The sequence below is a fragment of the Bombina bombina genome, chromosome 6, assembly GCF_027579735.1.
Source record: "Bombina bombina isolate aBomBom1 chromosome 6, aBomBom1.pri, whole genome shotgun sequence".
In the NCBI taxonomy this organism is placed as follows: domain Eukaryota; kingdom Metazoa; phylum Chordata; class Amphibia; order Anura; family Bombinatoridae; genus Bombina; species Bombina bombina.
The window spans coordinates 914,202,850-914,347,028 of record NC_069504.1 but is presented as its reverse complement, the minus strand read 5'-3'; the positions used below and the strand labels follow the sequence as shown (position 1 = coordinate 914,347,028).

At 39.6% G+C, this 144,179-nt stretch overlaps 1 protein-coding gene across 1 annotated transcript; it reads right to left on the bottom strand.

Annotated features, from left to right (window-relative positions):
- Nucleotides 1-25,610: 25,610 nt before the first annotated feature.
- On the bottom strand, nucleotides 25,611-105,461 carry HSPA9 (heat shock protein family A (Hsp70) member 9). The gene is made up of 17 exons (XM_053718553.1): nucleotides 105,242-105,461; nucleotides 103,151-103,209; nucleotides 100,692-100,779; nucleotides 98,025-98,206; nucleotides 93,191-93,315; nucleotides 81,841-81,914; nucleotides 79,130-79,236; nucleotides 78,871-79,033; nucleotides 78,564-78,656; nucleotides 64,042-64,251; nucleotides 63,680-63,907; nucleotides 63,322-63,426; nucleotides 62,422-62,539; nucleotides 53,634-53,728; nucleotides 53,234-53,326; nucleotides 52,943-53,083; nucleotides 25,611-26,184 (listed from the first exon to the last, which is right to left on the bottom strand). The coding sequence occupies exons 1-17, from the start codon at nucleotides 105,326-105,328 to the stop codon at nucleotides 26,116-26,118; spliced, it is 2,037 nt and encodes a 678-aa protein (XP_053574528.1). The 5' UTR covers nucleotides 105,329-105,461; the 3' UTR covers nucleotides 25,611-26,115.
- Nucleotides 105,462-144,179: the final 38,718 nt, after the last annotated feature.

The window sequence follows — 144,179 nt, the reverse complement described above, 5'->3', positions numbered from 1 at the left end:
AAGGGTTAGACATGGGGTTGAACAGTGCTCTGAAAGCAAAGATAAAAGTGGCACACAGTGAAATCAGCAAAAAGTAAACCAACAAAGAACAATTGAAGTAATTGTGTTATTTTCCCCATTTTGTGAATAGAATACGATGCTGCACAATTTATTTTTGGAGGATCTGAAATACTTATAATAAAAAATATTTAGAACAAACTGAGCACAAATACTAATTGATATGCTATTGCTTGTGTAAAATACTGGGTCTATTCTTTTTACAGCATGAGTGAGTCAGAATCACTCTCTCCCACCCTGCAGTCAAACTGTGCCCCCAGAATCAGATTAAAACCCTCACACCCTGCAGTCATGATTTAACACCTACTCTGAATTTCAAATAAGTAAGCATTGTTTTTTCTGACAAATTATTTTTTTCTTCTCCCATTTGCCGGCCACCTGTATCATCATGTGACAGACGTCACATCAGCCAGTCACAGACTAGTATATGTATTCCCTGTAAGCTTTTTTTTTTTTTATAGTGTTTTTTTTTTTAAACCGATCAAAAAAAATAATGGACCAACTAATCGATTATGAAAATAATAGTTAGTTGCAGCCCGAATCCCATTAGTAATTAAGATGATCCATGGACTCATTGTGTCTTAAAATACATAATTTATGTAAGAACTTACCTGATAAATTCATTTCTTTCATATTAGCAAGAGTCCATGAGCTAGTGACGTATGGGATATACATTCCTACCAGGAGGGGCAAAGTTTCCCAAACCTCAAAATGCCTATAAATACACCCCTCACCACACCCACAAATCAGTTTAACGCATAGCCAAGAAGTGGGGTGATAAGAAAAAAGTGCGAAAGCATAAAAAATAAGGAATTGGAATAATTGTGCTTTATACAAAAAAATCATAACCACCACAAAAAAAGGGTGGGCCTCATGGACTCTTGCTAATATGAAAGAAATGAATTTATCAGGTAAGTTCTTACATAAATTATGTTTTCTTTCATGTAATTAGCAAGAGTCCATGAGCTAGTGACGCATGGGATAATGACTACCCAAGATGTGGATCTTCCACGCAAGAGTCACTAGAGAGGGAGGGATAAAATAAAGACAGCCAATTCCGCTGAAAATAATCCACACCTAAACTAAAGTTTAAATCTTATAATGAAAAAAACTGAAATTATAAGCAGAAGAATCAAACTGAAACAGCTGCCTGAAGTACTTTTCTACCAAAAACTGCTTCAGAAGAAGAAAACACATCAAAATGGTAGAATTTAGTAAAAGTATGCAAAGAAGACCAAGTTGCTGCTTTGCAAATCTAATCAACCGAAGCTTCATTCCTAAACGCCCAGGAAGTAGAAACTGACCTAGTAGTATGAGCTGTAATCCTTTGAGGCGGAGTTTTACCCGACTCAACATAAGCATGATGAATTAAAGATTTCAACCAAGATGCCAAAGAAATGGCAGAGGCCTTCTGACCTTTCCTAGAACCGGAAAAGATAACAAATAGACTAGAAGTCTTTCGGAAATTCTTAGTAGCTTCAACATAATATTTCAAAGCTCTAACTACATCCAAAGAATGCAATGATTTCTCCTTAGAATTCTTAGGATTAGGACATAATGAAGGAACCACAATTTCTCTACTAATGTTGTTAGAATTCACAACCTTAGGTAAAAATTTAAAAGAAGTTCGCAACACCGCCTTATCCTGATGAAAAATCAGAAAATTTGACTCACAAGAAAGAGCAGATAATTCAGAAACTCTTCTGGCAGAAGAGATGGCCAAAAGGAACAAAACTTTCCAAGAAAGTAATTTAATGTCCAATGAATGCATAGGTTCAAACGGAGGAGCTTGAAGAGCCCCCAGAACCAAATTCAAACTCTAAGGAGGAGAAATTGACTTAATGACAGGTTTTATACGAACCAAAGCTTGTACAAAACAATGAATATCAGGAAGATTAGCAATCTTTCTGTGAAAAAGAACAGAAAGAGCAGAGATTTGTCCTTTCAAGGAACTTGCAGACAAACCTTTATCCAAACCATCCTGAAGAAACTGTAAAATTCTCGGAATTCTAAAAGAATGCCAGGAAAAATGATGAGAGACACCAAGAAATACAAGTCTTCCAGACTCTATAATATATCTCCCTAGATACGGATTTACGAGCCTGTAACATAGTATTAATCACAGAGTCAGAGAAACGTCTTTGACTAAGAATCAAGCGTTCAATCTCCATACCTTTAAATTTAAGGATTTGAGATCCTGATGGAAAAAAGGAGCTTGCGACAGAAGGTCTGGTCTTAACGGAAGAGTCCACGGTTGGCAAGAGGCCATCCGGACAAGATCCGCATACCAAAACCTGTGAGGCCATGCTGGAGCTACCAGCAGAACAAACTAGCATTCCTTCAGAATCTTGGAGATTACTCTTGGAAGAAGAACTAGAGGCAGAAAGATATAGGCAGGATGATACTTCCAAGGAAGTGACAATGCATCCACTGCTTCCGCTTGAGGATCCCTGGATCTGGACAGATACCTGGGAAGTTTCTTGTTTAGATGAGAGGCCATCAGATCTATTTCTGGAAGTCCCCATATTTGAACAATCTGAAGAAATACCTCTGGGTGAAGAGACCATTCGCCAGGATGTAACGTTTGGCGACTGAGATAATCCGCTTCCCAATTGTCTATACCTGGGATATGAACCGCAGAAACTAGACAGGAGCTGGATTGTGCCCATACCAGAATTTGAGATACTTCTTTCATGGCCAGAGGACTGTGAGTCCCTCCTTGATGATTGATGTATGCCACAGTTGTTACATTGTCTGAAAACAAATGAACGATTCTCTCTTTAGAAGAGGCCAAGACTGAAGAGCTCTGAAAATTGCACGGAGTTCCAAAATATTGATTGGTAATCTCACCTCCTGAGATTCCCAAACCCCTTGTGCTGTCAGAGACCCCCAAACAGCTCCCCAACCTGTCAGACTTGCATCTGTTGAAATTACAGTCCAAGTCGGAAGAACAAAAGAAGCCCCCTGAACTAAACGATGGTGATCTGTCCACCACGTCAGAGAGTGTCGTACAATCGGTTTTAAAGATATTAATTGAGATATCTTTGTGTAATCCCTGCACCACTGGTTCAGCATACAGAGCTGAAGAGGTCGCATGTGAAAACGAGCAAAGGGGATCGCATCCGATGCAGCAGTCATAAGACCTAGAATTTCCATGCATAAGGCTACCGAAGGGAATGATTGTGAATTGAATTGATCCAAATTTGTTTGAAAAATCGTAATCTGCCCCCTACCAGCTGGGCTGGAATGAGGGCCGCACCTTCATGTGGACTTGGGAGCTGGTTTTGGTTTTCTAAAAGGCTTGGACTTATTCCAGACTGGAGATGGTTTCCAAACTGATACCGCTCCTGAGGGCGAAGGATCAGGCTTTTGTTCCTTATTGTGACGAAAGGAACGAAAACAATTATTAGACCTAAATTTACCTTTAGATTTATTATCCTGTGGTAAAAAAGTTCCTTTCCCTCCAGTAACAGTTGAGATAATAGAATCCAACTGAGAACCAAATTTATTACCCTGGAAAGAAAGGGAAAGCAAAGTTGACTTAGAAGACATATCAGCATTCCAAGTTTTAAGCCATAAAGCTCTTCTAGCTAAAATAGCTAGAGACATATACCTGACATCAACTCTAATGATATCAAAGATGGCATCACAAATAAAGTTATTAGCATGTTGAAGAAGATTAACAATGCTATGAGAGTTATGATCTGTTACTTGTTGCGCTAAAGCTTCGAACCAAAAAGTTGAAGCTGCAGCAACATCCGCTAAAGATATAGCAGGTCTAAGAAGATTACCTGAACATAAGTAAGCTTTTCTTAGAAAGGATTCAATCTTCCTATCTAAAGGATCCTTAAAGGAAGTACTATCTGCCGTAGGAATAGTAGTACGTTTAGCAAGAGTAGAGACAGCCCCATCAACCTTAGGGATTTTGTCCCAAAATTCTAATCTGTCAGATGGCACAGGATATAATTTCTTAAAACGTTTAGAAGGAGTAAATGAATTACCCAAATTATTCCATTCCCTGGAGATTACTTCAGAAATAGCATCAGGGACAGGAAAAACTTCTGGAATAACTACAGGAGATTTAAAAACCTTATTTAAACGTTTAGATTTAGTATCAAGAGGACCAGAATCCTCTATTTCTAATGCAATTAAGACCTCTAAGTAAAGAACAAATAAATTCCATTTTGAATAAATATGAAGATTTATCAGCATCAACCTCTGAAACAGAATCCTCTGAACCAGAGGAACCACTATCAGAATCAGAATGATGATGTTCATTTAAAAATTCATCTGAAAAATGAGAAGTTTTAAAAGACCTTTTACGTTTACTAGAAGGGGGAATAACAGACATAGCCTTCTTAATAGATTTAGAAACAAAATCTTTTATGTTAACAGGAACACTCTGAGTATTAGATGTTGATGGAACCACAACAGGTAATGTAACATTACTAAAGGAAATATTATCTGCATTAACAAGTTTGTCATGACATTCATTACAAACAGCTGGAGGAACAGATACCACAAGTTTACAACAGATACACTTAACTTTGGTAGATCCAGCACCAGGCAGCGTTTTTCCAGAAGTATCTTCTGGCTCAGTGTCAATCTGGGACATCTTGCAATATGTAATAGAAAAAACATATAAAGCAAAATTGATCAAATTCCTTAAATGACAGTTTCAGGAATGGGAAAAAATGCCAGTGAACAAGCTTCTAGCAACCAGAAGCAATAAATAATGAGACTTAAATTATGTGGAGACAAAAGGGACGCCCATATTTTTTAGCGCCAAAAAAGACGCCCACATTATTTGGCGCCAAAAATGACGCCACATCCGGAACGCCGACACTTTTGGCGCAAAAAAAACGTAAAAAATGACGCAACTTCCGGCTACACGTATGACGCCGGAAACAGAAAAAACTTTTTGCGCCAAAAAAGTCAGCGCCAAGAATGACGCAATAAAAACATAATTTATGTAAGAACTTACCTGATAAATTCATTTCTTTCATATTAGCAAGAGTCCATGAGCTAGTGACGTATGGGATATACATTCCTACCAGGAGGGGCAAAGTTTCCCAAACCTTAAAATGCCTATAAATACACCCCTCACCACACCCACAAATCAGTTTAACGAATAGCCAAGAAGTGGGGTGATAAGAAAAAAGTGCGAAAGCATAAAAAATAAGGAATTGGAATAATTGTGCTTTATACAAAAAAATCATAACCACCACAAAAAAGGGTGGGCCTCATGGACTCTTGCTAATATGAAAGAAATGAATTTATCAGATAAGTTCTTACATAAATTATGTTTTCTTTCATGTAATTAGCAAGAGTCCATGAGCTAGTGACGTATGGGATAATGACTACCCAAGATGTGGATCTTTCCACGCAAGAGTCACTAGAGAGGGAGGGATAAAATAAAGACAGCCAATTCCTGCTGAAAATAATCCACACCCAAAATAAAGTTTAATGAAAACATAAGCAGAAGATTCAAACTGAAACCACTGCCTGAAGTACTTTTCTACCAAAAACTGCTTCAGAAGAAGAAAACACATAAAAAAATGGTAGAATTTAGTAAAAGTATGCAAAGAGGACCAAGTTGCTGCTTTGAAAATCTGATCAACCGAAGCTTCATTCCTAAACGCCCAGGAAGTAGAAACTGACCTAGTAGAATGAGCTGTAATCCTTCGAGGCGGAGTTTTACCCGACTCGACATAGGCATGATGAAATAAAGATTTCAACCAAGATGCCAAAGAAATGGCAGAGGCCTTCTGACCTTTCCTAGAACCGGAAAAGATGACAAATAGACTAGAAGTCTTTCGGAAAGACTTAGTAGCTTCAACATAATAATACAAAGCTCTAACAGCATCCAAAGAATGCAATGATTTCTCCTTAGAATTCATAGGATTAGGACATAATTAAGGAACCACAATTTCTCTACTAATGTTGTTAGAATTCACAACCTTAGGTAAAAAATTCAAAAGAAGTTTGCAGCACCGCCTTATCCTGATGAAAAATCAGAAAAGGAGACTCACAAGAAAGAGCAGATAATTCAGAGACTCTTCTGGCAGAAGAGATGGCCAAAAGAAACAAAACTTTCCAAGAAAGTAATTTAATGACCAAAGAATACATGGGTTCAAAAGGAGGAGCTTGAAGAGCTCCCAGAACCAAATTCAAACTCCAAGGAGGAGAAATTGACTTAATGACAGGTTTTATACGAACCAAAGCTTGTACAAAAAACATAATTTATGCTTACCTGATAAATTCCTTTCTCCTGTAGTGTAGTCAGTCCACGGGTCATCCATTACTTATGGGATTATATCTCCTCTTTAACAGGAAGTGCAAGAGGATCACCCAAGCAGAGCTGCTATATAGCTCCTCCCCTCTACGTCATACCCAGTCATTCGACCGAAACCAAACGAGAAAGGAGAAACTATAGGGTGTAGTGGTGACTGGAGTTTAAGATAAAATTTTTTAGACCTGCCGTAAACAACAGGGCGGGCCGTGGACTGACTACACTACAGGAGAAAGGAATTTATCAGGTAAGCATAAATTATGTTTTCTCCTGTTAAGTGTAGTCAGTCCACGGGTCATCCATTACTTATGGGATACCAATACCAAAGCTAAAAGTACACGGATGACGGGAGGGAAAGGCAGGATCTTTACACGGAAGGAACCACTGCCTGAAGAACCTTTCTCCCAAAAACAGCCTCCGAAGAAGCAAAAGTGTCAAATTTGTAAAATTTTGAAAAAGTATGAAGAGAAGACCAAGTTGCAGCCTTGCAAATCTGTTCAACAGAGGCCTCATTCTTAAAGGCCCAAGTGGAAGCCACAACTCTAGTAGAATGAGCTGTAATCCTTTCAGGAGGCTGCTGTCCAGCAGTCTCATAGGCTAAACGTATTATGCTACGAAGCCAAAAAGAGAGAGGTAGCCGAAGCTTTTTGACCTCTCCTCTGTCCAGAATAAACGATAAACAGGGAAGAAGTTTGACGAAAATCTTTAGTTGCCTGTAAATAAAATATCAGGGCACGGACGACGTCCAGATTGTGCAGAAGTCGTTCCTTCTTTGAAGAAGGGTTGGGTCACAATGATGGAACAACAATCTCTTGATTGATATTCTTGTTAGTGACTACCTTAGGTAAGAACCCAGGTTTAGTACGCAGAACTACCTTGTCTGAATGAAAAATCAGATAAGGAGAATCACAATGTAAGGCCGATAACTCAGAGACTCTTCGAGCCGAGGAAATAGCCATTAAAAACAGAACTTTCCAAGATAACTTGATATCAATGGAATGAAGGGGTTCAAACGGAACACCTTGCAGAACGTTAAGAACTAAGTTTAAGCTCCACGGCGGAGCAACAGTCTTAAACACAGGCTTAATCCTAGCCAAAGCCTGACAAAAAGCCTGAACGTCTGGAACTTCTGCCAGACGTTTGTGTAAAAGGATAGACAGAGCTGAGATCTGTCCCTTTAACGAACTAGCAGATAAACCCTTTTCTAAACCTTCTTGTAGAAAAGACAGTATCCTAGGAATCCTAACCTTACTCCATGAGTAACTCTTGGATTCGCACCAATGTAAGTATTTACGCCATATTTTGTGGTAAATCTTCCTGGTAACAGGTTTCCTAGCCTGTATTAAGGTATCAATCACTGACTCCGAGAATCCCCGCTTTGATAGAATCAAGCGTTCAATCTCCATGCAGTCAGCCTCAGAGAAATTAGATTTGGATGTTTGAAAGGACCCTGAATCAGAAGGTCCTGTCTCAGAGGCAGAGACCATGGTGGACAGGATGACATGTCCACTAGATCTGCATACCAGGTCCTGCGTGGCCACGCAGGCGCTATTAGAATTATCGATGCTCTCTCCTGTTTGATCCTGGCAATCAATCGAGGAAGCATCGGGAAGGGTGGAAACACATAAGCCATGTTGAAAACCCAAGGTGCTGTCAGAGCATCTATCAGTACCGCTCCCGGGTCCCTGGACCTGGATCCGTAACAAGGAAGCTTGGCGTTCTGGCGAGACGCCATGAGATCCAGATCTGGTTTGCCCCAATGCTGAAGCAGTTGGGCAAACACCTCCGGATGAAGTTCCCACTCCCCCGGATGAAAAGTCTGGCGACTTAGGAAATCCGCCTCCCAGTTCTCCACGCCTGGGATGTGGATCGCTGACAGGTGGCAAGAGTGAGACTCTGCCCAGCGAATTATCCTTGAGACTTCCATCATCGCTAGGGAACTCCTTGTCCCTCCCTGATGGTTGATGTAAGCCACAGTCGTGATGTTGTCCGACTGAAACCTGATGAACCTCAGAGTTGCTAACTGAGGCCAAGCCAGAAGGGCATTGAGAACTGCTCTTAATTCCAGAATATTTATTGGAAGGAGTTTCTCCTCCTGAGTCCATGATCCCTGAGCCTTCAGGGAATTCCAGACAGCGCCCCAACCTAGCAGGCTGGCGTCTGTTGTTACAATCGTCCAATCTGGCCTGCTGAAGGGCATCCCCCTGGACAGATGTGGCCGAGAAAGCCACCATAGAAGAGAATCTCTTGTCTCTTGATCCAGATTTAGCATAGGGGACAAATCTGAGTAATCCCCATTCCACTGACTTAGCATGCACAATTGCAGTGGTCTGAGATGCAGGCGTGCAAAAGGTACTATGTCCATTGCCGCTACCATTAAACCGATTACCTCCATGCATTGAGCCACTGACGGGTGTTGAATGGAATGAAGGACACGGCAAGCATTTAGAAGCTTTGATAACCTGTCCTCTGTCAGGTAAATTTTCATTTCTACAGAATCTATAAGAGTCCCCAAGAAGGGAACTCTTGTGAGTGGCAATAGAGAACTCTTTTCTACGTTCACCTTCCACCCATGCGACCTTAGAAATGCCAGAACTAACTCTGTATGAGACTTGGCAGTTTGGAAACTTGACGCTTGTATCAGAATGTCGTCTAGGTACGGAGCTACCGCTATTCCTCGCGGTCTTAGTCCCGCCAGAAGAGAGCCCAGAACCTTTGTAAAGATTCTTGGAGCTGTAGCTAACCCGAAGGGAAGAGCTACAAACTGGTAATGCCTGTTTAGGAAGGCAAACCTTAGATACCGGTAATGATCCTTGTGAATTGGTATGTGAAGGTAGGCATCCTTTACATCCACTGTGGTCATGTACTGACCCTTTTGGATCATAGGTAAAATGGTCCGAATAGTTTCCATTTTGAACGATGGAACTCTTAGGAATTTGTTTAGGATCTTTAAGTCCAAGATTGGTCTGAAGGTTCCCTCTTTTTTGGGAACCACAAACAGATTTGAGTAAAACCCTTGTCCGTGTTCCGACCGCGGAACTGGTTGGATCACTCCCATTAGTGAAAGGTCTTGTACACAGCGTAGAAACGCCTCTTTCTTTATCTGGTTTGCTGACAACCTTGAAAGATGAAATCTCCCTTGTGGAGGAGAAGCTTTGAAGTCCAGAAGATATCCCTGAGATATGATCTCTAACGCCCAGGGATCCTGGACATCTCTTGCCCAAGCCTGGGCGAAGAGAGAAAGTCTGCCCCCCACTGGATCCGTTTCCGGATCGGGGGCCCTCACTTCATGCTGTCTTTGGGGCAGCAGCAGGCTTTCTGGCCTGCTTGCCCTTGTTCCAGGACTGGTTAGGTTTCCAGCCCTGCCTGTAGCGAGCAACAGTTCCTTCCTGTCTTGGAGCGGAGGGAGTTGATGCTGCTCCTGCCTTGAAGTTACGAAAGGCACGAAAATTAGACTGTTTAGCCCTTGGTTTGGCCCTGTCTTGAGGCAGGGCATGGCCCTTACCTCCAGTAATGTCAGCGATAATTTCTTTCAAACCGGGCCCGAATAATGTCTGCCCTTTGAAAGGTATGTTAAGCAATTTAGATTTAGAAGTCACATCGGCTGACCAGGATTTAAGCCACAGCGCTCTACGCGCTTGAATGGCGAATCCGGAGTTCTTAGCCGTAAGCTTAGTTAAGTGTACTACGGCATCAGAAATAAATGAATTAGCTAGCTTAAGGACTTTAAGCTTGTCTATAATCTCATCCAATGGAGCTGAGCTAATGGTCTCTTCCAGAGACTCAAACCAGAATGCCGCCGCAGCCGTGACAGGCGCAATGCATGCAAGGGGTTGTAATATAAAACCTTGTTGAACAAACATTTTCTTAAGGTAACCCTCTAACTTTTTATCCATTGGATCTGAAAAAGCACAGTTATCCTCCACCGGGATAGTGGTGCGCTTAGCCAGAGTAGAAACTGCTCCCTCCACCTTAGGGACCGTCTGCCATAAGTCCCGTGTGGTGGCGTCTATTGGAAACATTTTTCTAAATATAGGAGGGGGGGGGGGGGAAAAGGGCACACCGGGCCTATCCCACTCCTTGCTAATAATCTCTGTAAGCCTCTTAGGTATAGGAAAAACGTCAGTACACACCGGTACCGCATAGTATCTATCCAGCCTACATAAATTTCTCTGGAATTGCAATCGTGTTACAATCATTCAGAGCCGCTAATACCTCCCCTAATAATACACGGAGGTTCTCAAGCTTAAATTTAAAATTTGAAATGTCTGAATCCAGTTTACTTGGATCAGATCCGTCACCCACAGAATGAAGCTCTCCGTCCTCATGTTCTGCAAATTGTGACGCAGTATCAGACATGGCTCTATTATTATCAGCGCACTCTGTTCTTACCCCAGAGTGATCGCGTTTACCCCTAAATTCTGGCAATTTAGATAGTACTTCAGTCATAACATTAGCCATGTCTTGCAAAGTGATTTGTAAGGGCCGCCCTGATGTACTTGGCGCCACAACATCACGCACCTCCTGAGCGGGAGGCGAAGGTACTGACACGTGAGGAGAGTTAGTCGGCATAACTTCCCCCTCGTTGTCTGGTGAAATTTTCTTTACATGTACAGATTGGCTTTTATTTAAAGTAGCATCAATGCAATTAGTACACAAATTTCTATTGGGCTCCACATTGGCCTTTAAACATATTGAACAAAGAGATTCATCTGTGTCAGACATGTTTAAACAGACTAGCAATGAGACTAGCAAGCTTGGAAAATACTTTTCTAAATAAATTTACAAGCAATATAAAAAACGCTACTGTGCCTTTAAGAAGCACAAAAAAACTGTCACCGTTGAAATAACAATGAACCAAATTAGTTATAGCAACCAAATTTTCACAGTAAATGCATTGAGTTAGCAAAGGATTGCACCCACCAGCAAATGGATGATTAACCCCTTAGTACCCAAAAACGGATAACAATTTAATATAAACGTTTTTTTTATCACAGTCAAAACACACTCTCACTGGTCTGCTGTGAGTGATTACCTCCCTCAAAACTAGTTTTGGAGACCCCTGGGCTCTGTAGAGACGTCCTGGATCATGGAGGAAGAAATAGGAAGACTGACTGAATTTTTACTGCGCAATAAAGCGCTAAAATAGGCCCCTCCCACTCATCATACAGTGGGGAAGCTCAGTAAACTGATTTTATTCAGAAACAAACGACAGCCATGTGGTAAAAATCATGCCCATAAAGTTTTATCACCAAGAACCTCAGAGAAAAACGAATAACATGCCAGTAAACGTTTTAAAAATAAAATTATGAAATGTTATTAATAAGCCTGCTGCTAGTCGCTTTCACTGCAGTGGAGGCTCAAATATAACTTAAGTGTATACAGTATTTTCTTAGCGAAGTTCCATTCCCCAGAAATACCTCAGTATAAACATACATATCAGCCTGATACCAGTCGCTACTACTGCATTTAAGGCTGCACTTACATTACATCGGTATTAGCAGTATTTTCTCAGTCAATTCCATTCCTTAGAAAATAATGTACTGCAACATACCTCCTTGCAGGTAAACCCTGCCAGCTGTCCCCTGTTCTGAAGTTACCTCACTCCTCAGAATGGCCGAGAACAGCAAGTGGATCTTAGTTACGACCACTAAGATCATACACAAACTCAGGTAGATTCTTCTTCTAATGCTGCCTGAGAAAAAACAACACACTCCGGTGCTGTTTAAAATAAACTTTTGATTGAAGAAATAAAAACATAATTTATGCTTACCTGATAAATTTATTTCTCTTGTAGTGTATCCAGTCCACGGATCATCCATTACTTATGGAATATATTCTCCTTCCCAACAGGAAGCTGCAAGAGTCCACCCACAGCAAAGCTGCTATATAGCTCCTCCCCTAACTGCCATATTCAGTCATTCGACCGAAAACATGCAGAGAAAGGAAAAACCATAGGGTGCAGTGGTGACTGTAGTTCAAATGAAAAAATTACCTGCCTTAAAGTGACAGGGCGGGCCGTGGACTGGATACACTACAAGAGAAATAAATTTATCAGGTAAGCATAAATTATGTTTTCTCTTGTTAAGTGTATCCAGTCCACGGATCATCCATTACTTATGGAATACCAATACCAAAGCTAAAGTACACGGATGATGGGAGGGACAAGGCAGGTACTTAAACGGAAGTTACCACTGCCTGTAAAAAACCCTTTCTCCCAAAAATAGCCTCCGAAGAAGCAAGGTATCAAATTTGTTAAATTTGAAAAGTATGAAGCGCAGACCAAGACTCCGTCTTGTAAATCTGTTCAACAGAAGCCACATTTAAAAAAGGCCCAAGTGAAAACCACAGCTCTAGTAGAATGAGCTGTAATCCCTTCAGGAGGCTGCTGTCCAGCAGTCTCATAAGCTAAATGAATTATGCTTTTTAACCAAAAAGACAGAGAGGCTGCTGAAGTCTTTTGACCTCTCCTCTGTCCAGAATAGACAACAAACAAGGTGAACGTTTGATGAAAACTGTAGTAGCTTGTAAGTAAAACTTTAAAGCACAAACCACGTCCAATATTGTGTAATAGACGTTCCTTCTTTGAGGAAGGATTAGGATACAAGCATGGAACAACTATCTCTTGAGTGATGTACTTGTTAGTTATCACCTTAGGAAAAAACCCAGGTTGGTACGCAGGACTACCTTATCCGTACGAAGGACCAGATAAGGAGAATCACATTGTAACACAGATAACTTGGAGACTCTACGAGTCGAGGAATTAGCTACCCAAAAGGAACTTTCCAAGATAAAGATTGATATCTATGGAACAAAAAAGGTTCAAACGGAACTTCTTGAAGAACCTTAAGAATCAGGTTTAAGCTCCATGGCGGAGCAACAGTTTTAAACACAGGCTTGGAAAACACTTTAAATCAAGTTAACAAGCAAATATATAAAACGTTACTGTGCCTTTAAGAGAAACAAATTTTGTCAAAATTTGAAAAACAGTGAAAAAAAGGCAGTAAAACAAACGAAATTTTTACAGTACATGTAATAAGGTAACAGAGCATTGCACCCACTTGCAAATGGATGATTAACCCCTTAATGCAAAAAACAGATAAAAAAAAAAAAAAAAAAAAAAGACAGACGTTTTTAAAAACAGACACAACAAACTGCCACAGCCAACAGTGGGAAGCTTCAGTTAACTGTTTCTATGCAAAATTTAAGCCAGCCATGTGGAAAAAAACTTAGGCCCCAATAAGTTTTATCACCAAACATATGTTAAAAAACGATTAAACATGCCAGCAAACGTTTTAAAACACATTTTTACAAGAGTATGTATCTCTATTAATAAGCCTGATACCAGTCGCTATCGCTGCATTTAAGGCTTTACTTACATTACTTCGGTATCAGCAGTATTTTCTTAGTCAATTCCATTCCTAGAAAAATATTTTACTGCACATACCTTATCTGCAGGAAAACCTGCACGCCATTCCCCCTCTGAAGTACCTCACTCCTCAGAATGTGTGAGAACAGCAAATGGATCTTAGTTACGTCTGCTAAGATCATAGAAAAACGCAGGCAGATTCTTCTTCCAAATACTGCCTGAGATAAACAGAACACTCCGGTGCCATTTAAAAATAACAAACTTTTGATTGAAGAATAAACTAAGTAGAAAGCACCACAGACTCTCACGACCTATGTTGAGGCTTGCAAGAGAATGACTGAATATGGCAGTTAGGGGAGGAGCTATATAGCAGCTTTGCTGTGGGTGGACTCTTGCAGCTTCCTGTTGGGAAGGAGAATATATTCCATAAGTAATGGATGATCCGTGGACTGGATACACAACAAGAGAAAACTAAGTTTAACAACCACAGTCCTCTCACACGTCCTATCTATTAGTTAGGTGCAAGAGAATGACTGGGTATGACGTAGAGGGGAGGAGCTATATAGCAGCTCTGCTTGGGTGATCCTCTTGCACTTCCTGTTAGGGAGGAGATATAATCCCATAAGTAATGGATGACCCGTGGACTGACTACACTTAACAGGAGAAACAATGAATATCAGGAAGATTAGCAATCTTTCTGTGAAAAAGAACAGAAAGAGCAGAGATTTGTCCATTCAAGGAACTTGCGGACAAACCTTTATCTAAACCATCCTGAAGAAACTGTAAAATTCTCGGTATTCAAAAAGAATGCCAAGAAAAATGATGAGAAAGACACTAAGAAATATAAGTCTTCCAGACTCTATAATATATCTCTCTAGATACAGATTTACAAGCCTGTCACATAGTATTAATCACAGAGTCAGAGAAACCTCTTTGACCAAGAATCAAGCGTTCAATCTCCATACCTTTAAATTTAAGGATTTGAGATCCTGATGGAAGAAAGGACCTTGCGACAGAAAGTCTGGTCTTAACGGAAGAGTCCACAGCTGGCAAGAGGCCATCCGGACAAGATCCGCATACCAAAATCTGTGAGGCCATGCTGGAGCTACCAGCAGGACAAACGAGCATTCCTTTAGAATCTTGGAGAATACTCTTGGAAGAAGAACTAGAGGCGGAAAGATATAGGCAGGATGATACTTCCAAGGAAGTGATAATGCATCCACTGCCTCCGCCCGAGGATCCCGGGATCTGGACAGATACCAGGGAAGTTTCTTGTTTAGATGAGAAGCCATCAGATCTATTTCTGGGAGTTCCCACGTTTGAACAATCTGAAGAAATACCTCTGGGTGAAGAGACCATTCGCCCGGATGCAACGTTTGGCGACTGAGATAATCCACAGAGATTAGACAGGAGCTGGATTCCGCCCAAACCAAAATTCGAGATACTTCTTTCATAGCCAGAGGACTGTGAGTCCCTCCTTGATGATTGATGTATGCCACAGTTGTGACATTGTCTGTCTGAAAACAAATGAACGACTCTCTCTTCAGAAGAGGCCAAGACTGAAGAGCTCTGAAAATTGCACGGAGTTCCAAAATATTGATCGGTAATCTCACCTCCTGAGATTCCCAAACCCCTTGTGCCGTCAGAGACCCCCACACAGCTCCCCAACCTGTAAGACTTGCATCTGTTGAAATTACAGTCCAGGTCGGAAGAACAAAAGAAGCCCCCTGAACTAAACGATGGTGATCTGTCCACCACGTCAGAGTGTCGTATAATCTGTTTAAAGATATTAATTGAGATATCTTTGTGTAATCCCTGCACCATTGGTTCAGCATACAGAGCTGAAGAGGTCGCATGTGAAAACGAGCAAAGGAGATCGCATCCGATGCGGCAGTCCTAAGACCTAACATTTCCATGCATAAGGCTACCAAAGGGAATGATTGTGACTGAAGGTTTTGACAAGCTGATATCAATGTTAAACTTCTCTTGTCTGACAAGGACAGAGTCATAGACACTGAATCTATCTGGAAACCTAAAAAGGTTACCCTTGTCTGAGGAATCAATGAACTTTTTGGTAAATTGATCATCCAACCATGATCTTGAAGAAACAACACAAGTCGATTCGTATGAGATTCTGCGAAAATGTGAAGACTGAGCAAGTACCAAGATATCGTCCAAAATAAGGAAATGCCAAAACCCTGTTCTCTGATTACAGACAGAAGGGCACCGAGAACCTTTGAAAAAATTCTTGGAGCTGATGCTAGGCCAAACGGTAGAGCCACAAAACTGGTAATGCTTGTCTAAAAAGAGAATCTCAGAAACTAAAAGTGATCTGGATGAATCGGAATATGCAGATATGCATCCTGTAAATCTATTGTAGACATATAATGCCCTTGCTAAACAAAAGGCAGGATAATCCTACAGTTACCATCTTGAATGTTGGTATCCTTACATAACGATTCAATATTGATAGATCCGGAACTGGTCTGAAGGAATTGACCTTCTTTGGTACAATGAAGAGATTTGAGTAAAACCCCAGCCCCTGTTCCAGAACTGGAACTGGCATAATTACTCCAGCCAACTCTAGATCTGAAACACATTTCAGAAATGCTGAGCCTTTGCTGGGTTTACTGGGACACGGGAAAGAAAAAAACTCTTTGCAGGAGGCCTTAACTTGAAGCCAATTCTGTACCTTTCTGAAACCAGAGATTGTGAACGGAATTGATCCAAATTTCTTTGAAGAAAACGTAATCTGCCCCATACCAGCTGAGCTGGAATGAGGGCCGCACCTTCATGGGTACTTAGGAGCTGGCTTTGGGTTTCTATAAGGCTTGGATATATTCCAAACTGGAAATGGTTTCCAAACTGATACCGCTCCTGAGGATGAAGGATCAGGCTTTTGTTCCTTGTTGTGAGGAAAGGAACGAAAATGATTATTAGACCTAAATTTACCTTAGATTTTTTTATCCTTTGGTAAAAAAGTTCCCTTTCCTCCAGTAACAGTTGAGATAATAGAATCCAACTGAGAACCGAATAATTTATTACCCTGGAAAGAAAGGGAAAGCAAAGTTGACTTAGAAGACATATCAGCATTCCAAGTTTTAAGCCATAAAGCTCTTCTAGCTAAAATAGCTAGAGACATATACCTGACATCAACTCTAATGATATCAAAAGATGGTATCACAAATAAAATTATTAGCATGTTATAGAATAATAATAATGCTATAAAATTATTATCTGTTACTTGTTGCGCTAAAGCTTCTAACCAAAAAGTTGAAGCTGCAGCAACATCCGCTAAAAATATAGCAGGAGTAGAGACAGCCCCATTAACCTTAGGGATTTTGTCCCAAAACTCTAATCTGTCAGATGGCACAGGATATAATTGCTTAAAACGTTTTAGAAGGAGTAAATGAATTACCCAAATTATTCCATTCCCTGGAAATTACTTCAGAAATAGCATCAGGGAGAGAAAACACTTCTGGAATAACTACAGGAGATTTAAAAACCTTATCTAAACGTTTAGATTTAGTATCAAGAGGACCAGAATCCTCTATTTCTAATGCAATTAATACTTCTTTAAGTAAAGAACGAATAAATTCCATCTTGAACAAATACGAAGATTTATCAGCATCAACCTCCGAGACAGAAACCTCTGAACCAGAAGAACCATTATGAGTATCAGAATGATGATGTTCATTTAAAAATTCATCTGAAAAAAGAGAAGTTTTAAAAGACTTTTATGTATACTAGAAGGAGAAAACATAATTTATGCTTTCCTGATAAATTTATTTCTCTTGTAGTGTATCCAGTCCACGGATCATCCATTACTTATGGGATATTAACTCCTCCCCAACAGGAAGTGCAAGAGGATTCACCCAGCAGAGCTGCTATATAGCTCCTCCCCTAACTGCCATTACCAGTCATTCGACCGAAAACATGCAGAGAAAGGAAAACCATAGGGTGCAGTGGTGACTGTAGTTTAATGGAAAAATTACCTGCCTTAAAGTGACAGGGCGGGCCGTGGACTGGATACACTACAAGAGAAATAAATTTATCAGGTAAGCATAAATTATGTTTTCTCTTGTTAAGTGTATCCAGTCCACGGATCATCCATTACTTATGGGATACCAATACCAAAGCTAAAGTACACGGATGACGGGAGGGACAGGCAGGCTCTTTATACGGAAGGAACCACTGCCTGAAGAACCTTTCTCCCAAAAACAGCCTCCGAAGAAGCAAAAGTGTCAAATTTGTAAAATTTGGAAAAAGTATGAAGAGAAGACCAAGTTGCAGCCTTGCAAATCTGTTCAACAGAAGCCTCATTCTTAAAGGTCCAAGTGGAAGCCACAGCTCTAGTAGAATGTGCTGTAATTCTTTCAGGAGGCTGCTGTCCAGCAGTCTCATAGGCTAACCGTATTATGCTACGAAGCCAAAAGGAGAGAGAGGTAGCCGAAGCTTTTTGACCTCTCCTCTGACCAGAATAAACGACAAACAGGGAAGACGTTTGTCGAAAATCCTTAGTTGCCTGTAGATAAAATTTCAGGGCACGGACTACATCTAGATTGTGTAGCAGACGTTCCTTTTTCGAAGAAGGATTAGGACACAAAGATGGAACCACAATCACTTGATTGATATTCCTGTCAGTGACCACCTTAGGTAGGAACCCAGGTTTAGTACGCAGAACTACCTTGTCTGAATGAAAAATCAGATAAGGAGAATCACAATGTAAGGCAGATAACTCAGAGACTCTTCGAGCCGAGGAAATCGCCATTAAAAACAGAACTTTCCAAGATAACTTGATATCAATGAAATGAAGGGGTTCAAACGGAACCCCCTGTAAAACATTAAGAACTAAGTTCAAACTCCATGGTGGAGCAACAGTTTTAAACACAGGCTTGATCCTAGCTAAAGCCTGACAAAAAGCTTGAACGTCCGGAACTTCTGACAGACGTTTGTGTAAAAGAATGGACAGAGCTGAAATCTGTCCCTTTAAGGAACTAGCGGATAAACCCTTTTCTAAACCTTCTTGTAGAAAAGACAATATCCTCGGAATCCTAACCTTACTCCATGAGTAACTCTTGGATTCGCACCAATATAAGTATTTGCGCCATATCTTATGGTAAATCTTTCTGGTAACAGGCTTCCTAGCCTGTATTAAGGTATCAATAACTGACTCAGAAAAACCACGTTTTGATAAAATCAAGCGTTCAATTTCCAAGCAGTCAGCTTCAGAGAAATTAGATTTTGATGTTTGAAGGGACCCTGGATCAGAAGGTCCCGTTTCAGAGGTAGCGACCAAGGTGGACAGGATGACATGTCCACTAGATCTGCATACCAAGTCCTGCGTGGCCATGCAGGCGCTATTAGAATCACTGATGCTCTCTCCTATTTGATTCTGGCAATCAATCGAGGAAGCATCGGGAAGGGTGGAAACACATAAGCCATCCCGAAGGTCCAAGGTGCTGTCAAAGCATCTATCAGAACCGCTCCCAGATCCCTGGATCTGGACCCGTAACAAGGAAGCTTGGCGTTCTGTCGAGACGCCATGAGATCTATCTCTGGTTTGCCCCAACGTCGAAGTATTTGGGCAAAGACCTCCGGATGAAGTTCCCACTCCCCCGGATGAAAAGTCTGACGACTTAAGAAATCCGCCTCCCAGTTCTCCACTCCCGGGATGTGGATTGCTGACAGGTGGCAAGAGTGAGACTCTGCCCAGCGAATTATCTTTGATACTTCCATCATTGCTAGGGAGCTTCTTGTCCCTCCCTGATGGTTGATGTAAGCTACAGTCGTGATGTTGTCCGACTGAAACCTGATGAACCCCCGAGTTGTTAACTGGGGCCAAGCCAGAAGGGCACTGAGAACTGCTCTCAATTCCAGAATGTTTATTGGTAGGAGACTCTCCTCCGGATTCCATTGTCCCTGAGCCTTCAGAGAATTCCAGACAGCGCCCCAACCTAGTAGGCTGGCGTCTGTTGTTACAATTGTCCAGTCCGGCCTGCTGAATGGCATCGCCCTGGACAGATGTGGCCGAGAAAGCCACCATAGAAGAGAATTTCTGGTCTCTTGATCCAGATTCAGAGTAGGGGACAAGTCTGAGTAATCCCCATTCCACTGACTTAGCATGCACAATTGCAGCGGTCTGAGATGTAGGCGTGCAAAGGGTACTATGTCCATTGCTGCTACCATTAAGCCGATCACCTCCATGCATTGAGCTACTGACGGGTGTTGAATGGAATGAAGGACACGGCATGCATTTTGAAGCTTTGTTAACCTGTCTTCTGTCAGGTAAATCTTCATTTCTACAGAATCTATAAGAGTACCCAAGAAGGGAACTCTTGTGAGTGGAAAGAGAGAACTCTTCTTTTCGTTCACCTTCCATCCATGCGACCTTAGAAATGCCAGTACTAACTCTGTATGAGACTTGGCAGTTTGAAAGCTTGAAGCTTGTATCAGAATGTCGTCTAGGTACGGAGCTACCGCAATTCCTCGCGGTCTTAGTACCGCCAGAAGAGCACCCAGAACCTTTGTGAAGATTCTCGGAGCCGTAGCCAATCCGAATGGAAGAGCTACAAACTGGTAATGCCTGTCTAGAAAGGCAAACCTTAGATACCGGTAATGATCTTTGTGAATCGGTATGTGAAGGTAAGCATCCTTTAAATCCACTGTGGTCATGTACTGACCCTTTTGGATCATGGGTAAAATTGTCCGAATAGTTTCCATTTTGAACGATGGAACTCTTAGGAATTTGTTTAGGATCTTTAAATCCAAGATTGGCCTGAAAGTTCCCTCTTTTTTGGGAACCACAAACAGATTTGAGTAAAACCCTTGTCCTTGTTCCGACCGCGGAACCGGATGGATCACTCCCATTAATAAAAGATCTTGTACGCAGCGTAGAAACGCCTCTTTCTTTATTTGGTTTGTTGACAACCTTGACAGATGAAATCTCCCTCTTGGGGGAGAGAATTTGAAGTCTAGAAGGTATCCCTGAGATATGATCTCTAACGCCCAGGGATCCTGGACATCTCTTGCCCAAGCCTGGGCGAAGAGAGAAAGTCTGCCCCCCACTAGATCCGTTCCCGGATCGGGGGCCCTCGATTCATGCTGTCTTAGGGGCAGCAGCAGGTTTCCTGGCCTGCTTGCCCTTGTTCCAGGACTGGTTAGGTCTCCAGCCTTGTCTGTAGCGAGCAACAGCTCCTTCCTGTTTTGGTGCAGAGGAAGTTGATGCTGCTCCTGCTTTGAAATTACGAAAGGAACGAAAATTAGACTGTTTAGCCTTAGGTTTGGCTCTGTCTTGAGGCAGGGCATGGCCTTTACCTCCTGTAATGTCAGCGATAATTTCTTTCAACCCGGGCCCGAATAAGGTCTGCCCTTTGAAAGGTATATTAAGCAATTTAGATTTAGAAGTAACGTCAGCTGACCAGGATTTTAGCCACAGTGCTCTGCGTGCCTGAATGGCGAATCCGGAATTCTTAGCCGTAAGTTTAGTTAAATGTACTACGGCATCTGAAATAAATGAGTTAGCTAACTTAAGGGCTTTAAGCTTGTGTGTAATCTCATCTAATGGAGCTGATTCAAGTGTCTCTTCCAGAGACTCAAACCAAAATGCTGCTGCAGCCGTGACAGGCGCAATGCATGCAAGAGGTTGCAATATAAAACCTTGTTGAACAAACATTTTCTTAAGGTAACCCTCTAACTTTTTATCCATTGGATCTGAAAAGGCACAGCTATCCTCCACCGGGATAGTGGTACGCTTAGCTAAAGTAGAAACTGCTCCCTCCACCTTAGGGACCGTTTGCCATAAGTCCCGTGTGGTGGCGTCTATTGGAAACATCTTTCTAAATATCGGAGGGGGTGAGAACGGCACACCGGGTCTATCCCACTCCTTAGTAACAATTTCAGTAAGTCTCTTAGGTATAGGAAAAACGTCAGTACTCGCCGGTACCGCAAAATATTTATCCAACCTACACATTTTCTCTGGTATTGCAACTGTGTTACAATCATTCAGAGCCGCTAACACCTCCCCTAGTAATACACGGAGGTTTTCCAGCTTAAATTTAAAATTTGAAATATCTGAATCCAGTTTGTTTGGATCAGAACCATCACCCGCAGAATGAAGCTCTCCGTCCTCATGTTCTGCAAATTGTGACGCAGTGTCTGACATGGCCCTAATATTATCAGCGCACTCTGTTCTCACCCCAGAGTGATCACGCTTACCTCTTAGTTCTGGTAATTTAGCCAAAACTTCAGTCATAACAGTAGCCATATCCTGTAATGTGATTTGTAATGGCCGCCCAGATGTACTCGGCGCTACAATATCACGCACCTCCCGAGCGGGAGATGCAGGTACTGACACGTGAGGCGAGTTAGTCGGCATAACTCTCCCCTCGTTGTTTGGTGAAATATGTTCAATTTGTACAGATTGACTTTTATTTAAAGTAGCATCAATACAGTTAGTACATAAATTTCTATTGGGCTCCACTTTGGCTTTAGCACATATAGCACAGATATCTTCCTCTGAATCAGACATGTTTAACACACTAGCAAATAAACTAGCAACTTGGAAATACTTTTCAAGTAATTTACTATAATATGAAAACGTACTGTGCCTATAAGAAGCACAGAAAAAGTTATGACAGTTGAAAATTAATAAACTGAAAAGTTATAGCATCAAATCTTTGTAAAAAACACAATTTTAGCTAAGGATTGCTCCCATTAGCAAAGGATAACTAACCCTGATAGCAGAAAAAAAAAAAAAAAATAGAAATAAACGTTTTTTTTATCACAGTCAAATACAATCTCACAGCTCTGCTGTGAGTGATTACCTCCCTCAAAACAAGTTTTGAAGACCCCTGAGTTCTGTAGAGATGAACCGGATCATGCAGGGAAGACAAACTTCTGACTGAATTTTTTGATGCGTAGCAAAAGCGCCAAAAAAGGCCCCTCCCCCTCACACATAACAGTGAGAGAGATCAGTAAACTGTCATAAATTAAATAAAACGACTGCCAAGTGGAAAAAAATAGTGCCCAAAACATTTTTTCACCCAGTACCTCAGAAAATTAAACGATTTTACATGCCAGCAAAAAACGTTTAACATTAATAAATTGAGTGTTATTAAAAAGCCTGTTGCTAGTCCCTGCAAATTAGGCTAAAGTTTTATGCATACAGTATAATTCCAGTGAAGTGCCATTCCCCAGAATACTTAAGTGTAAAATATACATACATGACAGCCTGATACCAGTTGCTGCTACTGCATTTAAGGCTGAGTTTACATTATATCGGTATGGCAGAATTTTCTCATCAATTCCATTGTCACAAAATAATAAGCTGCTACATACCTCTTTGCAGATTAATCTGCCCGCTGTCCCCTGATCTGAAGTTTACCTCTCCTCAGATGGCCGAGAAACAGCAATATGATCTTAACTACTCCGGCTGAAATCATAGAAAAACTCAGGTAGATTCTTCTTCAAATTCTACCAGAGAAGGAATAACACACTCCGGTGCTATTATAAAATAACAAACTTTTGATTGAAGGTATGAAACTAAGTATAATCACCACAGTCCTCTCACACATCCTATCTATTCGTTGGGTGCAAGAGAATGACTGGTAATGGCAGTTAGGGGAGGAGCTATATAGCAGCTCTGCTGGGTGAATCCTCTTGCACTTCCTGTTGGGGAGGAGTTAATATCCCATAAGTAATGGATGATCCGTGGACTGGATACACTTAACAAGAGAAATAACAGACATAGCCTTCTTAATGGATTTAAAAATAAAATATTTTATGTTATCAGGAACACTCTGAAAATTAGATGTTGACGGTAATGTAACAGTACTAAAGGAAATTTTATCTGCATTAATAAGTTTGTCATGACATGCAATACAAACAACAGCTGGAGAAACAGATACCAAAAGTTTATAGCAGATACACTTAGCTTGGTAGCTCCAGCACCGGGCAGCGATTTTCCTGAAGTATCTTCTGACTCAGTTGCAACGTGGAACATCTTGCAATATGTAATAGAAAAAACATATAAAGCAAAATTGATCAAATTCCTTAAATGACAGTTTCAGGAATGGGAAAAAAATGCCAGTGAACAAGCTTCTAGCAACCAGAAGCAATAAATAATGAGACTTAAATAATGTGGAGACAAAAATGACGCCCATATTTTTTAGCGCCAAATAAGACTCCCACATTATTTGGCGCCAAAAATGACGCCACATACGGAACGCAGACACTTTTGACGCAAAAAAACGTCAAAAAATGACGCAACTTCCGGCGACACGTATGACGCCGGAAACAGAAAAAAAAATTTGCGCCAAAAAAGTCCGCGCCAAGAATGACGCAATAAAATGAAGCATTTTCAGCCCCCGCGAGCCTAACAGCCCACAGGGAAAAAGTCAAATTTTTTAAGGTAAGAAAAAATGATTGATTCAAATGCATTATCCCAAAAATGAAACTGTCTGAAAATAAGGAATGTTGAACATCCTGAGTCAAGGCAAATAAATGTTTGAATACATATATTTAGAACTTTATAAAAAAGTGCCTAACCATAGCTTAGAGTGTCACAGAAAATAAGATTACTTACCCCAGGACACTCATCTACATGTTGTAGAAAGCCAAACCAGTACTGAAACGAAAATCAGCAGAGGTAATGGTATATATATTAGAGTATATCGTCGATCTGAAAAGGGAGGTAAGAGATGAATCTCTACGACCGATAACAGAGAACCTATGAAATAGACCCCGTAGAAGGAGATCATTGCATTCAAATAGGCAATACTCTCCTCACATCCCTCTGACATTCACTGCACGCTGAGAGGAAAACCGGGCTCCAACCTGCTGCGGAGCGCATATCAACGTAGAATCTAGCACAAACTTACTTCACCACCTCCATAGGAGGCAAAGTTTGTAAAACTGATTTGTGGGTGTGGTGAGGGGTGTATTTATAGGCATTTTAAGGTTTGGGAAACTTTGCCCCTCCTGGTAGGAATGTATATCCCATACGTCACTAGCTCATGGACTCTTGCTAATTACATGAAAGAAATGAAGCATTTTCAGCCCCCGCGAGCCTAACAGCCCACAGGGAAAAAGTCAAATTTTTTAAGGTAAGAGAAAATGATTGATTCAAATGCATTATCCCAAATATGAAACTGACTGTCTGAAATAAGGAACGTTGAACATCCTGAGTCAAAGCAAATAATCGTTTGAATACATATATTTAGAACTTTATACAAAAGTGCCCAACCATAGCTTAGAGTGTCACAGAAAATAAGACTTACTTACCCCAGGACACTCATCTACATGTAGTAGAAAGCCAAAGCAGTACTGAAACGAGAATCAGTAGAGGTAATGGTATATATAAGAGTATATCGTCGATCTGAAAAGGGAGGTAAGAGATGAATCTCTACGACCGATAACAGAGAACCTATGAAATAGACCCCGTAGAAGGAGATCATTGAATTCAAATAGGCAATACTCTCCTCACATCCCTCTGACATTCACTGCACGCTGAGAGGAAAACCGGGCTCCAACCTGCTGCGGAGCGCATATCAACGTAGAATCTAGCACAAACTTACTTCACCACCTCCATAGGAGGCAAAGTTTGTAAAACTGATTTGTGGGTGTGGTGAGATGAGGGGTGTATTTATAGGCATTTTGAGGTTTGGGAAACTTTGCCCCTCCTGTTAGGAATGTATATCCCATATACTATTGCTAATTACATGAAAGAAAAGAAATACAACCAAATGAGTACTGTAATTTATGCAATTTCATTTTGGCAACTATTACAAGTTTGATGCACTAAATGTAATAAACATGGAACTATTTCATGCTACTAGCAACACATTCTGCAAGTATAATACACCTCAAAAATAATTTCCTTAAAAAAACTGCTTGTATGATTAATTGATTTTATTAAAATAATTTATCCATTCTGAAACAATGGAAAAAAAACACTTTCAAAAGCAGAATCCAATAGAGAAAAAAATAAAATAGACACACAACATTTAAAAAACAAAAACAAATGCTCAATTGTATGCATCCTGTCAGTGGCTCTACTTTTACCATTTTTATTCTTTAAAAGAGATAAAGCGAACTACCTCCATATTTTATGCACGGTCATCCTCACCCAACTTTGGGAAAGCATTTTATGGAATTTTACAATAAATGTGTATTGACACAAAGGCATACGTCTAGAACTTTACATAGAAAATAGCAAATTTTCTTTATATTCCTTTATACATGTTAGATGGTACTAAAACAGTAGACATTACCAAGTACAATAAAGAAATTATATATAGGATACTGCAAAAACACAGTAAAAGATCGACTTCTGCCCATTTCTGCTCAGGACCCTTATTCAGAGCTTTGCTCCCAAGCTTCTCACACACTAAGTAATTTATTGTTTTTCTTCTTTCTGGCCTTCTTTCGGTTCTCCACTTCCAGAGCTCTCCCTTTCTGATGCCATCTATTTTAAAAAAAAAAAAAAAAAAAACGTAAATGAACAAAACAAGCCATTCTTAGATTATGCATTTTAGTAATTTTTGAAATAACACAATTTATGTAAGAGCTTACCTGATAATTTCTTTCATATTGGCAAGAGTCCATGAGCTAGTGACGTATGGAATATACAATCCTACCAGGAGGGTCAAAGTTTCCCAAACCGCAAAATGCCTATAAATACACCCCTCACCACACCCACAATTCAGTTTAACAAATAGCCAAGAAGTGGGGTGATAAAGGAGTAAAAAGAATCAACAAAGGAATTTGGAAATAATTGTGCTTTATACAAAAAAAATCACTACCATAAAAAAGGGGATGGGCCTCATGGACTCTTGCCAATATGAAAGAAATGAATTTATCAGGTAAGTTCTTACATAAATTATGTTTTCTTTCATGTAATTGGCAAGAGTCCCTGAGCTAGTGAGGTATTGGATAGCAAATACCCAAGATGTGGAACTCCACGCAAGAGTCACTAGAGAGGGAGGGATAAAAATAAAAACAGCCATTTGCGCTGAAAAAAATTAATCCACAACCCAAACTATAAGTAAAATTCTCATAAATGTGAGGAAAAAAACTTAAATCAAAAGCAGAAAAATCAAACTGAAACAGCTGCCTGAAGAAATTTTCTACCAAAAACTGCTTCAGAAGAAGCAAATACATCAAAATTGTAGAATTTAGTAAAATGTATGCGAAGACCAAGTAGCAGCTTTGCAAATCTGATCAACTGAAGCTTCATTCTTAAAATCCCAGGAAGTGGAAACTGATCTAGTAGAATAAGCTGTAATTCTCTGAGGCGGGGCTTGACCCGACTCCAAATAGGCTTGATGAATCAAAAGTTTTAATCATGAGGCGGAAGCCTTCTGAACTTTCCTGGAACCAGAAAAGATAAACAAATATACTAGAAGTTTTCCTGAAATCTTTAGTAGCTAAAACATATTTCAAAGCTCTTACCACATCCAAAGAATGTAAAGATCTCTCCAAAGAATTCTTAGGATTAGGACACAAGGAAGGAACAAGAATTTCTCTATTAAATGTGGTTAGAATTTACAACCTTAGGTAGGAATTTAAATGAAGTCCGCAAAACTGCCTTATCCTGATGAAAAATCAGAAAAGGAGATTCACAAGAGAGCGGATAATTCAGAAACTCTTCTAGCAGAAGAGATGGCCAAAAGAAACAACAACACTTTCCAAGAAAGTAGTTTAATGTCCAAAGAATGCATAGGCTGAAACGGAGGAGCCTGTAAAGCCTTCAAAATGAAATTAAGACTCCAAGGAGGAGATACCAAAACATGTGAGGCCATACTGGAGCCACCAGCAGCACAAACTATTGCTCCATGATAATTTATTAGATCACTCTTGAAAGAAGAACTAGAGGCGGGAAAATATAAGCAGGTTGATAACACCAAGTGTCAATGCATCCACTGCTTTCGCCTGAGGATCCCTGGACTTGGACAGGTACCTGGGAAGTTTTTCGTTTACATGAGATATCAGATCTATTTCTGGAAGCCCCCACATCTGAACAATTTGAAAAAAACACATCTGGGTGGAGAGACCAATCTCCCAGATGTAAAGTCCGACGACTGAGGTAATCCACTTCCCAATTGTCTATACCTGGGATATGAACTGCAGAAATTTAGACAGGAGCTGGATTCCGCCCAAACAAGTATCAAAGATACTTATTTCATAGCTTGAGGACTGTGAGTCCCACCCTGATGATTGACATATGCCACAGTTGTGATATTGTCCGTCTGAAAACAAATGAACGGTTCTTTCTTCAACAAAGGCCAAAACTGAAGAGCCCTGAGAATCGCATGGAGTTACAAAATATTGATTGGTAATCTCGCCTCTTGAGATTTCCAAACCCCTTGTGCTGTCAAAGATCCCCAGACAGCTCCCCAACCTGAAAGACTCGCATCTGTTGTGATCACAGTCCAGGTTGGACGAACGAAAGAGGCCCCTAAAATTATACGATGGTGATCTAACCACCAAGTCAGAGAAAGTCGAACATTGGGATTTAAGGATATTTATTGTGATATCCTTGTATAATCCCTGCACCATTGGTTCAGCATACAAAGCTGGAGAGGTCTCATATGAAAACGAGCAAAGGGGATTGCGTCCGATGCTGCAGTCATGAGACCTAAAACTTCCATGAACATAGCTACTGAAGGGAATGACTGAGACTGAAGGTTCAAACAGGCTACAACCAATTTCAAACATCTCTTGTCTGTTAGAGACAAAGTCATGGACACTGAATCTATCTGGAATCCTAAAAAGTTTACCTTTGTCTGAGGAATCAAAGAACGTTTTGGTAAATTGATCCTCCAACCAGGTCTTCGAAGAAACAACAGTAGTTGATTCGTGCGAGATTCTGCAGAATGTAAAGACTGAGCTAGTACTAAGGTATCGATTAGAGAGTAGGGCACCTAAAACCTTTGAAAATATTCTTGGAGCTGTCGCTAGGCCAAAAGGAAAAGCAAGAAATTGGTAACGTTTGTCTAGAAAAAGAGAATCTCAGGAACCAATAGTGATCTGGATGAATCGGAATATGAAGATATGCATCCTGTAAGTCTATTGTGGACATATAATGCCCTTGCTGAACAAAAGGCAGAATAGTCCTTATAGTCACCATTTTGAAAGTTGGTACTCTTACATATCGATTCAAAACTGGTCTGAATGAATTTTCTTTCTTTGGGACAATGAAACGGAACTGGCATGATTATCCCTGATAACTCCAGGTCTGACATACACTTCAGGAAAGCCTGAGCCTTTACTGGGTTTGCTGGAATACGTAAGAGAAAACTTTTTCTCACAGGCGGTCTTACGCTGAATCCTATTCTGTACCCCTGAGAGACAATGCTCTGAATCCAATGATTTTGGACCGAATTGATCCAAACATCTTTGAAAAAATTTAATCTGCCCCCTACCAGCTGCGCTGGAATGAGGGCCGCACCTTCATGCAGACTTGGGGGCTGGTTTTGATCTTTTAAATAGCTTGGATTTATTCCAATTTGAAGAAGGCTTCCAATTGGAAGCAGATTCCTTGGGTGAAGGATTAGGTTTCCGTTCCTTATTTTGTCGAAAGGAACGAAAACGGTTAGCTTTAGATTTACCCTTAGGTCTTATCTTGAGGCAAAAAACTCCCATCCCCCAGTAGCAGTTGAAATTATTGAATCCAACTAAGAACCAAATAATTTATTACCCTGGAAAGAAAAAGATAGCAATCTGGACTTAGAAGTCATACCAGCATTCCAAGATTTGAGCCACAAAGCTCTTCTAGCTAAAAACATAGATTTAACATCAATTTTGATAATATCAAAAATGGCATCACAAATGAAATTATTAGCATGTTGAATTAATTTAACTATGCTAGACAAATCATGATCCGATACTTGTTGCGCTAAAGTTTCCAACCAAAAAGTTGAAGCAGCTGCAACATCAGCCAAAGAAATTGCAGGCCTAAGAAGATGACCTGAATATAAATAAGCTTTCCTTAGATAAGATTAAAGTTTCCTATCTAAAGGATCTTTAAAGGAAGTACTATCTTCCGTAGGAATAGTAGTATGTTAGCAAGAGTAGAGATAGCCCCATCAACTTTGGGGATCTTTTACCAAAACTCCCATCTAACTGCTGGCAAAGGATACAATTTTTAAAACCTTGAAGAAAGAATAAAAAAGTACCACCAGGCCTATTCCCTTCTTTAGAAATCATAATAGAAATAGCATCAGGAACTGGAAAAACCTCTGGAATAACCACAGGAGGTTTATAATCAGAATTTAAACGTTTACTAGTTTTAATATCAAGAGGACTAGTTTCTTTAAAGAACGAATGTACTCCATTTTAAATAAATTAGTAGATTTGTCAGTGTCAATATCTGAGGCAGGATCTTCCGAATCAGATAGATCCTTATCAGAGAAGGATAATTCAGTATGTTGCTGGTCATTTGAAATTTCATCAACCTTATGAGGTTTTAAAGACCTTTTACGTTTATTAGAAGGCGGAATGGCAGACAAAGCCTTCTGAATAGAATCAGAAATAAATTATTTTAAATTTACAGGTATATCTTGTGCATTAGATGTTGAGGGAACAGCAACAGGTAATGAACTACTACTGATGGATACATTCTCTGCATATAAAAATTTATCATGATAACTATTACAAACCACAGCTGGAGGAATAACCTCCACAAGTTTACAACAAATGCACTTAGCTTTTGTAGAACTGTTATCAGGCCGCAGGGTTCCAACAGTGATTTCTGAGACAGGATCAGATTGAGACATCTTGCAAATGTAAGAAAAAAAACAAAAGCAAAATTACCAATTTCCAGGAATGGGAAAAACAGCATAGCCCTCTGATAGAGAAAAAAGGCAAGAGGCAAATAGAAATGGAGTCTTAAATAATGAAAATATTTGGTGCCAAGTATGACGCACAACAGAAAAATATTTTTTGGCGCCAAAAATGTCCGGAAACGACTAGCATCATAGATGACGCAACCTTGTGAAAGGACTCGGCGTCAACTAAGACGCTGGAAATTACGAATTTGCGCCAACGAACGTAACTTCGCGCCAAAAAATCTCGCCCCCAAGATTGACGCAATAAACTTTAGCATTTTGCGACCTCGCGAGCCTAATTCTGCCCTCAAATTTTGAAAATGATAGTCAATTGAAAAAAAAAAAAAAAAAAAAAAAAACGACTATACCCCAGGTAAGAAATACATTTTCCTAAAAAATGCATTTACCAGATATGAAACTGACAGACTGCAAAAGTAAATATATACTGAAACCTGAATCATGGCAAATATGAATACAACACATATATTTAGAACTTTATATAAAAACATAAAGTGACAAACCATAGCTGAGAGTGTCTTAAGTAATGGAAACATACTAACCAAAAGACACCCATCCACATATAGCAGATAACCGTTTCAGTACTGGTTTGGCTATCAGTAGAGGTAATGGAATATGAGAGTATATTGTCGATCTGAAAAGGGAGGTAGGAGATGAATCTCTACGACCGATAACAGAAAACCTATGAAATAGATACCTGTGAGGAAAACCATTGCATTCAATAGGTGATACTCCCTTCACATCCCTCTGACATTCACTGTACTCAGAGGAATCGGGCTTCAAAGTGCTGAGAAGCGCATATCAACGTAGAAATCTTAGCACAAACTTATTCACCACCTCCATAGGAGGCAAAGTTTGTAAAACTGAATTGTGGGTGTGGCGAGGGGTGTATTTATAGGCATTTTGAGGTTTGGGAAACTTTGCCCCTCCTGGTAAGATCGTATATCCCATACGTCACTAGCTCATGGACTCTTGCCAAGTACATGAAAGAAGTGTTTGACTTTACACTTCTAAGATTTATATACTTGAAATTAATGTCCAGATACATTGCCGTTGGCAAAAAAAAAAAGAAGTCATTGTAGAAACACAATTACGTTTAAAAAATTCTAATTTGCCAATAAATAAAAATTATTTAAACTTTATATCCCAGTTTTAAAAGGAAACAAATTCTAAAGCAAAAAAAAAAATAAAAAAATAAACAAAACCTTACATGCTTACAGAGTTTCTACGGTTTTAAATTAGCACAACATTGCATTGTTAAGGAGCTATGGAACTATATTTCGCTGACAACAGTTAAAGTTTACAGAAGGAAATACCACTGTGCAGATATGGAGCCATTAACCTCACAACAGCTAAATGGAACTAAGATAAAATTAAGTATCATCATTTGAATGCTTTATGAATGTTAAATCTTGAGATTAAGGTTAACAGCTCTATTCTGTTCCTGGGATATTGATATGTAGTGTCAGAACGGTCTCTAAAGTGACTCTTTACGATAATATCTTGTGGTTTTGTCATGGCAGGTTAGAGCAAACATGCATTTACATGGTTTTGAAAAATACTAATTCAAGTCTGGCAGAAATTTACTAGGCATGTGTATTAATTTATATTTGGCCTTTTTTTTTTTTTTTAAATGAACGTCGAGTATGGCTACAAACACATTTGGATCTTCACAGATTTGTGTTTTGTATTTTGGCACTAATAAATCTGGCGCCAAAAAGAGTTAAATGCACCCGTGCCGGTAAAATTTTCTGGGGAATACAGTGCTGTTATATTGAAAAGGTACAGTCTACTCCAAAAATATGTATTGTTTAAACAAATATAGATAATCACTTTATTACCCATTCCCCAGTTTTGCACAGTCAACATGGTTATATTAACTTTTGTGAATACCTTGTATCTAAGCCTCTTCTGACAGCCCCATTATCACATGGCTATGTACTTATCTATTAACTTGCATTTTAGCCAATTAGTGCAGTGTCAGCCACAACTCCACGGAAGAGAGCACAATGTTATCTATAAGGCACACATGAATACATGAGTCAGCAGTCTTGTGGTGAAAAACATAATTTATGCTTACCTGATAAATTTATTTCTCTTGTAATGTGTTCAGTCCACGGGTCATCCATTACTTATGGGATATATTCTCCTCCCCAACAGGAAGTTGCAAGAGGATCACCCAAGCAGAGCTGCTATATAGCTCCTCCCCTCACATGTCATATCCAGTCATTCGACTGAAACAAGACGAGAAAGGAGAAACTATAGGGTGCAGTGGTATGGACAACAAGGAAGAATGGTATAAAGGATACCAGACTTCCCAAAGTATGCACTTGCAGCACTCTAGGTCTAAACTAAGGGTTGGGATTTCTCAACAGGATATTAAAATATAACTTTTATTGGTATTAGAATTAAAAAACCAAAATAGTTTGGTTAATACATACACAATTAAAATTTGCTCCAGTGCCCAAATCAGTGTAATAAGTTCCACGTTAGATCACAATTTATGAAAATTCGGCCTGAATAAATTCACCAGTAATAGTGATCTAAATAATTCAGTAAATTCAGTACAGACCAATGAATGAGAATTATAATACTTGTCTTAATGAAACATAGAAAACTATAGTAACACCAAGCACACACACATTGCTATGTATACAAGTATACAGGCTAAAACTGTAGCCCAGGTTACAACTGCTCAAACCCTTTTTGTGAATATTTAATTCACTATTACCCCTACTCTTTGATAGTTATTATTAATATATAATACTCATAACTTTGATATCACCCATTATACTGAATTATGACAGCATAAGTCTATTAAGCTGAGATTACACTACCTGGATTAGAACCTTTACATTAGCTCTATTATTTAGATTAATACTATAGTGGTAACCATTACCTAGTTGATTTACTGAATTATTTAGATCACTATTACTGGTGAATTTATTCAGGCCGAATTATCATAAATTGTGATCTAACGTGGAACTTATTACACTGATTTGGGCACTGGAGCGAATTTTAATTGTGTATGTATTAACCAAACTATTTTGGTTTTTTAATTCTAATACCAATAAAAGTTATATTTTAATATCCTGTTGAGAAATCCCAACCCTTAGTTTAGACCTAGAGTTCTGCAAGTGCATACTTTGGGAAGTCTGGTATCCTTTATACCATTCTTCCTTGTTGTCCATATTTATAATTGTGCACAAGCACCATTTCCTCTAATACATAGTAGTATTAACCAAACTCTTACTTCCGGATTGGAATTATTATTAGAGGAAAAGTCAAAGTAGTGCCACTGTTCATCCTTGTGAGTATAGGGTGCAGTGGTGACTGGAGTTATAATTTAAAATTTAGAACCTGCCTCAAATAGACAAGGCGGGCCGTGGACTGAACACACTACAAGAGAAATAAATTTATCAGGTAAGCATAAATTATGTTTTCTCTTGTTAAGTGTGTTCAGTCCACGGGTCATCCATTACTTATGGGATACCAATACCAAAGCTAAAGTACACGGATGATGGGAGGGACAAGGCAGGAACATTAAACAGAAGGAACCACTGCCTGTAGAACCTTTCTCCCAAAAACAGCCTCCGAAGAAGCAAAAGTGTCAAATTTGTAAAATTTGGAAAACGTATGAAGTGAAGACCAAGTTGCAGCCTTGCAAATCTGTTCAACAGAGGCCTCATTCTTAAAGGCCCAGGTGGAAGCCACAGCTCTAGTGGAATGAGCTGTAATTCTTTCAGGAGGCTGCTGTCCAGCAGTCTCATAGGCTAAGCGTATTATGCTACGAAGCCAAAAAGAGAGAGAGGTAGCCGAAGCCTTTTGACCTCTCCTCTGTCCCGAGTAAACGACAAACAGAGAAGAAGTTTGTCGAAAATCTTTAGTTGCCTGTAAGTAGAATTTCAGAGCACGGACCACATCTATATTATGCAAAAGACGTTCCTTCTTTGAAGAAGGATTAGGACATAAGGATGGAACAACAATCTCTTGATTGATATTCTTGTTAGAAACAACCTTAGGTAAAAACCCAGGTTTAGTACGCAGGACTACCTTGTCTGAATGAAAGATCAGATAAGGAGAATCACAATGTAAGGCAGATAACTCAGAGACTCTTCGAGCCGAGGAAATAGCCATCAAAAACAGAACTTTCCAAGATAAAAGCTTAATATCAATGGAATGAAGGTGTTCAAACGGAACACCCTGGAGAACTTTAAGAACCAAGTTTAAGCTCCACGGAGGAGCAACAGCTTTAAACACAGGCTTAATCCTAGTCAAAGCCTGACAAAAAGCCTGGACGTCTGGATTCTCTGCCAGACGCTTGTGTAAAAGAATAGACAGAGCAGAAATCTGTCCCTTTAGTGAACTAGCGGATAAGCCCTTTTCTAAACCCTCTTGTAGAAAAAAAGACAATATCCTAGGAATCCTAACCTTACTCCATGAGTAACTCTTGGATTCACACCAATATAAAAATTTACGCCATATCTTGTGGTAAATTTTTCTGGTAACAGGTTTCCGAGCCTGTATTAATGTATCAATAATCGAATCCGAAAACCCACGCTTTGATAGAATCAAGCGTTCAATTTCCAAGCAGTCAGCCTTAGAGAAATTAGGTTTGGATGGTTGAAAGGACCCTGAATTAGAAGGTCCTGCCTCAGGGGTAGAGACCATGGTGGACAGGACGACATGTGGCCACGCAGGCGCTATCAGAATCACTGATGCTCTCTCCTGTTTGATCCTGGCAATCAGTCGAGGAAGCAACGGAAAAGGTGGAAACACATAAGCTATGTTGAAAACCCAAGGGGCTGCTAGCGCATCTACCAGCACCGCTCCCGGGTCCCTGGACCTGGATCCGTAACAAGGAAGCTTGGCGTTCTGGCGAGATGCCATGAGATCCAGATCCGGTTTGCCCCAACGAAGAATTAGTTGGGCAAATACCTCCGGGTGAAGTTCCCACTCCCCCGGATGAAAAGTCTGGAGACTTAAAAAATCCGCCTCCCAGTTCTCCACGCCTGGGATGTAGATCGCTGACAGGTGGCAAGAGCGAGACTCTGCCCAGCGAATTATCTTCGAGACTTCCAACATCGCTAGGGAACTCCTGGTTCCCCCTTGATGATTGATGTAAGCCACAGTCGTGATGTTGTCCGACTGAAATCTGATGAACCTCAGTGTTGCCAACTGAGGCCAAGCTAGAAGAGCATTGAATATTGCCCTTAATTCTAGAATGTTTATTGGGAGGAGTTTCTCCTCCTGAGTCCACGACCCCTGAGCCTTCAGGGAGTTCCAGACTGCTCCCCAGCCTAGTAGGCTGGCATCTGTTGTTACAATCGTCCAATCTGGTCTGCGAAAAGACATTCCTTTGGACAGATGAACCCGTGATAACCACCAGAGAAGAGAATCTCTGGTCTCCTGGTCCAGATTTAGCAAAGGGGACAGATCTGAGTAATCCCCGTTCCATTGACTTAGCATGCATAGTTGCAGCGGTCTGAGATGTAGGCGCGCAAATGGCACTATGTCCATCGCCGCGACCATTAAGCCGATCACTTCCATGCACTGAGCTACTGATGGGCTTGGAATGGAGTGAAGGACACGGCAAGCATTGAGAAGTTTTGATAGCCTGGACTCCGTCAGGTAAATCTTCATCTCTACAGAATCTATAAGAGTCCCTAGAAAAGGGACCCTTGTGAGTGGTAACAGAGAACTCTTTTCCACGTTCACTTTCCACCCATGCTACCTCAGAAATGCTAGAACTATCTCTGTATGAGACTTTGTATTTTGAAAACTTGACGCTTGTAGCAGAATGTCGTCTAGGTACGGAGCCACCGCTATGCCTCGTGGTCTTAGTACCGCCAGAAGAGAGCCCAGAACCTTTGTAAAAATTCTCGGGGCCGTAGCCAAACCGAAGGGAAGGGCTACAAACTGGTAATGCCTGTCTAGAAAGGCAAATCTTAGGTACCGATAATGATCTTTGTGAATCGGAATGTGAAGGTAGGCATCCTTTAAATCCACTGTGGTCATATATTGACCCTCTTGGATCATGGGTAGGATGGTTCGAATGGTTTCCATCTTGAACGATGGAACCCTTAGAAATTTGTTTAAGATTTTTAAATCTAAGATTGGTCTGAAGGTTCCCTCTCTCTTGGGAACCACAAACAGATTTGAATAAAACCCTTGCCCCTGTTCCATCCGCGGAACTGGGTGGATCACTCCCATCACTAAGAGGTCTTGTACACATTGTAGAAATGCCTCTTTCTTTACTAGGTTTGTTGATAACCTTGACAGATGAAACCTCCCTTGTGGAGGAGAAGTCTTGAAATCCAGAAGGTATCCCTGAGATATAATCTCCAGCGTCCAGGGATCCTGTACATCTCTTGCCAAAGCCTAGGCGAAGAGAGAGAGTCTGCCCCCCACTAGATCCGTCTCCGGAAAGGGGGCTTTGACTTCATGCTGTCTTAGGGGCGGAAGTAGGCTTTCTGGCCTGCTTGCCCTTGTTCCATGACTGGTTGCTTTTCCAACCCTGTCTGTAACGAGTAGTAGTTCCTTCCCGTTTTGGAGCGGAGGAAGTTGATGCTGCTCCTGCCTTGAAATTACGAAAGGCACGAAAATTAGACTGTTTGGCCTTTGATTTGGCCCTCTCCTGAGGAAGGGTGTGGCCCTTACCTCCAGTAATGTCAGCAATAATTTCCTTCAAGCCGGGCCCGAATAAGGTCTGCCCTTTGAAAGGAATGTAACAATTTAGACTTAGAAGTTACATCTGCTGACCAGGATTTAAGCCAGAGCGCTCTGCGCGCCTGTATGGCGAATCCGGAATTTTTAGCCGTAAGTTTGGTTAAATGCACTACGGCATCCGAAACAAACGCATTAGCCAGCTTAAGGGTTCTAATCTTGCTCAGAGACTCATCCAATGGTGCTGTGCGAATCGTCTCTTCCAGAGACTCAAACCAGAATGCCGCTGCAGCAGTGACAGGCGCAATGCATGCAAGAGGCTGTAATATAAAACCTTGTTGAATAAACATTTTCTTAAGATAACCCTCTAATTTTTTATCCATTGGATCTGGGAAAGCACAGCTATCCTCCACCGGGATAGTGGTACGCTTGGCTAAAGTAGAAACTGCTCCCTCCACCTTAGGGACCGTCTGCCATAAGGCTCTTGTGGTGGCGTCTATAGGGAACATTTTTCTAAATATCGGAGGAGGGGAAAAAGGCACACCAGGTCTATCCCACTCCTTACTAATAATCTCTGTAAGCCTCTTTGGTATAGGAAAAACGTCAGTACACACCGGCACCGCGTAGTATTTATCCAGCCTACATAATTTCTCTGGGATTGCCACCGTGTCACAATCATTCAGAGCCGCTAACACCTCCCCTAGCAACACGCGGAGGTTCTCAAGCTTAAATTTAAAATTTCTGAATCCGGTCTCCCCGAATCAGAACCGTCACCCACAGAATGAAGCTCTCCGTCCTCATGTTCTGCAAATTGTGACGCAGTATCAGACATGGCTCTCGTGTCATCGGCGCGCTCTGTCCTTAACCCAGAACTGTCGCGCTTGCCTCTTAACTCTGGCATATTGTATAACACTTCTTTCATAACATTAGCCATATCATGTAAAGTGATTTGTAAGGGCCTTGATGTACTTGGCGCCTCAATCTCACGCACCTCCCGAGCGGGAGACGAAGGTACTGACACAACTGCCCCCTCGTTGTCTGGTGATAATTTAAGCGGTACAGATTTTTCAAAGTAACATCAATACAATTGGTACACATATTTCTATTGGGCTCCACAACTGCTTTTAAACGTAATGAACAAGCAGATTCCTCTGTATCAGACATGTTTAAACAGACTAGCAATGAAGCTAGCAAGCTTGGAAAATACTTTCAATAAGTTTGCAAGCAACATAAAAAAAACACTGCAGCGCTTTTAAAAAACACAGTTGAGTAACTAAAGAATAATTCAGTTATAGTCAACAATTCTTTAAATGTACTAAATAGCAGAGGATTGCACCCATTAGCAACCGGATGATTAACCCCTCAGTACCCAAAAAAACGGATATCAAATTAATATAAAACGTTTTTATCACACTGTCACAGGTCTGCTGTGACTGATTACCTCCCTCAAAAAATCGAATTTTGAAGACCCCTGAGCTCTCTAGAGACGTCCTGGATCAAGGAGGAAGAAGCAGGAAGACTGTGCTAGAATTTTAACTGCGCAACAAGGCGCTAAAAAGAGGCCCCACCCGCTCATTTGCAACAGTGGAAGACCTGATATAACGGTTTCTATGCAGAAATATACGTTAGCCATGTGGAAAAAAATTCATGCCCAAAGGATTTATCACCAAAGTACCTCACAAAACGAATAACATGCCAGTAAACGTTTTGAAAATAAACTTCTTTAAATGTCATGCAAAGTTATCACTAAGCCTGCAACCAGTCGCTACCACTGCAGATAAGGCTTAAGCATTATTTCAGTATTAACAGTATTTTCACAGTCAAATTCTAGTCCCTAGAAAATAACTCTACTGTGCATACATTTATCAGTCTGATACCAGTCACTACTACTGCATTTAAGGCTGTACTTACATCATACGGGTAACAGCAGTATTTTCTTAGTCAATTCCATTCCCAGAAAATATTGTACTGCACATACCTCATTTGCGGTGGACCCCGCATGCTATTCCCATGTTCTGAAGTTACCCCACTCCTCAGAATGTCGAGAACAGCCAGTGGATCTTAGTTACGCCTGCTAAGATCATAGAAAACGTAGGCAGTTCCTTCTTCCAAATACTGCCTGAGATAGAAAAAACAGCACACTCCGGTGCCATTTAAAATAAACTTTTGATTGAAGAATAATTAAGTAAAAACTCCAGCTCCTCTCGCGACCTCCTTTGTTGAGGGTTGCAAGAGAATGACTGAGTATGACATGTGAGGGGAGGAGCTATATAGCAGCTCTGCTTGGGTGATCCTCTTGCAACTTCCTGTTGGGGAGGAGAATATATCCCATAAGTAATGGATGACCCGTGGACTGAACACACTTAACAAGAGAAAGCATGTGATAAGAGGCTTTCTGTAGTAAAAGGCAAAGATTTAGAGGTTTAAAGTTATATGACTCATAACGTTGGTTGTGCAAAGCTGAGGAATGGGTAGTAAAGGCGTTTTCTATCTTTTTAAACAATAACAATTTTGGTGTAGACTGTCCCTTTAATATACTTTTTACCCATGTGATTATCTTGTATCTAAGTGCTGACTCATAGCTCTAGAGAAGTGAGCACGTCGTTATCTATATGACACGAAATAACTCCCTCTAGCTGTGAAAAACTGTTGAAATGCACTGAAATAAGAGGCGTCCTTCAAGGGCATATAAATTAGCATGAGCTTACATAGGTTTAGCGTTCAACAAAGAATGAGGAATCCAGCTTCATCCAATCACGGTGTTGAATCAGACACTGATTCCCCCAGCCCCACCCCCCCCCCGGGGGGGGGGGGGGAGAGTTGTGATTGGAGGATGACCTATCCATTTCTGACATCAGAAATGGCTTGCAACAACCGGAGGAAGCTGGAGCTGCTGTGAAGATTAAAAGTTCTGTTTTTTTTCGAAATTTATGCTTACCTGATACATTTCTTGACACTGTGAGTCCACGGATCATCTATAATTACTATTAGGAATATCACTCCTGCCCAGCAGGAGGCGGCAAAGAGCACCATAGCAAAGCTGTTAAATATCACCTCCCTACCGTCCAACCCCAGTCAGTCATTCAACCGAAGTAAAAAGGAGAGAAAGGAAGTAACAAGGTGCAGAGGTGCCTGAGGTTTATAACACGAAAAACTGTAAAGAAACAGGGCGGGCAGTGGACTCACTGTGTCAAGAAATTAATTTATCAGGTAAGCATACATTTAGTTTTCTTTCTAATGACACCATGAATCCATGGATCATCTCTAATTACTATTGGGAATCAATACCCAAGCTAGAGGACACAGATAAGGGAGGGACAAGACGGGGAACCTAAACGGAAGGCACCACTACTTGAAGAACCTTTCTCCCAAAAGAAGCCTCAGCCAAGGCAAAAGTATCAAATTTATAGAATTGTAGTTGGTAAAGAGGATCAAGTTGCAGCCTTGCAAATCTGTTCGACAGAAGCTTCATTTTTGAATGCCCAGGAAGAGGAAACAGCCATTGTAGAATGAGCCGTGACTCTCTCAGGAGGCTGCTGTCCAGCATAGGCCAAGCAAATTATACTCTTCAGCCCCAAAGAAAGAGAAGTAGCCGTAGCTTTCTGACCCTTCCGTTTCCCAGAGAAAACAGACAGAGCCAAAGACTGACGAAAATCCTAAGTTGCCTGTAAATAGTATTGCAACGCACACACCACATTTAGGTTGTGCAGCAGACGCTTCTTATGAGAAGGGTTAAGACACAAAGAAGGAACAACAATTTCTTGATTAATGTTCCTATCCGAAACCACCTTAGGAAGGAAACCCAACTTAGAAAGCAGAACTACCTTATCAGAATGAAAAATAAGGTAAGGGGATTCACACTGCAATGTCGAGAGTTCTGAGACACTGCGAGCAGAAGAAATTGCAACAAGAAACAAAACTTTCCAATATAACCTAATATCTAAGGAACTCATAGGCTCAAACGGAGCCTGCTGAAGAATTTAAGAACAATGTTAAGACTCCAGGGAGGAGTAACAGGTTTGAACACAGGCCTGATACTGACCAAGGGCTGACAGAAAGATTGCACGGTTGGTACATCCCCCAGACGTTTATGCAACAAAATAGACAAAGCAGATATTTGACCCTTTAAAGTACTCAGAGATAAAACCCTTCTCCAGACCCTCCTGGAGAAAGGACAGAATTCTAGGAATCCTAACTTTCACACCAATGCAGATATTTACTCCATATCTTATGGTAAATCTATCTAGTCACAGTTTTACGAGCCTGAATCATGGTCTTAATGAACGACCCAGAAAAACCATGCTTCGATAAAATTAGATTAAAAAAAAGCGTTCAATCTCCAAGCAGTCAGCTTCAGAGAATTGAGATGTGGGTGAAGGAAGGGCCCTTGAAGTAGAAGGTCCTTCCTCAATGGAAGTCTACAAGGTAGAAGAGATGACATCTCCACTAGGTCTGCATACCAGATCCTGCGAGGCCACGCCGGTGCGATGAGGATCATCGACCGCCTCTCCTGTTTGATTCGAGCAATGACCCGAGGAAGGAGAGCAAACAGAGGAAATAGGTATGCTAGACTGAAATTCCAAGGGACCGCCAGAACATCAGTACCGCCTGAGGATCCCTCGACCCGTACCTCGGAAGCTTGGCATTCTGTTGAGATGCCATGAGATCCAGCTCTGGCTGTCCCCATCTGAGAATCAAGTTTGAAAACACTTCCGGATGGAGTTCCCACTCCTCCTGGTGAAAAAGTCTGTATGCTCAGAAAATCTGCGTCCCAATTGTCCACCCCTGGAATGTGGATCGCAGATAGACAGCAGTTGTGGGCCTCTGCCCACTGAATAATCTTGGCTACCTCTGTCATGGCCAAGGAACTTCGAGTTCCTCCCTGATGGTTGATGTAAGCCACTGAAGTTATATTGTCCGACCGGGCTGATGCCAACTGCCCAGGCCAGAAGAGCATTGAAGATTGCCCTCAGCTCCAAGATGTTTATGGGGAGAACAGACTCCTCCCAAGTCCATATCCCTGAGCCTTTAGTGAGGAACTGACTGCCCCCCCAGCAGGCTGGCGTCCGTTGTCACAATCACCCAGGGTTCCCTGGGAGAGATGCTCCTGAGATAACCACCACAGAAGAGAATCTCGTCACCTGATCCAGAAGTAATTGCAGAAACAGATCTGCATAATCCCCGTTCCATTGCCTGAGCATGCATAACTGCAGAGGTCTGAGGTGGAAATGGGCAAACGGAATGATGTCCATGGCAGCTACCATCAAACTGATCACCTCCATACATTGAGCCACCGATGGCCGAGTAGAGGACTGAAGGGCCAGACAAGAGTCGAAGATCTTTGATTTTCTAACCTCTGTCAGAAAAATTCTCATTGATAGGGAATCTATTATGGTTCCCAAGAACTAAACCCTTGTAGCTGGAATTAAGGAAATCTTTACCAAATTCACCTTCCATCTATGAGAACGCAGAAAGGATAACATCTCTGTGTGGCAGTTCGCTTGTTTAAAGGATGGCGCCTGGACCAGAATGTCGTCCAGATAAGGTGCCACTGCAATGCCCCGTAACCAGAGAACCACCAACAGGGACCCTAGAACCTTTGAAAAAATTCTGGGAGCTGTGGCAAGGTCGAATGGAAGAGCCACAAACTGAAAGTGCTTGTCTAGAAAAGCAAACCTCAGAAACTTGTGATGATCCCTGTGGATAGGAACATGCAGGTATGCATCCTTTAAATCTGTTGTCATGAATTGTCTGTCCCTCTTGAACCAAGGGAAGAATGGAATGAATAGTTTCCATCTTGAAGGACAGTACTCTGAGGAATTTGTTTAGACTCTTGAGGTCTAAAATTGGTCTGAAAGTTCCCTCTTTCTTGGGAACCACGAACAGATTGGAGCTAAAACCCAGACCCTGTTTCTGCATGGGAACAGGAACTATCACTCCGGAAAGGTCTTGAACACAGTGTAAGAATGCCTCTTTTTTATCTGGTCTACAGATAATTTTAAAAGAAGAAACCTGCCCCCTGGGAGGAAAAGTCTTGAACTCCAGTTTGTATCCTTGGGACACTATGTCCACCGCCCAGGGATCCGGAACATCGTGAACCCAGGCCTGAGCGAAAAAAGAAAGTCTGCCCCCCACAGGATCCGGTCCCGGATCTGGGGCAGACCCTTTATGCTGACTGAGTCATTAACGGGCTTCTTAGATTGCTTCCCCTTGTTCCAAGACTGGTTAGTCCTCCAGGAAGGTTTGGACTGATCTTGATTGGCAGAGGAAGTCTTACCTCTGAAGCTTCAAAAGGAACGAAAATTACTCTGACGTCCCTTCTGCTTATTCCTCTTATCCTGAGAAAGGAAATTACCCTTTCCCCCGTAATGTCAGAAATAATTTCAGCCAAGCCCGGCCCAAACAAGGACTTTCCCTTGTAGGGGGATCGCCAAAAGCTTAGACGAAACATCTGCAGACCAGGATTTTAACCATAAAGCTCTGCGGGCCAAAACAGCAAAACCAGAAATCTTTGCTCCCAGCTTGATAACCTGAAAGGAAGCATCCGTAATAACAGAATTTATGTTTACCTGATAAATTACTTTCTCCAACGGTGTGTCCGGTCCACGGCGTCATCCTTACTTGTGGGATATTCTCTTCCCCAACAGGAAATGGCAAAGAGCCCAGCAAAGCTGGTCACATGATCCCTCCTAGGCTCCGCCTACCCCAGTCATTCGACCGACGTTAAGGAGGAATATTTGCATAGGAGAAACCATATGATACCGTGGTGACTGTAGTTAAAGAAAATAAATTATCAGACCTGATTAAAAAACCAGGGCGGGCCGTGGACCGGACACACCGTTGGAGAAAGTAATTTATCAGGTAAACATAAATTCTGTTTTCTCCAACATAGGTGTGTCCGGTCCACGGCGTCATCCTTACTTGTGGGAACCAATACCAAAGCTTTAGGACACGGATGAAGGGAGGGAGCAAATCAGGTCACCTAAATGGAAGGCACCACGGCTTGCAAAACCTTTCTCCCAAAAACAGCCTCAGAAGAAGCAAAAGTATCAAACTTGTAAAATTTGGTAAAAGTGTGCAGTGAAGACCAAGTCGCTTCCCTACATATCTGATCAACAGAAGCCTCGTTTTTGAAGGCCCATGTGGAAGCCACAGCCCTAGTGGAATGAGCTGTGATTCTTTCAGGAGGCTGCCGTCCGGCAGTCTCGTAAGCCAATCTGATGATGCTTTTAATCCAAAAAGAGAGAGAGGTAGAAGTTGCTTTTTGACCTCTCCTGTTACCAGAATAAACAACAAACAAGGAAGATGTTTGTCTAAAATCCTTTGTAGCATCTAAATAGAATTTTAGAGCGCGAACAACATCCAAATTGTGCAACAAACGTTCCTTCTTCGAAACTGGTTTCGGACACAAAGAAGGCACGACTATCTCCTGGTTAATGTTTTTGTTAGAAACAACTTTTGGAAGAAAACCAGGTTTAGTACGTAAAACCACCTTATCTGCATGGAACACCAGATAAGGAGGAGAACACTGCAGAGCAGATAATTCTGAAACTCTTCTAGCGGAAGAAATTGCAGCCAAAAACAAAACTTTCCAAGATAATAACTTAATATCAACGGAATGTAAGGGTTCAAACGGAACCCCCTGAAGAACTGAAAGAACTAAGTTGAGACTCCAAGGAGGAGTCAAAGGTTTGTAAACAGGCTTGATTCTAACCAGAGCCTGAACAAAGGCTTGAACATCTGGCACAGCTGCCAGCTCTTTGTGAAGTAACACAGACAAGGCAGAAATCTGTCCCTTCAAGGAACTTGCAGATAATCCTTTCTCCAATCCTTCTTGAAGAAAGGATAGAATCCTAGGAATCTTTACCTTGTCCCAAGGGAATCCTTTAGATTCACACCAACAGATATATTTTTTCCATATTTTGTGGTAAATTTTTCTAGTTACAGGCTTTCTGGCCTGAACAAGAGTATCAATAACAGAATCTGAGAACCCTCGCTTTGATAAGATCAAGCGTTCAATCTCCAAGCAGTCAGCTGGAGTAGGACCAGATTCGGATGTTCGAACGGACCTTGAACAAGAAGGTCTCGTCTCAAAGGTAGCTTCCATGGTGGAGCCGATGACATATTCACCAGATCTGCCTACCAAGTCCTGCGTGGCCACGCAGGAGCTATCAAGATCACCTACGCCCTCTCCTGATTGATCCTGGCTACCAGCCTGGGGATGAGAGGAAACGGCGGGAATACATAAGCTAGGTTGAAGGTCCAAGGTGCTACTAGTGCATCTACTAGAGTCGCCTTGGGATCCCTGGATCTGGACCCGTAGCAAGGAACCTTGAAGTTCTGACGAGAGGCCATCAGATCCATGTCTGGAATGCCCCACAGTTGAGTGATTTGGGCAAAGATTTCCGGATGGAGTTCCCACACCCCCGGATGCAATGTCTGACGACTCAGAAAATCCGCTTCCCAAGTTTCCACTCCTGGGATGTGGATTGCAGACAGGTGGCAGGAGCGAGTCTCCGCCCATTGAATGATTTTGGTCACTTCTTCCATCGCCAGGGAACTCCTTGTTCCCCCCTGATGGTTGATGTACGCAACAGTCGTCATGTTGTCTGATTGAAAACGTATGAACTTGGCCCTCGCTAGCTGAGGCCAAGCCTTGAGAGCATTGAATATCGCTCTCAGTTCCAGAATATTTATCGGTAGAAGAGATTCTTCCCGAGACCAAAGACCCTGAGCTTTCAGGGATCCCCAGACCGCGCCCCAGCCCATCAGACTGGCGTCGGTCGTGACAATGACCCACTCTGGTCTGCGGGAGGTCACCCCTTGTGACAGGTTGTCCAGGGACAGCCACCAACGGAGTGAGTCTCTGGTCCTCTGATTTACTTGTATCTTCGGAGACAAGTCTGTATAGTCCCCATTCCACTGACTGAGCATACACAATTGAAATGGTCTTAGATGAATGCGCGCAAAAGGAACTATGTCCATTGCCGCTACCATCAAACCTATCACTTCCATGCACCGCGCTATGGAAGGAAGAGGAACGGAAGGAAGTATCCGACAAGAGTTTAGAAGTTTTGTTTTTCTGGTCTCTGTCAGAAAAATCCTCATTTCTAAGGAGTCTATTATTGTTCCCAAGAAGGGAACCCTTGTTGACGGAGATAGAGAACTCTTTTCCACGTTCACTTTCCATCCGTGAGATCTGAGAAAGGCCAGGACTATGTCCGTGTGAGCCTTTGCTAGAGGAAGGGACGACGCTTGAATCAGAATGTCGTCCAAGTAAGGTACTACAGCAATGCCCCTTGGTCTTAGCACCGCCAGAAGGGACACTAGTACCTTTGTGAAAATCCTTGGAACAGTGGCTAATCCGAAAGGAAGCGCCACGAACTGGTAATGCTTGTCCAGGAATGCGAACCTTAGGAACCGATGATGTTCCTTGTGGACAGGAATATGTAGATACGCATCCTTAAAATCCACCGTGGTCAAGAATTGACCTTCCTGGATGGAAGGATTGTTCGAATGGTTTCCATTTTGGACGATGGAACCTTGAGAAACTTGTTTAGGATCTTGAGATCTAAGATTGGTCTGAACGTTCCCTCTTTTTTGGGAACTACGAACAGATTGGAGTAGAACCCCATCCCTCGTTCTTTTAATGGAACAGGATGAATCACTTCCAGAAGATAACCTTGGAAGACTATTTCTAGCGCCCAAGGATCCAGAACATCTCTTGCCCAAGCCTGAGTGAAGAGAGAGAGTCTGCCCCCCACCAAATCCGGTCCCGGATCGGGGGCCCGCATCTCATGCTGTCTTGGGAGCAGTGGCAGGTTTCTTGGCCTGCTTTCCTTTGTTCCAGCCTTGCCTTGGTCTCCAGGCTGGATTGGCTTGAGAAGTATTACCCTCCTGCTTAGAGGACGTAGCACTTGGGGCTGGTCCGTTTCTGCGAAAGGGACGAAAATTAGGTTTATTTTTGGCCTTGAAAGACCTATTCTGAGGAAGGGCGTGGCCCTTGCCCCCAGTGATATCAGAGATAAACTCTTTCAAGTCAGGGCCAAACAGTGTTTTCCCCTTGAAAGGAATGTCAAACAATTTGTTCTTGGAAGACGCATCCGCTGACCAAGATTTTAACCAAAGCGCTCTGCGCGCCACAATAGCAAACCCAGAATTTTTCGCCGCTAACCTAGCCAATTGCAAGGTGGCGTCTAGGGTGAAAGAATTAGCCAATTTAAGAGCACGAATTCTGTCCATAATCTCCTCATAAGAAGAAGAATTACTAATAATCGCCTTTTCAAGCTCATCGCACCAGAAACACGCGGCTGTAGTGACAGGGACAATGCATGCAATTGGTTGTAGAAGGTAACCTTGCTGAACAAACATCTTTTTTAGCAAACCTTCTAATTTTTTATCCATAGGATCTTGGAAAGCACAACTATCTTCTATGGGTATAGTGGTGCGCTTGTTTAGAGTAGAAACCGCCCCCTCGACCTTGGGGACTGTCTGCCATAAGTCCTTTCTGGGGTCGACTATAGGAAACAATTTTTTAAATATGGGGGGAGGTACGAAAGGTACACCGGGCCTGCCCCATTCTTTATTAACAATGTACGCCACCCGCTTGAGTATAGGAAAAGCTTCGGGGGGCCCCGGGGCCTCTAGGAACTTGTCCATTTTACATAGTGTTTCTGGAATGACCAGATAATCACAATCATCCAAATTGGATAACACCTCCTTAAGCAGAGCGCGGAGATGTTCCAACTTAAATTTAAAAGTAATCACATCAGGTTCAGCTTGTTGAGAAATTTTTCCTGAATCTGAAATTTCTCCCTCAGACAAAACCTCCCTGGCCCCCTCAGACTGGTGTAGGGGCCCTTCAGAAACAATATCATCAGCGTCCTCATGCTCTTCAGTATTTTCTAAAACAGAGCAGTCGCGCTTTCGCTGATAAGTGGGCATATTGGCTAAAATGTTTTTGATAGAATTATCCATTACAGCCGTTAATTGTTGCATAGTAAGGAGTATTGGCGCGCTAGATGTACTAGGGGCCTCCTGTATGGGCAAAACTGGTGTAGACGAAGGAGGGGATGATGCAGTACCATGCTTACTCCCCTCACTTGAGGAATCATCTTGGGCATCATTTTTACTAAATTTATTATGACATAAATCACATCTATTTAAATGAGAAGGAACCTTGGCTTCCCCACAGTCAGAACACAATCTATCTGGTAGTTCAGACATGTTAAACAGGCATAAACTTGATAACAAAGCACAAAAAACGTTTTAAAATAAAACCGTTACTGTCACTTTAAATTTTAAACTGAACACACTTTATTACTGCAATTGCGAAAAAGTATGAAGGAATTGTTCAAAATTCACCAAAATTTCACCACAGTGTCTTAAAGCCTTAAAAGTATTGCACACCAAATTTGGAAGCTTTAACCCTTAAAATAACGGAACCGGAGCCGTTTTTATATTTAACCCCTTTACAGTCCCTGGAATCTGCTTTGCTGAGACCCAACCAAGCCCAAAGGGGAATACGATACCAAATAATGCCTTCAGAAAGACTTTTCTATGTATCAGAGCTCCACACACATGCAGCTGCATGTCATGCTGTTCTCAAAAACAAGTGCGCCATACCGGCGCGAAAATGAGGCTCTGACTATGATTAGGGAAAGCCCCAATAGAATAAAGTGTCTAAAACAGTGCCTGCCGATATTATTTTACAAAAAATACCCAGATTAAATGATTCCTCAAGGCTAAATATGTGTAAATATGATCGATTTAGCCCAGAAAATGTCTACAGTCTTAATAAGCCCTTGTGAAGCCCTTATTTACTGTGTGAATAAAAATGGCTTACCGGATCCCATAGGGAAAATGACAGCTTCCAGCATTACATCGTCTTGTTAGAATGTGTCATACCTCAAGCAGCAAAAGACTGCTCACTGTTCCCCCAACTGAAGTTAATTCCTCTCAACAGTCCTGTGTGGAACAGCCATGGATTTTAGTAACGGTTGCTAAAATCATTTTCCTCATACAAACAGAAATCTTCATCTCTTTTCTGTTTCAGAGTAAATAGTACATACCAGCACTATTTTAAAATAACAAACTCTTGATTGAATAATAAAAACTACAGTTAAACACTAAAAAACTCTAAGCCATCTCCGTGGAGATGTTGCCTGTACAACGGCAAAGAGAATGACTGGGGTAGGCGGAGCCTAGGAGGGATCATGTGACCAGCTTTGCTGGGCTCTTTGCCATTTCCTGTTGGGGAAGAGAATATCCCACAAGTAAGGATGACGCCGTGGACCGGACACACCTATGTTGGAGAAAAAGGAATTGGCCAACTTAAGGGCCTTGATCCTGTCCTGGATCTCTTCAAGGGGAGTGTCGGTCTGAATAGAATCAGACAACGCATCAAACCAGTACGCCGCCGCACTAGTGACGGTAGCAATACACACCGCCGGTTGCCATTGTAAACCCTGGTGTACATACATCTTTTTGAGCAACCCCTCCAACTTCCTATCCATAGGATCCTTAAAGGAACAACTATCCTCTATGGGAATAGTGGTTCTCTTAGCCAAAGTGGAAATTGCCCCTTCCACCTTGGGAACCGTCTGCCAAGACTCCTTGATCGAGTCAGCAATAGGAAACTTCTTAAAAATAGGGGATGGAGAAAAAGGGATATGAGGCCTCTCCCATTCCCTAGCAATAATCTCTATAGCCCGATCTGGTACAGGAAAAACCTCCACCATGGAAGGTACATCAAAATACCTGTTTAGTTTACTAGATTTCTTAGGGTTGACTATGACAGTAGTGTTGGAGTCGTCCAAGGTAGCCAAAATCTCCTTAACCCTTTGGTGACAGGGTTAAAGTGTCTACATCGGAACACCTGTTCCGATGTAGACAAATTGAAACTACACGATCGCGAGATTTCAATTATTGGATCGCATCTGGGGGCGTCCCTACAACCCTAGGAACGCCCTCCAGACCGCGATCAAGTCCTTGAAGCACAGAAGGCTTCAGGACAGCCGTTTGTTATGACGTTCTATTCCGTCATAACGGCTTTAAAGCCCAGTATAAATATGACGGAATAGAACGGCATTAAAAGGTTAATTAACAAAACGGAGGAGTTCCAGCTTAAATCTAAAGGATACCACTTCAGCATCAGCAGAAGGAATTACACCGTCAGATTTCCCCCTCAGATGCCACCGAAGTATCCTTCTCAGATTTCTAGGAAGGAACACTCGGAATAGCTACTACTGTGTCAGAAACCTTACTCACTGAATCCATAGATTTCCTCTTGCACTTTCCCTGCAACGTGGGAAAGGCAGACAATGCATCGTATACCGCAGAAGACATGAGGGTAGCGATATCTTACAACCTAACTCCAGGCGGAGCTTGAGAGGAAGTGCAGGGCACTGCATGTGTGGACGACAAAATTTGGGACACTTGAGGAAAAAGCTGCGGTATATCTTGAACATTGTCAGAAGACCCCTGCATCTGCCGACAATGTTGGCTCAGAAAAAAAAAAGTCTATCCCTGTAATTTAAAGTTCTCTCAATTCATGAGGAACAGAACACACCACACATTGAGTGGTTCCACGTTGGCATCAAAACAAACAAGTAACATTATTCAGGGCCTCTTGGTCCATCTTTACTCTAAATTTTATTTCTAATTTGTTCAATTCTTTTTAATTTGAAATTAACACACAAAAACCGTTACTGTCCCTTTAAATTATAAAAAAAGGTAACTGCTTTATTTTTTATTAAGTAAAGTCGCAGGGAGTAAGTGAAAACACCACACATTGAGCCTATATCTCCTTGTCCCCAGTGCCTGCAAATACTGCCCTTTTTAACATCATCCCCTAACTCCAGAGGAGAATGTCTCATGTCCCATCCAAATGAATATTAAAGTGCCATATTTTTCCTAAACAGTCTCTGAAAAATAAAATCAGCACTTAACTCCATGCAGCAAGGCAGATCACTAGGTTTGAGAGGCATGTTCCCTCACATGGACCTGTGGGAAAAAATAAAGACTGAGTAATCTTACTGAGGCTTTTAAGTTAGGGCAGCAATAACTACTTTGGAGGCGCAGTGAGGATTGTACCCCACCAGTTCCCAATTGCTGAAAAAAATAAAAATCTTGATTAATGAATCTTCTTCCAGGCACCTAAACTTTACCACCTCCTTGCTCTTAATGTAGGCAAAGATAATGACTGGGGTACGAGGGAAGGGAGGCGATATGTAACAGCTTTGCAGTGATGCTCTTTGCTGCCTCCTGCTGGACAGGAGTGATATACCCAATAGTAATTAGAGATGATCCGTGGACTCACTGTATCATTAGAAATAAATGAATTACATATCTAAGCTGCCTGGAGCAGCCAACTCCACCCCCACCCCTCTTATCAGTGTTTAGACACAGGCATTGTATTTCAACTGAGTTCACAGCTTCTAGGCATGCTCCAGCAGATAATCCCTATGTATTTTTGCATTCTACCAAACAATAGATATAGATACAGCCATAGAAGGAAATGTGTGGGGGTGTTATAGCTTTACTATTCGGAAACTAAAAAGAAAAAGTGTTAATTGTGAGGCACTACAGTATAAGTTTGCAGGTAAAATAATTAAAGTACATATTATATTTTGTCTCTATCCCAACTTGTTTTATGTCCCTTTAATTGGACTCAGCATTTTTCTGTCATGAATCTCAACATACAATTTTCAAATATACTTTTATCAAATTTTCTTAATTCTCTTAGCATTCTTTGTTGCAGAGCAATGCTCTACTGGGAGCTAGGTGAACACATTGGGTAAGCAAAAGAAATCCAGCTAGCTCACAGTAGTACATTGTACATGAGCCTACCTATGTATGCTTTACAACAATGGAAACCAAGAGAACAAAGCAAATTAGATTGGAGTAAATTGGATAGTTGTTTTACATAGCATGTTCTATCTGAATCATTAAAGTTTAAATTTTGAAGTTATTGTCCCTGTAATGCCATTGCTCCCCTGGAAATCTATTTACACAGAATCAACTCTTACTAAGTTTCACAAAGCTCAATGAATAGTTTTTTTTTGTTTTTGGAGTAAAATTGATCTCCACGAGGACCTAAGTGTGAGGAGCGAGGGGCAAGCATTAAAAATGAAATATGTTATTGTTTTAGTTAAATAAAGCTACTTAATTATTATTAAGGTAATGGTTATTTTTCTCCTTCCGATAAAGTACAGCTGAATAGTTTATGAAATATGCACCTATTAAACTGGAGATAGTTCACCTCCCAATAATTTCAATATATCTATTGATTTTTAAATGGTATATAAAAATCAGTAAGATTCTGATATAACTGGAAAAACAATCTGAAAAGGAAACCATGATTTAAATTGAATTAAATAGACTTACTGCTAATGATTTAAATCGATTTGAATAAAAATCAAATCCACCCTGTTTATCAGAATTATAGGGATCACATCACCCATTTTGAAATAAGGCCCTACTATACCCTTAAAAGGCTGCCCTAACATGTAACTATTTATTATTAGTCATTCATAAGTATGCGGCAATATTAAAGAATGGATAACCTATATCATGCTATTAAAATACTTTTAAAGACACAAAATCCTATGGATGCCACGTACCTTAAAAATGCAGGTTTACAAAAGTTTAAAAACGCATGTATATTTAACCTCAGCTTCCTTATATTTGCAAATTACCATGGGAACTCACCTTTTTGTATGCCATTTCAAAAAGCTTTAGTGAAGCTTGCTGAAGAGACGAGGCAGCTTGCCTGATTGTTTCTCCTGTCTCTGTGTCTTTCCGAGCCAAGAGATCTCTCATTTTGCTAATTTCTTCCTTAAGCTTATTGCACTGTAGTCAGAAAAAAAAAAATACTGTAAGCTCTTTGACTCTGCTCAACCTTTTATATTTAAGAAAGATATGACTGATGCATTATTTTCCTTAAGGCTCCTTAGTTTAGGAAATTAGTTATGTACAAATGCGCATAAATATCTTACAAACCTCATCAGCTGGCAGTTGGTCCTTAAATTCTTCCATTTTGGATTCAGTGTCATGAATTATTCCTTCAGCATTATTTACAGCTTCAACACTTTCCTTTTATATAAAGAAAAAAATAAAGAAAAAAATAAAAACTAAATATATGCAGTTATGAGGTATAAGCAGGAACGTTTGCTCTAAATTAGCTTTGGTTAACAAAAAAAAAAAAAAGAAAGTGATAGGCTTTGCTACTTAGCATAATGCTGATTATTACGGATAAGAAATTTAAACCATCTAGTAATAAAATGAAATACGGTTATCAATGTATTAAATGAAACAAGTCAATTTTGCATCTATCAAATACGAATCGGACGCTGCTACTGTACCTAGTCAAGTAAAATACACAAAAGCACTTATGACTAACCTTTCTTCTTCTGTCTTCCTCTGCATACTTCTCTGCATTCTTTACCATGTTCTCAATGTCATCTTTGCTGAGTCCACCAGAGGATTGTATGACAACTAAAACAAAGTTCAATAACAATACAGATATGAATAATTTAATTTCTACTTTTAACTAAGTTGTTTGCATGTCACCATTTATTTATTTTTAAATAATGAGAGTTAAAGGGCCACTAAACCCAAAATCTTTCTTTCATGATTCAGATAGAGAAAAGAAATTTAAACAACATTACAATTTACTTCCATTATTTATTTTGCTTCAATTTTTAAATATCCTTAGTTGAAGAAAAAGCAATTCACATGGTGAGCCAATCACATGATGCTTCTATGTGCAGCAACCAATCAGCAGCTAGTGAGCATATCTAGATATGCTTTTCATCAAAGAATATCAAGAGAATAAAACAAATTAGATAATATAAGTAAATTAGAAAGATGTTTAAAATTGCATTCTCTTTCTAAATCATAAAAGAAAAAATGTGGGTGGCATGTCCCTTTAATTTATGGTTTTATTTAACTTCTAAATTGCACATATCCAGCTTACAGAAACAAAAGGCATGTTTTATACAATAAAAAACAAACAAAAAAATAAAAAATTTATGCTTACCTGATAAATTTGTTTCTTTTTAGACATGAGTCCACAGATTTCATCCTTACTTGTGGGATATTCACCTCCTGGTCAGCAGGAGGAGGCAAAGAGCACCACAGCAGAGCTGCTATATATAGCTCCTCCCTTCCCTCCCACTCCAGTCAGTCGACCAAAGTTAGGAAGAGAAAGGAAAAGCCAAGGTGCAGAGGTGTCTGAAGTTTACAAAAATTATTAACCTGTCTCAGAACAGGGCGGGCCATGGACTCATCGTGTCTAAAAAGAAACAAATTTATCAGGTAAGCATAAATTTTCTTTTTAAAGACACGATGAGTCCACGGATTTCATCCTTACTTGTGGGATACAATACCAAAGCTAGAGTAAACGGATGATAAGGGAGGGACAAGACAAGAACCTAAACGGAAGACACCACTGCTTGAAGAACCCTTCTCCCAAAAGCAGCCTCAGCCGAGGCAAAAGCATCAAAATTTGCAAAATGTGTGAAGAGAAGACCAAGTTGCAGCCTTGCAAATCTGTTCCACAGAAGCTTCATTTTTGAACGCTCATGAGGAAGCAACATCCCTCAAGGCTGTCTAGCAGTCTCATATGCAAAACATATAATACTCTTCAGCCAAAAAGAAAGAAGTAGCCGTAGCTTTCTGTCCTTTGCGTTTTCCTGAGAAAACCACAAACAAAGAAGAAGACTGACGAAAATCCTTAGTCGCATGCAGGAAAAACTTTAAAACACGGACCACGTCCAAATTGTGCAGAAACCTCTCCTTCTGATAAGGTTTAGGACACAAGGAAGGAACAACAATCTCCTGAATAATGTTCCAATCAGAAACACTTAGGAAGAAATACTAATGTGGTACGCAAAACTTAATATCTAAGGAATGCATAGGCTCAACCAGAGCCACTTAATAAACAGAGAACTAAATTTAAACTCCATGGAGGAGTAACTGGTTTGAACACAGGCCTGATCCTCAAGCGTTCAATCTCCAAGCAGACAGCATCAGAAAAAAACTAGATTTGGGATAAAGGACCCCTGAATCAGAAAGTTCTTCCGCAACTGAAGTCCCCAAGGTGGAAAAGATGTCATCTCCACCACATCTACATACCAAGGCCTGCGAGCCCAGGCCTGTGCTATGAAACTTACTGAGGCCGATTTCTGTTTGATTCGAGTAATTACTCGAGGAAGAAGCAAACAGAGGACAACAGGTATGCTAGATTGAAGGTCCAAGGGGCCGCCAGAGAATCTATCATTTCTCAGACTGGAAACACTTCCGGATGGAGATTCTCACTCCCCCGGATGAAAGGTCTGTCTGCTCAGAAGTCCGCCTCCCAGATATCCACCCCTGAGATGTGGATCGCCGACAGGCAGCAAGAAAGGGCCTCCACCCACTGAAAATGTTTTGGGTACCTCTGTCAATGCCAAGGAACTTCTCGCTCCTCCCTGATGATTGGAGCAAACCACTGAATAATGTTGTCCGACTGAAACCTGATAAACCGGGCTGAAACTAACTGAAGCCAGGCCAGAAGAGCATTGGAAATCGCTCTCAGTTCCAGGATGTTTATAGGAAGAACAGACTCAGACCGAGTCCAAACTCCGAGTCATTAGGTAGCCCCAGACTGTGCCCCACCCCAGAGGGCTGGCGTCTGTAGTCATAATCACTTAGAACGGTCTGCGGAAGCAGGTTCCCAGAGGAGAGAAGATCCAGAGACCACCAAGTGAGTCCCTCGTCTCCTGCTCCAGTCTTCATAATCTCCGTTCCATTGTCTGAGTATGCATAGCTGCAGAGGTCCGAGATAGAACCGAACAAACGTGGATGATGTCCATGCACTGGGCCACTGACAGCCGAGGAACGGGCCGAAGGGTTAGACAATTATGTATAATCCTTGATTTCCTGACTTCTGTCAAAAAAAAAAAAAAAAACCTCACATAGATATGGAATCTAATGTGGTTCCCAAGAAGTCACTCCTGTATTTGGAACTAAGGAACTCTTAATCAAATTTACCTTCCACCTGTGAGTTCTTAGGAAGGTTTTTTTTTTTTTTTTTTTTTTTTTTTTTTAAATATAACCTGCCTGGACTATAATATCATCCAGATAAGGTGAGAAGAGACCCCAAAACCTTAGTGAAGATTCCAGTAGCCGTGGCCAGACCGAAAGGAAGAGCCACGAATTGGAAGTGCTTGTCTAGAAAGGCAAACCTTAAGAACATAAGATGATCCCAGTGGATAGGAACCTGTAGATATGCGTCCTTTAAATCCACTGTCGTCATAAATTGACCCTCCTGGATCAATGGAAGAATGGTACAAAGACTTGAAAAATTTGTCTAGACTCTTAAGGTCTAAAATTGGGTTCTAAATATAGCCACGGGGAGCAAGGGACAGACTGAACAGATAAAGTTTAAACAGCCACTCAGTCTGATTGTTTACAGCTGTGTACTAGATGTCCCGTAAAGGATCTTGCACAGATTCTATGTCATACCTGCACATTTCTTCCTATTTTAAAAGACAATCTCACTGTTTAACAGTAAAAAGGAAATTTATGCTTACCTGATAAATTTATTTCTTTTACGATATGACGAGTCCACGGAATGTCATCCTTACTTATGGGATATCGCCTCCTGGTCAGCAGGAGGAGGCAAAGAGCACCACAGCAGAGCTGTATATATAGCTCCTCCCTTCCCTCCCACTCCAGTCATTCGACCGAAGTTAGGAAGAGAAAGGAAAAGCCAAGGTGCAGAGGTGACTGAAGTTTAACAAAAATAAAGACCTGTCTTATAAAACGACATGGTGGGCAGTGGACTCGTCATATCGTAAAAGAAATACATTTATCAGGTAAGCATAAATTTCCTTTTCTTTTACAAGATATGAGTCCACAGATTTCATCCTTACTTATGGGATACGAAACCAAAGCTATAGGACACGGATGAAAGGGAGGGACAAGACAGGAACCTAAACGGAAGGCACCACTGCTTGAAGAACCTTTCTCCCAAAAACAGCCTCAGACGAGGCAAAAGTATCAAATTTGGAAAATTTGGAAAAAGTGTGAAGAGAAGACCAAGTTGCAGCCTTGCAAATCTGTTCAACAGAAGCATCATTTTTAAATGCCCATGAGGAAGCCACAGCCCTAGTGGAATGAGCCGTAATTCTTTCAGGAGGCTGCTGTCCAGCAGTCTCATATGCAAAACGGATGATACTCCTCAGCCAAAAAGAAAGAGGTAGCCGTAGCTTTCTGGCCCCTACATTTCCCAGAAAAAACAACAAATAATGAAGATGATTGACAAAATTCTTTTGTAGCCTGAAAATAAAACTTCAGGGCACGGACCACGTCCAAGTTATGCAACAGACGCTCCTTCTTAGAAGAAGGATTAGGACACAAAGAAGGAACAACAATTTCCCGATTAATTTTCTTATTAGAAACAACCTTAGGAAGGAAACCAGGTTTGGTACGTAACACCACCTTATCAGAATGGAAATAAGATAAGGAGAATCACATTTTAATGCTGTAAGTTCAGAAACTCTGCGAGCAGAAGAAATAGCAACCAAAAATAGAACTTTCCAAGATAACAACTTAATATCTATGGAATGCATAGGTTCAAACAGAACATTAAGAACTAAATTCAAACTCCAAGGAGGAGCAATAGATCTAAACACAGGCCTGGTTCTAGTCAGAGCCTGACAAAACGATTGAACATCTGGGACATCTGCCAGATATTTGTGTAGCAAAATAGACAAAAGCAGAAATCTGTCCCTTTAAGGAACTTGCTGACAACCCTTTCTCTAATCCTTCTTGGAGAAAAGATAAAATCCTGGGAATCCTAACCCTACTCCATGAGTAGCCCTTGGATTTGCACCAATAAAGATACTTACGCAATATCTTATGGTAAATCTTTATAGTAACAGGCTTACGTGCCTGAATCAAGGTATCAATGACCGAATCAGAGAACCCTTGCTTAGATAAAATCAAACGTTCAATCTCCAAGCAGTCAGCTGTAGAGAAACTAGATTTGGATGGTGGAAGGGTCCCTTAAGGAGAAGGTCCTGCCTGAATGGAAGCTTCCACGGTGGCAGAGAGGACATGTTCACCAGATCGGCATACCAAGTCCTGCGATACCACGCAGGAGCGATGAGAATCATCAAAGCCCTCTCCTGTTTGATCCGAGCAATCACCTGGGGAAGGAGAGCAAACGGTGGAAACAAATAAGCTAGGTTGAACGACCAAGGCACTGCCAAGGCATCTATCAGTTCGGCCTGAGGATCCCTGGATCTGGATCCGTATCTCGGGAGCTTGGCATTCAGACGAGATGGCATAAGATCCAGCTCGGGTCTGCCCCATCTGAGAATCAGGGTGGCAAAGACCTCCGGATGAAGTTCCCATTCCCCCGGATGAAACGTCTTTCTGCTCAAAAAATCAGCTTCCCAGTTGTCCACTCCTGGAATGTAGATTGCTGACAGATAAGAGTGAGCCTCCGCCCACCGAATTATCTTGGATACTTCTGTCATCGCTAAGGAACTCCTTGTTCCTCCCTGATGATTGATGTAAGCCACAGTCATGATGTTGTCCGACTGAAAACAGATGAATTTGGCCGAAGCCAACTGAGGCCAAGCCTGAAGCGCATTGAATATTGCTCTCAACTCCAGAATATTGATTGGAAGCAGAGACATAGACCGAGACTACACAGCCTGAGCCCTCAAAGAATTCCAGACTGCGCCCCATCCTAGTAGACTGGCGTCCGTCGTCACAATCACCCATGCGGGTCTGCGGAAGCACGTCCCTTGGGACAGATGATCCGGCGACAACCACCAAATTAGAGTGAGTCCCTCGTCTCGTGATCTAGATCTATTTGAGGAGACAAGTTTGCATAATCTCCATTCCACTGTCTGAGCATTCTCAGTGTTAGAGGTCTGAGATGAAAACGAGCAAAAGGAACGATGTCCATTGCCGCTACCATAAATCCAATTACCTCCATGCACTGAGCCACTGATGGCCGAGGATTGGACTGAAGGGATCGGCATGTATTCAGAATCTTCAACTTTCTGACTTCCATCAAAAATATTTTCATGGATACCGAGTCTAATGGAGTTCCCAGGAAAGGAACCCTTGTCTGTGGAATTAGTGAACTCTTTTCTAGATTCACCTTCCACCCGTGAGTCCTTAGAAAGGATAGAACAATGTCGGTATGAGACCTTGTCAGTTGATAAGATGCCTGGATCAAAATATCGTCCAGATAAGGCGCCACTGCAATGCCCCGCGGTCTAAGTACCGCCAGCAGAGACCCTAGAACCTTTGTGAAGATCCTGGGCGCCGTGGCCAACCCGAAAGGAAGGGCCACAAACTGAAAATGTTTGTCCAGAAAGGCAAACCTCAGGAACTGGTGATCTTTGTGGATAGGGATATGAAGATATGCATCCTTTAAGTCTACGGTAGTCATATATTGACCCTCCTGGATCAATGGAAGAATTATCCAAATAGTCTCCATCTTGAAGGATGGAACTCTGAGAAACTTGTTTAGACTCTTGAGGTCTAAAATGGGTCGGAACGTTCCCTCTTTTTTGGGAATCACAAACAGATTTGAGTAAAGCCCTTGCCCCTGTAGGGGGAACGGGACAAATTACTCCCATAGTGGAGAGGTCTTTCACACAATGTAAGAATGCCTCTTTATCTGGTCTACAGACAATCGTGAAAGAAGAAACCTTCCCCTTGGGAAGGAATTTTTGAACTCCAGCTGATACCCTTGAGACACAATTTCCAGTGTCCATGGATCCTGAACTTCTCTAATCCAAGCCTGGAGAAAGTCTGCCCCCTACTAGATCCGGTCCTGGATCGGGGGCCGTCCCTTCATGTTGTCTTGGGAGCAGCAGCGGGCTTCTTGGGTTGTTTACCCTTGTTCCAAGCCTGGCTGGGTCTCCAGATGGCTTTGGCTTGAGAAAAGTTCCCCCCGTTTAGCTGCAGAGGAAATGGAACTCCTTTGAAATTGTGTAAGGAACGAAAATTACTCTGCCGTCCCCTTTGCTTAGAAGATTTGTCTTGAGGGAGATGACCCTTACCTTCCGTAATATCAGAAATGATTTCCTTCAAATCAGGCCCAAATAGGGTCTTACCCTTGAAAGGAATAGCTAAAAGCTTTGATTTAGAAGACACATCCGCAGACCAAGATTTTAGCCATAAGGCTCTGCGCACTAAGATGGAAAATCCTGAATTCTTAGCCGCCAATTTGGCGATCTGAAAGGCTGCATCCGTAATAAAAGAATTAGCCAGCTTAAGGGCCTTAATTCTATCCATTATTTCTTCTAAAGGAGTCTCAGTCTTAAGGGACTCTTCTATAGCGTCAAACCAAAAGGCAGCCGCAGTTGTGACTGTTAAAATGCAGGCCGTCGGTTGTAATAGAAAACCTTGATGAATACATAGCTTTTTTAGAAGACCCTCCAACTTTTTATCCATAGGGTCTTTGAAAGCACAACTGTCCACAATAGGGATAGTCGTACGCTTAGCCAGGGTAGAGATAGCTCCCTCCACCTTTGGAACCGTTTGCCAAGAGTCCCGAACGGCGTCAGCTATAGGGTACATCTTCTTAAAAATAGGGGAAGCGGAGAACGGGATACCCGGTCTTTCCCATTCCGGTGTAACAATTTCCGAAATTCTCTAAGGAACCGGAAAAACATCGGAATAAGAAGGGACCTCTAAGTATTTGTCAATTTTACTTAATTTCTCTGGCGGGACCACAATAGTCAGTCGTCCAGAGTCATCAAAACCTCTTGCAGCAAGTTTAAATCTGAAGGACATGACTTCCGACTGTCAGGGGTAATGCACTACCTGAGTCAGACAGTTCCCCCTCAGACAGGGCCTCCCTACTCCCCAATTCAGAGCCGTGGGAAGGAATATCAGAGATAGCCATTAAAGCATCAGAAGTCGCTCCGTCCTACTGCATTTGCCTTGTAAAACCGGCAACTTAGATAAAACTTCTGTAAGAGTGGATGACATAACTGCAGCCATATCCTGCAGAGTGAATGAAGTGGACGCAGTTGAAGAACATGGCGTCGCTTGAGTGGGCGTTAAAGGCTGTGACGCTTGGGGAGAAAGTTGCGGCATACCCCGAGTCTCATCAGTCTGAGAAACATCCTCAGATATATCCTTGTTAAAGAAAATCTGCTCTCTATATTGCAATGCCCTCTCAGTGCATGAGGGACAAAATGTAAGTGCGGGTTCCACATTGGCATTTAAACACATGGAACAAGTACTGGCATTAAGATCATCCATAGTGAAAACAAAAAATGGTATTCAGATCTGTAACACACCTTTTGCAAAACTGTTGCAAAACAAAAACTGTGCCTTTAATGATAAAAATAAAAAATCTGTGGACTCGTCATATCTTGTAAAAGAAAACATGCTAGTGCCTGCTTCCTTACTGCCATCATGTCCCCTAATATCACTAGGGAAATCTGAGTTAACTGAGGTGAAAAGAAAAATTAACAAACGTGCCCAAACTTTTTCTGAGATCCTCTCCCCAGAAATAAAGTGAGCACTTACCTCATTTTCTGCCTGGCAGCAAAGCAGTCCTCAGGTTTAAGAGGTCCTCTCCCTCCCATGGACCTAGAAACAAACGAAATTCCTGAGTAAAAATCCCTCAGGTTTTCTTGGAAAAGGCAGCATCAGAATATGGGAGGCGCAGTGAGAATGATGTCCCACAAGTTCCCATTGCTTTAAAGCCACCAAAAGCTCTACTGTAGAGACTGATATGGACTACTGCTACACCCTAGAACAAAGCAGCACTCTGGCACTACTTTTAAAATAATAAACTCTTGATTGAAGAATCTAATCTAACACCTCTTCCTATCACTAACGTAGGCAAAGAGAATGACTGGAGTGGGAGGGAAGGGAGGAGCTATATATAGCAGCTCTGCTGTGGTGCTCTTTGCCGCCTCCTGCTGACCAGGAGGTGAATATCCCACAAGGATGAAATCCGTGGACTCATTGTGTCTTTAAAAAGAAATAGTATTATTTTGAAATGTACAACTATATAGGACAAAAAGCATATGTTCTGATTATATATACAAACCAGATGGATAGATACAATCTAAGTTATAAACACTGGTAGCAATTGGAACAGCTTGTGTACCAGCATTTTAAAACACCATGAACAAACATACAAAGATTAAACTTACTTTGTTGTTCACGACCTGTTCCTTTGTCTTTGGCAGATACATGAACAATTCCATTGGCATCAATATCAAAAGTGACCTCAATTTGTGGTACTCCCCGAGGTGCTGGTGGAATTCCGACCTAAAAAAATAATAATAAATAAATATACAACTCAACTTTTACACTTTTTTCTTCCTTAAAAGAACAGGAAACCCCAAAAATGTATTAAATGATTCAGATAGAGCATACAATTTTAAACAACTTTCCAATTTACTTCTATTATCAAAATGTGCTTTATTATCTGGTTATACTTTGCTGAAAGAACAGCATTGCATTACTGGCAGCTAGCTAGCCAATCTCAAGAGTCAAATGCGTGCAGGCACCAATCAGCAACTTGCTCCCACTAGTATAGGATGTGTGTGTATTCTTTTTAAACAGGACGTACCAAGAGATCAAAGCACATTTGAAAATAGAAGTGAATTTAAAAAAAAGTGTCTTAAAATGACATGATCTATCTGAATCCTGCAAGTTTAATTTTGACTTTCCTATCCCTTTAACACTCCCAGTCTACTTCAAGCATCTGAATGCACAAAGTTAACATCACATGTTCAAATCATAATGCCATTAATTTTCTTAACTTTACTATATACATTAATTTATTTGTGAATTTATAGGACAGTTATGTGTAAGCAACATCTAAAATGTACTAAACAGAAACCAAAATACTCAACGCTAACACTCTGTGCACCATTATTTGAAATTTCAAGAAGTTGTGCACTTTGGCAGTTAGAAAAAAAATAAATAAAAAAAATCACCATATCAAAGAAATCAAGGAGGTATGTATGAGAAACAAATATAATATGCATGTAGCAGCTAGCGGATCAATAATATTTGTAAGGTTTATATCGGAATCAAGTACTCACCAATGTAAACTGGCCAAGTATCTTATTGTCAGCAGCCATTTCTCTCTCTCCTTGGCAAACTTTTATCTCTACTTGAGTCTGTCCATCTGCAGCAGTAGAGAAAACCTAACAGAAAAAGAGACACACACACTTGTAAATATTGATCATAATTTGTTACAGTTCCTTCTTTAATTGCACCAACAATCTGCACAAGCCTGGACTGACCTACACAGCTGTAAAATGAACTACACACTTTGTTAATATTCTTATATCAAGGTCTCAAAAATCTCACCAGCCTGGGAAAGAAGGCTCTTAGAATTTTGGTCTGGCTCTAAATACATTTATGCAGAGATGAAACAGTCTAAAATAAAATGCTTACCTGGCTTTTCTTTGTTGGAATAGTTGTGTTTCTGCCAATAAGCTTAGTGAAGACTCCACCAAGTGTTTCAATGCCAAGAGACAGTGGAGTGACATCCAATAACAGCACATCTGTGACATCTCCTGCTAACACACCACCTTGTATAGCAGCTCCAATGGCAACAGCTTCATCTGGATTAACCGCTTTGCTTGGCGCACGACCAAACAGATCCTGCACAGTTTGCTGGACCTGCAAGAACAAAAAGATACAAAATTGTGACTGAAAACTAGTTCACTAAAGAAATGTAGAAATCCAGGATCTATATTGATAGTTTTCTTTTTTTTTTTTAACAAATCTTTTCCCCCCATTACAAAACAATATACCTTTGGCATTCTGGTCATTCCACCAACAAGTAGAACTTCACCAATGTCACTCTTGCTGACTTCCGCATCTTGCATAGCTTTCTGACTTGGTGAAATAGTTCTTTTAATTAGATCAGCAACAATTCCTTCAAACTGAGAACGTGTTAGTTTGATATTCAAGTGCTTCGGTCCAGAGGCATCCATGGTAAGGTATGGCAGATTAATATCAGTCTACAATAATATAATTGGAAAAATCAGTTAACAAAAATAATTGCTACAATAAAAACCAATAGAAAATATATAAAACACTTTATAAAATATCAACTTAACAGGTTATGGTTACAGTCTTTATTAAATGATTTAATGGAATTTGAAAACAACTGCACACAACGCTGAAACTCCAATATCTTTTTAGAGCATGAATCAAGTTTGACACCATGCCCTTAAAGGAATAGTCTAGTCAAAATTAAACTTTCATGATTCAAGCAACTTTCTAATTTACTACCATTATGATTTTTTTTATTTGTTCTCTTGGTATCTTTATTTGAAAAAGCTTAGTAGCTGGCCCATTTTTGGTTTAGCACCTGGGTAGCGCTTGCTAATTGGTGGCTAAATTTAGACACCAATCAGCAAGCACTACTCAGGGTGCTGAACCAAAAATGGGCCGGCTCCTAAGCTTAAATTCTTGCTTTTTCAAATAAAGATACAAAGAGAACAAAAATTGATAATAGGAGTAAATTAGAAAGTTGCATGCTCTATCTGAATCATGAAAGTTTTATTTTGACTAGACTATCCCTTTATTAATCTTTTTTGCAGGGCAGGTGATTTGAAACACCATGTATTGGTACATGGTAGGTACATTTTTTTTTTATTTTTTTTTACCAATACTGCACCTTGCATCACTTTTCTCAATGTCATCAAATCACTTCACTTACACCACAGTGTACAAGTCCCTGCAACAATGGACACCTTAAGACAGACATCCTCAAATTTGGCCCTCCTCCAGAGGTTTTAGAACTACATTTCCCATGATGCTCAGCCAGCATATAAGCTGGCTGAGCATCATGGCAAATGTAGTTTCAAAACCTCTGGAGGGCCAAGTTTGAGGATATCTGCCTTAAAGGGAGACTGAACCCAATTTTTTTCTTTCATGATTAAGATAGAGAACGCAATTTTAAGCAACTTTCTAGTTTACTCCTACCACCAAGAGAATGAAGAAAATTTGAAATCTTTATTTGAAAAGCAAGAATGTAAGTTTAGATGCCAGTCCATTTCTGGTGAACAACCTGGGTTCTTGTCGATTGGTGGATACATTCACCCACCAATAAACAAGTGCTGTCCAGCATTTCCTGATTAATATTCCTGTCCGAAACAACTTTAGGAAGGAAACCTAACTCAGTACGAAGAACCACCTTATCAGAATGAAAGATAAGGGGAATCACACTGCAGCGCTGAGAGTTTCAAGACTCTCCAAGCAGAAGATGTAGCAACAAGAAACAAAACCTTCCAAGATAACCTCTTAATATCTAAGGAATGCATAGGCTCAAACGGAGCCTGCTGTAAAACTTGAACAAGGTTAAAACTCCATGGAGGAGTAACAGGTTTAAACACAGACCCGATTCTGACCAATGCCTGACAAAAAGATTGCACGTCTGCCAGACGCTTATGCAACAAAATAGACAACGCAGAGATGTGACCCTCCAGAGTATACTTGCTGACAAAACCTTCTTCAGAGCTTCCTGGAGAAAAGACAAAATCCTAGGAATCCTGACTCTACCCAAAGAATAACCTCTGGATTCACACCAGATATTTACACCATATGCGCATATTTTATGGTAATTATCTTTCTTGTCACAGGCTTGCGAGCCTGAATCAAAGTCTCAATGACCAACTCGGAAAACCCACGCTTAGATATAATTAAGCGTTCCTTCATCCAAATCTCGTTTCTCTGAAGCTGCTTGGAGATTGAAGGGACCCTGAAGTAGAGGGAGTCTCAAAGGTGGAAGAGATGACATTTCCACTAGGTCTGCATACCAGATCCTGCGAGGCCACACGCCGGTGCTATGAGAATCACTGACGCCCTCTCCTGCTTGAGCCGAGCAATGACTCGTGGAAGGAGAGTGAACGGAGGAAACAGGTATGCTAGACAAATTCCATGGGACCGTCAAAGCATCAGAACGGCCTGTGGATCCCTTGACCTCGAACCATACCTCAGGAGCTTGGCATTCTGCCGAGATGCCATGAGATCCAGCTCCGGCCGTCCCCATTTGAGGGAAAACACCTCCGGATGGAGTTCCCACGCCATCGAATGAAAAGTCTGTCTGCTCAGAAAATACGCTTCCCAATTGTCCACTCCTGGAATGTGGATCGCAGATAGACAGCAGTTGTGGGTCTCTGCCCACTGAATAATTCGAGCCACCTCTGTCATGGCCAAGGAACTCCGAGTTCCTCCCTGGTGGTTGATTGTCCAACTGGAACCTGATAAACCGGGCTAAAGCTGAGGCCAGGTCAGCAGAGCATTGAAGCATCTAGGATGTTTATGGGGAAATCTGACTCCTCGAGAGTCCATAGACCCTGAGCCTTCAGCAAGTCCCAGACTGCTCCCCAGCCCAGCATCCGTGGTCACAATCACCCAGGAAGGTCTGCGGAAGCAAGTTCCCTGGGGGGGAGTGAGTGTGTGAGAGTGAGTGTGAGACTCTTGTCGTCTGATCCAGATCTATTCGTTGAGACAGACCCGCATAATCTCTGTTCCATTGTCTTAGCATGCATAACTGCAGAGCTCCGAGATGGAACCGAGCGAACGGAATGATGTCCATGGAAGCTACCATCAGACCAATTACCTCCATACATTGAGCCACTGACTGCTAAGGAGAGGACTTAAAGGCAAGACCATTGAAAATCTTGTATTTTCTGACAGAAATATCTTCGCTAGGGAATCTATTATGGTCCCTAAGAACACTTTAGCTGGAAAGACGGTGCCTAGATAGGGTGCCACTGCAATGCCCCGAGACCGGATCACTGCCAATAGAGCCCCCAGAACCTTTGAGAAAATTCAGGGAGCAGTGGCAAGGCCAAACAGAAGAGCTACAATCTGAAATCAATTGTCCAAAAAGGCGAATCTCAGAAATTTGTGATGATCCCTGTGAATGGGAACATGAAGGTACACATCCTTTAGGGTCTATGGTCGTCATGAACTGACCCTCTTGGACCAAGGGAAGAATGGAACATATAGTTTCCATCTTGAAGGACGGTACTCTGAAGAACCTGTTTAGACTTTTGATATCTAAAATTGGTCTGAAAGTTCCCTCTTTTTTGGGAACCACGAACAGATTTGAGTAGAACCCCAGACCATGTTCCTGCATTGGAACTGAGACTATCACTCCCAGGTTGGAAAGATCCTTAACACATTTTAAGAATGCCTCTTTTTTTAATCTGGTCTACAGATAATCTTGAGAGGAGGAACGGTCTTGAATTCTAACTTGTAACCCCGGGATACGATGTCCACCGCCCAGGGATCTGGGAGATCCCGTATCCAAGCTTGAGCGAATTGAGTAAGTCCGCCCCCTACTGGATCCGATCCTGGATCAGGGGCAAACCCTTCATGCCGACTTAGAATCAGCTGCGGGTTTCTTCGATTGCTTCCCCTTGTTCCAAGACTGATTGTGTTTCCAAGAAGGCTTGGACTGTTCCCGCTTGGAAAAAGGGAGGGGAAGGCTTACCTCCTTGTGGCAGAAAAGTTCCTTTTCCACCTGTAATATCTGAAGAGATTTCCGCCAGGCCAGGTCCAAACAAGGTCTTACCCCTGTAAGGGATCGCTAAAAGCTTGGGCTTAGATGAAACATCCGCAGACCAGGATTTCAACCATAAGGCTCTGCAAGCTAGTACAGCAAAACCAGACATTTTTGCTCACAATTTAATGACTTGTAAGGAAGCATCAAAGATAAATGAATTGGCTAACTTAGGAGCCTTAAAAATCCTGTCCTGGATCTCCTCTAATGGAGTATCTGCCTGAATGGAATCAGACAACGTATCAAACCAGTAGGCTGCCGCCCTGGTGACAGTGGCAATACACACCGCAGGCTACCATTGGAGACCCTGATGAACATACATCTTTTTTAGCAAGGCCTCCAACTTCTTGTCCATTGGATCCTTTAAAGAACAGCTATCCTCTATGGGAATAGTGATTCTCTTGGCCAAAGTGGAGATCGCTCCTTCCACCTTAGGAATAGTCAGCTGACTCCATTAAGGAATCATGGCAATTGGAAACATTTTCTTGAAAATTGGAGATGGAGAAAAAGGGATTCCAGGCCTCTCCCACTCACGCGCAATAATCTCTGTAGCACGGTCTGGTACAGGGAATACCTCCACCGGAGGGAACATCAAAGTATTTGCTTAACTTACTAGATTTCTTAGGGTCGACTACGACCGTAGTGTCGGAGTCGGCCAAGGTAGCCAAAACATCCTTAAGTAAGATGTTCCAGCTTAAACCTGAAGGATACAACTTAAGCATCAGAAGAAGGAATTATACTGTCACAGTCCGAGATTCCACCCTCAGATGCTACCAATGTGTCTTCCTCAGACTTCTGAGAAAAGAGCACCCTGGTTAGCCACAACTGGATCAGAAACCTTACTAACTGAATCTTTAAATTTCCTCTTGCGCTTTCCCTGAAGCATGGGAAAAGCAGACAACGCCTAAGATACCGCAGGGGTTACCTGGGCAGCAATGTCTTGCAAATAAACTCCTACAGGAGGAGCGCGAGAGGAACCGTAGGGCACTGCATGTGGAGATAATGATTAGGACGCTTGAGGAGAAAGCTGCGGCATATCTGATACAGGAGAAACCTGAACAGCATCAGCCTTAGATAATGATGGCTCAGGTTCAAAAAGGCTATCCTTGTAAAACAAAGTTCTTTCAATGCATGAAGAACACAAAAGGAATAGGCGGTTCCACCTGGAAGTTAAAACATAGCTAACATGCAACATTTAGCAAAGCCTCTTGGTCCATATTACAAACAAGAAGGCCAATTTAAAAAAAAAAAAAAAAAAAAAAATTCTTCATATTTTGAAATAAAACAAAATAAACACGATTACTGTCCCTTTAAGCATTAAACTTAAAGGGACACTCAAAAATTAAACTTTCATTATTCTTATAGAGAATTCAATTTTAAACAACTTTCCAATTTACTCCCATTAACAAAAATGTGCATAGTCTTTTTATATTTAAACTTTGAGTCGCCAGCTCCTACTAAGCATGTGCAAGAATAAGTGTGTATGTATTTGTGAATGGCTGATTGCTGTCACATGGTACGTGTATGCATTTGTGATTGGCTGATGGCTGTCACATGGTACAGGGGGAGTGAAAAAAGACATAACTTAAAATTGTCAGAAAAAAAAAAAAAAATCTACTACTTATTTGAAGTTCAGACTAAGTGCTATTGCATTGTCTTGTTATCTTGCATTTGTTGATTATGCAAATCTACAGTGTTGACTGGTCCTTTAAGAGCCTTAATCACAATTGAAACTGAACTCAACAATCCCCAAGCAACCCTCTACACCTCAGCTATGTCGCTGAGGTGCCTACCTGTCCTGCTGACTGGAAATTCAGGAGTATATTATGTTTGAAAAAGCGTTCCGGTTTAATCCGGAATCCTTAGAGAAAAGTCGGCTGAGATTGAAGCCTAAGTTAGCAACAGCGTCACCACTCCGGAGATCACAGGAAGTGAGCCCAGAAAGCGCTCCTTACACATTCTGCCGTCTCAGGAATGGAACCGCCTCTCATAGTAATCAGGGACGGTCCCAGTGACCATTAAGACTGGAACGTCAAAAGTCTATTTTAGAAAACCGCATGGACGGTTAATGTCTCTAAATCTTACACTATCCTAGACGGGGTCTACACTGGAGATAAGGACACTGAGCCACCAATAAAAATAAGTTATCACCCAGGAACAACACACATAGTCCTCATCGCCCGGTGCCTGCTACTCTGCCCTTATTAATTAACCCTTAATAGGGTCAATGAATAAAACGTCCCCATGCAGTCATAGACTGCTGAAGTGCCAGCATTTTCCCTCTTGCTATCAAAGAAAATATTTTTGGGCACTTACCTGTATCTGTCTGTCCGGCAGAAGGACAGCTCACCTGGTTTGAGAGGATGCCACTCCTCACATGGACCTGTGGAGAAAAAGATCAGAGTAAACTTACTCAGGTTTTCTGAATAGGGCAGCAAATCTGTTGAGAAAATGCAGTGAGGATTGTACCTCACAAGTTCCCAACTGCTTAAAAGCCACCACTGCCCTACTGAAGAGACTGACGTGGGGTACGGCTAGACCCAAGAAAAGATCAGAGCAAACCTACTCTGCTTTAAAATAAAATCTTGATTGAAGTAAACTTCTTTTCAGACAACGAAAACTTCACCTCCTCCTTGCACCGCAGGCAAAGAGAATGACTGGGGGATGTGGGAAGGAAGTGATACTTAACAGCTTTGCTGTGGTGCTCTTTGCCGCCTCCTGCTGGCCAGGAGTGATATTCCCAACAGTAATTGATGATCCGTAGACTCACTGTGTCTTAAGAAAGAAATTTGGTTTCATGCCCCTTTAAATACAGTAGCACTGCTTAATCAACAAACTCATAATAAAAAGACAATGCAACAGAACTAGGGCGGGCGATATCGGTGAAGAAAAATATCGCAATTTAAAAAGAAAAAAAAAAAAAACACAATTGCGATTTAATCGCAATTTTATTAATTACTGTAACACCTTCATTTTTCAATAAAACGTTTAACACTACAGAATCTTACTGTACATGTTTCTCAATGTCCAATACACTCTTGGAGCATAAAATTACAAAACCACAAAAAATAGTTCAAATAAAATTAGCTAGTGCTACCTGTGCTGTGGTTACATAGATAGTATAAAGTCCCTTTATTTAACAGTACACAACAGAATCTTACTGTACATGTTTCTCAATGTCCAATGCACTCTTGGAGCATAAAAATACAAACTACAAAAGAAGTTAAAAAAAAAAAAGTCAGTAAGGCACTATAAAGTATTTGTACAATACTCACTTTATTGCTCACAACTTTGAGCTGTCCCACCGCCACACCACTGCTTGACCACCCCCACACTACTCCCAGATGACTCCCACACACTCTTCAATCTCTTCCAAAATCCGCCCACGGCTGCACACTGGTCTGCCACTCATCCTCCCTCTCCGCCTCCGTTTTCAGGACAATCTGAAGATTATTTTTTTTTTAAATCGCGTACTCTCGCGGTTTGAAAACCGCGGCGATTAATTCCGGTTTAAAACCGCATCCGCGATTAATCGTGCAGCCCTAAACAGAACTTAGTCTGAATTTCAAATAGTAGGTTTTTTTCGGACCAATTTCAGTTACTAGCATTTTCCTTGGCCCCTGAATCATGTGACAGCTACCAGCAAATAGCAAACTCCTATATGTATATACTGAACTCTTGCACATGCTTAGTAGGAACAGGTGCCTCTTAAAGTGTCCATATTAACTCCTTGACGACGTGGTCATCATCAACAAATCCCCGTTTGATAGGTAATTGCCTGCTCTTTCAAAAGTGTATCTTGTGGGTATAAAGAATAAAAAAAAAAAATTAAAAACTACATGTATCACATTCTAACAGGCCATCAAAAAGACCTAGAGACCCACTTGCACCCTTATTTTAAAGTCCAGAAGTACCTCTTTAAAATAGAGCCTCTACATAAGTTTTAATAGGCAGGGGATCACTATGGTTAAAGGTGATCACCTGGCGTGAATAAATGTGCATTTATTTGTGCAGAAGCTCATGGGAGCCCCTAAGTGCAAATCAAAGACGATGGGGGTAACCCTGAAATGTCACGTCTGTATAATAGAGTTTGTTGTATATATTTTATATTACAAACATACACACGTGTATATATAAAAAAGGTAAGATTTGTTTGGGATGGTTCTGCATTTGACAAAGGATCCTATGCGGTTCCGAAACATTAGGCTCTGCTTTTAACTTTGACACAATAAATGTGAATTTTTACTTTGAAGTCCAGTGAGTGCTTATCTCTGCTACGATATTTGGATTCTTTATACAGCACCTCGGCAATTATACACTTTCGTTATAAGGAGTGCATCTTTTTGAAAAAAATATATATTTCACGTTTTGTAGCACAGTTCTCACATATGATATATTCCTAAACAAATTACAGTTTGGATCTGTTGCAGAAAAAAAAAAAAAAAAAAAAAACATAATTTATGCTTACCTGATAAATTCCTTTCTTCTGTTGTGTGATCAGTCCACGGGTCATCATTACTTCTGGGATATAACTCCTCCCCAACAGGAAATGCAAGAGGATTCACCCAGCAGAGCTGCATATAGCTCCTCCCCTCTACGTCACTCCCAGTCATTCGACCAAGAATCAACGAGAAAGGAGAAACCAAGGGTGAAGTGGTGACTGGAGTATAATTTAAAAGATATTTACCTGCCTTAAAAAACAGGGCGGGCCGTGGACTGATCACACAACAGAAGAAAGGAATTTATCAGGTAAGCATAAATTATGTTTTCTTCTGTTATGTGTGATCAGTCCACGGGTCATCATTACTTCTGGGATACCAATACCAAAGCAAAAGTACACGGATGACGGGAGGGATAGGCAGGCTCATTATACAGAAGGAACCACTGCCTGAAGAACCTTTCTCCCAAAAATAGCCTCCGAAGAAGCAAAAGTGTCAAATTTGTAAAATTTGGAAAAAGTATGAAGCGAAGACCAAGTTGCAGCCTTGGAAATCTGTTCAACAGAGGCCTCATTCTTAAAGGCCCAAGTGGAAGCCACAGCTCTAGTAGAATGAGCTGTAATTCTTTCAGGAGGCTGCTGTCCAGCAGTCTCATAGGCTAAACGAATTATGCTACGAAGCCAGAAGGAGAGAGAGGTAGCCGAAGCCTTATGACCTCTCCTCTGACCAGAGTACACGACAAACAGGGAAGACGTTTGTCGAAAATCCTTAGTTGCCTGCAAGTAGAACTTGAGGGCACGAACTACATCCAGATTGTGTAGAAGACGTTCCTTCTTTGAAGAAGGATTCGGGCACAGGGAAGGAACCACGATCTCTTGATCGATGTTCCTGTTAGTGACTACCTTAGGTAAGAACCCAGGTTTTGTACGCAGAACTACCTTATCTGAATGAAAAATCAAATAAGGAGAATCACAATGTAAAGCTGATAACTCAGAGACTCTCCGAGCCGAAGAAATAGCCATTAAAAACAACACTTTTCAAGATAACAACTTTATATCAATGGAATGAAGGGGTTCAAACGGAACTCCTTGTAGAACGTTAAGAACAAGGTTTAAACTCCATGGCGGAGCAACAGTTTTAAACACAGGCTTGATCCTAGCTAAAGCCTGACAAAAGGCCTGGACGTCTGGATTTTCTGACAGACGCCTGTGCAACAAGATGGACAGAGCTGAGATCTGTCCCTTTAATGAACTAGCCGATAAACCCTTTTCTAAACCTTCTTGTAGAAAGGACAATATCCTAGGAATCCTAACCTTACTCCAGGAGTAACCTTTGGATTCGCACCAATATAGGTATTTACGCCATATCTTATGGTAAATCCTTCTGGTAACAGGCTTCCTAGCCTGTATCAGGGTATCAATAACCGACTCAGAAAAACCACGTTTTGATAAAATCAAGCGTTCAATTTCCAAGCAGTCAGCTTCAGAGAAGTTAGATTTTGATGTTTGAATGGACCCTGTATCAGAAGGTCCTGTCTTAGAGGTAGAGACCAAGGCGGACAGGATGACATGTCCACTAGATCTGCATACCAAGTCCTGCGTGGCCATGCAGGCGCTATTAGAATCACTGATGCTCTCTCCTGTTTGATTTTGGCAATCAATCGAGGAAGCAGCGGGAAGGGTGGAAACACATAAGCCATCCCGAAGTTCCAAGGTGCTGTCAAAGCATCTATCAGAACCGCTCCCGGATCCCTGGATCTGGACCCGTAGCGAGGAAGTTTGGCGTTCTGGCGAGACGCCATGAGATCTATCTCTGGTTTGCCCCAACGTCGAAGTATTTGGGCAAAGACCTCCGGATGAAGTTCCCACTCCCCCGGATGAAAAGTCTGGCGACTCAAGAAATCCGCCTCCCAGTTCTCCACTCCCGGGATGTGGATTGCTGACAGGTGGCAAGAGTGAGACTCTGCCCAGCGAATTATCTTTGATACTTCCATCATTGCTAGGGAGCTGCTTGTCCCTCCTTGATGGTTGATGTAAGCTACAGTCGTGATGTTGTCCGACTGAAACCTGATGAACCCCCGAGTTTTTAACTGGGGCCAAGCCAGAAGGGCATTGAGAACTGCTCTCAATTCCAGAATGTTTATTGGCAGGAGACTTTCCTCCTGATTCCATTGTCCCTGAGCCTTCAGAGAATTCCAGACAGCGCCCCAACCTAGTAGGCTGGCGTCTGTTGTTACAATTGTCCAGTCCGGCCTGCTGAATGGCATCCCCCTGGACAGATGTGGCCGAGAAAGCCACCATAGAAGAGAGTTTCTGGTCTCTTGATCCAGATTCAGAGTAGGGGACAAGTCTGAGTAATCCCCATTCCACTGACTCAGCATGCACAATTGCAGCGGTCTGAGATGTAGACGTGCAAAGGGTACTATGTCCATTGCTGCTACCATTAAGCCGATCACCTCCATGCATTGAGCTACTGACGGGAGTTGAATGGAATGAAGGACACGGCATGCATTTAGAAGCTTTGTTAATCTGTCTTCTGTCAGATAAATCTTCATTTCTACAGAATCTATAAGAGTCCCCAAGAATGGAACTCTTGTGAGAGGAAAGAGAGAACTCTTCTTTTCGTTCACTTTCCATCCATGCGACCTTAGAAATGCCAGAACTAACTCTGTATGAGACTTGGCAGTTTGAAAGCTTGAAGCTTGTATCAGAATGTCGTCTAGGTACGGAGCTACCGAAATTCCTCGCGGTCTTAGTACCGCCAGAAGGGCACCTAGAACCTTTGTGAAGATTCTTGGAGCCGTAGCCAATCCGAATGGAAGAGCTACAAACTGGTAATGCCTGTCTAAGAAGGCAAACCTTAGATACCGGTAATGATCTTTGTGAATCGGTATGTGAAGGTAAGCATCCTTTAAATCCACTGTGGTCATGTACTGACCCTTTTGGATCATGGGTAAGATTGTCCGAATAGTTTCCATTTTGAACGATGGAACTCTTAGGAATTTGTTTAGGATCTTTAAATCCAAGATTGGCCTGAAAGTTCCCTCTTTTTTGGGAACCACAAACAGGTTTGAGTAAAACCCTTGTCCTTGTTCCGACCGCGGAACCGGATGGATCACTCCCATTAATAACAGATCTTGTACACAGCGTAGAAACGCTTCTTTCTTTATCTGGTTTGTTGACAACCTTGACAGATGAAATCTCCCTCTTGGGGGAGAGAATTTGAAGTCTAGAAGGTATCCCTGAGATATGATCTCTAGCGCCCAGGGATCCTGAACATCTCTTGCCCAAGCCTGGGCGAAGAGAGAGAGTCTGCCCCCCACTAGATCCGGTCCCGGATCGGGGGCCCTCGATTCATGCTGTCTTAGGGGCAGCAGCAGGTTTCCTGGCCTGCTTGCCCTTGTTCCAGGACTGGTTAGGTTTCCAGCCTTGTCTGTAACGAGCAACAGCTCCTTCCTGTTTTGGTGCAGTGGAAGTTGGTGCTGCTCCTGCTTTGAAATTCCGAAAGGGACGAAAATTAGACTGTCTAGCCTTAGCTTTGGCTTTGTCTTGAGGCAGGGCGTGGCCCTTACCTCCTGTAATGTCAGCGATAATTTCTTTCAAACCGGGCCCAAATAAAGTTTGCCCCTTGAAAGGTATATTAAGTAATTTGGACTTAGAAGTTACATCAGCTGACCAGGATTTTAGCCACAGCGCCCTACGTGCCTGAATGGCGAATCCTGAGTTCTTAGCCGTAAGTTTGGTTAAATGTACTACGGCCTCCGAAATGAATGAATTAGCTAGTTTAAGGACTCTAAGCCTGTCCGTAATGTCGTCCAGCGTAGCTGAACTAAGGTTCTCTTCCAGAGACTCAATCCAAAATGCTGCCGCAGCCGTAATCGGCGCGATGCATGCAAGGGGTTGCAATATAAAACCTTGTTGAACAAACATTTTCTTAAGGTAACCCTCTAATTTTTTATCCATTGGATCTAAAAAAGCACAGCTATCCTCCACCGGGATAGTGGTACGCTTAGCTAAAGTAGAAACTGCTCCCTCCACCTTAGGGACCGTTTGCCATAAGTCCCGTGTGGTGGCGTCTATTGGAAACATCTTTCTAAATATTGGAGGGGGTGAGAACGGCACACCGGGTCTATCCCACTCCTTAGTAACAATTTCAGTTAGTCTCTTAGGTATAGGAAAAACGTCAGTACTCGCCGGTACCGCAAAGTATTTATCCAACCTACACAATTTCTCTGGTATTGCAACAGTGTTACAATCATTAAGAGCCGCTAAAACCTCCCCTAGTAATACACGGAGGTTCTCCAATTTAAATTTAAAATTTGAAATATCTGAATCCAATCTGTTTGGATCAGAACCGTCACCCACAGAATGAAGCTCTCCGTCCTCATGCTCTGCAAGCTGTGACGCAGTATCAGACATGGCCCTAGTATTATCAGCGCACTCTGTTCTCACCCCAGAGTGATCACGCTTGCCTCTTAGTTCTGGTAATTTAGCCAAAACTTCAGTCATAACAGTAGCCATATCTTGTAATGTTATCTGTAATGGCCGCCCAGATGTACTAGGCGCCACAATATCACGCACCTCCCGGGCGGGAGATGCAGGTACTGACACGTGAGGCGAGTTAGTCGGCATAACTCTCCCCTCGCTGTTTGGTGAAATTTGTTCAATTTGTACAGATTGACTTTTATTTAAAGTAGCATCAATACAGTTAGTACATAAATTTCTATTGGGCTCCACCTTGGCATTGGAACAAATGACACAGGTATCTTCCTCTGAATCAGACATGTTTAACACACTAGCAAATAAACTTGCAACTTGGTTACAATCTTATTTAACAAAAACGTACTGTGCCTCAAAGAAGCACTAAACGATTAAATGACAGTTGAAATAATGAACTGAAAAAACAGTTATAGCATCAATCCTTGAAAACAACACAACTTTTAGCAAAGGTTTGTTCCCATTAGTAAAGTAACAATAATTAAATTTGAAACATAAAAATTACAGAGCAACGTTTTTAATCACAGTCAATATATAAGTCTCACAGCTCTGCTGAGAGAATCTACCTCCCTCCAAAGAAGTTTGAAGACCCCTGAGTTCTGTTAGAGATGAACCGGATCATGCAGGAAATACAAGAGTAACTGACTGGAAATTTTTGATGCGTAGCAAAGAGCGCCAAAAACGGCCCCTCCCCCTCACACACAGCAGTGAGAGAGAAACGAAACTGTCACAATTAAAACAAGCAACTGCCAAGTGGAAAAATAATGCCCAAACATTTATTCACTCAGTACCTCAGAAAATGCAAACGATTCTACATTCCAGCAAAAACGTTTAACATAATAAATGCCTATTAAAAGGTTTAATGTACTTTTTACAGAGTAATTCCAGTGAAGTACCATCCCCAGAATACTGAAGTGTAGAGTATACATACATGTCATTATAACGGTATGGCAGGATTTTCTCATCAATTCCATTCAGAAAATAAAAACTGCTACATACCTCAATGCAGATTCATCTGCCCGCTGTCCCCTGATCTGAAGCTTTTACCTCCCTCAGATGGCCGAGAAACAGCAATATGATCTTAACTACTCCGGTTAAAATCATAGTAAAAACTCTGGTAGATTCTTCTTCAAACTCTGCCAGAGAGGCAATAACACGCTCCGGTGCTATTGTAAAATAACAAACTTTTGATTGAAGTTATAAAAACTAAGTATAATCACCATAGTCCTCTCACACATCCTATCTAGTCGTTGGGTGCAAGAGAATGACTGGGAGTGACGTAGAGGGGAGGAGCTATATGCAGCTCTGCTGGGTGAATCCTCTTGCATTTCCTGTTGGGGAGGAGTTATATCCCAGAAGTAATGATGACCCGTGGACTGATCACATATAACAGAAGAAATATGCGTGGATTTTTTTTTACATAAAACAAAATGGCCTACAATGGATATTAAATGTGATGAGCATGTAAAAACATCTCAGCACAAGGGTAATGGGCTTAGGAACTCATGCTTAGTATCGATATGTTTATTCAAGATAACTTGATGTATTAAAAAAGGACAATGTAGTCTACAAATTACATTAGATCATGTCATTTTAGGACTAGTGACCCTGCTAATTTATAGGTCTAACCCATGCAAAGAACTGCTAGAGAGCACCATAGAAAGGCCGATTGTAAGCAGACATGGCTGGTGAGTGAATCAGCAGTGTGAGTTATACAGCAAGGAATTTGTATGAAAATTTTAGCTAATAGACTAATTGTGACAAATTGAAACCTAAGAACCAAAGAAAAACAATAATTGCAGCATAAATTAAGAACAAACCTGTACAGATGAGGACAATTCACATTTTGCCTTTTCAGCTGCTTCTCTGACTCTCTGAAGTGCCATGTTGTCTTTTGTCAGGTCCACACCAGACTTTTAAACAGGAAGAGAAGTATTAAAATGCATAGACTACAAAGACTATTTAAATGCAAGCAATATTTTAATTCTGAAACACTTCATACATAAATCTGAGGACTAAGACATATAAATTGTATTACTGTATTCACACAAAAGCAGGATTGTAATAATATAATTTTATTTTGTTAAATTTTTATATATTAAAAAAACAAAAACAAAAAACACAAACCTCTCTTTTGAACTGCTTCACAATATACTGCAGCAGAGCCTGGTCAAAATCTTCTCCTCCCAAGAAAGTGTCTCCATTGGTGGATTTCACTTCAAAAACACCTTTCTGAATTTCCAAAATTGAAATATCGAAAGTGCCACCTCCCAAGTCGTATACAGCAATACTGAAATAATTAAATAAACCGGTCATCTCTTGCCAAAAAAATACAATAAAAATACACCAAAAAGGTGTGGTTGAAATAGTGTAGAAACATTCTTACATTTTATCGTCAGATTTATCCAGGCCGTAAGCAAGTGCAGCTGCTGTAGGCTCATTGATAACTCTCAAAACATTAAGTCCAGCAATCTGTCCAGCATCCTTGGTTGCCTACAAATAAATGTAAATATATAAGAATGCTTTGATATAAATAGTAGGATTACCTGCTAAAATTAATTATAGGCTGTAAACCATAGTCAGAATGTTTCCATTATCTCTATGAAATAGCATTTAAACAATTATGGTTTCAATTTGTAAACAATTCTGTTTTAATGTGCAATCAAGGTTAATACAGTAATGCCACTTGTGTACTTCCTACTTCTGGTTATTGGCATTAAAGTGAATGTAAAGTATAATGAATAAGTGCCCGGTATCTAAAAATACTCTTAAAAACAGGGGCACTTTCATTCATTTAACTTTACATTGAAGCTTCTTTTTAAAATACTTAACTTTTCTTTATGGAAAGCAGACTGGCGATCCTATGCCCGCAGCTCTTGCTGTAGTTAGCAGATCGATGACGAATCTGGCTTCCTCCAATAGTTGCGTCGACCCATGAGCTGGACGCCAAAAGGGAACAACCAACGGAGGAAGTAGGATTCATCATCGCTGTGCTAACTACAGAAAGAGCTTCGGGCGTAAGATCGCCGGTCTGCTTTCCATAAAGAAAAAAGGTAAGTATTTTATAAAAAGAAGCTTCAAAGAAAGGTTTAATGAATGAAAGTGCCCCTGTTTCTAATAGTATTTTTAGATACCGGCACTTATTAATTAAACTTTACAATCTCTTTAAAGGTACTTACTGCTGAAAATGCTTACCAGCTGTTGCATGCTGTATCTGATTCATGAAAGTTTAATTTTGACTTTACTATCCCTTTAATGCTCAGGTTCTGCTATTGGCTCTTTAAACATTTTTATATTATTCTAAAATAGCTTAAGGGACATAATACTCATATGCTAAATCACTTGAAACTGATGCAGTATAAATGTAAAAAGCTGACAGGGATATATCACCTGAGCATCTCTATGTAAAAAAAGGAACATATTTTACCTCACAATCTCCTCAGCAGAATAAGTTCTGTGTAAAAAGTTATACTTGAGTTACTGCCCAGCTGCAGGTAAAAAAAAAAAAAAAAGAAATGAACAGCAGCCAATCAGCATCAACAGTGCTGAGGTCATGAACTCTTACTGTGATCTCATGAGATTTCATAGTAAACTTCCCTAAACTGAATAGGGAAATAACATGAGTGCACGAGGCTCAATCCATTAGCTGTCCCAGGACAGACATACTGATTTGCTGCTTAGAAGTCCTTTACAATGGGATGTGGCTACTGAGGAACTTTTGAGGTAAAATATCTTTCTTTTTTACATAGAGATATTCAGGTGATATTTTCTAGTCAGTTTTTTACAGCTATGCTGCATCACTTTCAAGCGTTTCAACATTTGGGCATCATGGCCCTTTAATGGTCTTTTTTTAAAGGGACAGTACACTGTAAATTATTTTTTTTATATTAATGCATTTTCAATGACTTGTTATACCAGCTGCAGAGTATAAAATGTATGAGAAATTGCATTTTCAGGTTTGTGTATATCAAGTAGCTGGTTTTGTGCTTTTAAACCACAGCCTATTACAATTGGTTGAGCTTCAGGTAATATCTCATGTTATCACTTTGTGTACACACAATTGCTTCCTTATCTTATATTTGTCTGAAAAACTAAAGCACAATACATAGAGAGAACAATGGAAAATTATATTTCTTAACTATCCTGCACCCCACTGGGAGTAGGATTTCTTCTGCTGGCTGTGTTTACTTAGGCTATTTAGTAGCTGAGACTCCAGTATCAAAACTTTCAGTATAGGTTGGGATACCATGCGCTAAATCAGCTATTTGAAAGGCCAAAATAGGGGTAAAGGAGCTACTTGTAAACAATTTAATACACTCCAGCAGGTAAAATGGATCATTGGGAACAATTTAAAATAGGGAAAAAAAATTTGGGGGGTGAACTGTGCCATGTCTAGATAAAAAACAAAACCACATCTTTTCTGTATACTTTTATTTGCCACCTTTTCCTCTAATTGTGGATTTTCCAGTGCAAACTGCAGACTTTACAAGCCTAACTTTACTAGTCTGTCCCTAACTGACCTCAGTAGAGGGGGGTAAAATGACGTTGGTCAGCCTTGTCTACTCCAGTAACAAGTCTATATTGGTTTCTTCAAATACAGCAAGTGGAGGGGGAAATTTGAGTGTTTATGAATGTAGCGTCCAAAGAGAATAAATGCAGTAATATCTTCAAAAGACTTAAAGTGACATAAAAACCCCAAATTTTTCTTTCATGGTTCAGATAGAGAATACAATTTTAAATAACTTTCCAATTTACTTTTATTATTTAATTTGCTTCATTCCCTTGTTATTTTCTTTGCTAAACGGTTTATCTATGAAAGCTCAGGAGCAGCAGAGAATCGAGGTTCTAGCTGCTGATAGGTCGCTGCATATATATACCAATTGTCATTGGCTCACCCATTTGTTCATTTAGAAACCTGTAGTGCATTGCTACTTCAACAAATTATACCAAGAGAATAAAACAAATTAAATAATAGAAGTAAATTAGAAAGTTGTTTAAAATTGTATTCTCTATCTGAATCATGAAAGAAATGTTTTGGGTTTCATGTCCCTTTAAACTTTTGGAGTGCCTGACAAATGGATAAGTAATACACATTACCTGTCTTTGGGAGTCATTGAAGTAGGCAGGCACTGTGATGACAGCATTCTTTGCAGAATGCCCCAGGTAATTTTCTGAAAAAATAAATAAATATTCAATTAAAGGGAACCTGAATCCAATTTTTTTATTTCATGGTTCAGATAGAACATGCCATTTTAAGCAACTTTCTAAATTACTCCCATTATCAATTTTTCTTCATTCTCTTGCTATCTTTATTTGAAAAGCAAGAATTTAAGTTTAGAAGCCAGACCATTTTTGGTTCACAACCTGGGTTGTGCTTGCCGATTGGACAGCACCAATAAACAAGTTCTGTCCAGTGTACTAAACCAAAAAAAAATGATGGCTCCTTAGCTTAGATGCCTTCTTTTTCAAAAAAGATAGCAAAAGAACGAAAACAAATTGATAATAGGAGTAAATTAGAAAGTTGCTTAAAATTGCATGCTCTATCTGAATCATGCAAGACAAAAAAAAAATTGGGTTTAGTATCCCTTTAATGGCCTTTGTTAATACACACTCAAGAAAAACAAACAGATTCATATAATTCATTACAGTTACGGTTGAAGCAAACAAAAAAATTAGAGAAAAACCTAATTTTTATGTAAAGAAAAGAGAAGGGCTAAGCCAGAAACAAACCGCTCAGTAGCTTGTTCACTGGCAGGTCACCACCTTGGAAAAACACAATTTATGCTTACCTGATAAATTTATTTCTCTTGTGGTGTATCCAGTTCACGGATCATCCATTACTTGTGGGATATTCTCATTCCCAACAGGAAGTTGCAAGAGGACACCCACAGCAGAGCTGTAATATAGCTCCTCCTCTAACTGTCATAGCCAGTCATTCGACTGAAAACAAGCCGAGAAAGGAGGAACCATAGGGTGCAGTGGTTACTGTAGTTTAAATTTAAAAATTACCTGCCTTAAAATGACAGGGCGGGCCGTGGACTGGATACACCACAAGAGAAATAAATTTATCAGGTAACCATAAATTGTGTTTTCTCTTGTAAGGTGTATCCAGTCCACGGGTCATCCATTACTTGTGGGATACCAATACCAAAGCTAAAGTACACGGATGAAGGGAGGGACAAGGCAGGAACTTAAATGGAAGGAACCACTGCCCGTAAAACCTTTCCCCCAAATATAGCCTCCGAAGAAGCAAAAGTATCAAATTTGTAAATTTTGAAAAAATATGAAGCGAAGACCAAGTCGTCGCCTTGCAAATCTGATCAAAAGAAGCCTCATTTTTAAAGGCCCAAGTGGAAGCCACAGCTCTAGTGGAATGAGCTGTAATCCTTTCAGGAGGTTGCTGTCCAGCAGTCTCATAGGCTAAGCGGATTAAGCTTCTTAGTCAAAAAGAAAAAAAGAGGTTGCCGAAGCCTTTTGACCTCTCCTCTGTCCAGAGTAGACAACAAACAAAGAAGATGTTTGACGAAAATCTTTAGTAGCTTGTAAGTAAAATTTTAAAGCAAGGACCACGTCCAAATTGTGTAACACAAGGATGGAACAACAATCTCTTGATTGATATTCTTGTTAGATACCACCTTAGGTAAGAACCCAGGTTTGGTACGCAGGACTACCTTATCCGTAAGAAAAATCAGATAAGGAGAATAAGATTGTAAGGCAGATAGCTCAGAGACTCTACGAGCCGAGGAAATAGCTACCAAAAAAAGAACTTTCCAAGATAAAAGCTTGATATCTATGGAATGAAGAGGTTCAAACGGGACTCCTTGAAGAACCTTAAGAACCAAGTTTAAGCTCCATGGTGGAGCAACAGGTTTAAACACAGGCTTGATTCTAACTAAAGCCTGACAAAATGCCTGAACGTCTAGAACATCTGCCAGACGCTTAACTAGCTGACAATTCTTTTTCCAAACCTTCTTTGAGAAAAGATAATATCCTAGCAATCCTGACCTTACTCCATGAGTAACCCTTGGATTCACACCAATAAAGATATCTACGCCATACCTTATGGTAAATTTTCCTGGTGACAGGCTTTCGTGCCTGTCTTAAGGTATCAATAACTGACTCGGAGAAGCCACGCTTTGATAAAATCAAGCGTTCAATCTCCAGGCAGTCAGCCTCAGAGAAATTAGATTTGGATGGTTGAAAGGACCCTGAAGTAGAAGGTCCTGTTTCAGAGGCAGAGACCATGGTGGAAAGGATGACATGTCCACTAGATCTGCATACCAGGTCCTGCGTGGCCACGCAGGTGCTATCAGAATCACCGATGCTCTCTCCTGCTTGATCTTGGCAATCAGTCGAGGGAGCAGAGGAAACGGTGGAAACACATAAGCCAGGTTGAAAGACCAGGGCGCTGCTAGAGCATCTATCAGTGTCGCCTTGGGATCCCTGGACCTGGATCCGTAACACGGAAGCTTGGCGTTCTGGCAAGACGCCATGAGATCCAGTTCTGGTTTGCCCCAACGATGAATCAGTTGTGCAAATGCCTCCGGATGGAGTTCCCACTCTCCCGGATGAAAAGTCTGACTACTTAGAAAATCCGCCTCCCAGTGCTCTACACCTGGGATATGGATAGCTGATAGGTGGCAAGAGTGAATCTCTGCCCAGCGAATTATTTTTGAAACGTCTAACATCTCTAGGGAACTTCTCGTTCCCCCTTGATGGTTGATGTAAGCTACAGTCGTGATGTTGTCCGACTGAAATCTGATGTACCTCAGAGTTGCTAACTGAGGCCAAGCCTGAAGAGCCTTGAATATCGCTCTTTGTTCCAGAATATTTAATGGAAGGAGAGACTCCTCCTGAGTCCACGATCCCTGAGCCTTCAGGGAGTTCCAGACTGCACCCCAACCTAGAAGGCTGGCATCTGTCGTAACAATTGTCCAATCTGGCCTGCGAAAAGTCATACCTTTGGACAGATGGACCCGAGATAGCCACCAGAGAAGAGAATCCCTGGTCTCTTGGTCCAGATTCAGTTGAGGGGACAAATCTGTGTAATCCCCGCTCCACTAACTGAGCATGCATAGTTGCAGCGGTCTGAGATGTAAGCGTGCAAACGGCACTATGTCCATTGCCGCTACCATTAAGCAGATTACTTCCATACACTGAACCACCGAAGGGCGCGGAATGCAATGAAGAACCCGGCAGGAATTTAGAAGCTTTGATAACCTGGACTCCGTCAGGTGAATTTTCATTTCTACAGAATCTATCAGAGTCCCTAGAAAGGAAACTCTTGTGAGTGGGGATAGAGAACTCTTTTCCTCGTTCACTTTCCACCCATGCGACCACAGAAATGCCAGTACTACGTCCGTATGAGACTTGGCAATTTGGAAGTTTGACGCCTGTATCAGGATGTCGTCTAAATAAGGGGCTACTGCTATGCCCTGCGGCCTTAGGACCGCCATAAGTGACCCTAGAACCTTTGTAAAGATTATTGGGGCTGTAGCTAATCCCAAGGGAAGAGCTACAACTGGTAATGCCCGTCTTAAAAGGCAAACCTGAGAAACCGATGATGATCTTTGTGTATCGGAATGTGAAGATAAGCATCCTTTAGATCCACTGTAGTTATATATTGACCCTCCTGGATCAGTGGTAGGATGGTACGAATAGTTTCCATCTTGAACGACGGAATTTGTTTAAGATCTTTAGATCCAAAATTGGTCTGAAGGTTCCCTCTTTTTTGGGAACCACAAACAGATTTGAGTAAAAACCCTGTCCCTGTTACTCCTTTGGAACTGGATGGATCACTCCCATAACTAGGAGGACTCTTACACAGTGTAAGAATGCCTCTCTTTATCTGGTGTGCAGATAATTGTGAAAGGTGAAATCTCCCTTTTGGGGGAGAAGCTTTGAAGTCCAGAAGATATCCCTGGGATATAATTTCCAACGCCCAGGGATCCTGAACATCTCTTGCCCACGCCTGGGCAAAGAGTGAAAGTCTGCCCCCTACTAGATCCGTTCCCGGATAGGGGGCCGTTCCTTCATGCTGTCTTAGAGGCAGCAGCAGGCTTTTTTTCCCTGCTTACCTTTTTTCCATGTCAGATTTGGTCTCCAGACCGTCTTGGATTGAGCAAAAGTTCCCTCTTGTTTATTATTAGAGGAAGTTGATGCCGCACCTGCCTTGAAGTTTTGAAAGGCACGAAAATTAGACTGTTTGGCCCTAGATTTGGACCTGTCCTGAGGAAGGGCATGACCTTTTCCTCCAGTGATATCAGCAATAATCTCCTTCAACCAGGCCCGAATAGGGTCTGCCCCTTGAAGGGAATGTTAAGTAGCTTAGATTTTGAAGTCACGTCAGCTGACCATGATCTAAGCCATAGCGCTCTGTGCGCCTGTATAGCAAAACCAGAATTCTTAGCCGTTAGTTTAGTCAAATGAACAATGGCATCAGAATAAAAGAATTGGCTAGCTTAAGTGCTCTAAGTTTGCCAAGTATGTCATCCAATGGAGTCGCTACCTGTAAAGCCTCTTCCAGAGACTCAAACCAGTACGCCGCAGCAGCAGTGACAGGGGCAATGCATGCAAGGGGCTGTAGGATAAAACCTTGTTGAATAAATATTTTCTTAAGTTAACCTCTAATTTTTTATCCATTGGATCTAAAAAAAAAAAAAAAAAAAAAAAAAAAAAAAAAAAAAAAAAGCACAACTGTCCTCGACAGGGATAGTAGTACGCTTTACTAGAGTAGAAACTGCTCCCTCTACCTTAGGGACTGTCTGCCATAAGTCCCATTTGGTGGCGTCTATTGGAAACATTTTTCTAAAAATAGGAGGGGGAAGAGAACGGCACACCTGGTCTATCCCATTCCTTATTAATAATTTCTGTAAACCTTTTAGGTATTTGGAAAAACATCAGTACACACCGGCACTGCAAAGCATTTATCCAGTCTACACAATTTCTCTGGCACTGCAATGGTATCAGTCATTCAGAGCAGCTAAAACCTCCCTAAGCAACACACGGAGGTGTTCAAGCTTAAATTTAAATGTAGAAATATTAGAATCAGGTATCTTTCCTGAGTCATTAACATCACCCACTGACTGAAGCTCTCTTTCCTCAGCTTCTGCATATTGTGAGGCAGTATCAGACATGGTTCTTAAAGCGTCAGTATGCTCTGCATTTTGTCTCACCCCAGAGCTATCTCGCTTACCTCTAAGTTCAGGTAGTCTGGCTAATACCGCTGACAGTGTATTATCCATGACTGCCGCCATGTCTTGTAAAGTAAACGCTATGGGCGCCCTAGATGTACTTGGCGCCATTTGAGCGTGAGTCCCTTAAGCGGGAGTCAAAGGGTCTGACACGTGGGGAAAGTTAGTCGGCATAACTTCCCCCTCGTCAGATTCCTCTGGTGATAAATTTTTTAAAGACAGAAAATGATCTTTATTGCATAAAATGAAATCAGTACATTTGGTACACATTCTAAGAGGGGGTTCCACCATGGCTTTTAAACATAATAAACAAGGAGTTTCTTCTATGTCAGACATGTTTATACAGAATAGCAATGAGACAAGCAAGCTTGGAAAACACTTTAAATCAAGTTAACAAGCAAATATAAAAAACGGTACTGTGCCTTTAAGAGAAACAAATTTTGTCAGAATTTGAAAAACAGTGAAAAAAATGCAGTAAATCAAACGAAATTTTTACAGTGTGTATAATAGGCCAACAGAGCATTGCACCCACTTGCAAATGGATGATTAACCCCTTAGTTCAAAAAACGGATAAAAAAAAACGAAATAGACGTTTTTTAACAGTCACAACCAACTGCCACAGCAAGCTGTGGCCCTACCTTCCCCAATAAACAACTTTGGAAAGCCTTTGGGCCCTTTAGAGATGTCCTATAGCATTCAGAGGGCCTTTGAGGAAAGCTGGATGTCAGTTTGTAATTTTAACTGCACCAACTGTAACTTTTATACTACAACAGTGGAAATTGTTTCTAGTCAAAATTTAAGCCAGCCATGTGGAAAAAACATGCCAGCAAACGTTTTATATTGTAAATATCATAAGGGTATTACCCCTGGGAGTAAGCATGATACCAGTCGTTATTAAATCACTGTATTCAGGCTTAACTTACATTAATCCGGTATCAGCAGCATTTTCTAGTGTTTTCCCATCTCTAGAAAAAATTATAACTGCACATACCTGATAGCAGAATAAACTGCACGCCATTCTCTCGCTGAAGTTACCTCATCTGTGTAATCCCCTCAGACATATGTGAGAATAGCAATGGATCTTAGTTACAACCTGGTAAGATCATAGAAACCTCAGGCAGATTCTTCTTCTATTTACTGCCTGAGATAAAATAGCACAACTCCGGGGGGGCGGAGCCTATGCTTGGAGCAGCTCCTACTAGTACACTATAAACTTTGCTTTCTATTTTCAACTAAGAAGAGCTGTTCTACTAAAGATTGTTTTTTTTTGGGAAGCTAAGACTGTCTACCTAATATATTTGAAGTACAGGAGCGATCGACTGACACCCTGACCTATGTTATCCAAGTGAGCTGTGCACACTGCTTGTGAATAGCGTGGCTAGGGCTGCTGCATATATTTCCCCGTCAGACCCCTGGGTCTAAAAGTACACAGATACTATTACTCCTACAATCCTTGGTTCCAGCCTTAGGACTACCTTACAAAGTTTGGTGTTTTGTACAATATGGAAGACACTCTGCAGGAGCTGCAAACTATTTTTTCAGATTTCAGGGAGGACTTGTTGGGACTAATGGAACATTTGAGACAGAATGTCAAACCTGACGAGACTCAAAATTGCTGTAGCTGGAATCTGCCATTAGCCAGCTCTATACCCCCGGAGCAATGGGAGTAACCTCCTGAATATGCGGAGACGCAGCGTGTTGGCCCGACCTCGTGGCACGCTGCCATTTCAAACGAACGGGCTTTAGTCCAGTCAGCTCATTTTCTTCCGCTACCTGCTATTCAGCATGATAAGAATCCAGCTGAAGCCCACAAGCGCTGATATGATTCCGGTGGTGACTGCCCTGTGTGGCTCAAATGTGATCGGACCTGCGGACGATGCAGTCCTGATCTCTGCAGATCAGTCTATGGGAAAAAAACTTGCGAGAGAGAGGGCCATGTATTCACCGCTATTCCCCAAGGTGACATACAGCCACACTGCGGTGTCGCCTCTCTGCGTGGTAGCGGCCACCTCATCTCCGGGAACGGAACCGGGGAAATCATTGACACCGCGCTAATTGGGGTTATTAAAAGGGTGCAAGGACCGCACCAGAGAGAAACTTTCGTTATACCCATCAGCGTGGTCGCACTGACACTAAGAGCGGGCTTCTTACAGGCTTCTGCATACTTTCGAGTTGGAGTTGGGTAGGAAATTCAGCTACCAGGCTTATGGCACAGCGCTCTCCTTTACCCCTATTTGGCTGGACTTTTTGCTGTAACATGGCTCCGACTAGGTATTGGATAACCGGTCCCATCAGTATATATGTTGCAAGGAGATAGAACCGGCATTGGATAGGTACTCAGAGCAACAGTTGTGATCATAACATCCCCAACCTGAATATGTTTAAGAAGTTAAACTGTATATATAAATTACTGTTCATGGGAGTAATCCACCTAGGTTTAGTGAAAGCTTTGATACTTAAGGTACTTAGACTATTCATATATGACTATCTTTAGATCTGAGACCTTCATGAATGGCTATGTGCTTATACTATGTGAACGCCAGGTGGAACAGCTACTTTATTTTTTTCTAGCACACTTATCACTGCAGAGGCTCACCCTATGCAAAGAACAAATATTTCTCCTAACTGCTGATTAGTATGTTTCATATGGCTGATAATATGTTTATATACCCATTATTTGATAGCACAAGGGTAGAGTGAGTAATAATAAAAAATGTATAATTTATTTTCCCTCCCCAGTCAGATTTATTTTTATGTAATAGCCTTTTTATGTGAGGTAGGAGTGATTATGTAAGCAGACATTATATCAAAGCTTAAGTTATGATTAGACTCCACTATCTGGCATGGCCTTGAATTTATTTAATGTGCCTTGCTAATAGGATTTTTTTATTCCAGATCCTAGTTGGATACAAACAAAAAGAAATTAGTCTATGAATATACAAACACATGTTTAGTCTGTTTATGACTTCTGGTGAGTTAGATCATCATCTGTAATGTTTTTCTATTTGGTTTGCCTACCTGATGCAACAGAATATATGCTGCTAGCCCATTGAATTTATTAGAGATGTATACAACTGCTACTAAGATAATCTACACCTTATATTTAAGCCTAAATGGTGTTGGTTCAAGCTTGCATAGAAGATGCTTTAGTTGAATATATTAACCCTCTCTGCTATTTGATAAAGTGCTCTCTTTCTTAAATCTCTAAGCAAAACTTTTAATGGGCACAGGGTTTGTGTTGGAAGTCTATTTTTTTACTTGGTATACCATATAGCTCTAAGGGTCCAGAAGTGGCCTTATTTACTCCATTATACATAATTCTAGGGGTCCAAAAACAGCCCTCTATGTTTGTTACTTGATACATATCCCCTATAAGTCTCCCCCTCAAGTTTGTGTTAATACTAAGCTTATAAGAGAGATCATTATTTTATTCCTTTTGTCTATACTTTTTGGTAAGGGGTTTTCTGTTAAGTTTTATTCAGTTCTAGGGGTTAAAAACTACAAGCTGTATACTAACCTCAAAAGCTTAAAAATAAAGATTCATCATTCAAGACACAGATCCCACCTAAAACCCCCTATAGATTATATAAGAGTCCTTTAATATAGTTATAGTAATATATGTTTTCAATTATAGTCCTGATGGCCCGAAAAGGGCTATATATGTTATATAGCTAAAAAAATCTGAGGCCAGTTTTTATGTCCTTTGACCACATAGGTGTACTTCAATTTCAGAATTATTCTTGACCATTAGTTCTCTAATATGTATTGTTTTTGAAATGCAAGATCTCATTTATGACTTTGATTGTGATGTGCCATGTTCAATGTATCGATGGAGATGTATATTTCTGATAATTGCCCTTACAGGCTAAGGGCCTATGTTTGTGGTTACTATGTGCTATACTGTTATATTATTTGCCTCAATAAAAAATATTTTAAAAAAAAAAAAAAAAAAAAAAAAAAAAAAAAATAGCACAACTCCGGTACTATTTAAAAATAACAAACTTTTGATTGAAGAAAATAAACTAGCTATATTTAACCACTCTCTCCTACAACGTCCTTGCTTGTTGAGAGTTGCAAGAGAATGACTGGCTATGACAGTTAGGGGAGGAGCTATATTACAGCTCTGCTGTGGGTGTCCTCTTGCAACTTCCTGTTGGGAATGAGAATATCCCACAAGTAATGGATGATCCGTGGACTGGATACACCACAAGAGAAAGCCTCTTTTAGCCCAAGTGCGTTCTTCACTGAAGATGACACTTTTCTGAAGTATGTCAGTCTCCCCCGCAAAAAAAGAATGGTCCAGCTTAAAATAACTAGCTATTCTCCTCTGAACAAGGAACATGGACACCCTAAATGATAGTTGCAACCTGCAGTTGGCCTTGCCAGTGAAATGCAGCCCCCCCTCTAAGCACATTGGGCAGGGAATCCCATGTCTGGTTTACCCATCAATAGGAAGACTTTCCCACAATACAATATTTAAAGAAAGAAGCACTCAACCAGGACTGAATCTTGATTTGAGGTTAGTGTAATGAAAAATAGTGCCAGACTAATCTCCTGAATTAAAGTGAAGGTAAACTTTGATGAATGAAAACAGGGGCATTCATCAAAGTTTAGAAGGCAGCCGCTTTGATTAAAGACTTACCTTTGTTTTTTTTCCACAGTCAGAGCAGATTTCCCCACGCGGAAATCCTCTCTTCACACGTCATCAATGACTAATCCAGCTTCCTCCAATCACGGTACGGCATCAGGCAATGAAAACCCTGGGGGGAAAGCCGTGACTGGAGGAAGCTGGATTAGTCATAGATGACGAGTGAAGAGAGGATCTCCGGGTGAGGGAAGCTGCACTGGCTGTGCAAAGAAGAAAGGCAAGTTTTTAATCAAAACAGCTGCCTTCTAAAATTTTAGATGAATGAAAGTGCCCCTGTTTTTAATAGTATTTTAAAAAAAACGGTATTTCATTCATCAAAGTTTACCTTCACTTTAACCTCTTCAGTTTGAAGGACAACTCAGTCCTTTCCTTTAGTTACCTGGAGCAGAGCATGGATCAGACCCAACCATGACTATTGCTTATTGTCTGAGCTAAATACACTTTTCATTAAAAAAAAGGAACATGAAACCCAATTTTTTCCTTCATTATTCAGATAGAGCATAAACTTTTCAATCTACATCTATTACCCGATTAGCTTAGTTCTCTTAGTACCCTTTGCTGGCTGCACATTTAAGCCTCTTGCCATTGGTTTACCAGTGTTCTCAGCTAGCTACAAGTAGTGTACTGCAGTTCCTTCAACAAAGGATACCAATAGGAGTAAAATGGATAACAGAAGTAAACTGGAAAGTTATTTAAAAAAAGTTATGCTCTATCTGAACCATGAAAGAAAAAAAAAAAATGTAGGGTCCATGTCCCTTTAACAATTAAGGTGTTAAACCAATTTTGTTTTATGCAACTGTAATTTAATGCCTTCACTGCCTACCAATATTATGTGTGTGTAGGTAACACACTGTCAAAACTGAATAATTTTCTTTAAAACTACATTTTTTGGGGGGGAAACTAAAACAATTTTTTAATATAGCACAATTTTATCATAATAGATAAATGGAATTCAGTAAAGTGTTACACTTTACTATACACCTTTAACAATTCTTTGGAACTTACCAATTTGAATAATTATTACATTCATCAAATCAACTTATTTTGGGCTAGATTACAAGAGGAGCCCTAAATTATCACGTTTGTAAAGGCTGGTTAATTATTGCACTCCCGCGAAGTGGCTGGTGAAATACGGTAGCAATTAGCGCTCAGAGAATTCATTGGTGTGTTGGGATGGATTGGCACAAATTTGGAATCTGAATGCATTTTGCAAAAAAATTGGATGATTTTATCAAAGTTTTTATTAACTAAAAAATTCAAAACATTATATATACAGGCGTAACACGGAGATATTGCAGGTTTGGTTGCAGACAACCGCAATAAAGTGAGTCACTAACATTTTTGTTTTGCAAGAATGTTATTCATTTACAAGAGCACTAGATGGCAGCACTATTTCCTGCATGTAGTGCTCCAGACACATACCAAGGTAGATCTTCAACAAAGAATATCATGGGAACAAAGCAAAATTTGACAAAAGTAAAATTGGAAACTTTTTTTTTTTTTTTTTTTTTTAATTTTATGCGGTCTGAATTACAAAACACTTTTGGGTTTCATATCCCTTTAATGAAATTTGTATTTAACACTCTAAATAATTTAATGTACTAACCTGCAGTCTCTTTCATCTTCATTAACACAAATGCACCAATCTGACTTGGAGAATACAGCTTTCCATGTGCTTCAACCCAGGCATCACCATTTGAGGCCCGTACAATTTTGAATGGAACATTCTTACTACAAAACAAAAAAGTAAACTGCAAATTAAAAAATACAAACATTTACTCTCATTACAGATTTGAAATGGTAATTTTCTCTTGAAACACAAAAATATATGCAAAATCCCAGATGCTAATATATAACTGAATGACTAAGGTTCTTTTTGGCCACCACACTTACAGGAACTGTATAATATTCATACTAGACCAGTAATTGTCAAAGTGTGAGGCAGGCACGGGAGCAGTGAAACGTCACACTTTCTACAGAAACAACATGCAGCAGCTGACTTTGGGAAAACAATTTTTTTTTTTTTTTTTTTTTTTTTTTTAAAAATCGGTGACAATGACACATACCATGTAGTGATAAAAAAAAAAAAGGCAGAGGATGTAGGTAGGAGAAAGGCAATGAGGTCAAAATCACTCAGACACTGCATTGCGTTTGTTATGTTTATCTGTAACGTGCTTTAAACAAAGTAGTAAAGAGCAAATTAAAACACTCGAGAGCTGTGAACCCTGGATCAGATGTAAATTCCCCAAATTAAAAAGGAAAAATAAAACACTATTACAATTTCCTTTAAAGAGAGAAAAAAAAAAAAAAAAAAAAAAAAAAACATTATGGGGGCCCTCTCTTGTAAATTTGGTCAGAGGGGAGGCCCACCACCTGAGACTTTAAAAACCCCTGTACCTAACCCCTTTTATACCCCAGCGCTAAGCCTATTTTGAGCTTTTTTGGCTACCTACATTTAAAGGAATATTAAACTCAATTTTTTTATTTTATGATTCAGACAGAGCAGCAATTTTAACCCCTTAAGGACCAGCGACGTACCCTGTATGTCGCTGGCCTTTTTTTGGGACTTGATTGTTTTATAGCGCGGTCTTGCCACCAGTTTTGAGACTGCTCTATTCCACAAAGCCTGCTGGAGGGAGGGCATTAATAGCGTGTTCTTGCTAGACTTATGCTATTATGTCCTGAAAAATCCCTTAACAACCAGTGACATACAGGGTACATTGTGGTCATTAAGGGGTTAAGTAACTTTCTAATTTACTCTTGTTATCAATTTTTCTTCGTTCTCTTGGTATCTATTTGAAAAATGGGCCGGCTCCCAAGCTTACAATCCTACTTTTTCATTTAAAAAGATACCAAGAGAAGGAAGAAAAAAAAAATGAATAGGAGTAAATTAGAAATTTGCAAGTTCTGTCTGAATCATGAAAGTTTTATTTCGACTTTAGTGTCCCTTTAAATCTGATTGTTGGTTACATTTCAGTTAGTGACCCACACAAATAATATATTGTTTGTCAGCAGGCCTAACAGACTAACAATGTGCCAGTATTATATTTATAATTTATGGCATGCGAGATAGCTGTGGCAAAAACTTTAAAAAAAAAATTATTACATTTTATACATTTTTGCATAAATTTTAGTAAATAATTATGAAAATGGCTCAGTGACCACAGCTGTTACTGTGATCACCTTACTTAAATATCATCAAGGGTAGCCACATGTGAAATAGGGACCCATATGGGCCTTTTTTTGGAGGGGGGGGGGTTATAATATAGATTAGAGAGAGGCCTCATTGTGCAGTACAGAGATAAAAGCACTTTTTTCTTGCAAGGTGTTCACGGTTACCACATTGCTCATCTGACTATAGAGAGTGAGACAAAATGTATATATTATTTTAGAGAGGGAATCGTCTACTAGAAAATCTTTTAGGGTCTCTAGAAATATCAGATTTTTTTTATTGTGTATTTTAAGTAACATCCTCAAACAAATCAAGCAAAGTTTTTTTTTTACTTTTTTCAAAAAGATCTGCTCAATATTGCTGCTCCAAGACCACCACCATTTGAAAGTATATTCTCTTGCAAATGAGGGGTCTTGGAGGTAAGTAGCTGCTAAGAGAGCTGAGATTGAGGGGCTTGAATAACCTTTGCAGCTACTTGGTTGGTTCAGCCCCTTAGTGAAGTCACCAAATGCGTACGCACCGGCCCTCCCATGAAGCCTGGGAATTCCTCCCACCAATGATCCCCAGCCTATAGTGCAGGGATCGCTGAAAACAGTATCTTAATGGCGATCTCCCTACATGATGAAAAGGGCTAGTCATGCGTCTGCAACTTACATGACGAGCTATAACTTGTCATGCGCATCAAAGGGTTAGAGTTAAGAATTATTTTGCTGATGGAAATAAAATTTGTAAAACATGATTTATGCACTCACTTAAGGACAAGTATAAAACATTTTAGGGCTCTATAGCACCAGTGTACTTTAGCAGCACATTGAACACTTTGAAATTTTAATATAAAATCTTTAATTATATACAGTAAAGCAGCTTTGCAATACATTTTGCCCCTTTTCCTGTAATTTAAATTCTAAAACTTGTGGGCTTTCCAATGCCTGTTAAAAGTGTAAATAAACACTCCTAAGCAGAAAAGGAAAGTACAATATGGCACACACGTTTTTTGGACACTGAATGCCTGATTTAATAACGTTCTCTGGACTGGCAAAATTCTAAAAAGATACCTCACCAGTATAATGAGGTCGCTCATAGATTGTTTAAAAAGCAAATTTTTACCCTGGGAAAAATGTCAATCATTAAGGGGAGGTTACGAACATGTTAAGAAGAGACACTTAATTTCTAACATAATGCTTAGTAAAAACTGGATGATTTCTCAACAGAATCGGGCCCTAAAAAAATTAACCCTTATTTCTTCAATATTTTTTTATTTTCAAGCTAACCCTTGCTTTTAATAAAAATAAATCACTGTCAATTATTTAGTGTTTAATGTGCCTTAAAGGAGCAGTAAGTACAGTAGATTTGCATAATAAACAGATGCACGATAAAAAGACAATGCAATAGCACTTAGAACTTCAAATTAGTAGATTTTTTTTTCCTGGCACATTTCAGTTATTTCTACTCCTCCTGTATCATGTGACAACCATCAGCCAATCACAAATACATACACATATTCTGTGAATTCTTGCACATGCTAAGACTTTGGACATTTTCTTAATGGAAGTAAATTGGACAATTGTTTTAAAACTGCATGCTCTATCTGAATCATAAAAGTTTAAAGCATCTTAAAGTGAATGTCAATTTTTTAGGATATGAATGTATCATTCAATAGCTTATCACTATATCAATTAAACCGCCACTTTCATTTTTTAATAAAATGTATAATAAATTTTATATTATAATATGAAATTTAGTCTCTTATAATTACCAGCTCCTCCCACCCGCAACTTCCTTGTCTTATTCAATCCTACGTATACAGCGGTCCCACCCGCTGTTTACGTAGTGGCAATACGCGCTCCAAGCGATGCTAAACACCTCACACAGTCCGATAACTGTAATTGCGCATGCGCGAAATGTGCATGAGCTTCAGATATCGTTGTCAGAACTGTCTAAAGCAAGCGCAGTACAGACGCGTGACGACAGCAAAAGGGGTTTGGTCCCCCCGTGGTAAATACATTTATTGGTTCTGATGATCGAGCCTACCCTGTCAATCAATGATGAAAAATGCCGGGCGGACGATTATAATTACGAATGCGAGGATATTAAATTAAAATACTCGGTAATTACAATCTTTAAAAAAAAAATTATGAATTAAAGTGCTGTTATTTTAACTTTAAAGTTAATGTGAACTTTAGAGACCATGCTGACTTTACATTCACTTTAATAAAAAAGTTATAAAAGGCTCAAAATTAGCACCTGGAACACAATCCCTGAGCAGAGCTCATCCAACCCAATGCCAAAGCTCATCAGGACTGAGAACATCACTGATCTCAGAGTTTAAAAAAAGGACAATCTAATCAAAATTCAACTTTCATGATTCAGATAGGGCACGCAATTTTAAACAACTTTCCAAATTACTTTTATAATCAAATTTGATTTGTTCCCTTAGTATTCTTTGTTGAAAGCTAATCCTAGGTAGTCTCATATGCTAATTTCTAAGCCCATGAAGGCTGCCGCCTTTTATCTTGCATTTTGACAGTTTTTCACAAATAGACCGCTCCATGTGTGCAAAATAAATAAGTGTACTCACTCCCGTGGAGTTATTTATGAGTCAACATTGATTGGCTAAAAATCAAGTCTGTCGAAAGTCAATCCTAGTGTTTGTGAAACGCTAGGATTGACCATTGAAACAAATGCAGAAAGCTCATTTTATTTGTTTCAGGTGTTTGCCGCACTGAGCTGCTCAGGCAGCCCATGGCAGAATGCCGTTTTGCTTGAGAGGCGATGTTTTGACCTCTTAGCCTATAGCCGTGCGGGAAATTTGGTTTGTCGCCCTATGGCACTGGATTTCCCACACGCTATTGGCTAAGAGGTGGATACCTCTTAACAAAATAGCGTTCTGCCGTGGGCTGCCTGAGCAGCTCAGTGCGGCAACACTTGAAACAAATAATGGAGCTTCCTGCATGAAGTATTTTATACTTCATGAATGAAAGTCCCCTTTATTTGTTTCAATGGTTAATCCTAGCGTTTCACACACGCTAGGACTGACCAACTTAAAATAAGGGGGCAGTTTGCAGAGGCATAGATACAAGGTAATCACAGAGGTAAAAAGTATATTAATATAACCATGTTAGTTAGTAATAAAATAATAAAAATAAATATTTACGAATATGCCCAAGCACATTTTGTTACAGAGTGCCCTCTTAAAGAGCTCTTTTGGCTTTTTCATAGACCATGGAGTGATGAAGGTAGAAATATAAAATAGAAAATAAGAACATACATATCTTTTTGGACTTCAGAATCATCAAAGCGCCGGCCAATAAGACGCTTTGTAGCGTATAATGTGTTCTCAGGATTGGTGACTGATTGCCGTTTAGCTGGCATACCCACTAGCCGTTCACCATCTGCTGAAAAGGCAACAACAGAAGGCGTAGTTCTAGCTCCTTCAGCATTCTCTAGCACCTGAAGCAAAAAAAAAAAGCAAACAAACCTGTTTTTAAAAAAAATATGCAGTAACTGCAGCAAACAAGTATAATTGTAAAAAGTTATGCTAACAAATTTATATAATTATAAACCGTTAAAGGTAGGGAAACACGTTTATTCATGACCTAACTTATTAAAAGGGACAGTAAAGTCAAATTTTTACTTTGACTGATTCAGATAAAGTATGTAATTTTAAACAACTTTCCAATTTACTTGCTATCAAATTAACATTTGTAGCTTTGTTACACAATGTTGCAAAACACCACTGCCATAGAGTACTAAAGACACGTGCACATTCCTGAGCTCTTATAAGCCTACCTAGTTTCACTGTTCAATGAAAGAAACCAAAATAACTAAGCAAATATAATAACAAAATTAAATAGGAAAGTTGTTTAAAAATTGCATGTGCTATCTGAATCATGAAAGTTTAATTCTGACTTTACTGTCCCTTTAAAAATAACTAAAAATTAAAGGGACACTGAACCCAAATTTTTTCTTTCATGATTCAGATAGAGCATGCAATTTTAAGCAACTTTCTAATTTACTCCTATTATCAAATTTTCTTCATTCTCTTGGTATCTTTATTTGAAATGCAAGAATGTAAGTTTAGATGCCGGACCATTTTTGGTGAACACACTGTGTTGTTCTTGCTGATTGGTGGATAAATTCACCCACCAATAAACAAGTGCTTTCCATGGTCCTAAACCAAAAAAAAAAATAGCTTAGATGCCTTTTTCAAATAAAGAAAGCAAGAGAACGAAGAAAAATTGATAATAGGAGTAAATTAGAAAGTTGCTTAAATGTGCATGATCTATCTGAATCATGAAAGAAAAAAAAATTTGGGTTCAGTGTCCCTTTAACATGGTAGACTTACTAACTGACACACTTGTACATATGTTTATTTGGTGATATTTCAATAAAAAAATTATATAAAAAAAAACAAAAAACTAAACATTAATAGAAAAAGTTGATCATATCCTCAACTTTAACTCAAAAAGCCACAATATGGTAAAGAAATTAAATAGACTCAAGTTATAAATTGAGACCAGAGGCCAATTATGGTGGAAGCGTTTGCCTGTGTATGATCATTCCTAGATGTGGAAGTAGTATGATATCGTATGATGGAGTTAGACCATGTCCATTAACTTTTTATAATTTAATTATGGTGGTTCATAGCTTGAAAGTATTATTGTCCCTTAATTTTAGTTATACATGAAAACATTTTTGTAATTATGAGGTATATTTATGTACTTTATTATTGCAGAGAATTTGTGGTTGTCAATCAACAAGAGAGTTGCTTATCTGCCAATGAACTATCAATACTTTAGTAACAATTGTGCACATACACAATATAATAACCTTTTTAAACCATAATATATATTGAACATTTTAGTTGCTGCTTTTTGTATGTATGAGAAATCCTTGGTAAATTATAGCGTTTTTGAAACTATGATTTACCATTGCTATAAATAAATGGGACTTTCAGTCATGAAATATATATATATATATATATATATATATATATATATATATATATATATATATATATATATATATATATATATATATATATATATATATATATATATATATATATATATATACATATACATATACATATACATATACACACACACATATACACACTACTGACTAAAAGGTGGAAACGTCACCTCAATGAGAAAATAGCATTTTACCGTTGGCAGCCAGAGTTGCATAATAAAAAGAAAAAAAAAAAGGGACAGTCTACAATAAAAATGTTATTGTTTAAAAAAAAAAAAAAAAAAAAAAAAAAAAGATAGATAATACCTTTATTACCCATTCCCTAGTTTTGCATAACCAACAGTTATATTAATATACTTTTTACATCTGTGATTACCTTGTATCTAAGAATCTTTTGACAGCCCACTCAAATGACTTATCTATCGACTTGCATTTTAGCCAATTAGTGCTGTGTTGTGCTGACTCTTAAATAACTCCCAGGGTGTGAACACAATGTTATCTACATGGCCCACATGAACTAGCCGTCTCCTGTTGTGAAAAGCTAATAAAAGCATGTGATAAGAGGCTGCCTTTAGTGGCTTAGAAACAGGCAGAAATGTAGAGGTTTAAATATTATTAAGTATATTAATATAACAATGTTGGTTGTGCAAAGTTGGGGAATGTGTAGTAAGGCATTATCTATTTTTAAACAATAACAATTTTAGTGTAGACTGTCCCTTTAACGACTGAAACTACCCTTTATTTATAGCACTGGTAAATCCTAACATTTCAAAAACGGTAGGATTTAACATCACTTTAAAGTTTTCTTTCAAATTGTATTTCAAATACAGCAAACAGATCCATAATAATGTCATCATATGAAAATGTAGATGCATATTTTACTATCACTCCATTACTACACATGCACACAATGGTATCACTTTTATAAATGGATTAACCACATAAGAGGCATTTGTCTTACCTTTGCTTGTTTTCCCTCCATAACTGCTACACAAGAGTTTGTTGTTCCCAGGTCAATACCAATAACAGCCCCCTTAATTGCTTCAGAGCTAAAATACAATAATAATGTAAACTTTGTTAACATAGTTGTCAATCCTTTAGAATAAAAATACAATTAGATTATTCAGAGAGTTACAAATGTTCCATACTCCTAACAATTGTAGGAAGTGCCACAGATTTAGGCGGCATACAACTCAGTCTAAGATATAGTAAACACAAGCAATCAAGGTGTCATAAGGCTAAAATTAAACTAATTTTTAACAGGGTCCCTTGCTTTACTACATATTTAACCCCTGGAAAGGTTGAGAGCTGTAACACACTACAGTACCTCAGCAAATAAGGTGGGCTGCAATGAGCTCCAAAAGCCCCTCCCCAGCAGGACGACATGTGGTGGCATAAACACTTAAAGTGATTGTAAACTTTCCCTTTAACTTTTTAATGTATTGCTGAAATTAAAATACCCTGCACTCTGGCCGCCCACTTCAAAACTATTTTTTTTTTTTTTTTGAGCTAACAGTTTGAATTGTTCTCAAATCAACGCTCTAGCTTCAAAAAAATAAAGAAATAATTGTGAGAGTGCTGATTGGAGAACAGTTCAAACCCATTAGCTCACATAAAAATTACTTCTGAAGTAAACAGCTGGAGCGCGAGGTATTTTACTTTAAACGCTACATTAAATTAAGTTATAGCATATCTTTATTACAACTGCTGAATTAAACTCCTATCTAAAATATGGCTAACATTCCAAATCTGTTTATACCATCACTTTAAAACATGGTGCGGATCACAACCACATATAGCAATCGGCACTTAAAGGGACAGTAAATTCAAAATTAAACATTCATAATAAAGGTAGAGCATGCAATTTTTGCTCTGTCTATATCATTTGTTGAAGAGCAAAGCTAGGTAGACTGATAGGAGCTCAGGAGCGTGCATGTGTCTTTAGTAGTCTAAGGCAGCAGTATCTACAACATTGTATCATATTGCAATAAACAATATTGCAAACACTGCTGTTAGATGTCTATAGGCATGTGCACGATCCTGAATCACCTAGCATTACTCTATCAAAGGAGACCACGAGAACTAAGCAAAATGGATAATATTACATTGGAGAATTTAAAATTGCATACTTTAGCCCAGTGCTTTCCAAACTGTCATGACACAGTGTGTAGATGTGTCCCTGCTTCAGCACAATTTTTTTTTCCTCCCGACTTTCCGCCTGCCTGCTATGCATATCACATGGTTGACACGTGATTGATACCTAGTGGGTCACAGATCTATTAACCTATTGGCGCAGTTTAGCAGGAACTGAAACTATTCCCATTGGCGGCACATTGGCTCCTGACTGCACATATAGACTCCTCAATCGGCTTATGACTGCACATGTAGTCAGTGAGTCAGTCGGACTCAGAGTTCTGAGGGCAGCTGCTTAAATGCTGAGCTGAAGTCAGTGGGTTTTTTTTTGCAGCTAGCTCCCAGTAGTGCATTGCTGCTCCTGCTCTTGATATATGGATAGGAAGTTGAAGCTTAAAAACGCTTGATGATGAAACGTGAGTGTCTTTATCTAATATTCCACTAAATATTCAGAAACTGTTCATCCCATCAACCTCATACATCCATTAAAATAGTAAGTAGCTATTGGTGTTACTAAACTTTAATTCTTGCACATTCTTACATACTATTACTTGTAATTACATTTAGTTATTATATAATTTATGTATGTGTCCGTATCTCTTAAAATAAGTTAGTTTAACCTCCTGTTTGCTAGTACAACTGAATTACTGTGTTGCAAAATGATGTAGGTCTAAAAAGTGTGTCACCAACATGAAAAGTTTGGAAAGCTCTGCTCTAGCCAGTCATTTTAAGTTTCCTTTTGACGTTACTGTAGTGGTTAAAGTGAATGTAAACTTTGACGAATGTGTGTCTGGTTTTTAAAAATCCTATTAAAAACAGGGGCACTTTCATTTATCAAAGTTTACATTTCAGCAGTTTGGTTAAAATACTTAACTTTTCTTCTTGACAGCCGGAGCAGCGATTTTCCCGCCTGAATCTCTTCATAGGTCAGAAATGAAGAATCCGGCGACCTCCAATCATGGCCTCAGGCAACGTTTGCTCTAGGGGGAAAGCCGTGATTGGAGGACACCGGATTCTTCATTTCTGACGTAAGAAGAGATGCATGCGGCAGGCAGGGGAATCGCTGGTCCGGCTGTCAAGAAGAAAAGTATTTTAACCAAACTGCTGAAATGTAGACTTAGATGAATTAAAGTGCCCCTGTTTTTAATAGGATTTTTAAAAACCGGGCACACATTCGTAAAAGTTTACATTCACTTTAAGGGGTCTCCATATTATTATACTATAAAAATGTAACATTTTGCTTTTCAATAGAACAATGACAGCATTTTGAAGAAAATAAATACTTACGCATAGTCGCGTTTCCATATGGATCTAAGAACATCTTGACTAAGTCCATTCCAGCAACCCTAAAGAAAAAAAAAAGAAAAAAGAATAAAAATTCTGTAGAAATGCTTTATTTAAATTGAACTTTCATACATCAGTATTTACACACCTTACAATGATGCATAACACAGGACTAAAGAATTAATTGAAAAACAAAACACTAGAATTTATGCTGATAACAATATCACATAACAGCCCAAAACATCAAAATATGAAACAGTTTTATAATAAAAGATAAAGTATATTCATTTAAAGCATGGACACAGATTAACCTGTAAAGCATGTTTACTGAAAGACAATGGTAATTACACTCAAAACATGGCAATTCCACACATTTCAATCAGGCCCACTACTCATCACCTTCACAGCTTGACCTTTAAGATCTCAAAATTTCAGATACTCCATGTACCAAAGGGTTAAAATCAGAGAATGGAAAAATACCAATTAACAGAAAATAGACTTCTGGCTGACATTTTCCATTTGCGAAGACTAAATAATATATGTTCTATAAAGTAAAAATTTTAAAAAATTATTTAGCTATTTTTTTAAGTTTAGTTTAAATGGATAAGAAAATAAAAACTTTCATGATTCCGATAGAGCATGCAATTTTAAACAACTTTCCAATTTACTATTACCTAATCTGCCTTATTGTTTTTGCATCCTTTGTTTAACAGCATGCTTAGGTGGGTAAATACAGAGTTTAGAATCCAAAATTATGTAACCTTAGAAAAGGTATAATGTGAAAAGGGGGGGGGGGGCAACGCAGGACACCATGTATAGGTTCCCAGAGGTGGTTGCAGTGCCCAGAGCAGGTATTGGAACAGAGCGATCTGTTCCAATACCTGCCCCAGGTGATGCAACCATAGCTGGGAACCTATACATGGTGTGCCCCCCCCCCCCCCCCATGACAGGATTCCCTTCTCATTCAATTAAGTAACCATGTTAGAAAGGAAGGGAATTCCGCTTAAGTTATACAGTTACATAATTTGGGACGCTGAACTACACATTTACCCTTAGGTGGGCTCAGGAGCAATAATGCACTACTGGGAGCTAGCTGCTAATTGGTGGCTGCACATAAATGCCTCGTCATTGGTTCAATGTTTTTAGCTATCTCCCAGTAATACACTGCTGCTCCATTAGCAAAGTCTACCAAGAGACTGAAGAAGATTGGAAATGTGTATAAAATTGTATGCTATGACTCAAAGAAAGAAAAAAATGGTTTCATCTCCCTTTTAGTATTTTAAAGAGAATAACATTCTTAAGAATGTCAGACAACTGATTTAACCAAACAAGAGCTGACAAATATTGACAGCCAGAAGTCAAAACGTTATTATTTTTCTACATTTATCTAATTACGAACAATCTTGTATAGTTCATGCAAAACTGATAATCTAGCTTCTTGCTAGCTCCTAAACGTCAAATACATTTAAAAACACACAAACTTTAAGACAAATAGGATGACACCCTTTATTTATCAGTAAAAACATAAGACATATAAATACAAAAGAATTAAGGGCCGTGTTCCACAGCACGACAATACATTTTTTCCCCCTGAAAGGACATAATTTCCATTTACAGACCACTGCGACCGCATTATAAAACATGATGATGCAATAAACGTTGTGTAACCTTGCAAACACTAGGAAAAACGACCAGGGCTTGAAGCGACTGGATATTCATCAGAATCAAGGACAGTAAAGAAAGGTGTCCTTGCAAGCCATAGAGAAGTTCAATAAAAAAAACGGAAAGACATGCACCTTATAAAAACAGATCGTGGCATGTTAAAATGACTGTGTGCTAGATGCGTCAATGTGAGTAAACAACCTCAAGTGAAAAAAATAACAAAATTCCCAACATTTTTTTTACACAGTCTATTCACTATGGTTGTGACAGGTCACACACTCGCATGTGTGTGTGTGTGTATATATATATATATATATATATACAGTATATATATATATATATATATATATATATATATATATATATGTTCTAACACAACTTCTTGTCGAGCATTTGCTAATGACAATTTATGTAATCACTGCACTGATTTACCTGGCGTGCACACGTGAGCATACTGCGGACCCCACTCCTTGGTACGTGGGTAAGCAGGCGAGCGGCTGATTTGCTGGCACCGAGCATAGTGAGACGGAAGGTGGTATATGATATTACTGGGAGACTAACAGAACGTGCAGCCTGTCACTCGGCTTGAAGAAAGGACAGCACCGGTCACTCTATCACTTCTAGAACTATCCAAACCACGTGGGTGTGCCAAGAGTTCAGGGTATAGGAAGACTTTAGCTTGTTTCTCCGCCTTTTGCTATTATAATATGCCTGCTTGAAAATCAATTATATAGGAAGCCTAACAAAAATTAACAAAAAGAAGTCAGCTATAGTAAATTTATTTTATATTGTTTGTTAAATGAAGGGAGTATTACAATAGCAACGTATTTATTCGTTGCAAAAATATGTCATTTTTTAACAGGCAAATTATTTGTCAGCTAAATAGTGTCCTCCGCGGGACATTCCTCTCAAGGTCAGCAGCATAAAGTGCAATGCAGTTGCTGCGTAGTTGCATCATTGTGCGTGATGTGCGTAGTGAAATGTCATGGTGATTAGTCAGTCTGGTTATTAGTTTATGAACATGTGTAGAATGAGTTACTCACATAGGTATAGTTACTGTGTGGTATATTATGTGCATGGTGTTACAAAATAAGCATCGGTTGCTTTATATACAAATATCTAAAAATATTATATTCGCAGTTATGTAATTGCCTAGCAAAACAGGTTTAGTCTAATTTTAAAGATTCACGAAACACGGGACATACTAAACTGCATATTGAGATGATGGGATGATTGACTGCAATGCTTAACACTATCAATAGGTGTCAGTATATTTGTTACACACATTCATGGTAATGACTGCTGTAACTCAAAATATCTTGTTCTTTTCTGCAGTGCTTGATACTAAGTTGCATAAAGTAGTTGCAAATGTTTAACTATTCACCTGCTGACATATTTACAGCTGTATAATGGAATAATTGTAAATTATATAGAAATAATAGAAAAATGAGTCAATACATTTGAAGGACTACATTATTGATTTAATACAGTAAATATATGTGCAAAGCACTGCATTTTAGCTGTTTTGATAGGAACCTGGGAATAAATGTTTAAACATGGGGATTATGGGTTACACATGCCAAGGAAAATATTTGTTTTATTTCTGATAGGAATATGGGTATAAATATTTATATACATGGGGATTATGGGTATAATTATTTTTATATAAGGGGATTATGGGTGGAATATCATGGTTAAACATGGCAAGGAACATATTTGACCTGTTTCTGATAGGAATATGGGTATAATTATTTTTCTACATGGGGATTATGGGTGCAATATTATGGTTACACATGCAGAGGAACACATTTGACCTGTTTCTCATAGGAATATGGCTGTAAATATTTTTATGTAAAGGGGATTATGGGTGGAATATCATGGTTACACATGCCAAGGAACATATTTGACTTGTTACTGCTAGGATTATGGGTATACATATTTTTATATCTGGGTGGAATATCATGGTTACACATGGCAAGGAACATATTTGACTTGTTACTGCTAGGAATATGGGTATAATTTTTTTTTATAAGGGGATTATGGGTGGGATATCATGGTTGCACATGCCAAGGAACATATTTGACTTGTTACTGCTAGGATTATGGGTATACATATTTTTATATCTGGGTGGAATATCATGGTTGCACATGCCAAGGAACATATTTGACTTGTTACTGCTAGGATTATGGGTATAAATATTTTTATATATGGGATTATGGGTGGAATATCATGGTTACACATGGCAAGGAACATATTTGACTTGTTACTGCTAGGATTATGGGTATACATATTTTTATATATGGGGATTATGGGTGGAATATCATGGTTACACATGGCAAGGAACATATTTGTAGGAAAATATATAAGTACTGCGCTGGCCAAAAATGTATAGATATCAAACCCGTCTAAAAACACACCTTCCTCCAAAGTGTGTTATATAATTAGAGAACAAATTGAATTTAGGATTTAGAGGGCGCTATGAGAAGCTAAAAATATCTCAATGTGTGACCTTACAAAATAACCAATGACAATAAGTGTATATTCAATGATTTTGTGTACTGGGTTGGTTAACTTGATGTATGATTAACAATAGCAGCAAAGATGACCAGCAAGCCTCAAGGCGTAAAGTAAAGTTCTTTATTGGAAACACACGATAAAAAGCATAAAAGCTTATTCCCTTATTGACAAGTGAAAGAAAGGTCCTGCGCGTTTCGGCAGCCCCCTGCCTTATTCATGGACTAACGATAAAGGTGTCAAAAGCTCTTTATATAAACCTGAGTCCTCAGGTGTGAGAATTACTTGTCAAAGATTTAAAGGGATAGTACCTGTACACTATATACAAGTTACAAACATATTGTAAGTCACAAAAAACAGGGTGAGATGGCAATCAAATATAATACGAGAAATACATGTCTTTGCTAGAAAGATACGACATTATAGACCAATACATCAAAATATATGCATAATGCTCTCTTGTCATGAAGTTAAATTAAATTTAAACTTAATGAACCATATGAAGGGATTCATTACCATGATACCTGTTTAGTACAATAGTTAATTAGTATAGCTACTACTTACTAGTCTCCAATGAACAAAGATATAGATGTAAATGAATTAAAAACTAGTCTAACTCTTCCCTGATAGTAAAATAGCAACAGTATAATTAAAGATACTAGTAATTGATTAATAATGAAACAAATACTGTTCTAAATATCCAAACATTGGAAGTGAATTGGTTATGTTATATGAAATGAGCAAACGCTTCTACATTTATATAACCTGGAAACAAGTCTAATTCAGCAGTGTACAAAGTTCTTTAAGGGTAGGATACAATAAGTACCCATATTAAAAACCCCTATGTATCAACCAACTGATCACCCAATATATATCAAGAAAAAATAATTAGTAGAAATAAATTATACCAATAGCTAGTAAACCAAAAAACAGGAGACAGTGTAATAATCCAAAAGGTATAAAGATAATAATAATAAGCACTTCAAGAGGTAAAGATAGGGAGATATCCCATCAATTATATAGGATCTTATCAGTACAGCGCACATATAGTGGATCACCCTAAATCTTAAATCAAGAATATTGCCAGAAATTCAAAAGAATCCTAAACAAATGCTCCTTTGACCTTATGGTTTTGACTGTGGAGTATTTACAACTAGAGCTGAATAAACAGAAAGATCAGATAGATGCTTTAAAACAAGAACTCCAAACTGACCTGTCTCCAGATGCCCTACTGCAATACATTGAAGCAGTCGATAAAGAAATCCTCAAGTTGAAGGAAGAAATCCAATAGAGAAAACGGAATAAGTGGAACCGAGATGAAAGGGACTATCAGTCCGGAACCGTGTACCGGGGATTTGGAGGACAGACCGGAAGTGCCCGTGGAGCTAGTTCCGGTTACAGACGCCGAGAAGCTAGGAATGAGTATGCAGGCTCATGGAGCCAAACTTCTGATTCAGGATCGGGGGACTCCGATCCGGAAAGAGGCGGCAATGCAGACGGGGCGGCAGGAGATATCAGAGGCGGTGGAGGAATCGGGAACCGCCGGAGAGGTCAGAGGGGCCAGAGGGGTGGAGGCAGGAGCACACACCGGGTGATGACACGCAGCAAACACGGTCAGTAGTGCTCAATTTGAGTACCCACCCTCTGAGACAAGGGGAACATGAGACATTATCTAAGGGACTTTCATTTTGTCCGACACAGAAGAGACTTGATAACTTTTCATTGCAAAAAGATCTATATCGTTTTTTTAGATCCCTTAAACTAAAGTGTCATTTCACAGAGGGAAATGTTGGTAATGTAAATTTTTCTGTCAATAAGGATAATGTATGTAACAGACTTGGGCTTAATTCACTAGGTTTATATAATAAAAGCAACTTCACGACACAAGCAGTGAACCCAGGTGTGAGTACATACATACAATTGGTAGAACATGACATAGGAAAACTCTGTAGAAATAAAGAAAGGGGTTACCCTAAATGTGTACATTCAAATCTTAACTTCAATAGAGAGGATTGGAACAATGTTAGGAGTCTTAAAGAGAATACAGGTTATATCTTTAAAGAGGCTGACAAGGGTGGTGCTTTAGTGGTCCTTGAGAGGGTTTACTATATACAGGAAATTTTGGACAAGTTGGCGGATGGTGAAGTATATCAATTGTTGTCAATGAATCCAATCTTTAAAGTAAAGAAAGAGTTGGAAGCATGTGTACTAAGAGCTCAGAAGATTGGGGTGATTGACAACAAAACAACAACATTTATTTTGGATACAGAGGACATTATACCTGTCCTATACACGCTCCCAAAGGTCCATAAAAATTTAGAAAAACCTCCTGGCCGCCCCATAGTGGCAGGGGTAGGTTCTACACTATCTAAAGCTTCTATATATTTAGACAAAGTCCTTAGACCCTATATACATTCCACCTGTTATATCAGGGACACAGGAGATTTCATCAATAAATTACAAAATATAGCCCTTGAGAACAACAAAGGTATACTTTATAGTCTTGATGTAACTAGCCTTTACACCTCAATCACTCATGAGGCGGGTGTAGGGGCAGTGAATAGATGTTTGAATCAGGGTATAACTATCAATAATGATCAGCAAAACTTTGTTCTGGATCTTTTGAATATTGTATTGAGATGTAATTTCTTTCTTTTTCAAGATAACTTTTATCTGCAATTACAGGGCACGGCCATGGGTTCCAATGTCACCCCAACCTATGCAAATATATATATGAACACATTTGAAGAGTATTTTGTTTATAACCATCAACTGTTTCATCTATGTGGCGCTATATAGATGACATCTTTGGCATCTGGTTGGGCGATATTGGAACCCTGGAACAGTTTGTTAATGATCTCAACAGTGCTACACAGCATATAAAGTTCAAACTGACCATAAGTGAGGAAAGGATTGATTTTCTTGATACCTCAGTATACAAACAAGAGGGGCTGTTAGCTGTAGATCTTTTTAAAAAACAGACAGATTATAATAATCTATTGCACTATAAGAGTGCACACTCTCCTGCTCTGTTGAAGAGTTTACCCAAAAGCCAATTTATGCGGGTAAGACGAATTGTCTCAGACGAAAATTTGGTAAAAGAAAGATTATTGGAAATGGGTGAACACTTTAAACAGAGGGGATACCCAAGCAACTTAATTGAGCAGGGGATTAAGGATGTACTGCAGATCCCTAGGACAGAATTACTTAAGGACAGAATGAGAAATAAGAAGAATACAAGAATGATCTTTGTTAATGAATATTCTCCTTGGAGTAATCAAATACAAAAAGTACTAAGAAAACATTGGCATATTTTACAAATTTCCAATCCAAATGTTGAAGAATTTTCTAGTCCCCCCATGGCTGCCTTTAAAAGGGGCAAGAACCTTAAAGATACACTGGTCAAAGCTGATGTGGGCCCAAGGGGTAGAATCACCCAGGGACACATTGGGCATAAAAACCTAGGATGTTTTCCATGCCTTAATTGTCAAAACTGCAATAGAATCATTAAAGGCCCCATTTTTATTCATCCCTTGCAGTGTTAATTTCGTCGACTAAAACTAGACTAAAATGACTATAAAACTAAAGAAATTCTAATGACTAAAATACGACTAAAACTAAAATGGCATTTTAGTCAAAAGACTATGACTAAAACTAAATCAAAATTACATTTTAGTCAAAAGACTATGACTAAAACTAAATCAAAATTTGCTGACAAAAACATTTTATGCAAGGTGTTATAATCAATCCATATCCAATTACTGCTCTTTAGTAAAATTTACGAAACTTCATTTTATTACATTTTAAGAAAAATAAAGACATGTTATATACCACAACAGTTGAATCTGTTATATCTGTATTGCATGTTCAAACCTTAATACTATAAATAAAAACAGTTTAATAAACCTTTACTCCAGGAGTATATAATGAGTTTGGAAGTTCTAGAGCAGTGCTAATATCGTTGCCGAAAATTTTTCGAATCTGTGAACCAACCAATTGATTCTTCCTATAGAAATAAGCATAACCTATGAATATGGGTTTAAGTTATGCTATGCCTGTGCTAGCTGCAGAAACATTTTGTTGTGTTTAGTTACTTGATACTTGTTTTAATTATTAACAGAGAACTGTTAAAGTTTGTATATTGTTTAAATAATGCATTACACTTTAACTACACCCCTTAGATTTTAGTAGACTAGTCGACTAAATCTACTGGAGATTTAGTCGACTAAAATCTACTGGAGATTCAGTCAACTAAAACTAGACTAAAACTAAAACAATTCAGATGACTAAAATACGACTAAAATTAAAATGGCATTTTAGTCAAAAGACTAAAACTAAGACTAAATTGAAACTTGCCGTCAAAATTAACACTGATCCCTCGTCAGGCAAGAAATATAAACTTAAGGATTACTATACTTGCAACTCCAAGTTCGTGGTATATCTAATTAAGTGCCCATGTGGTTTAGGGTATGTGGGCGAGACCACCAAGAGGGTACGGGAATGTATCAACCAACACAAAAGTAATATCAGGACAGGAAAATTGGATGCCCCTGTATCCCACCATTTTATCACTGCTGGACACCAAATTAATCAGCTTAGATTCCAGGTGTTGGAACATATAAGTCTACCTAGGAGGGGTGGTAATAGGGTTAGGTTGTTAAAGTATAGAGAATTATACTGGATTCATGAACTAGGGACTATGATACCCAATGTAATGAATAGGGAAATGGACTGGAGTGTATGTCAGTAAATATGGATGGTTAGGTACTTGATAGCAGTCTAACTGGCAAGTTTTTCTAAAAAAACTCTTTGGTTTAAAAATTCAGAGATACGGATAGCTGTATTTAACCCAGTTCTTTTGACATCTTTTGTTGAAAGTCTTTTGTGATATATTGGAATTTAAATATATTTGGCTAATATCTTTTTTAATTTAATACTGATTATGTAGAAAGGTTTAAGAACTGGCATAAATTTTATAAAAAAGATTTTTTGGCTGACCTTTTTGTTTTTTTATCCTTTGTTGAAGGATGTTCTTGGTAATGGTTTAACAGTTCTAAAAATAATTCTTTCTTCAAGATGACCATCTAATAAGATCTAGTTGAAGAGGAAATAATTAAAACTGGCCTTTTTCTCAAAAGTTATTGGAATAATAACCAATGACAATAAGTGTATATTCAATGATTTTGTGTACTGGGTTGGTTAACTTGATGTATGATTAACAATGATGAAAAAAAACTTTTTTTATCTTCTCTTTATGTTCTTTGTTATGATAAATGTAATAAGAGATGTAAATAATGACCACTAGATGGAATTAAGCACAATAAAATTTTGTATTAAGTTAACACAGGTGAGAGTAGGTTTGGTGGGTGGATTGGTGTGAATATAGATTAGTCTTAATTATACTGGATATGTTTATATGCAGTGTAATAAAATAAATTAAAATTTACCCCATGCAGAGTAGGCAAAGATTATTACAAATTTATTTACATAGATACTTCAGTATTTAATATACATTCAGAGTAGTAAAATTTGGGACTTCTCCCATACATATAGGACCACTCCTAAAATATAACATATAAGATTATAAAAACAATCTCAAATTACAATAAAATGAAAAAGCAAAGATGAATTCCAACTAATCATGGATCATATAGTAGATAAAATCAATGTATATGTATAAAACTCTTCCAAATAAATAAATCTGGATAAGTGGATAACCTATGTAAGATAGCCAGCTAGATAGATAACATATGCCATAAACCAATTAAAGAAAATATATTCAGAGGTTTAGGAATCGCATACCACCATAGAAAAAAATGTATTATTGAGCCATTTTAGAACTCATCCACTTTTGATTAGATATATCTTTAAGACGCACTGGTAAAAGTTTGTATTGCAGGAACTAGACAAACTTATGGCGCCACTTAGGAGGGCCAAGTAAAAGCAATGTCTCTTATTGCAAGTCTCTTTTTACGAGTTTCCCACTTCAGAATGTGGTAGCATACATTACTATTGCAAACATATTATTCTCAAGATCATAAGTGAACTGTTCCACAGGTAAGTGACACTTTGTATCAGCAGTTTTAGTTTACCTGCATGAGCTATGCTCCTAGCTCTTGTTTCTTACCGCAGTTTTTCAAGCGTGTGCTTGGCGTGTTGTGTGGCTCCTCTGTGGCGATCACTTGACTTTACCTTACGTCACAGCTCTGATCCACTATGTAGCGGTTCTGGTTAATGGCTGGATTGGATACAAAAGGACTTTTCCAAAAGTAATAGCAACCTTAAAAGATTGCAACAAAAAGTCTCCTTGCACTTAGTGCTGATAGCACGCAAGTAGTGTTGGATAAAGCATATATTATAACCTGGGTTATTTGTAAATGTCCCACGATGTTCCAAAGATTAGACACTGGATCAGAAGTTATCCGTAGATTTGTGCCTGTGTGTTAGTAGTCAGAAATGTTCAGCCTGTATACCATCAACATGTTTCACCCTATGATGGGCTTTATCATTTTATTGTAATTTGAGATTGTTTTTATAATCTTATATGTTATTTTTTAGGAGTGGTCCTATATGTATGGGAGATGTCCCAAATTTTACTACTCTGAATGTATATTAAATACTGAAGTATCTCTGTAAATAAATTTGTAATAATCTTTGCCTACTCTGCATGGGGTAAATTTTATTTTATTATATTGCATATAAACATATCCAGAATAATTAAGACTAATCTATATTCACACCAATCTATAGTCACTAATTCAATAATCCTTAGGTATTGAATTTGTGGTTTAGTCTATATTAACACACGTACAGACAATCCCAGTCTAATTATAGCTAATCCTCTTTAACACCTATTTAAGGTCACATATTGAGATATCTTTAGCTTCTCATAGCGCCCTCTAAATACTAAATTCAAGGAATATATTTGACCTGTTTCTGATAAGAATATGGGTAGAAATGTTTTTATATAAGGGGATTATGGGTAGAATATCATGGTTACACATGCCATGGAACATATTTGACTTGTTACTGCTAGGATTATGGGTATACATATTTTTATATATGGGGATTATTGGTGGAATATTATAGTTACATGTGCCAAGGAACATATTTGACCGGTATCTGATAGCAATATGGGTATAATTATTTTTCTACATGGGGATTATAGGTGGAATATCATGGTTACACATGCAAAGGAACACATTTGACCTGTTTCTGATAGGAATATGGGTATAAATATTTTTCTACTTTGGTGATTATGGGTGGAATATCATGGTTACACATGGCAAGGGACATATTTGACCTGTTTCTGATAGGAATATGGGTATAATTATTTTTCAACATGGGGATTATGGGTGTAATATTATAGTTACATGTGCCAAGGAACATATTTGACCTGTTTCTGATAGGAATATGGGTATAAATGTTTTTATATAAGGGGATTATGGGTGGAATCTCATGGTTACACATGCAAAGGAACACATTTGACCTGTTTCTGATAGGAATATGGGTATAAATATTTTTCTACTTGGGGATTATGGGTGGAGTATCATGGTTACACATGCCAAGGAACATATTTGACTTGTTTTTGATAGGAATATGGGTATAAATATTTTTATATAAGGGGATTATGGGCGGAATATCATTATTACACATGCCACGGAACATATTTGACTTGTTTCTGATAGGAATATGGGTATACATATTTTTATATATGGGTATTATGGGCGGAATATTATCGTTATACATGCCAAGGAACATATTTGACTTGTTACTGCTAGGAATATGGGTATAAATATTTTTATATATGGGGATTATGGGTGAAATATCATGGTTACACATGCCAAGCAACATATTTGACTTGTTACTGCTCGGAATATGGGTATAAATATTTTTATATATGGAGATTATGGGTGGAATATTATAGTTACATGTGCCAAGGAACAGATTTGACCAGTTTCTGATAGGAATATGGGTATAATTATTTTTCAATATGGGGATTATGGGTGGAATGTCATGGTTACACATGCCAAGGAACATATTTGATCCGTTTCTAATAGGAATATGGGTATAAATATTTTTATATAACAGGTTTATGGGCAGAATATCATGGTTACACATGCCAAAGAACATATTTGACTTGTTACTGCTAAGAATATTGGTATAAATATTTTTCAATATTATAGGTGGAATGTCATGGTTACACATGCAGAGGAACACATTTGACCTGTTTCTGATAGGATAATGGTTATAATTTTTTTTCTACTTTGGGATTATGGGTGGAATATCATGGTTACACATGCCAAGGAACACATTTGACCTGTTTCTGATAGGATAATGGTTATAATTTTTTTTCTACTTGGGGATTATGGGTGGAATATCATGGTTACACATGCCAAGGAACATATTTGACCTGTTTCTGATAGGAAGATGGGCATAATTATTTTTCTACTTGGGGATTATGGGTGGAATATCATGGTTACACATAACAAGGAACATATTTGACCTGTTTCTATGTGTATATATATATATATATATATATATATATATATATATATATATATATATATATATATATATATATATATATATATATATATATATAGATAGATAGATAGATAGATAGACACACACCTGCACCACTACATTGAGGAAGTTGTTGACAATTATATGTATACTTTCCTTTCCTTGGTTTAGCTATAATGCTTGCTATATTACTTGCAGCCAGCAGGTGGCGGTGGTGCATAAAATTCACTAATTACACCTGTGAAGATTTCTAACATGGGAAACATTTTTTACCAAATTTATCATTTATATTCTTTACATGCATAACGATTTTTTTTATTTTTTTACATCTTGTACAGTCCTGCTTTATGATCCTATCTACTAAGGCAAAAACTCACTACAGATCTAATTTTAGCAGAAAAATGCTTTGCAGGATAATTTTCACGGCAGTCAGTTAATTCTTAGGGGTAAATTTAACAAAGGTCGACCTCTGATGAGATGCTTGTGCAATGCCGCCCCCTGCTAACTGGAGGCCAATTGGCCGCTAACAGGGGCCGTCAATCATCCTGATTGGATCGGGATGATTTCAGTCCGCCACCTAATGCAGACCTAAAACGATGGGGCTCAGAAGCAGCATCCGCTGCTTAAAGGAACATAAAACAAGTTGGGATAGAGACAAAATATAATAATATGTACTTTAATTACTTTACCTGCCAGTTTATACTGCAGTGCCATTAACACTTTGTTTTAAGTCTCTGAATTATACAGCTCTAACTCCCCCCACACAATTCCTTTTATGGCTGCATATATATCCACCATTGATATGGTAGAATGCAAGACTTAAACAATCATTATCTGCTGGAGCATGCCTAGAACCAAATAAGCTTCTGTGAACTCAGTTAACCCCTTAATGACAACTGACGTACCAGGTACGTCATGCATTAACAAGTAGTTAATGACAATGGACGTACCTGGTACGTCAGTTGTCTAAGAGAGTGCTTCCAGCAGCTCTCAGGGTATTGCAGTGATGCCTCCATATGGAGGCATCCTGCAATACCTTTTTAGAAGACTCCGATGCAGAGAGGGCCACTCTGTGGCCCTCTCTGCACCGGTAGCGATGGTGCCGGTTCGTTGGTGGGTGGGAGCGCAACAGGGAGGCAGGTGGGCGGCCCATCGCTACCCGGCATCCGGTTCCTAGAAGTGCAATGTGCACGCCGGGTGCCGGGAGCGTGCGGGGGGCGCGCGTGCGCGTGCGTGTGCGCGCGCATTAGCTGGCCACTGACACCAATGAGGAGGGAAGAGGGGGGGGGAAAAGATTTTTTTTTTAAATAATATAAAAGGATCTGGGAGGGGGAGGGGGGTAGGGGTATTGTGGGGGGCTGCTACACTACAGAAAACCCAAAAAAAGAGCAAAAAATACTTTTGTTTTTGGGCAAATTGGGTACTGGCAGACAGCTGCCAGTACCCAAGATGGCCGCAATTAGATAGGGGAGAGGGTTAGAGAGCTGGGGGGGGATCATGGAGGTTGGGGCTAAGGCAGGAGTCCATCTCAGCTAAAATATTTTATTTTTTTTTATAAAAAAAAAAAAAAAAACTCCTTTTATTTAGTACTGGCAGACTTTCTGCCAGTACTTAAGATGGCGGGGACATTTGTGGGGTGGGGGAGGGAAGAGAGCTGTTTGGGAGGGATCAGGGGGTGGGATGTGTCAGGTGGGAGGCTGATCTCTACCCTAAAGCTAAAATTAACCCTGCAAGCTCCCTACAACCTACCTAATTAACCCCTTCACTAATGGGCATAATTTACGTGTGGTGCGCAGCAGCATTTAGCGGCCTTCTAATTACCAAAAAGCAATGCCAAAGCCATATAAGTCTGCTATTTCTGAACAAAGGGGATCCCAAAGAAGCTTTTACAACAATTTGTGCCATAATAGCACAAGCTGTTTGTAAATAATTTCAGTGAGAAACCTAAAATTGTGAAAAATGTAAAGTTTTTTTTTTATTTGCTCGCATTTGGCGGTGAAATGGTGGAATAAAATATACCAAAATGTGCCTAGATCAATACTTTGGGTTGTCTTCTAACAAAAAATATATACATGTCAAGGGATATTCAGGTATTCCTGACAGATATCAGGGTTCCAATGTAACTAGCGCTAATTTTGAAAAAAAGTGGTTTGGAAATAGCGAAGTGCTACTTGTGTTTATTGCCCTATAACTTGCAAAAAAAGCTAAGAACATGTAAACATTGGGTATTTCTAAACTCAGGACAAAATTTAGAAACTATTTAGCATGGGTGTTTTTTGGTGATTGTAGATGTGTAACAGATTTTAGGGGTCAAAGTTAGAAAAAGTGTGTTTTTTTCCATTTTTTCCTCATATTTTATTATTTTTTTTTGTAGTAAATTATAAGACATGATGAAAATAATGGTATCTTTAGAAAGTCCATTTAATGGCGAGAAAAACGGTATATAATATGTGTGGGTACAGTAAATGAGTAAGAGGAAAATTACAGCTAAACACAAACACCGCAGAAATGTAAAAATTGTCATTAAGGGTAAGAAAATTGAAAAATGGTCCGGTCATTAAGGGGTTAAAATACAATGCCTGTGTTTCTGATGTTAAACACTGATAAGGGGGAGGGGATCAGTATACTCCAGAAAGCACAGCTATGTAAGTCATTTTGCTTATTTTTTAAAATTTATTTAAAAATACTTGCCAGCAATTTTTAGTATTTTTTTTATGCAAACTATTTTTTACTTAATTAGCCCTTTTAGAATATGCACAGATCTCAACATGTTTTATGGCACTTTAATAAATGGACCCCATATAATACAGGGACTACAGAGTGTAGACTGCATTCAACAGCATCAAGTAGAGCAGATCAGTGTAGCTGATCAGGGAGAATAACTGAGACTGAAGTGGGTGTCATGAGATGCAGGACACAGCAAAGAGGGTACAACACTATTTTATTGCAGATCATGGAAGTATACATCTGGTACCATAGATCTCACTTAGTAACTGCGACATAGACAATAATGGACCTAAGCCCCGTCCCCATCCGGTGACGTCACTTCCCACTCTCATCACAGTGGGTACTTCAACCAAGAAAAAAAAAATCATATGGCATCTTTTCTACTGTGAAAAGGGAAGTCACTGAGATTGTAAAAGGCCTGCTTTCACAGGTATTGGCTTGAAATGAAGATTTTAGTTGGGAGCACCAAGAGTAGCATACTACATTAATTAGCAGTGTTTCTGCCATTCTACACGCGTACAGTCTGCAGCCCCTCTTCCCAGACCTCTCTCTCATTGGCTATGCAGCATTATGGGCCTTGTAGTTAGTTTCTAACCATGGCCTAGAAACGATCCGGCCGCACCAGGCTAAATTTTAGGTGTGGCTAGCAGTGGGCAAGTTGCGGGTGGGCGAAGTAAGTTTGGGTAATCCATGGGTGTCTTGTAGATCCAAACTAGGGTCAATTTTTAAGGCGCCAGTGGCACCCTGGTACCCTGGTGCCCGGGTTTGTCGAGCCCGGTTCTACTATATAGAGAAAGAAAAGAGAAGGAAAAAATATATTCATATAAAAAAAATAATTCAGTGTTTCTAAAAGGATATATTATATGATTTTGAGAGCTCTCCAGAAGAGTTTTAATAAATGTTGACCATTTTATTTTTAAAAATCTGTACTTCATGTTCACTATCTATAGGGAGTATCAAATTGTTCTATAATTAACTGTATCCTAATAAAGTTTTTCCATTGTCTGAATTTTGGCTCCTGTTTATTTTTCCAGTTCTTAAGAATAATATTTCTTGCGGCCAAAATAGACGTCAATAATTTTCCACTCTGACTCGACCTCCTAGGGATTACGTAAGAAAACAATGTGATACAGCTTCAACTGGACAAACCTTTTTAAAGCCTTGCATACCCAAGTTTCCACTTTAAAACAAAATTGTCAAACTTTGGGCATTTTCATATTAAGTGTAATAAATCTGCAGCTGGTTAAATGCAATTCATACACCTATCAAATAGTGAATGTCTCCACAATCCTTAGGAGTGTAATATATTCTATATATGTTTCAAATATGGCTAATAACGTAGACTTCTCTAGCCTTTACATAGAATTTTTTGTCTTTTATGTAAGTAATCAATTTTCCAGCTAAATATTCCAAATTAGAGTGCCCCTTTATACCCTGTAAAGAATGAAAAGTTAACATTTTTAAATAAGTTAGAAGAGTGTTCTATCTTATTTAAACCCCAATCATCAAACTATTTAATGCAATTCAAGGTTGCATCCCTTTCCATATAAATCTAGTACAAAGTTGGTTAAATGTCTTAATATCACCTTTAGGTATAAATACAGGAATATTCTGAATCAAATATAATAATTTAGAGAGCAAGATGATTTTAAATAACATATGTGCCATGAGGGTGATTGGTAAACTCATCCAATCGTCCAGCTTCATCTTACATTCTTTAAAGAAATTATAGAAATTTAAATCGTACCATTCTTGAAGATTTTTACTTAAAATTATTCCCAAATAACTGAATGGGTGTTTAATATAGCACTGTACCGGTTTGATTAACCACAAAAGTTCAGATTTTGCCAAATGAACTTTGTAGCTGGAGAAGGCATATTATAAACCAACTGGACAAAATATAAAAGTGGCCTGAAAACCCAAATAAGGTGCATTTATGCTCTGTTTTTGTTTAAATTTGTTCCAAATAAAGTCCAGTACTAACATAACCTTTTGCATATATTTGACAGGGTTCCCACCAGACATAAATCCTACCTGATTTTCATGAATTATTTTACCAAGGTGCATATTAAGTCGATTTGCAATAATTTATGTTAATAATGTATAATCAAAATTTAGTATTGATATAGGTCTGTAGGCAGAAGGATTTTCGGAATCTTTGTTTTTCTTAAGAATCAGTGCAATATTTGAAGCTGTAAAATATGGAGAGCATCTTGTATCAGTGGTATAATATATATTAAATAATTTATGTAAAATAGGAGAAATTTGTTCCTGAAGTATTCTATAGAATTTGACTGTCAGGGCCTGGTGCTTTTTTCCGTTTAGCAGCTTTAATACCCTCAAGGATCTATTGTATAGTAATTGGAGTGTTTGTAAAATTTCTTGAGACAGTTTCGATGTATTTATACTGTCCCAGAATATCTTTTTCTGTGCCCTATCTGGAGTTTCTGCTTTATACAAATTCTGAATAAATTCTAAGAAAACCTTTTTTAATATCATTATTTGTAAACCTTCCCTCACCATACTTAATTACTGAGATATGATTTTTTTGTCTTGTGTTTAGTAATTCTAGCTAGATTTTTGGCCGATCTGCCTACGTGTCCTCCATATAGAGCTCTTTTATTTAAATCATCTTGGGCCACTCTTTGTTTGAGAAAAATATCCCTCTGCCTCTTCAAATTGGCATATCTCTCTCAAAAGGACTTGCTTCGATTGGAAATATAGGCATTATAACTATTTTAACCCTATTGGATAGTTGAATTTCTCTCTGCTTAAAGTGAATGTAAGTTTTTTATAATTAATTGTTACCTACTTATTCCCAATATTATAAATAGTCAAACCGCAATAATCTCAGTGCAAAATAAATTTTCTTTATCGTTATTTTTATATATAAACTTATCTCCGTTCTATGCATTGAACTCCTCCCAACCGTCTTCTTCCTGTTTTTCCCCCAGCATCATTGTAATATCTAACGCCCACTCGATGACGTCGCTTTGAATTGCATTCACGATCCGGGCTCTCATTTGCATATGCGTTTACTATTAGCGTTTCTATTATAGCTTGTCCTCTTACTTTTAATACTGTATTATAAAAGGCAAGCGAAATAGGAGCTCCGATACTTCCTTCAATTTACTCCGCTCGTAGACTAAATTGAATAAATTATTCCGTCGACGTATTGCGCATGCGCGAATAACGGACGCGCATTGAGGTGGTAACGTCATCGGGTAGTTTGCGCATGTGCAGTAGATTCGCGTGACGTAGGTAACAACTGGCCTGACGCCCCGGGGAAAAGGAAAATAGTTATAAATAGAACTGTCAATCATGAAAATAATGTGGGACCATAATGTCGGGCGGAGGAATCGGCGATAAGAATACAAGGCAAAGTATTAACTATTTATTTTTAGATTTCGATGTTGCGATTTTGATGAATGAAACTCACTATTATTTTCGAAAATACACACTGATGCAGAGCAAGTATGTTGACTTTACATGCACTTTAAATTTCTTTTTGAGATAAAACAAATGAGCTTTGATATCACCACGTAACACGACTTTGGCTGTTTCCCAAAATATCTCCATTTTATCTAGGTAAGTAATATTACAATGATAGAAATTCTTCTATTTATCCTTTACCAGTTTTGAAATTAAATTTTTTATGTATCAAATACTTAGGTAAAAATAGACCATGATTACCTTGTGATTGGAAGGTTTTCATTTTAAAATCAAGTGATATAATAGCATGATCTAAGAGCACAATGTCTTTAATATCAGCCTTTTTCTCCAAGTCAAGCAATATATCTGAAACCAAAAACATATCAGTCCTAGATAGCGCTTGTTGCCCTTTAGATGCACAAGCAAAAACCTTGAAATCTGGATTCTGTATGCGCCATACGTCTTTCAAACCTAATTTCTGACATAATCTTTGTAATATGTGGACCTTCCTGTCCCTCCTGACTGTAGGGTTCCCAATAATTCTATCCAGATTGGGCTTGGTGATAAGATTCAAATCCCCTGCAATTATTAAATTCTGCCCAATATACTTAATCAGTTTCAGTGCTAGTTTATCCCAAAATTCATTATCGACTATATTCGGGCCATAAACATTACATATAATAAACAGGATGTTATCTATTTTAATCTGATAGCGAGCCTCTTTGTCTACTTCTGTATATATTATGTTATAAGCTAAATGTTTATTAACAAGGATTGCCACACCCTTCATTCTTCTGTCGCAGGGGGCAGCTATAACATCTCCAACCCATTTTGTTTTTAGCTTCACAAGCTCTGCTTGTTTCAAATGAATTTCTTGTAGCATTACAATATCTGGTTTATAGACACCCGGTTGTTTAGTGATAGCCTTCCTTTTGATTGGAGATGTTATGCCTCCTACATTCCATGATAGCATTCTAGGAGATTATTTTCCCATTTAGATCTAAGTACTAAAGAAAAGAACAGGTGAGAGGCAGGGGAGGAGAAAAAAGATAAAGGGGGGGGGGGAACCCCCAATAAAAAAAAATAAAAAAAACTCCAGCATTTATTAAATCTTCAAAGATATTGATAAAATTATAAAATACCTCTTAATAAAATAATAAACAAAAAAACAAACAGTAAGAAAAGACATTCCATTTCACTCATGACCCCAGATAATCTTAAATATATAGAATTAAACTATTCTATACCATTGGCTTTACAAAAGGCCAATACCTCTGCCACATTATTAAGTGTTTTAGTATCCCCATTTGAAATAATCAATTTTGCAGGGTATTCCAATCTCACATCAAGGTTAGCTTTTATACGTTTAGAACAATATGGGGACATCTCCCTTCTTCTTGTCAAAGTTTCATTTGAAAAATCTATTATAAGAGGGTTAATTTTCCTGTAATGTCTAAGGTAGTTAATTTTATCTTGAAAATTCAAAAACTTTAGTATAACTGGTCTAGATTTATTGGTGCCATCGAAATTCGTCCGTATTGACCCTATTCTATGTGTATTAAATGAGAAGAAGGTTGTTTTTTCAGTTGTGAGTTACAAAGTGCATTAGATCCTGGTATTCAGGCGTCTCAGGTAGATCAATAATTCTAATATTATTCCGTCTAGGGCTGTCTTCTAATTCTTCCACTCTTAACTGTAATGTAGATAATGGAGCCGAATTATCAAACTCTGAATGGAACTTGATGCCCCTGTTTCCGCGCGAGCTTTAAGACAGCTGCTCCATAATTTGTCTGCCTGCTCTGAGGCTGTGGACATCAATCCGCTCGATCCTATACGATCGGGCTGATTGACACCCCTGGTAGCGTATGCTGTCGGCATTTATCGATGTATGGCGGACATGAAACGCTACATCGTATCATGTCCGCTCGCACTTTAATAAATAAGCCCCATAGTCTTTTATGGGTCTGAGTAACTTGGTCATGTAAAATAGCCCTGTCCTCTAATTCAGATACCCTTGCCTCAACTTCAGCTATTCTTGCAGCGAATTGCCTTACTTGATTAGTTAAACTGCTAATTTCTTGTTTAATTTTTGAGTTTCACAGAGTCCAATTGTGGAGTAATCATTTTAGAAATCTGCGAGATTAATTCAGGCATATCGTAGTTGACTAAATTGACCTCACTGCGGTTTTGAGACTAAACAGTGTTCAGAGTGCTTGCTAACTTTTTTCTCTCAATGCTTAGGCGGCATGATGGGAGAGTTGCCTTTACCTTGTGATATAAATCTTTCCATGAGTACCAAAACACACAAAAAGTAGACCCAATCATAATTGGGTGGACACCAAAAAAGTAGATAATTGGACTGGTTACAATATTATAGTGATACAGTGTAAAAAAAATATATGGGGGACCGCCCCCCCCCCTCCCACACACACTTACAAGGGAAGTTATCCTATAAATATATATACGTATATTAAAGGATCACTTCACTCGGGAGATGCAATCGTTTAGCAGCAATAACTCGATATTAACAAGTGAAGTAGAATCTAAAACATAAATATTGTTATAAGGAAATATATATATATATATATATTTTTTTTTTTTATTAAGGTTGTGCTGAAACCAATACAACATATGCAAGGTAATATAATACAGAGCAAACATAAATGGTACATTTCAAATATACTGCTTCCATCTTAATAGATACGTTTTACAACATAGGCAATACTATGGAAGAATTGGAACCTTTTTTTTTTACATTTATATGAACAACACACAAAACACAAGATAGAAATTAAAGGGAGTCTAGAATAGGTTGACATGTAGTGTGCCATGGGATATGAATACTGTAAGCGCCAGTCAACTGCTGTGATATTATGCTAGAGTATGTAGACATTATGCAATAATTAAATTCAAATGGTATCAAAAATAAAGGCGCCAATTATAAATTAAAATAACATAGTGTTGTAACTAAGTATAAGCACAAATGAAAATACAGTTCTGCTATGTAGTTAATATGGTAAGATAGATAAATATAGATAGGTGGATTGTGGCATAGACAAGAGAAGCCACGTGGTTAGACCTCCTGAGTTAGGAGGTTCATTATGGGGGGTGGGGGGGGAGGTGGTAAATTGAATGCGATGTATAGGATATGTAGCTAAGGAGACATTTAGATTGTTGAGTAACATAGGCTAGGCAGGTAAACCTCAAATAATGGCTCATCAAACATTTTAGATGAATATCAAGGCTAGTAACCTGGGGTCTGATGGGAAGGTTCTAATAATACTAGTGGTATATTATGGATTTTAGATCTGTTATGACCATAGAAGATAGTCAGGACCTTTATGGGTTTAATTATGAGTATGAGAGCGTAATAAACAGCCTGTGCTGTTACATTGAGAGAAGGAGCTGATCAAATGCTGGGCTGATGTCAGACTTGGTACATTGAGGCATAAGATCTAAACTTAGAGATTGGGCACTAGACATGCAGCTCACTTAAGATAATGCGGGCAAGGAGATTATAGATAACATTGGTAGTGGAGGTCCAAAGAATGGAAGCGCTACTTATATACATTGAATTACATTACGGTGCAAACTATGCCTGAAACTATGGAGCTATGTATTTTTAAAATATGAACATCCCGCTGCCCCGGCCGCTGGCAGCAAGATGTCGTGTTCAGAAATCATAATTAAACTCCAAATATATGTAGGAAGTATAATAAGCTGCCGACATATAGGAGATATAAGATGAAGTGCTTAAATGTATATGACAATGGGTATAAATAATCAAAGAGGGACCTGTAAGTGTAAAGTAGTATCTATACATGATAGCTGGCCCCATTCATATATACATATAAATATATGTACATAGCATAACATTCAATTTCTATTAATGCCCCAGTGAGTGTAGGAAAACATGTCAGGAATCAAACAAATTTGCCAAACAAATGTCTCATAAACATAGCCTCAAGCATGAGATCACTCATAAATAGGGACTACCTAGTTTCTGTGGAGTAATCAATATGAAATATATAGTGCTATAAGAGAGGATAAATTGTGAAAGAAATCTCACCTCAGCTCCATGCATATTCAAGCAATATGAAAGCCCGCAAATATGAAGTAATATGTAATTAGATATTTAGGTGCTATTTCCCAGTAGGTGTAGAGCTAGTAAATACGTTATGATAAGGTGTACAAGCGTTGCTGTCATCTTACAAGACAAACTAGGTGGCATATATTAAAACAGAGTTTGGTGTGTCAGCGGACATGTTGTCCAAAATATCTGAGCAAACTGAGAAAGAAAGTATGTCTGTAGTATGTGAGCCTGAGCATGCCCACGTCTATGACACACGCACACTGAGGCTGTAGTATAAGACATCCTAGGTCAGTAAAAGTTTAAACTGAAGTCCCACACCTGTAGCTGAATACAGACAATATTTAAGCATAACAAGAGCTCAACTGAGAAATAGTAGGAAAGTAAACTAACTATCTAAGACTGAAGATCTCTCATTAAAGTGACACATTTGAGCTAAAAGATGCCAGGCGCATACCCATACATGTTTTATATAGGAGCAAATTATCTGAGTAAGATACCATAGAGCCAACCATCAGTTGTGGGATATAAATTAGAGTGAACCAAATAGGACATATAAAGCAATAAGAATCATACATCATTTGACAGATAATTGAATGTTCTTATGCGTTTGCCGGCTCCTTAAAAAAAAAAAGTATATCACATAACATGTAGAACAGGCAATCCCAAGTGATAATAATACAACATTATAAGTCCTCTCAGAACATAAAAAAAAACAACAACAAAAAAAACAACTGCCATAAGCTTGCTACTTAGCATGTAGTGTATAAACAGTAGTGATTCACAAACTAAAATATAAGCGATCTGGTCACGGAGTGAATGAAAGAGTTCAGTTCCATGGTGGTTTAATACAAGCTCACATTTGTAGTCGCAGTATCTAGGTGAGCCTCCTGTAATTGCACACCTCCATGTATTCACCCCACGCCGGATGGCCAAATTAAAGAAAGTCTTCCCATTGGGCTTGATTGCTGGGTGGATGGCAGTGAGGACGTCAGGGCATAAAATAAAGCATGTAAGTTCGTTGCCGTTGTAGCGCGATATGCGCTGTATAGCTCTAGGGTCCTGCGGCTGTTGTCATACATCGTAGGAGAAGTCGCCTGTGGCTTACCCTCAGCTTGTCTGTGTCGCAGAGCCAAGTCAAGCGCTGTATGTGCGGGCGCACCAACTGGAGGAGTAACCGCTAAGGAGGGTGTATGCCCAGCTGGGGGGATCTTGTCTTCGGCAGCATTCCGGATCAGGTGATCTGCTGTATGCCTGCACTCCACCACCAAACTCTTGAATTGAGGAGATAGAGGACGCCGGGGCCCCGAGGCGTCATACCCTGCGGGGGTAGCCATGTTTGGTGAGTGAACTGCATGCTCCACAGGGGTGACATCCCTTCGCTCGGATGCCAAAATGGTCAGTTGTTCAAATACACCACAGCACCCATTAAGAAAGGTGTATATATCCCTCATAACTTGTTCCGCAGTTTGCATAGTTGAAGTAAGTGGAGGGCGCCTGGCATAAGGAAAATGTTGGGCCCAAGATGGCCGATTTCAGAGCTGCCGCGGTATATGTGCTAAAATCGCAGAATTCAGTCAGTTTAGCGAAGCTCTTAGTATAATTAGGTGCACAAGTCGCTTATGTTGATCATTCTTATAGGAGGACCAAGTTTTTGAACTAGAACAGTCCTTAAAATTGCGTTTCATGGGGAGGAGCTAGCCAGCAGCCTAGACAGTCACAATTTAACAGAGCTCTAGTTAAAACCTGTCATTTATTAGCCCTAAAAAGCACTATTTAGGAGCTGATTCCCAGAATAAAACTTTGGAGCAGTATTTACTCACTACAAGGGACCACTGGCTGAAATTTGGCTGAGTTTGAGGCAAATTTCGATCTAACCAGAAAGGAGTTCCAGAGGATTTTCAGGAAAATCCCAGGCTTCGGCCTACCTCGGAAATCTCTGGCTCATTAAAGTGCCTGAAATCTTCATGAAAGAATAAGATTAAAGCAGGCAGAACTACCATCCCTGATAAATAACTGCACATCAGGATCTAAGCAGGTATTAAATATAGGCAGATCACACATTAAAGACTGAAAGGAGGAGAAAAGAAGGAACCTTCACAGTGTGAGTAACAAACAAGCAGCAAACCACTGTGTGTAATATACATCACTGTTATCTAGATATTTCAGACACTTACACTAGCAAAAATCAGACTATCAAGGAATTACTTTTATTGTATTTTCATTAGAGGCTTCAAGGCCTAATATTGAGACTCCATTTTATGTGAGTATTGGACATTGTAAGGGCTATAAAACTAATATAATGAACTAAAACAATGACAACAAGAACATAAGCAACTAATAAACTCTTAATTTACCTGAAGATTGCACATGCAAATGTAAAGGGAAATAAATAGGAAGTTTGGTTCAGTATCTCTTCTATAAGGGTTTTCACAGATAACAACTACAAGACTCTCTAACCTGAAGGTGCAACTTCAGTGGTGTTTTCGGGATACGATTAGAGAACTTTTCAGGGCCCTAAAAGTCAGGAGATGGAGATACTGCAATTTCCTATGTAAAAACCAATAATAATGCTCTGCACCATTATATATAAAGTTCAAAAGCAATGTTAAAGCATTAAATATCAACCTGGAACAAATAAAGCCAGTCATGATCTTTAAATAAATGTAATATGAGAGAATAAATCCATACTTTTGCCCTTCATTCATAATAATTAAATTGCACGCTAAGAAGCCTAGCGACATAGAGGGGAAGATACACTCTGAACTGATTAAGGGAAGACGTAAATAATTTTTTCAAGATGAAGAGCAGAAACCAATCTGTGAAAGAGTGCCTCACTAAGTCACAGCTAAAATTGAAAGCAGCAGACAAAGCTAATAGTCCTCCAAAACAACATACTCAAGCAGAAACATCAGATGACGAGGTGGGACAACCTGGAGATATACCAAATAATGAGCTTCTGTCTCAAATCAAAACTTTCTTCCATGAGGAACTAAAAACAGCTTTATATGACCTTCCTTAAGCAAGACATCAAAGAGATTGGAGGAAGAACAACGGAGATTGAAAATAGGCTGGAAGATATCTCAGAAGACATCCCTCAGATTAAAACTACTCTAATGGATCATTCTATATACATCAAGAAGCTGGAGGATCAAGTAGAAGATTTGGAAAATAGATCGAGGCGCTCCAATCTCAGAATAAGGAATCTTCCAGAAGAGTACAAAAATTTGCAAGCAGATGTAACTGAGATTTTTCATCAACTTGTCCCAGATACAGAACCCTCCATGCTTTTGATGGACAGGGTGCATAGAGCCTTAACCAAACCCTCTCAATCCAAGACAAGAGATGTAGTAGTCAAACTACATTATTTCCATGTTAAAGAACTAATACTTCAAGCTGCAAGACAAGCACGCACAATTACATATGAAGGGCATAATATCCAGATATTTACAGATCTATCACCAGTGACACTAAGAAGGCGAAGAGAATTGAAACCAGTAGTGACAGCCCTCATAAGAGAAAAATTGAGATATAGATGGAACTTTCCGTTCAAATTAATCTTCACATGTAAGAACTCCACCTATTCATGCACCACGGTTGAAGAGGGGCGGTTGCTGCTTGCCAAGCTTGAGATTCCAATAGAGGAAGATGTTTCGCCGGACCCCCCACAAACCACTAGGAGACTACCACAGAAAGAATGGACTGAGGTAAATAGGAATGGGAGACCTAAAAAACCCAAATCTAATGTCACAAGAGAAGATGGTGGAAGCAACAATAGCACAGAGGCATACCCAGTGCCGTGATTCTCTCAACAGAGACAGCTTCGAGGTTTGATAAAGAGAAAAAGAAAACCGAAGTGTGATCTATGGATCATACAATGATAATAATAATATTTAAGATGAAGGTACTGTTACCAGAACGATGAACAATGTTGAAAGGGGGTAATCTCATTGTTTGCTTGCTCTCCTCTACCCTAATTATTCATTCTTCTTTACCTCCAGCTTTTTCCCACTCATTCCCTTCTAACCTTCCCCTAATACTAATACTTGATATTCACTGATGCTAATACCAAGGATATGATTGGTTCTCTAAAATCTGCCTTATGTGATAAGATGAGATCATAGATCAATATATGTTAGTTCCAGAGTTGATTATATTGTTTATTTTTATTTAAAACAAGAAAAACGTTCAAATGTTATTCAGTTGTTCAAACACACTAAGTTTTATGTTAATGTTATGTTTTTATATATGTTTATATGCAGTCTCAAGTGTCATCAAAATAGAAGTTCACAAGACAATTAATATAAAGGGTAATATTCGAGGTATTAAGAATGTTGCTTTCCTAAGATGTTCAGGTATAAAGGTAAGAGGTATAGATAGGCGACTTATAAAGAGGACCTATATAAGCAGTGCTCGCGGTAAGAAGTCATATTCATTAGATTAATTTCACACAATGTTAGGGGGCTTAACTCCAACACAAAAAGGAAAAAAGCTATTATAGATTACAAGGCCCAGAAAGCCCAAATAATAATGCTCCAAGAAACGCACTTCACCTCAGATGTAACACCTAAATATTGGGATAAGAGCTTTCCATTGCAATATCATGCATTCACTGACAAGAAAAAATGCGGAGTTTCCATCCTCATACATACCTCTCTGAACTTTAAGGAGGAAGAGATAGTTAAAGATAAGGGAGGGAGATTTCTAATAGTCAAGGGGACAATCCATAACGTCCCAGTGGTATTAATGAATGTATATGCACCCAATGAGAATCAGGGCCCCTTCATTACTAAAATAGGCAGACTACTCCTGTCATGGAAGAGAAGTAAAATCATAATAGGAGGAGATTTTAATTTAACATTAAATGACGATCTAGATAGAACTTCACAAACACCCCATAAAAAAAGGAGAACAACACCAGCCCAACAGCTTCTAGCTGACTTATTACTAGACTTCAATCTAATAGACAGTTGGAGGGCACTTAACAAGGGAACTAAAGATTTCACTTATTACTCCACAGTGCATGGTACCCATTCAAGAATAGACTTGATCCTAATCAGTCAGGTCCTATTGCCACTGGTAAAGCTAGCGTTTATTCATAACTGTTCATGGTCTGATCACGATATGATGATAATTGATCTAGAGGGAATGATCAACCCCAATAGAGTTAGATCCTGGTCACTCCACCCTAGCCTACTTCAGAATACCATTGTTCTTCAGAAAGTACAGCAGCACATTAAAGATTTTGTAGATATTAATGCAGGATCAACGTCCAATCCAAATTTTGTATGGAGTGCACTTAAGGCCTCGGTGAGAGGCCTGCTAATTGCCGAATCTAACAAAATAAAGAAGAATTATAATGCCAAACTAGATAGCTTGAGGGTAGAAATTGCTGCACTCAGAGAACAAATAAAAAAAAGCCCCCAAAAAAAGGTCTTAAAATTACTTAAAATTAAAAACGAAGAAATAAACAAACTATTAGAAAGAGAAGTGATCCAGTCGATAAAAGCGGTAGACACCAGATATTATATTTACGCAAACAAACCAGATAGGATGCTGGCAAATAAACTAAAAGACCTGACAAGGGCGACTACAATCCCACAAATACAAACTACCTCGGGACAAGTCACAAATGATCCCCAACAAATAGCCAATGAGTTTGCCAACTTTTATAACAATCTTTATAATTTACCTAGTAGTAATACAAATAATAACAAGAGAGAAGAATTGATTAGATTCCTAGAAGATAGCAAATTAAAAACTATCACAGAAGAAGAACTAGAGAATTTGAACTCCCCCATAACAATACAAGAGATTATGCTGGCTATCAAAGAACTTAAAAGAAACAAAGCACCAGGCCCTGATGGGTTTCCAGGCTCATTTTATAAAGACCTGCAGTTATCACTGGCTCCCCAATTGAGGATACTGTTTAATAACATCTTGCAAGGAGTAGATATTCCCCCAGATTTGTTGACTGCAAGGGTGACGGTCATTCCAAAACCTGGCAAGAGCAAACAATACTGCCAAAATTACCGGCCAATTTCCTTAATCAACCAGGACCTAAAATTATTCACAAAAAATTTGGCTAACCGATTGACCCTACCCGTTAGAAATTTGATAGACAATGACCAAGTGGGTTTCATCTCGCAAAGAGAAGCACCAGATAACACTAGGAAAGTGATTGACCTGATTAATTATGCGACAGTTGGGAAGATGCCTTCTCTGTTTCTAGCATTGGACGCAGAGAAGGCATTTGATAGAGTTAACTGGGAATACATGTTTGCAGTGCTTAGCAAAATGGGATTTAAAGGCCCCTTCACTACTGCCTTAAAAAAGATATATTCAAGCCCAGATGCATACATAAGACTCTCAGGGTATCAATCAGACAGAATAAAAATCCGTAATGGCACAAGACAAGGTTGCCCCCTGTCACCCCTACTTTTTGCTCTATGTATTGAGCCATTGGCGGTTAGGATAAGGGATAATCCAAATATTGCAGGTATACGGGTGGGGGATAAGGAATATAAAATTTCATTATTTGCTGATGATGTCATCCTTGCAGTCACAAAACCTTTACTTTCGCTCCCGATGGTATATTCCATAATAAATCAATTTGGACAGTTGTCTGGATATAAAATTAATGAAGGCAAGTGTGAGGCCCTTAGCACATATCTCCCAAGGCCAACAAAGAAATTATTAGAAATTAACTTTACATTTAAATGGGCCAAATCATCTCTCAAATATCTAGGAATCAACCTCACAAAAGATGTGCACTTACTTTATAGGGAAAATTATGTCCCCATGTTCACACACATTAGAGAGCTATTAGTGAAATGGACTAAATTTAACATCTCCCTGTATGGAAGAGTAATATCTGTCAAAATGACAATATTGCCCAAACTCCTATACCTATTCAGAACACTCCCAATTTCAATACCGTTGTCAGAATTATATGTAATGCAGAAGGCAATTTTAAAATTCATTTGGGGAGGGAAAAGGGCTAGAATAAACAAACACAATATGATGAGACATAGGGGAGAGGGAGGCATCGGATTACCTAACCTAATATCATATTATTATGCAGCTAGATTGGCCCAGACCACACAATGGTTTAAATTAGGACTTACACCACAATGGGTCCAACTAGAAAAAGACATGCTTAATGTAAGAAGATTGGATAATATTCTTTGGGCAACACAACAAAACAGACCCGGTCACATCAAACAGTTCATTGCGATCACACACACTGCTTTTATTTGGGACACAGCGACTAGGAAGTATCATTTACTCAACGAGAGGTCCAGACTGACCCCGCTCTCCCCTCTTGAATCTTTAGTTGACATACATACTCAAAGGAAATGGGAGAATAAAGGCCTCTACCGAATAGCAGATGTTTATGTTAATAGCGACCTACTATCCTTCTCTCAATATTCAGAGCTAGGCACACCCGGGCCAAATGAGTGGTTCCACTACTTACAACTTAAATCCAGAGTTCGAGAGATAATGGGATTAGATAAGCCTCCAAACAATACTATATTAGAATCACTATGTTTATCGAAGGAGGTTAGGAGGGGACTGATAGCATTGCTCTATCCGGCTATTAATGGTGGCTCAAATAGGGACAAGAGTGTAATAATGACTAAATGGGAACAGGATTTGGGCAGGACATGGACAATAGATAATTGGGTATCAAACATTAATAGAGGTCTATCGTTTTCTCCAAATGCCATGTTGAAGGAAAACTATATTAAAGTACTCTATAAATGGTACATATATCCCACAAGATTTGCCAATACACAGGACAGCAGGCCCCACTTGTGCTACAGGGGTTGTGGGGAGGAAGGGACATACTTACACATGTGGTGGCATTGTGGAAAGGTTACAGAGATTTGGAATCAGACTTCAAGGTATCTAAGCCTAATTCTAGAAACTAATATCACACTTACCCCTGAACAGGCTTTGCTTCATTTTCCTCCAGATAATAAAGTGAAAAGACATCACAAGCTAATAGCCTTGATCTGCACGGTTGTGAGAGTAAGCATAGCTAGATTTTGGAAGGTGGATCCACCCTCATTTGAATATATTAAAAGTAGAATAGATTATCACTTTACAATGAGTAGCGCCTCGGCAGAGCTTCTTAATACCAGGGATAAGTTTATACAACAGTGGGAACCATATATTATGTATACTGAAAAAGAAAATAGAGCTAGAATCCTAGCAAACCAACAAGATCAGTAGGAAACAATCCAGTTAGAGTGCCTCAATGAGTGAGATAATTGAGTCTTCAGGAGCAAGATGAACGGGTAGAGATGAGGGGGGAGGAAATAGGGATTTGATCATGATTGAGATTGAGTCAGGCTAGATGGAAAGCGGAATTAACACACCATTATATTTTGGAATGTTACTGAAAGGTCGATAAACCAAAATTACTCTTTTCTTGTGTGGAAAGCTCACATATTCAATCATTTGAAGGCTGCAATGTTATTGTATTTGTATTTTTTGTTTTTATGTTTCTAACTGTTATTTAAGATGCTGTATGTAATAACATTCAAAAGTCAATAAAAAAAAAACTTTCATAAAAAAAAAAAAAAAAAAAATTGCGTTTCATACATGCCATAGACAGAGCAGCTGAAATGTGCGACTGTACTGTTCCTTAGTTGGCTCCGCCCCCGAAATATATATTTCTTCTGTTAAGTGTGATCAGTCCACGGGTCATCATTACTTCTGGGATATTACTCCTCCCCAACAGGAAGTGCAAGAGGATTCACCCAGCAGAGCTGCATATAGCTCCTCCCCTCTACGTCACTCCCAGTCATTCTCTTGCACCCAACGACTAGATAGGATGTGTGAGAGGACTATGGTGATTATACTTAGTTTTATATCTTCAATCAAAAGTTTGTTATTTTAAAATAGCACCGGAGTGTGTTATTACCTCTCTGGCAGAGTTTGAAGAAGAATCTACCAGAGTTTTGCTATGATTTTAGCCGGAGTAGTTAAGATCATATTGCTGTTCTCGGCCATCTGAGGAGTGAGGTAAACTTCAGATCAGGGGACAGCGGGCAGATGAATCTGCATAGAGGTATGTAGCAGTTTTTATTTTCTGACAATGGAATTGATGAGAAAATCCTGCCATACCGATATAATGTCATCTATGTATACTTTACACTTCAGTATTCTGGGGAATGGTACTTCACTAGAATTACACTGTAAGAAATACATAAAGCTGTTTAATAACTAGAGATTATGTTTAACGTTTTTGCTGGAATGTAAAATCGTTTTCATTTGCTGAGGTACTGTGTGAATAAATGTTTGGGCACTATTTTTCCACTTGGCAGTTGCTTAATCTGTTTTTCTGACAGTTTCTGTTCTCCCTCACTGCTGTGTGTGAGGGGGAGGGGCCGTTTTTTGGCGCTTTTACTATGCATCAAATATTTCAGTCAGCAACTCATTGTATTCCCTGCATGATCCGGTTCATCTCTACAGAGCTCAGGGGTCTTCAAAACTTATTTTGAGGGAGGTAATTTCTATCAGCAGAGCTGTGAGAATTATAGTTTGACTGAGATAAAAAACGTTTATTCTGTAATTTGTTTCCTGCTTTCAGAATTTGTTATCTTTGCTAATGGGATTAAACCTTTGCTAAAGTTGTGTTGTTTACAAGGATTGAGGCTATAACTGTTTCAATTTATTAATTTTCAACTGTCATAGATCTTCTGTGCTTCTTAAAGGCACAGTACGTTTTAATATTATTCTAATTGAATTGTATTTCCAAGTTGCAAGTTTATTTGCTAGTGTGTTAAACATGTCTGATTCAGAGGATGATACCTGTGTCATTTGTTGCAATGCCAAAGTGGAGCCCAATAGAAATTTATGTACTAACTGTATTGATGCTACTTTAAATAAAAGTCAATCTGTACAAATTGAACAAATTTCACCAAACAACGAGGGGAGAGTTATGCCGACTAACTCGCCTCACGTGTCAGTACCTACATCCCCCGCTCAGAGGGAGGTGCGTGATATTGTAGCGCCGAGTACATCTGGGCGGCCATTACAAATCACATTACAGGATATGGCTACTGTTATGACTGAGGTTTTGGCTAAATTACCAGAACTAAGAGGTAAGCGTGATCACTCTGGGGTGAGAACAGAGTGCGCTGATAATATTAGGGCCATGTCAGACACTGCGTCACAGGTGGCAGAACATGAGGACGGAGAACTTCATTCTGTGGGTGACGGTTCTGATCCAAACAGACTGGATTCAGATATTTCAAATTTTAAATTTAAACTGGAAAACCTCCGTGTATTACTAGGGGAGGTGTTAGCGGCTCTGAATGATTGTAACACAGTTGCAATACCAGAGAAAATGTGTAGGTTGGATAAATATTTTGCGGTACCGACGAGTACTGAGGTTTTTCCTATACCTAAGAGACTTACTGAAATTGTTACTAAGGAGTGGGATAGACCCGGTGTGCCGTTCTCACCCCCTCCGATATTTAGAAAAATGTTTCCAATAGACGCCACCACAAGGGACTTATGGCAAACGGTCCCTAAGGTGGAGGGAGCAGTTTCTACCTTAGCTAAGCGTACCACTATCCCGGTGGAGGATAGCTGTGCTTTTTCAGATCCAATGGATAAAAAGTTAGAGGGTTACCTTAAGAAAATGTTTGTTCAACAAGGTTTTATATTGCAACCCCTTGCATGCATTGCGCCGATCACGGCTGCAGCGGCATTCTGGATTGAGTCTCTGGAAGAGAACATTGGTTCAGCTACTCTGGACGACATTACGGACAGGCTTAGAGTCCTTAAACTATCTAATTCATTCATTTCGGAGGCCGTAGTACATCTTACTAAACTTACGGCGAAGAATTCAGGATTCGCCATTCAGGCACGCAGGGCGCTGTGGCTAAAATCCTGGTCAGCTGATGTTACTTCTAAGTCTAAATTGCTTAATATACCTTTCAAAGGGCAGACCTTATTCGGGCCCGGGTTGAAAGAGATTATCGCTGACATTACAGGAGGTAAAGGCCATGCCCTGCCTCAGGACAAAGCCAAAGCCAAGACTAGACAGTCTAATTTTCGTTCCTTTCGTAATTTCAAAGCAGGAGCAGCATCAACTTCCTCTGCACCAAAACAGGAAGGAGCTGTTGCTCGCTACAGACAAGGCTGGAAACCTAACCAGTCCTGGAACAAGGGCAAGCAGACTAGGAAACCTGCTGCTGCCCCTAAAACAGCATGAATTGAGGGCCCCCGATCCGGGATCGGATCTAGTGGGGGGCAGACTTTCTCTCTTCGCCCAGGCTTGGGCAAGAGATGTTCAGGATCCCTGGGCGCTAGAGATAATATCTCAGGGATACCTTCTGGACTTCAAATACTCTCCTCCAAGAGAGAGATTTCATCTGTCAAGATTGTCAACAATCCAGACAAAGAAAGAGGCGTTTCTAAGCTGCGTACAAGAGCTCTTGTTAATGGGAGTAATCCATCCAGTTCCACGATCGGAACAGGGACAGGGGTTTTACTCAAATCTGTTTGTGGTTCCCAAAAAAGAGGGAACTTTCAGACCAATCCTGGACTTAAAGATCCTAAACAAATTCCTAAGAGTTCCATCGTTCAAGATGGAGACTATTCGGACAATTTTACCTATGATCCAAGAGGGTTAATACATGACCACTGTAGATTTAAAAGATGCTTACCTTCACATACCGATTCACAAAGATCATTATCGGTACCTAAGGTTTGCCTTCCTAGACAGGCATTACCAGTTTGTGGCTCTTCCATTCGGATTGGCTACAGCTCCAAGAATCTTCACAAAGGTTCTGGGTGCTCTTCTGGCGGTACTAAGACCGCGGGGAATCTCGGTAGCTCCATACCTAGACGACATTCTGATACAAGCTTCAAGCTTTCAAACTGCCAAGTCTCATACAGAGTTAGTGCTGGCATTTCTAAGGTCACATGGATGGAAGGTGAACGAAAAGAAAAGTTCACTCGTTCCACTCACAAGAGTTCCCTTCCTGGGGACTCTTATAGATTCTGTAGAAATGAAGATTTACCTGACAGAGGACAGGCTAACAAGACTTCAAAGTGCTTGCCGCACCCTTCATTCCATTCAACACCCGTCAGTGGCTCAATGCATGGAGGTAATCGGCTTAATGGTAGCGGCAATGGACATAGTACCCTTTGCACGCTTACACCTCAGACCACTGCAACTGTGCATGCTAAGTCAGTGGAATGGGGATTACTCAGACTTATCCCCTTCTCTGAATCTGGATCAAGAGACCAGAAATTCTCTTCTATGGTGGCTTTCTCGGCCACATCTGTCCAGGGGGATGCCATTCAGCAGACCAGACTGGACAATTGTAACAACAGACGCCAGCCTTCTAGGTTGGGGTGCCGTCTGGAATTCTCTGAAGGCTCAGGGACAATGGAGTCAGGAGGAGAGTCTCCTGCCAATAAACATTCTGGAATTGAGAGCAGTTCTCAATGCCCTCCTGGCTTGGCCCCAGTTGACAACTCGGGGGTTCATCAGGTTTCAGTCGGACAACATCACGACTGTAGCTTACATCAACCATCAGGGAGGGACAAGAAGCTCCCTAGCTATGATGGAAGTATCAAAGATAATTCGCTGGGCAGAGTCTCACTCTTGCCACCTGTCAGCAATCCACATCCCGGGAGTGGAGAACTGGGAGGCGGATTTCTTAAGTCGTCAGACTTTTCATCCGGGGGAGTGGGAACTTCATCCGGAGGTCTTTGCCCAAATACTTCGACGTTGGGGCAAACCAGAGATAGATCTCATGGCATCTCGACAGAACGCCAAGCTTCCTCGTTACGGGTCCAGATCCAGGGATCCAGGAGCAGTCCTGATAGATGCTCTGACAGAACCTTGGGACTTCAGGATGGCTTACGTGTTTCCACCCTTCCCGTTGCTTCCTCGATTGATTGCCAGAATCAAACAAGAGAGAGCATCAGTGATTCTAATAGCACCTGCGTGGCCACGCAGGACTTGGTATGCAGACCTGGTGGACATGTCATCCTGTCCACCTTGGTCTCTACCTCTGAAACAGGACCTTCTGATACAGGGTCCCTTCAAACATCAAAATCTAACTTCTCTGAAGCTGACTGCTTGGAAATTGAACGCTTGATTTTATCAAGACGTGGATTTTCTGAGTCAGTTATTGATACCTTAATACAGGCTAGGAAACCTGTTACCAGAAAGATTTACCATAAGATATGGCGTAAATACCTATATTGGTGTGAATCCAAAGGTTACTCTTGGAGTAAGGTTAGGATTCCTAGGATATTGTCTTTTCTACAAGAAGGTTTAGAAAAGGGTTTATCTGCTAGTTCATTAAAGGGACAGATCTCAGCTCTGTCCATTCTGTTACACAAACGTCTGTCAGAAGTTCCTGACGTCCAGGCTTTTTGTCAGGCTTTGGCCAGAATTAAGCCTGTGTTTAAAACTGTTGCTCCACCATGGAGTTTAAACCTTGTTCTTAATGTTTTACAGGGCGTTCCGTTTGAACCCCTTCATTCCATTGATATAAAGTTGTTATCTTGGAAAGTTCTATTTTTAATGGCTATTTCCTCGGCTCGAAGAGTCTCTGAATTATCAGCCTTACATTGTGATTCTCCTTATTTGATTTTTCATTCGGATAAGGTAGTCCTGCGTACTAAACCTGGGTTCTTACCTAAGGTAGTTACTAACAGGAATATCAATCAAGAGATTGTTGTTCCTTCTTTATGCCCAAATCCTTCTTCAAAGAAGGAACGTCTACTGCACAACCTGGATGTAGTCCGTGCTCTAAAATTTTACTTACAGGCAACTAAGGAATTTCGACAAACGTCTTCTCTGTTTGTCATTTACTCTGGGCAGAGGAGAGGTCAAAAAGCTTCCGCTACCTCTCTTTCTTTTTGGCTTCGTAGCATAATTCGTTTAGCTTATGAGACTGCTGGACAGCAGCCTCCTGAAAGAATTACAGCTCATTCTACTAGAGCTGTGGCTTCCACTTGGGCCTTCAAGAATGAGGCCTCTGTTGAACAGATTTGCAAGGCTGCAACTTGGTCTTCGCTTCATACTTTTTCCAAATTTTACAAATTTGACACTTTTGCTTCATCGGAGGCTATTTTTGGGAGAAAGGTTCTTCAGGCAGTGGTTCCTTCTGTATAAAGAGCCTGCCTATCCCTCCCGTCATCCGTGTACTTTTGCTTTGGTATTGGTATCCCAGAAGTAATGATGACCCGTGGACTGATCACACTTAACAGAAGAAAACATAATTTATGCTTACCTGATAAATTCCTTTCTTCTGTAGTGTGATCAGTCCACGGCCCGCCCTGTTTTTAAGGCAGGTAAATATTTTTTAATTTATACTCCAGTCACCACTTCACCCTTGGCTTTTCCTTTCTCGTTGGTCCTTGGTCGAATGACTGGGAGTGACGTAGAGGGGAGGAGCTATATGCAGCTCTGCTGGGTGAATCCTCTTGCACTTCCTGTTGGGGAGGAGTAATATCCCAGAAGTAATGATGACCCGTGGACTGATCACACTACAGAAGAAAGGAATTTATCAGGTAAGCATAAATTATGTTTTTTTTACCTTTTCCCTTGCTTATTTTCCCTTCTGACAGACAACCCTGGGATGCCCTGATGAAAGGGCTGTGCTTGAAAACTTTATTACCCTGCCCCATCGCCAATCATGTTGCGTTATGCAATTATATGTTAAGTTTGCAAATTTAGCACTGCGCATCTGTAAAGGGGGGCCTATACAGTTTGTTAGTTATACATATACATACATCTGTAAGTGTTATTATTCAAAGCAACCACTGGCCGAATATAAGTTGCTTTGAATTATAACATTTACAGACGTGTGTATATGTATAAAAAAAATAATATCAAAGTGTCTGTACTCAGATCTATAAGGCACTTTACATTTGTGCCATATGCAAGATATCCACTCCGCAAATAACAGCCAGCAAACGGCAGCATGTACACATGATACAATAAGGCAGGTACTCTATCACCCTCTCCAGAATGCACAGTGATAGTTCCCAAGGCCAGAGTACAAGGGAGACTCTCTTTCAATGGTGCGCTTGCTTCACTTGGCTATACAGGTCTCAACCCCTGCCCTCTAAGCTCACAGCTGCCCTGACCGCGCTCTGGTCCTGCTGCTATACACGCAATGGAAAATCTAAATGAGTGTGTTATACTGCATATTTCATTAGATCCGTGCTTATAGCGCTAACCCTTTCTTTCTACACATAATGTAGTAGTAAGGTGTCTCTTTGCTTCTATATATTTAAGCCAATTTGATCTAGATGAGTTAAAATCAAATGGTTTATTATATCTTTTTCTCTTTTATTTTGTTTAATTTTTACTTTACTAACATAAGCTATATTAAATCCCCTCTCATAACCGACTTGGAAGCTTCCCAAAATATCTTATTAATATAATCCGTTTGCAAAGTCACACATTCATGCCATCTCTGAGTAAGCCAGTTCTTAAAGTTTATGTCATTGACCAGATAGTATGGAAACCTAAGATTTAAATCCATCCATAGTAAAATTTAAAATAATTGGGGCATGAACTGATATAGTAATATTTTTTTATTTTGGCTGTGATACCCCCCGTATTCACTTAACAAAAACATGTCTATCCTCGAAAATATTTTATGACCTTTAGTGGCACAAGTAAAATCTCTACTTTATGGATGATTAATCCTCCAAATATCTTTTAGCTTTAAATAACTTATACATTTTACTAAGGAAGTATGTGTTTTACTAGAGACTTTTGAGCTCTAACTCTATCTAGAGGTATTTTCAAAACCATATAAAAATTGCCTCCTATTATAACATTCTTTTCTTATATCTCCAGCAGTCAAGCTTGCAAATTATACCCAAATTTTATTTGATTGAAAAAGCAGTGTTATGGCCCATAGCGCTTCATTTTCCCTAACGCTGCTATTATAAGTCATGTCGGTATAGGTGTACCGCACACCTTTTAGCCTGTCAAGCAACGTCAGTACCGCACTTTAAAAAAAAACTAATTTTTCATGGGACTCCCATAGCGCCGGTATTACGAGTTTGCCTGGGAAACCAAAAAGTGAGTTGTACACCCTATACCGACAAGATCCGTACCGCCATCTGAAAGTCAGTAGTTATGAGTTTTACGTTACAAAGCTGTACCAAAAAATCATAACTAAAGTGTTACAAAGTACACTAACACCCATAAACTACCTATTAACCACTAAACCGAGGCCCTCCCGCATTGCAAACACTATAATAAATTTATTAACCCCTAATCTGCCACTCCCAAAATCGATGTCACTATTAAAATGTATTAAGTCCTATTCCGCCACTCCCCGACATCGTCGCCACTATAATAAACCTATTAACCCCTAAACCGCCGCCCTTCAGCATTGCAAACACTATTTAAATATTATTAACACCTAGATTACGAGATTTGTGTTATGATTGAAAAAGCAGCGTTATGGCCCATAGCGCTTCATTTTCCCTAACGCTGCTATTATAAGTCATGTCGGTATAGGTGTACCGCACACCTTTTAGCCTGTCACGCAACGTCAGTACCGCACTTTAAAAAAAACCTCATTTTTCATGGGACTCTTATAGCGCCAGTATTACGAGTTTGCCTGGGAAACCAAAAAGTGAGTTGTACACCCTATACCGACAAGATCCGTACCGCCATCTGAAAGTCAGTAGTTATGAGTTTTACGTTACAAAGCTGTACCAAAAAATCATAACTAAAGTGTTACAAAGTACACTAACACCCATAAACTACCTATTAACCACTAACCCGAGGCCCTCCCGCATCGCAAACACTATAATAAATTTATTAACCCCTAATCTGCCACTCCCAGAAATCGATGTCACTATTAAAATGTATTAAGTCCTATTCCACCACTCCCCGACATCGTCGCCACTATAATAAACCTATTAACCCCTAAACTGCCGCCCTCCCGCATTGCAAACACTATTTAAATATTATTAACGCCTAATCTGCCGTCAGCCCACACCGCTGCTATAATAAACCTATTAATCCCTAAACCGCAAGCCCCCCACAATGAAAATTACTAAAATAAACTATTAACCCCTAAACCAAAAGCCCCCACAACGAAATATACTAAAATAAACTATTAACCCCTAAACCTAACGACTCCCTAACTTTATATTAAAATTACAATTTCCCTATCTTAAATTAAATTTAAACTTACCTGAAAAATTAAATAAATTAATTTTAAACTAACAATTAAACTAAGATAATTATTAAACTACAATTAAACTAACTACCAATTAAATTAAACTAAACTACACGTTAAAAATATCCTAACACTACTCTTAAAATTACAAAAAGTATCTAATTACCAAAAAAAATTAAATAACTAAATTACAAAAAAAACAAACACTAAATTACGAAAAATAAGAAACAAATTATCAAAAATAAAAAAGAATTACACCTAATTAGTGATGTTGCGAATAGTTCGCTGGCGAATAGTTCCCGGCGAACATAGCATGATCGCGTCCGCTGCGGACGGCGGACATATGCGATGTTCGGTCCACCCCCTATTCTTTATCATTGAGTAAACTTTGACCCTGTACCTCACAGTCAGAAGACACATTACAGCCAATCAGCAGCAGACCCTCCCTCCCAGACCCTCCCACCTCCTGGACAGCATCCATTTTAGATTCATTTGGAAGCTGCATTCTTAGTGAGAGGAGGGACAGTGTAGCTGCTGCTGATTTAATAGGGAAATCGATAGCTAGGCTAGTGTATTCAGTGTCCACTACAGTCCTGAAGGACTCATCTGATCTCTGCTGTAAGGACAGCACCCCAAAAAGCCCTTTTTAGGGCTAGAACATCAGTCTGCTTTTTTTTTTTCCTGTGTAATCTAATTGCAGTTGCCTGCCTGCCAGTGTGTGTGTCAGGCTCACAGCGTATACTGTGCCCACTTGCCCAGTGCCACCACTCATATCTGGTGCAACAGTAGTGTACATTTAAAAAAAACAACTCTTTTTTGACTGTGAAATAATAGCAGACAGCTGCCAGTACCGAAGATGGCAGCCAATAAGGCAGATGGGGAG

Coding starts and splice junctions, on each gene's coding strand:
- HSPA9 (XM_053718553.1), bottom strand. CDS start 105,328: ATGCTCGGTGCCAGCAAATCAGCCGCTCGCCTGCTTACCCACGTACCA. Junction 63,908..64,041: donor GAATGACCAGAATGCCAAAG/GTATATTGTTTT, acceptor TTGTTCTTGCAG/GTCCAGCAAACTGTGCAGGA. Junction 62,540..63,321: donor TACTTGGCCAGTTTACATTG/GTGAGTACTTGA, acceptor TTATTTTTTTAG/GTCGGAATTCCACCAGCACC.